Raw genomic sequence first — 140,915 nt, forward strand, 5'->3', positions numbered from 1 at the left:
GCACCACACTCAACGGCCCGCTATGCCGACCCCCGCAGCTTTCTCAAAAGCAAATGAGGCACAGACGGACGCAATGGCAGCTGCGTGCGGGGACACCCTCCCGGGGGTCACGGGAGGCGGACAGAAGGAGGGATGTGCCACAGGGGGTGGAGCCTGCCCTGCACCCAGATGCCGCCCTCGACGTTTCTCCCCAAAACAGAAGCACACGCACGACAGACACCGGCTAGTGCGGCTACAAGATGCTTTATTGCCCCTGCTCTGTACATCCGACACCGGATTCTTGCCCGGTTTGTTGCTCGTGGCCTGGGACCAACCCGACGGTCTCCGCCCAGCAGGCCGACCACACAGACCGGCTGCCACACCCTCCCCCCCTCTCTGGAAAGCTAGAGCCCTGGTTTGGGCTCCCGCGTGCCAGCTTCAGGAGGCCCAACACGCGGCCGTCCCAGCGTCCATTTGGGAAAGCAAACTCCCCCGGCCTCAAATGAAGCCCCCGTGTCATTTTTGAACGCATTACTCCAAGTTACAGAGTTCTCAATCACCAAGAAGTTCAGTGACGTGGTTTCCTAATTACCAGACCCACCAACTTAAAAATTCTTCCCCCCCAGACACCAAGGACCCTACAGCCGGCCAAACCTAAGAGTGTGGGATGTCGTGCCCCAATTCTTCTCCTGAAAGAGCAGGTCCCATTTTAATCTCTGTCACAGGAGGATGTCAGCCGCCCCTGCGCCCGCAGGCACCAAGCAGGTACCAGCCGCAGGCTCAGCGCGGGCCCTGCCTGCCTCCACCGAGCGGAAGGAACGCCGTCCGCCGACCCCAGCCAAGGATTCCTCTTCAGACAGAAAGCACCCATAGATGCAAGCAGAGAATCGAATTCCTGCCACACGGCAGGCAGCACGGGAAGCCAGGCCACTAGCTCCACCTGGTGGAGGAGGCGGGGCTCACGGCGCTGTCACTTCCCACAGAGTTCTAGCACCTTCTTCACCATGGCCCCGATCCCGTCGTGGATGTGGTGGAGCGCCGTCTCGCACATGAAGGCCGGGGTCGTGACCACCTTGTTCTTCTGGTCCACGTGAGCTTCGTGCACGGAAGTTACGGAAAACGGTCACCCGGCAAGGACACACGGGTGGCGGGCGTGAAGCGCCACCCTGACCCCCGCCCCCGCCCACCCCCAGAGTGTGCTCCGCCGCCCTTCTCGATGGAGCTCCAAATGGGGGATCCTTCCTGCCGCAGTCCCCGCGGCCAGGGTCCACGTCCCGTGCCACTCACACCCCGTAACCAGAGCACACGCGTCCCGACCTCGGTGAGCCCAGCGCCGGTTTCCTCGGACCCCTCACGGTGGCAGGCCCCACGGGACCCAGGCCCGCCCGCAGACCTGGGCTGCGCACCCAGGAGCGCCGGCCCCACAGCAACCTCGTCTGAGAAACCGGAACAGAGAGCCGCTGCGAGCATCCGCCACAAGAGGCCAGTCCGACCCAGGACCCTCCCCCGACACAAGCCGAGCTCTCGCCCTGGTCGGGCAGACGCCAAGCGCTGATGGGACTGGCCCTGCCCCCTCCCTATAAGGTGCCCTCCTGGACCTACTGCAAAGGCCCCGGGCCAGCTCCACCCACACAGCTGCTGGGTGGGCCGGCCACTCTGTGCAGGAGGGAGGTGGGCACTTAACCGAAACTGTCTGTAAGCCAAACAGCCCTCCAAGGAGAGAAAAGCACCTTCGAGACAGACACCCAGGGTCACGGTGTTGTCTCCGGCACCTTCCGGGACACCGTGCTGCTCTGTTCCTTGGGTCTGGGTCCAGGTGTGGACCTGGGTCGTGGTCGGCCCTGGCCTGAGGCTCTGTGTGCACAATGCTCGGGCACCCGCAGGAGGATCAGGGACAAATGAGGCCACCGGGCTGGCTCCTGTCCACACCACCAGGGAACTTCCACCAAAGCCAGGAAACCCCCCGGTACTGCTCCCATCCACGGGCAGCCTCCACCCCACCGTGGGGCGCAAGCTCACTCCCCTCACTGGCAGGCAGCTCCCAGCCTCCCACCCAGAAAGCCATCCCCGTCGAGCCCGAGGCCGACCGCTCGCCTGACCAGGTGGCCCTGTGTGCCTGGGGTGTGCCGATCCCAGCCCGCATCCACCAGGCCGACTTGGAAACACGGCCAGGGAGGGACACGTGCCGGCATCGGACCCTACACGTGTCACGCATGTGCTCCCAGGTGCCCCCGGCAGTGCAGCTCCCGGTTCAAGAGCCAGAGGAGGGGTCCCCGGAGCCACCGCCACCGCCACCCTGGCTGCCAGAAAGGATATGGTCACTCCCTTCACACAGTGCTTGGCGCCCAGGGCTTTGATGGCCTCTGCGGTCCCCGCGTAGGGCCACTTGCCGCCTTCCTCCTGCTCGTGGCCCACGGTGACCTCGACGCCACGGAGCACTTTGGCTGCGAGAACGGGAGCGATGCAGCACAAGCTGAAGAGTGAAGGACAGGGTCAGCTCGGGACCACACGAGTGGACGCCAGGCCAGGGGGCGCAGCAAGGCACGCAAACCTCCCTGACCTCGAGGATGAGTGCCAACACTAGCCAGAGGGCCTGGCAGCTGAGAGGTGGAAGCCGGGCCGCCTGGGGCGGCCGTGGCCAACGGGGCGAGGGGTGTCGCAGGTGACACGAGCTTCCGCTCACTCCCCTACGGGCCGCGGTCAGGAGGCACTCCCGACCAGTCGCTCCCGAGCACGGTGGTTCAGCCACACCAGACCTCTGGGCACCAGACATCACACTGGCGCCCTGCCCGTGTCAGCGCGCCCTCAGGGGGCACACGGGCCATCCACCATAGCGGCTGTGGGCCGGGCCGCCCCAGCGTGTGGCTGTCGGGGACTGCCCTCCCCTCACCCGGGGTCCACAACCCTTCCAGCCGCCGCCCAGACCTCTCTGGGCCGCCGTGTTCCCACACAGGCCTCTCCTCTGGCTCATCTTCCACAGCACCCAGCTGGTTCTCCTGCGCGGCCTGTAAAGGCCCCACGTAGGAGGTATCCTAACAAGCCACGAAAAAGTGTCGTCAAAACAAACTTACACAGTGCTTCAAACCCCACAGCTAACCCGCCTACTTAGAAACCCCGGACAGAAATTTCCCCCAGCCACCAAGTTGACACAGTCCCTGGACCTAGTGTCTCCAGAGTGTCTTGTGTCGTGAGCCTGCACAGACACCCGGCGGCACCGGCCCTCAAGTGGGGCTGTCTGTGTGGCCGGCCGTGCTGGTCTTGGGCTGTGGACACCGAAGCAAGCCAAAGCCACGTGCTCCGGACAGAGGCCCCTGCCGGGACCGTTCCTGCACGGAGGTCAGAGGACATACACACAGGCGGCCGAGCCACCGGGACCCCTTGCTTCCACCTGTGCTCATGACAAGCAGGGCGCTAGGGTCCCCCTTAGCGCTCGGCCCACAGAAGTGGGTGCCGCTCCAGTGACAGCATTCTGGGGGAGAGAGGCGTGGAGCACGGCCGTCACCTGCTGTCTGTCTCTTCCGAGCAGGCCCGGGACTGAGAAGGCACCGTGCGAGCAGACATGCTCCCGACCTGCAGACCCGAGGCCGGCCCTGTTCGTGAGGAGGGGGCTCCCCGCAGAGTGACTGGGCGGGGACTGTCCTTGCCAGGCGCTATATCCCATCCAGGTGGGAGGGTTCTAACACAGCCCTGTTCACACAGATGTCAGAGGGGATCTGGAGTGCTCCCGTCTATACCACAATGAGCTGTCTTCACTGCATCTCTCACCGCAGAGCTCCCGAGGGAGTCTCTCCAACCAGCAGACCCGAAGCCGCGCACTCTGCACGCTCCGGCGCACTGACACGGACAAACACCGACCTTCGTCAGAGCAGGGACCAGGCGTCCGTGGAAGCCGAGTCTCAGGGGCTCAGATCTGGCAACAGGGGGGGCACCATCGTGCTCCTGGTGGCAGGTGTGGCCGGCCTCACCCCCTGCCAGGACCCAGGAACTCGGACCTCGACAAGAGCAAGGTCCGGTGAGTTTGGGTGTGCAGACAAGTGTGAAAGACCCAAGCACGCAATGAGCGTGCAGGCCCAGAGGAAGGTGCTGGGGAGCAGTGCTCGTGTGTGACTGGCTCCAGCCTGCCCAGAGCGAGGACAGGAGGCAGAGGTCAGGAGAGGAGAATGAGCACTGGAAAAGGCTGGCGGTCAGGGAAGGACTGACTGGGGAACCTCCTAGAAGCTCTCTTTCCTGTGAAGTCACCAAGTGATACTGACCTAAGCACACAACTACAGAATTTTCCGAGCTGGAAGGTGCCTAGGACGCCCTGTGAACCCCTCAGCGAAAACAGGCTTTCAGGACGGTGCAGCCCTGCACTCCCCACCCCTACGTACCCGATAGGCTTGCCAGCCTCGTGGAACTCCTTCAGGACGCGCTCCACGTCTTTGTGGACTCTGCAGTCTTTTCCGTCCACGGCGAAGGTGCTCCTAGCACGAGAAGAGGCCTCTCACAGTTTGGTGTCCACCAGCCTGGGGCGCCTCCAACCCTACCCCGCAGACGTTACGTGTGGCTCTGCTCCCTCCCCAGCACCCGCGACAAGCAGTTCACGTGTGTGTCGTGTGTTTTGTACAATTACACGTACGTGTTTTTTTCTAACTTTATGTCAGAAAGAAGCAAAAATGGCAGCGGAGGAGGGCAGCAGATGCCACAGTGAACCGAAGGTGACAGGTGCGCAGGCCGTGGACCTAAAGCCAGCAGGCCCCCCACTGACCAGGCGAGAAGCGCAGGTGAGATGACACACGGCTTCTGTCACTGCGGCGATGACCGCGGAGGCGTCCGGCGTGGCCCCCCTCCTACAGCTGGCGGGTGTGCACCCACACTGCTCTGGGAGGCAACTGGTCACACCCACCGAATCCCAAAGGACACGCTCCCTGCCACGAGCCCCGTCTCTGGGCTGTCTGCTCTGCACACGCGGCTCCTCCGTCCTGGGAGGTCCACGGCAGCGTCACAGCCCCGGGACCGGACAACGGTGGGTGCGAGGGAGGTGTGCCACCTGAGGGGCTGCTGCATCCTTGGGGTGCGTGCATGTCCAAACGCAGCCAACTTTACTTTTTTTTTTTAAGGTTTTTATTTATTTTTGAGACAGAGAGAGACAGAGCGTGAGCAGGGGAGGGGCAGAGAGAGAGGGAGACACAGAATCCAAAGCAGGCTCCAGGCTCTGAGCTGTCAGCACAGAGCCCGACGCGGGGCTCGAACTCACGGACTGCGAGATCGTGACCTGAGCTGAAGTCGGACGCTCAACGGACTGAGCCACCCAGGCGCCCCACTTTTTTTTTTTTAATTTTTTTTTAACATTTGTTTATTTTTGAGAGACAAGCGGAGCATGAGCAGGGGAGGGGGAGAGAGAGAGATACAGAATCTGAAGCAGGCTCCAGGCTCTGAGCTGTTTGTCAGCACAGAGCCCGACACGGGGCTCGAACTCATGAACTGCGAGACCACAGCCTGAGCCGAAGTCGGACGCTCAACCGACTGAGCCACCCAGACGCCCCTCAACTTTACTCTTTAAACACGTGTCAACTGTACCTCCAAACAGCTTTCAAGACAAAAGGGGAACTGGAAACACGGGTGTCCGTCAGAGCTGGGTCGTCTACCCAAAGGGATCTGCGTGTGTGGCTGTGAGGTGGTTAGAGGGCCACCGACAAGCCACCCCGTTGGCGGAAGACACAAAGTACAAATCACTGAGCTTAAGACACCTCCACCTCATTAGTTTAACACGACCACGCGTATGAACCTCTGGCGGAGGAAACACGGCCGGGCAGGAGCCTGAGGCCCCACAGGAGAGGAACCCGGTTCCCGCTGTGAACTCGCATCCCCAGCGAACTAGCCTTCCGCGTGCACACTGCACAACCAACAACCACAGCAGCCGCAGCCTCGGAGACCAAGGACACGGGAGCCTGCCTGACTTCTAGAAAGGTTGGGAAAAACGGGCAAGCGACCATAAGCCACAGCTTTCCCCAGGGAAGTGGGTTCAGACAACAGCACTGACCCAAGGCCACTGCTTCCTTGAGCGCACAGACACGGGCACACAGACACGGACCCACCGACAGCCCAGCGCGCCTTGTGTCTGTTTGTAGTTAACCGAGCGTGGGTGGTCAATCGTGCCGGGGACACAACCCCGACAGACCCCCAATGTGCCCTCATCCTCAGGGAGGAGCTAAGGGTCACAGATAAGGCTCGTCCTCCCGACGAAAAAACCTCGGTCTGGCAGAAGAGGAAGTCCAGCCAGCAACTCTGCCACCTACTGCCGAGAGGTGTGTGAAGGTGGCAGTCGCCTGAAAGGCTGGTTTTTGGAAGACAAAGTGGACAGGAGCGGGAGGCACTGCCACGAGGGGCTGGGAACGCAGGGCTGGGATGTGGACGAAAGCTGTTCAGATGTCTGCAGGCAGAGGGGAGCCGCCAGGGGTCAGCGTACACATCAGGGAACCTGACGTCTGGCTGCAGGGCACCCACAGAGGCAGCCAGGGAGCTGCTGCACTGCGGCGGGGGGGGGGTGGCACTGGCCAGCCAAGCCAACAGGGCGAGGGAGGCAGTGAGCACGAGGACCCAAGGCACCTGCACCCCCCCCGCCCTCCCCCCCCTCCGGCTTCCCACCCACGACGGCTGTGGCGGAGCCGCCTCGGAACGGATGTGCTGGATGGCGAGGCCAGTGCGCAGAGAGCTTCCGGGACGCGCACAGAAAGAGGATCTAAAACCCACAGGACGTCAGGCCAGAGCGAGCCCTCCCGGCTGCAGATCTAGTTACCAGGGTGACAACCAGAGAGCAAAACCTTTCCACTTGGGACCAGCATCTGAACGGCCCACCGGAACAGCAGCTTCACACGGACACGGAGACCGGCACGGCACAGGGTTAGATCAGAGAAAGCCCCAACCCCCCCGCCCCCCACCCCCCGCAGCAGCAGCAGCCCAGGAGCATTCTGGGAGAAGTGACAGGAAAAAGCACGTCTGGCTAACTGTTGACCTAAGCCCCAAGCTACGCCGGTTCCCTGTCACAGACCAGCTCCGCGCAGCCCTTTGGAACCTGAGCTCCCCAAAGGCTGCTCGCGTCCCCACCCCGTCTCCGTCCCCGGCTTCGCTACAGGTGAAAAGCGAACACCCCAGAGACCCCACACGCACAGGTTTTTGGCGGCTCCGAAGCCTCCAGGGAAGATGGCAGCATCGTGATCCGCCGCGCTGAGCCGGGCCAGGTCGGTGATCTTGCCGCGGGCGATCCTTGCAGACTCCGTCAGAACGTTCCTGGGAAAGAACACAAAAGAGGCCTGAAGCAAACTTTAGCGTACAGACTACAAAACGGGGCGAGGGTGGGGGGTGGGGGTGAGGGGGAACACTACCACAGGACAAGAAAACATGTACTCGGGCCAGGGAAGTGCACCAGCACTTGCACTCAAGGTCAGGACCTAGAGAAGGCGACACGGCCATTTGGAGCATCTGGAGTGCTCAGAACTGGGGACGGATGAAAGACAGGACAGAGCAGGGGAAGGCCAAGGTGCCGCACAGGTAAGCGAAGGAAACCAGGGTCAGCCACAGTAGGCGCCGTGCCGTGCTCCCCCAGGCCTTGCAACCAGGACCAGTGTCCCAGGCAGAAAAGGAAGGGGGGGGGGGAGCGGCTGACACCAGCTCCCAGGGAAAGAGCACCCCCTGTGTGAAGCCGGCGGGCAAGTGTGGCCGTCCCTGCACTGGAGCAAGACTGGAGGAGAAGGAAGGCTCTGAGAGCACAAAGACCGCACAGGCCTCAGTGACAGAAACACCGTTTCGAACCAGATCAGAGATCTGGGGCCCAGACAGGTGAACACGGTACGAGACCCAGCTGGGAGGCACAGCCTTGACCAAAACAAAGGTGGGGGGATGACTCTTGATCTCAGAGTCGTGAATTCAAGCCCCACCTAGGGTATAAATAGTACAAAAAAAAAAAAAAAAGTAGAAGTGGGTCAAAACAAAGACAGGAGGAACTTAGCCGGAATTTTCTATCCTTTCCGTGTTCTGGTAGGCATTAAAAGATAACAACAGCATGACCACAGGACAGCCTGAGGACGGGGGCTCTGAATGACTGAGTTCAGAACTCAGAGCACAGGCAGGGTCCCCGCCAGGACAAAGCCACCCAGCATGCCGGCTCTCAGGGCGTTTGTACCAGGCCCGTGCCCACATTCCAGGACGGAGGAGCAGGATCACACCTGGTCTCGCTCTCAGAAGGCTGCCCCTTGGTGTGGTCAATCACGTGCATCTGAGGGACGTCAGGAGCAAAGATCTGGACCTCAGCCCCGCCACGACTCAAGTGAACCAGTACCCTGCATGGAAGAAAATCACACAGAACTGAAACATGCCCAACCCAGCTTTACCTATTAGCGTGTTTCTACAAGCAGGGTTTTTGCAGAGCGCCCTGCAGAAGTCTCTCGTGCACCTTAATATCCTACTTGCTTTACAAAAAGTTATAGTTGGCCTGCCGATGACCCAAACGGCCACAATCCAGATTCGCTGTCCCTGAACTAGCCTGCAGAGCCCAGCTAGTCCCCAGGCTCCCTTTACAAACCGGGGTGCAGGGACGGGTGATTCGACTGGTGTCCCAGCCTGGACCCCAGGCTGCTTCAGGGCGGTCTTCCTCCCACAGGCCAATCAACGCAGCCCTCAAGGGTTTGAGGGGGGCTTCCGGTCACGACACTCGCTCTCTCCCGCCTCTCCCATGATAGTCACAGGGCTGGGAGAGAGATACGCAGGTCTCCCTGAGGGCTGCTGTGTGCCAGGCACAAGTCCAAATCTGTCCCAGACACGGGGCTCTCACTGTCCCCCTTCCAGAGGAGGAGACATGAGGTGGGTGACCCGGTAGAACCACCCTGGGACTCAGGCTCTCGTCCTTGTAACCTGCAGGGTTCTCCACACAGGGCTCCCTGCCCACACCCCGGAGGTTTCACGCAGCCCGCTTGCTTTCTCGTGCCCCTGCTCCGAGCCCCGCTCTGCCAGCTCTCCTGGCCCTCTGCCAGCTCTGCCCACTCCAAAGACCACTCCATGTCCAGTGCCCACACCCGCACACGCAGGCAGGTGCAGGATGGGGAGGGGCCTCAGGCTCCTCTGGGTACGCTTGGGCCCTGCACTTGGGAGGCAGAGGTTCCCCAACCATGACCTAACTCTCCCTGCCCACCGACTCCAGATCTGACATCTACCAGTCCTGCTCACAGAAGCCTTTAATAAAAAGCCACACGCTACTAACATCTGACAGGTTACATCAAAAACACTGTCCACAGCTGACCTGGCTGCCTCGTGCCTCACAGCCTTCTTTTAAAAACTTTTTAATGTTTATTTATTTCTTGAGATACACACAAACCGTGAGCAGGGGAGGGGCAGAGAGAGAGAGAGAGAGGGAGACACAGAATCGGAAGCAGGCTCCAGGCTCCGAGCTGTCAGCACAGAGCCAGAGGTAGGGCTCAAACCCACGAACCGCGAGGACATAACCTGAGCTGAAGTCGGACGCTTAACCGACTGAGCCACCCAGGCGTTCATCGCCCTAGAGTCATGATGATGCAATCTGACCTCAAAGTTAACCATGGGTGGGGTGCCTGGGTGGCTCAGTCGGCTAAGGCTAAGTGTCCGACTTTAGCTCAGGTCATGATCTCGCAGTCTGTGAGTTCGAGCCCCGCATCAGGCTCTGTGCTGACAGCTCAGAGCCTGGAGCGTGTTTCAGATTCCGTGTGTGTCTCTCTCTCTCTGACCCTCCCCCATTCATACTCTGTCTCTCTCTGACTCAAAAATAAATAAACGTTAAATTTTTTTTTTTTTTTAAATAAAAATAAAAGTTAACCATGGGTTTTAAACACGAGATGTATTACATGGTTGTCTCTGAGCAACAACGCTACAGCAGGTGGCACTTAGAGAACTTATCTCTGGCTCCCGCTTTGTGCCTCCCCGTGCCTGGTGGCTGCCTGGTGGCTGGTTTCCTCTGCCTTTCTAATCAAACATTTCTCCAAATGGCTCAGGAAAAGGCAGAGGGTCCTTCAGGGCTTACGCTGAGGCCTCGTGGAGCTCAGTCCCGTCGTAGACTCCGCATCCAGACAGCACCTGCGGGACAGCGCGGGGGGGGGGGGGGGGGGGGGGCGGTCAAGGGGGACTCCACCTGGAGGCAGCCGGCCAGGGGAAGGGGCGTGAAGAAGGGACTTGCAAGGAGAGAGGTAGGGGGCGGGCCTCGGTGGGGTGACGGTGAGGACCATAAGAACCGCCGCGGGCAGAGGTGAAGGAGGGCTGGGGGACGGCCCGGGGGGTGGGGGTGCTGCGAGGGGGTGGGGGTGAGGAGGGCCCGACCTTGGGAGGGGGAGGGGAGGGGCTAAGGGGGCCGGGCCTCGGGGGGGACGCGTGAGGAGGGCCCGACCTCGGGGGTGTGGGGTGAGGAGGGCCCGACCTCGGGCGGAACTGGATGGGAAGCGGCCGTGACCTCTGGCGGCAGCCCCGCCCCATGCCCGCCCGCCGAAGTCCGCTTACCAGCGCGACCCTGGCCCGGGGCCGCGGCGCGGAGCTGTGTAGGGCCGCGCGCGGGGCGAGTGCATGGAGCGGCGCGAACGCGGAGGCCGCCACCAGCCTGGGCGCCACCAGAGCCCTGACCGCCGCCATGACTGCGCGGGGACAGTGGGTCGCAGGGGCCAGCGACCGCGGAGGCCTGAGCGCAACGAGCGTGCTTCGCGCCTGCGCACAATGCGTCCGCCCCGGCCCAGACTCCCGTGAGCGCGCCGGTGGGCGGGGCCGCGCCTGCGCACCGCCCGCCCGCCCCGGCCCCTCTCCCGCGAGTGCGCTGGTTGTTGTCTGCGTGAGTCGACGCAGTAGCGTGTCCCGCCGCCTGGGCAGCTGCTGCTGCCCTGGGCTCGGGGTCCCGGACCCCAGGGCGGGAAGCACCCCCTACCCAGCTGGGGAGGGCTGTGGCACCCGGGTCGGGCGCGGCTCGCGGCCGATAGAGAGTCAGACTCCAGACTTCGTTATTGTCCGCACTCCTGGGAGCAGCTCCTTGATGGCGAATAACCCACGTTCACATTTCAAGTCGTCTTTTCGTGGTGTTTGACTCGGGATCCGGATGGGAGCCCCCTCGGGGCTCCGCCTTCCGCATTTCCTGCAAGTTGAGCTTGGTTGGAAAGGCTCCCCGGGTCGGTTTGGGGCGAGGGCAGCCACGGGGATGTCTGTTTTCTGCTGCAGGCGCGCGCTGCCTCGGATGCACAGCGTCTCCATGCATTAAATCCTTGCTGAGTGGGGATAGCAGGACTCTTTCAGGTACTAGCTGGAATTCTCCCGTTAAAAATACCTAATTGTTATCCTGGATTCAGTCCACGTGAGCCGCCTGGATAAGTTCTTTATTATACTTTCCCTTAACCTATTATTTTGCAAACTAACAGGTGTCCAAGAGTTTATATGTAATATATATATATATATTATATACATATGTATAAAACGTTTATTCATTTTTGAGAGACAACGTGTGAGTGGGGGAGGGGCAGAGAGAGCAAGAGAGACGGAGACAGAATCTGAAGCAGACTCCAGGCTTAGAGTCGCCAGCACAGAGCCTGACGCGGGGCTTGAACCCACGAACAGAGAGATCATGACCTGAGGTGAAGTTGGACTTAATCCACTGAGCCACCCAGGTGCCCCCAAGATAATTTAAGTGGTCACTTTTGGAAGCCACTGGAGGACTGCAGACATATTGTGCATTTCAACCCAAAGCTGCCACTGTCATTGATGTTTAAATTTTTCCATTTTTTAAGACGTAGGGTAAATCTCTGCATAGAGATCTTCCTGGGAAACTACAATAATAAATTCAGGATATTCTAAAAGAACCAAAGATGAGCTTGAAACAATCACTGTCTTTATTCCTGAACCTTCAGTCGTGACCCCTCCATTTCTACAGATGGACCCAATTTCTTCTGGTCCCAAGAGAGCCATTCTCAATCCTTTCCCTGCAGCTGGGAACTCTCCCATGGGGATTCTGGCTTCTACACGGCTCCTGGGGGACCAGCGGGTGGGTGCGTTCATTTCTCCCCTCAGTGTCACCTCCAGAACATGAGCTGATAAGAGCGACGGAGTCACGGGGATGATGCTAACATGCACTGTGTCTCCATTTTGGGGAAGGGAGGGCTACAATGCAGATTCTGACTCAGTAGGGCTGGGAGCTGAGAGCCGCCTCCCTGCTGAGCGTGTAGGAGGCCGGCCACATCTCCAGGCCCTGCAGGGCCCCCACCTCCCACTCCTCTGTCCTCTCCAGGGTCTGCTCGGCTACACTTTGTCAAACATAACGCCGCCGGTTATTTTACAGGCAAAAATGGGTTTGTTGGAGACAGGAGCCCTACCACCAAGCTGAAACTACAGTCAAACCACGGGGCGGTCCAGGGAAGTCTTATTTATAAAGTTGGGGGGGGGGGGGTGTGTGCTGTAAACAGTCCATTGGAGTAAACTGGGAGTTGGAAGTGTAGTGGATTCCCATTGGCTGGGCCGTTGCCGGGGCAGGAGGAAAGTCTCTCCTGGTTGGGGTCTGCAGTGGACCAGTAGCCATGGGGCTGAGAGCCTCCGCTGCTGGCCTCCCAACTGCACTCTAAACCAGTTCCCACTATCAATGTTCGTAACTTCAACGTGCACATGTGAAACTTAGCAAGAAACCAGAGGTGAGTTGGAAAGACTGGCTGGTTTTCCACCCTCCGCGAGCGTGGGGAGAATTGTGGACACAAACACCCGGTGACACCTGCGCATGGGCCCCCAAGGGTTACAGGGCCCCCAGGCGCTTGCCCCACCCGCACCCGACCCTGTAGGCCTCCAGGCAGCCTCAGGGAAGAGCTGCACCCAGGTCGGCCCAGTTTCCTGACCCTGGTGGCCCTCACTACTGAGCCCTTGGGACAGGCCCCCAGCTGGGGAGAAGCTGGTTCTGTGCCCTGCTCGGTGAGGCTTTCAGGGGCCTTCCACAGAAGAGCATCTCGTGTCACCCCCTGCGCCTGCGTGAGCTCCCCAAGGGAGCTGTCCGGTCTCAGCTCTGGGGCTGCTAGCGTCCCTCCAAGGTCAGTGCACAGACCCCCGGGGCAGGCGGCCCAGGCTGGGGGCCGCGAGGGTGATCCCACTGCCCTGCTCCTCCACGCCCCCTGCACAAGGAGGCCAACAGACAGGGGACCCTATCCCCCTGCATGACCCAGGATATGTTATAAACATTCTCAATTCAGAGTTCAGATTTAATCCACTTTTATGTACAAAACCTCATCTTTTTTATCTCTAAATATGTCGTCACGAGTGTATTAAAAATATAAATAATAGTCCTACAAAATTTGAGTCTATACAAATGAACCCTTTTGCTTCTGTAAAAGGCGTTTTCAACAGGAGACGAGCAACGTTCGCGGTTACATCGCGGGCCCCGGGCCTGTGTGACAAGCCTGCGCTCTCGCTGCCGCTGCTGGCACGTCTGGTTCTCGTGGGAACAGGAGTCCCGGCGTGGGGACCTCCGCAGCCCTCAGACGGCCCTCCCACTCGCTTCCGGGCCCAGGCCGCGTGCTTCCATCTCTCCGGGAGTCTTAACCAAAACGCGTGGGATGTGGGGTGGCGAACGCGGCCGGCTCTACACCAGCTGTCTGTCCCCGTCTTCCTGTCCTTCCCCGAGCGGGTGCAGAGTGTCATCGTCGTCAGATGCATCCGCTTCCTCCTCGCTTCCCAGCGGCTCTGAGGGGCGCTTTATGCCCCGCTGCTTGGAAACTGCCAGAGCGTACTGGATGTTATAGCGGTTCCAGTCACAGCTGTGAAAAGCGCACAGGAGTCACGTCAGTAAGAGCAGCAGATTTTCTCTTCTATCAAGACTCTGGCTCACCCGGCACCCGCCTTCCCTGTGACCCTGAGAAAAACCAGCCAGGGACTACAGGAGCCCCCTCCCTGCCCCTCCTAACTCGGTTTCTGACCCACCCAGCCCTGCAGGAGTGGCTTCAAGGACCCAGCTGTAAGACCCACCTCTTCTGGTCCGCCCTCACCGCCCCTGCCCTTGCCTGGACCCCATCCCGATAGCTTCCCCAGCCCCACCAGACACGGAGGAAGGGCGGGTGCAGAGCTTGAAGGCCTTTTAGAGAGCAGAGAAGGATGCTCCCAATCAGGTCAGTCCCCACATTAACAAAATAAAGGGAAAAAATCACACCCTTGTCTCCATGTAGGAAGCCACCCGGTGAGAAGGAGTAAAAGGTAAGGGACTATTGAGGTGGAGTGCCCTGGTGGCTCAGTTAGGCTCTTGATCTCGGCTCAGGTCATAGGTCGTGGGATCGAGCCCTGTGTCCAGAGCCTGCTCGGGACGCTCTCTCCTCCTCCCTCTGCTTACGTGTGCGTGCTCGCTCACTCTCTCAAAATAAATGAACTTTAAAAACAAACTGACCCCCCCCCCCACAAACCTAGGTTTGGCAACGTAACCTAAGTGTTGCCTCCCCAATCAATACACAAAATCAATACACAAAATCAATACACAATCAATCCACAATCCACAATCCACAATCCACAATCAATACACAAAAGCCTATGCGTCAGCAGCATGGACGTCCAAAGAACGAAGCATTTATCACACATCTATGTGAACGTGACAGAAGAATCCGTCTAACGAGAGGCACTCGGTCTCTGGGACTGAGCTCTGTCGAGTCACGGAAGCCTCAACAGACAGAAGGCTCTTCTGAGCATGCGGCAGAATTTAACACAGACCCCTTTCGCCCCCTGGCGTGTTCCAGCGGGCGGCCAGGACACTAGAAGGAAGGGCTTGTTGTGGGCTGAACACTGAGGAGGCAGTCAAGGACAGACACAGGCCCTGCCTCTAGACACCGGGCAGTCACCAGCAAGGGCAGAGAACACGCTCCGGAAACAGGGCTGGGACACCTCAACGCTGACCCTAAAGACTGCAGACCCCCTATGTGCCCAGTCAAAGGGCCCAGGAAAGGCCAAGCGGTGGTGATCACGGCCGCTGTGACTCTGCTGAGCCTCAGGGCAGGGGGCAGAAGGTGCACGAACCACGAACGAACCGTCCGGCGACAGGACAGAGAACTCGTTTCGTTGGGGGATCGCTCGAAACTCCCGGCCACACCCGCAGCCCGCCAGCCCCGAGTCCCACCGGGGGCGGCCCGTGCGCTCAGTAGTTCACCAGGGAGGGAGGGAACACCTCCCAGTGTTTTGTCCCCAAAACAGACGACTCAGGGGGCAGCCCCCAGCGTGGAACCAGCCGGCGACGGGCCACCCCGCCCCACCCACTGACCCCACCAGCCACACGTACAGTTTGGAGACACTGTCCAAGTGCCGCTGGATGCTCTTCTGAAGGAACTGAACGGCCGGCAGCACCTTCCCTGCTCTGGAAAGGAGACTCGTCTCAGCGCACAGCACTCGCCGAGGCGCTAGCTGTGCTCTCTTGTTTGTGTGTGTGTGTGTGTGTGTGTGTGTGTGTGTGTGTGTGCGTGCGTGCGCGCGCGCGCAAAGCTCCCCCTTTGACCTGCAGCAAAGCACAGCTGAACGACGGGAGACGGGCGTCACAGCTGACGCACCCCTCACCTAGACTTCAGCTTCTGCCCGTGCACGAGGAGCAATTTCTGAGTCCATATGAGGTAGAATTCCAGGTGGCGAGACACTTCGAAGGAGGAAGCCAAGAACTCCAGCACCTTCTCCACGTACAGCTCAGGAAGCGAGGAGCTGACCACCTCGACTGCGGGGGGAGGAAACTGCGCTCACTCTGCCAAGAACTCTCCCGCGGGAGAGAAGGCGAGCACGGCCTAGACCCCACCCCGCGCGTGCAGGGGCCGAGAAGCTGCCGGGGCCCGTCCGGCGCTCACCCTCGTCCCAGGGCACCGACTCCAGGACCTCCTGTAGCAGCGTCCGCTCGTTGAGCCGGAAGGCCATGAGGATGGCCCCGGTCAAGTCCTGCTGGCGCACGGCCGCCCGGATGCGTGCGGGGGTGACGTCGGTGTCCAGCTCAAAAGGGTCAAACAGCATCTGGGCGTCCAGGGAGTAGACGAGGAGCCCCTCGGTGGTGGTGGCCGCCCAGCAGCGCCCTGGGAATTAGGCAGTCGGGGGGTTTCCTGAACACCCGCTTTTACTTAAAAGGCACCGAGCAAGTCCCCGCGGTCCCAAGAGTATCAGCAAGAAAGGGGCACGGGGACGCCCGCCCCCCGCTCCCACCCCAGCCACCAGCCGCTTCAGGGCAGAGCCCGTGTGCGTCCGCTCGCGTCCCGCGAGCACCAGGCCCGGTCAAGTCCTCCGTGAGCCTGTGGGCTTCCGGCTCTGCGGCAACGTGGCGTCCCCACTGTGGAGCCGGCGAGACTGGGCCACGGTCTGCACCCCGACTCGCACGGCCGTACTCGGCCACGTGCCGTTCTGTGCCCTGCTGCCTCCACCTCCCCGTCGATGCTGGGGAGTGTCGGCCGTCACCCCCTGGACGAGCCCACTGCAAGCCCCCCTCCTGTCCGCCCTGCGGGACCGCATTTACCTAACGGTCCCAGACCCTGCGGGCACAGACCCTCCCCTGCCGCGCCACAGACTGGCACATGTGAGGACGCTCGGCGCAGCCGCCTGCCTCCGCCTCAAAGCCCAGCGTGTCGGGAGCGAACAAAGACCACACGTCACCCGTGGAGGACAGCGAGGCCCAGAGCCAGCCAGAAGCTGTGACCAACCTCGTCACTGCCACAGAGGTGCCAGGCCCACCACGTGCACCGTGGGCCCGGAAGCCCATTGGGACCAACCCCCACGCTTCCCGCCACCCACGACCCACTGGCCGGGGCTCACCTGTGGGAGAGAAGCGAAGCGAAGTCACCCGGATTTCAGGCTTCAAGTGCCGAGAGCTCATGTCACCTGGAACACAGGGCCCTTGCGGTTACAGGGCAGCCCTCTCCCGCCGCGAAAGGAGGGCTGCCCTGCTGCTCCAGGCCCAGCGGGAGCGGCGGCTCTGGCCCCTGGGCCCCGCGGGGAGTCTTGTGCCAGGGCCCCAGATGCTGTTTCATAGGCGCCGCTGGCCTCCGCAGACGAGCCCCTGGAGCACACGCTCCTGTGGGCGTTCAGCCTGGCCCTGTTCTGCGAAACACCTGCCCTGTTCTGCGAAAAGACCTTGGCACAACCCAAAGGCTGAGGGCAGGGTGGCTCCAGTCCCCACCGGCCACTCTGCCAAGCACTCTGTGCAGTGCACAAGACGCACGACCTCACAGGGCAGCTCTGTGGGGTGGGGGCTCGTCCTCACTGGTCATCGCCCTGTGCATCTCCTCTGGAAACCTATTTTAGTTTAACTTTTTGAAGTTTATTCAAAAAGAGCAGGAGCGGGGGAGGGGCAGGGAGAGAGGGAGAGAGAGCCTCCTAGGCAGGCTCCACACTGTCAGCACAGAGCCTGATGCAGGGCTCGAACCCATGAACCACGAGATCGTGACCGGAGCCGAATTCAAGAGTAGGAGGCTCAGCCAACTGAGCACCCCCAAGGTGATCCTGAAATTTGTTTTCAAATCTGCGGTGTGAGGGGTGCTATGTTCCAAGCTCAACGACACGTACATCACCTGAGAAAAGGCTCCTCTCTGCCTGGCCCCCAGCCACCTGGAAGCCAGCTCAGCAATACTTCGTGTGTATCTCCCCACAAATTCTCTCTGGGGGCTCTTGACCTCAGGGGGACCAACACATGGGGCTGGGTTCTCATGGGTCCAGCGGACCCCTCAGTCCCCCACACTCACCACCAACAGTGCCTGTTCTGCTCGAGTTGTGACAATCAAAGGTCTCCAGACACGGGGCGCCCGGGTGGCTCAGTCGGTTGAGCGACCGACTTCGGCTCAGGTCATGATCTCATGGTTTGTGGGTTCGAGCCCCGCATCACGCTCTGTGCTGATGGCTCGGAGCCTGGAGCCCGCTTCGGATCCTGTGTCTCCCTCTCTCTCTGCCCCTCCCACACTCATGTTCTGTCTTTCTCTGTCTCAGAAATAAACATTAAGAAACTTAGAAAGAAAAAAAAAAGGTCTCCACACAGGCTGAGAAGCACCCTTGCCCATCACTGAGGGCTTACAGACCCCACTCTTGTTAAGAGGTTCCTGAGAAGGGGCTCGGTGGAGGCAGGGCTGCTCCAGGGCCCACGGCGATCGTGTGGTCCTGGGTCTGTCACCCAGCCAGTCGCTGAGGAGCCCCCACTCCCCAGCGTGCATTGTGGGCCCATAGGCACGTGGTGGGGCACGAGCCAGGGCTGGAATGAGCCGACCCAGGCCAGCACGGGGAAGGGGGGGCGGGGGGCGGGGAGCTGCGCAGCAGCTGCTTGCCCAGGGCTGGCACAGGGGCTCTCTAGCTGGCGGTGTCCCCTCCTGACGGTCTACCAGGCCCCCGGCTCTCCTGCCCCGTCCCCATGAGGGGCACGCACCCTGTGGGCCTCCTGGACCGCCAGCTCCCTGACCCCGGAGCCCTCCCTGTGGCCCACGTGTGGGTGAACGCGAGGCACAGGGCCGGGTGCCAGCCGCTGAGCCAGGCTGCTGTCACGCGGGTAAAGGAGGTGGGCAGTGCAGCCTGCTGTGGCCGGGGCCTCTGGAGACACGAGGGGTCCTCCGCTCACCTTTCTTCACACCCGGCAATGGGATCGCGACTCCGTCCTCTGCCCCGGCGTCCTGATCGATTAGCGCCAGGTTGCCAAACTCTGTCATTTTCCTCCGGTTCAGAAATTCCTAGAAGGGCAAAGCTCCAGATGTCTAACTTGTCCCCTGTCCCCTGCCTTCCTCACATGCCACAAATACTGACGGAGACCCAGCCCCGTGTGGGATGCACGTGGGACACGCGTCCCTACCCGCTGCGCAGCAGAACCCGCCCTCAGAGCTGCTGCGGACGTGCAGGGGCCCTGCTGCCACCACCACGGCGGTCAGATTCCCTAATGTGCTGCACCGAGGGCTCCCGTCAGCCTCCACAAGGCCGGCACATGTGGGGCGTCTACCCCCTCAGCCTGCTGTCCTCAGGGAAACGGGGACACCTGCGCCCAGAATCCCTTGGGAGGGGGCGGGGACCCAGGCAGGCACACACATGCCTAGAGCCTTCTCCCGGTCCCCGTGGCGCCAGGACGTGGGGAGGGCAGCCCAGACCCGGGCACCCGCTCACCTCCATGGCGTCCAGGGAGAGGTTGCGGGAGATCTCGAACTTCTTCCTGAGGATCTGCTCCTTGACGTGATAGATGCACACGAACTTGGACATCCCTCCCGCCAGGACGCTCTGGCCGTCCGCAGAGTAGCACAGAGTAGTGAAGGCCCTGAGCAGAGGGGACACACACACGCTCACCCCCAGGGACCCCTAGCGTGTGGCGCTCCCTCAAAGCCCAGCAGGCATCGTCCGCGGGGCTCTGGCCTGGGGCTCACAAGGCTCCGAGGCAGCAGGTCCCCCAAGAAGGGACCTCCCAACGGACATGGCCCTTTCACGAAAGGACTGCATGGCTCCAGTCACGATGTTTCCTTGCTGAAGTCAGAAGGAAAAGGAGGCCACCGTGCCTGTCACCCGCAAGGCAACCACGGGCAGGGAGGCCTCCTCGGCCCTGCATCCCCGGAAACCAGGTGCCTACAGGCCTGGCCACGGGAGATGACTGTCCCACACACCAAAGGGCACGACCGACAGAAGAGAAAATAAACACGTTCACGCTTGAAAACACACCAGAGAAAGCAAAGAGAACCCACAGAGCAGAAAAGAGATTTCCAAGGGACAGGTCTGTCGGGGAGCTCCCGTCTCGAATACATACACCACTCGAGAAACACACAATTAAAACAAGCAAATGCCCTGGACAGATGCTTCTCCAGACACGACGTCCAGACGGCCACTCAGCCTGCGAAAACGTGTTTGACAGCATCGGTCCTTAAGAAAAAGATAAGTCAGCGCCACATCGAAACATCACCTCACGCCCCGTCCCACGCAGCTGCGATTTAGAAAAAACTGGCAGTAACGGGTGGGGACGGGGACAGGGACGTGGGGAAACCGGGACCCTTCCTGCTGCCGGCGGGGATATCAGATGGTGCCGTCACTTTGCAAAACACTCCAGCAGTTCCTCGAAAAAGTGAACCTGGGTTACCTGGTGACCCCACCCCAAGAGCCACACCCAAAAGGAGCAGAGGCAGATGTGCAAACACCAGTCCCCGACGGTCCACAAGGCCAAGGGGGGGAGAGACACGGACACCCGCCAACCGCAAACCCAACCCGGGCTCTGCACCCGCTCACTGAGGCACTCACTTCCCCTTGGCCGAGTGCTTGGCGGTGACCTTGTCCAGCTCCTTCCTGCCCGTCTTGAGGTCGTGCCTGCCCTCGATGGAGCCCGTTTGCACGGCGTTCTCGGGGTCCCAGAAGGTGATCTGTGAGTTCAGCGTGGCGACAGCCAACTCTGCCCCATCGGGACGGAAGGTCACAGCCAGGGCTGAAAAGAGACGCGTGATCAGGGCCAGAGAAGGAGCCCAGCCGGCAGGAGGCCACACCCTCCGTCCTCAGCCGGTGTCAGTGCAGGAGAGCCAGGCGAGCACCAGTGGAGGCACACGGAAGCTCCCCCAGACAAGCCCCACCCTGCGAGGGAGGCCCCGGGGCCTGCGCTAGCGAAGGCAGGGCTCCAACTGCCTCAGGGGGCGAGAGGGTCTGGGTGGGGTCACGAGACAGGCAGGAGGCCAGCCTGCTGGGAGGGGACGGGGGGGGGGGGGGGGGGGGGGGGGCGAGGGGCCAGGCCCGGCAGGGGTGCGGCACACGGAGAGCAGGACACAGGTGATTCTGACAGAACCGCGGGACGGACTGGACACAGACGACCTGGAGGCCCTGCAGACACAGGCCGCCGGCCGGCCGCGAAGAGCACGAACCAGAGCCGAGTGGGGTGGCGGGAAGCAGAGACACCGCACAGGCCGCGAGTCCCAGGGACCCACGACGCGAACGTCACGCGTGCGGGGCAGGAAAGCTTCGCCTGCACGCGCAGACGGCCGGAGTCCGGGTGGCAGGGCCTCCCAGCCTACCGTCACCCCGGAGTCCTCCCCGAGGCTCTGCCCGACAGCGCTGGCTGCCTCTCGGGGCCGGCAGTTGAGCAAGCCAGCGCGCGAGGCCCCCGACACCGAGGGACACCACGCCCGGGGCGGCGAGGGGTCTTGGAGTTACATCTGAACCCACAACCAAGATGGATGGGCAGCGCCCCGTCTAACGCAGCCTTCCTCGCTGTGTCAGAACTCCCACCCGCCAGCCCCCCTCCCCTGGCCCGTGCACCCACCATCTGAGGTCAGGCCCAGCGTCTCCGTGGTCCTCCAGCTGTCTGCCATGTCCCACAGGCGCACCGTCCTGTCCCAGGAGGCACTGGCCAGGACGGACTTCACCGGGCTAAAGCACAGACTGCTGATGGGGCCCTCGTGGCCGGACAGAACCTGTGGCGGCCGAAGAGGAGGTATGAAGAGGCCACCCGCCCCGAGGGTGCTGCGCACGAGGTCCCGCTGCCCCGAGGATGCAGGACGGGCTGGCTGTATCCCCGCAGGAAGGGAGGAGCCCCGGCCGGAAGCCGGAGCTGCTTGCTCCCCGCGGGTCTGCAGAGGCGCCCCTCCTGCGTGTGGCTGCGCCCCCGACCCCGGCCCCCAGCCGTGCGGCTCTTACGTCCAGGAGCCTGCCCGTCTGCATGGACCAGATGAAGACCTCGAAGGAGTCCTGCGCCCCGGCCGAAACGACCTCCCCGCTGCAGTCCACGGCCACGCAGGAGAACTGGGTGGGCCGTGGAGACGTGAAGGTGCGGAAGTTCCGGTACCTGCCCCGAGACACGAGTCCAGCTGGCAACGCTCAGAGTCCCGGACACCCCCGCTCAGGTTCCTGGGCCCTCCCCGAACCCTCGTCTATACGCCCGCGACCCTTGCCTCGCGATCACGGCCCGCCCCAGAGAAAGACTGTTAGAAAGGTCACCTGTGAAGGTCAAAGGCACGCACGGTCCCATCCATGGAAGAGGTCACGATGACATAGCCAGTGGCAGTGAAGGTCACGCCGGTGACCCCACTCGAGTGCTCCGTAAAAGTGACAAAGCAGAAGCCACTGAGGGTGTTCCACACCTTGACCTGCAGCGCGGAGAGGGAGGCTGGCACCAGCTCAGGACCACACACACGCACACATGTGCACACTCCACCGTGTGCCCGCCGAGCCTAGAGACGCCATCTGCCCCTTGCTTCTCTGCCGCCTCCACATGAGGGAGGGTAGAGGTCTGTGGGGCCTGTGTCACCCTGGGGCGTACACGCACCCACATGCCACGGCTGCCACCACGGACAAGCGGGTACACGTGTGCAGGAATCCGAGCCAGAGACAGAGAAACAGCCAGCCGGCCCCGGGTCATTTGTGAACCCCTCCCCACGAGCCCAGATGAAGCGGGGCGAGCCCGTGAGTTCCGGGCTGAACCCTGGAGCTGGAGCCTGGGTCTCCCCGGCTGGGCCAGCCCCCGGTGCCCCAGCCAGCAGACAAGGCCCCACGTCCTTCCCGCCCCAGGCCACGGCCCTGGCCACCTGACCAGCCCCACCTTGCCGTCATCCCCGCCGGTGACGATGTACTGCCCGTCGGGGGAGTAGGCCAGAGACACCATGCTGTTGAAATGGCCCTGCTGCTTGAGCACGTAGGACTCACTCTGCCACTCCCACACCAGCAGCTGGCCCAGGCCTACGGAGCACACGTGGGGAGGGGCTGGGGACCTGCCCACCATACTGTGCCCCGCGCCCCATTGGGTCCTGCCTTGTGCCGGCACCGGACCGCCCGACCCACCGAGGCCAGTGCCTCTGTCACCCTCCACCTGAGTGAGGGAACCCGGCAGGGACGCTGCCACCCCGTGTCACTGCCTCGCGGCGGCCCCGTCACCTAACGCAGCCCACCCGAGGCCCACGGCCATGGGCCCGGCTGACGGAGACAGGGGCTCAGCAAGCGAGGGGTCGCTGATGGACTTGCGCCGCTGCTCCTGACGAGGGCCGCTGGCCGACCGGCCGTGCACGCTGGCACTGGGCCCCGGAGGCGAGGGGACCGCAGGTAGTCGTCCTGGGACAGGAGCTCCGTTCTTGTTCTGGCCGGACCCGGCACAAAGACGAACCTGCGCAGCCAAAGGCGATCCAGTCTCCGGAGCCGTTGACAGCGATGGAGGCGACCCTCTGATCGGAGACGCTGGGCAGGAAGGCGGGGCATCTGAAAAGGGCGGGCAGGCGGCACCACGAGCCCACTCTGCCCACCGCCCGCCTGGCTGTCCCACAGCCTCACCCCGCACGGCCCTGCACTCACTCCCTGCCGTCGTCCGGTGGGGCCGGCGAGCACGCATGCAACCTGCCATTCCCCCCGGCCCTCACCTCAGGGAGTGGATGAGGTTGAACTCGGGGAGCTCGTGAAGGTGGAAGATTCCAGAAGCAAAGCCGGTGACCAAGAGGTGGGTCTTTTTGTGAAAGGCCGCAGCAGTCAGGTTGTTGAAATCTCCCTCCTTATTGAAAAAGTACCTAAATGGACGGGGGGGTCAGAAGAGCCGTGGATGGAGAGCCGGAGCGCCAGGCCCATCTCATGCCTGTGCCCCAGGCCAGGTGCCCCGGCTCCATGCAGGACACGGGCCCCGCTGCAGCGGCCTCTCCTTCCCTCTGCCCGAGGCTCTCCCCTCCCTGACCCTGCACCTGGGACACCAGGCGGCCTCCCGGCTGGTTCCCAGGCCCTCTGTGCCTCCTTGTCACATCTCAGCCTTGGAGGGCGCGAGGCCCCCGCCAGCCTCTGTGAGGACACCTACTTGGCCAGCCGAGAGTATTTCACTTTTCCCTGCTGCTCCTCCGGGGCCGGTGCGGTTTTCCCCCGGACTGTGGTCTCCGCCTCCCGCTCCTCCTCCTCCTCCTCTTCCCCCTGCAGCAGATCTGCCTTCCAGCCCGTGGGGGCTTTCGGCCTCAGGCCTTCGGGGGAGGTGTCACACTGCCACACACACAGGGCCCCGTCCTGGCTGATCGTATACAGCTGGAAAAGGAAACGTGTGTGAGTACGGGTCAGCCCACGCCAGCCACGTGGTGGACAAAATCCCACGTAGCTACATCCGTCTGCAGCCTGCCCCTGAGCACTGGCAGAGACGATGGCCAACAGGCAGCCAACAGGTGCCGCTGGCTCCTGAACACCCCCAGGTAACCCGGGGGGCACCTGTGTCTACGGGGGCCGGGGTGGGGGGGCAGCTGGTGCGTAGCTGAGATCTGGGACGCCATCGGGCGAGTGAAACGTACATCTAGGCTGCCGGATTCAAAGAAGCAAGCCACGATCGCGTCCTTGTGTCCTCCCAGAGCATAGTAGATGAGGTTGTCCCAGCGCTCAGCTCCGAAAACCCACGTGGACATGTCTTTGCTCCCCACCGCAAAGCACCTGGACAAAAGAGACTCAGCTCGTCCTCGGGGTTTGTGGTGGAGCTCCACACAAGTGCGGGGGAGAGACCCAGGGAGACCAGCCGGGCCTGCGCTGCACCGATCTGCGTGTCTTGGTGGACGGGTCACTGCCCTCCCCACAGGGAAGCCCAAGGGAGCCCTGAGAATGGACCACCACGCCCACGGGGTGCCGCGCGGGGGGCCCTGCTTAGGGCATGAACACAGGCAGACGCGGGAATAGGCATCGCCTCGCGGAAGAGGCGGGAAGGCATGGCTACAGGGCGCCGCCCCTGCCCGTCCATAGAGGAGCCACGCGCTAGGAGCACAAGGCCATCTCCCGCAGACGCGACTGTGCCCCACCTCTCACCCGGCGGTGGCCGGTGTGCAAAGCGGCACTGACCCCCAGCCTCCACCGTCCCCGTGCGCACAGTACAGGGCAGCTGGGAGCGAGCAAGCGGCTGAGGTGCCTTTCAGGGCGGTTAGGGGTGCGGCCGTGAGGGGACGGGGCCGGCCCCCATGTTGAGAGCAGCTCCCAACTCTGCCGTGGACACAGCTGCTCCGCCCATCTGGTGGCACCGACCGGGCCGCGACACACTGGATACAGCATCCCCAGCAAGGCTGCCATCCCGCGCTCCGTGTCCAGGGGCGGATGTCCCAGGCAGCGCAGGCCCCACTCAGAACCAGGAGCCCATCCTGCCCCCAGCACCTCGTGAGGCTGGACGGAGGCCATTCCAGACCGAAACTCTGGTCTTCGACAAGAGTCACCAGGCTCCCCCCCGCCCCTCCAACAAGAGGCCAGCTACTAGGCGTCCCCCTCAGGCCCCGCCCGCAGGCCTCACCGGGAGTCGTCCGTCCAGTCGATGCACGTGGTCTCATCGTACGGCCCAAAGTAGGTTTTGTCCAGGACGAACGCGTTGAATTCCCGCTTCCTCCCAGGGGCGTGGTACATCTGAGCGATGTTGCCTTTTGTGACAACGAACTTCCTGCCACAGAAAAGGGGCCATTGATCCATAAGACCCATGGAGTCCCGAGACCAGCTCAGCCTCTGAGGACAGTGCACGTGCTACGAGGCGATTTCCTATGAGAGGCAAAACATAGGGGCCTGCCTCTCCATGGCCCCCAGGCCCCCTCTCCTCCTACAGGGGCTGAGGCCAAAGAAGGACAGGTGGACGGTCAGAGAGACAGACCGACCCTGCAGGCACCCTGAATGCTGCCACACCTCTGGCCGCCCGCCAGCCTGGGACAGACGCCCTGGGAGCCGGAAGGACAACAGGGCTCTGCACGACGGGCGCTGGGGAGTGGCCACTGCCTTGGAGGCCGTTCTAAGCAGTTTCTGAGTGTGGACGTGGAACGGGGGCTCACGGCCGAAATCCAGGGCTGCCCCCTCCAGGGCACATCCGGGTCAGCCTGGGTGTGAGCATGCTGGGAACCAGCCCCCTCTCCTGTGGCCCTTGAACCCAGAGCAAGGCTGGGTCCAGCCAGGGCCCTGTCTGCACACAACATTCTCACTGCGCACGTCGAGGCTGGGGGTCAGCGCCATTCAGAGACAGGGGCCCCTCTGTGGCTCTGCTGTCTGGAGGCCACAAGATCCTCCTGAGGACAGTGGCTGTTCTGGAGGCAGTCCTGGACAAGGACCTTTGGAATCTCCCGCTCAGGGTGGGAGCCCCAGCCCTCAAGTAGGAGGAGCGGGGCCTGTGGCCGTGCAGCCCTGCGGGAGCCCAGACGCGCATGAAGATGAGGCCTGAGCACAGGCTCCTGCGCTGCCACCTCCCGTCGAGAGAGCCCCCCCGAGCCCCGCCGTGCGGGTCATGGAGGCCACACCAAGCCCTCACCTGCCGTCAGGGGAGAAGGACACGCTGTGCACGGAGCCCTTGAAGTGGAAGTGATGGAGCACGGACCTGCAGACCAGGCTGACCAGCAGCGCGTCCCCCCCTGCAGGAAGGGAAAGTGGCCGATGTGCGGTCGCCCCAGACGGGACACCAGGCGCATCTGCGTTCCCCCCACCCCCACACACCCTCATCCCAAAGCCCACCCGGACCGCAGGCAGGACCGCGGAGGCCTACGCCCCCAGCGGGACAGGGTGACGGCCTCGTGTGCCCCAACCACCTGAGCCGCTGTTTCCCGGCCAAGGGCACTTACCTTCATCGACGATGATGGCCAGGCGGCCGTCTGGGGACAGCCCGACACACTTAACGTTGTACCGAGTGGCCAAGGGCAAAGTGCTGGATTTGTTGCTAGGAGACAAAACCAGAGCTGTGTCCTTGGTCTCAGTTGTCAGACGAGAGGGGCAGGGGTGGCCTGAGACCCTTCCCCTCCCCACCCTTCCTGTCCCTTCCTGGCTCTGGGGCCAGAGCTCCCGGTTGGGAAAGCAGAAAGAAAAACAGGTCCTCGGAGAGTATCTGGTAAAGCAGATTAAAAACCTTAAAACTGGGCTTGGGTTTGCCAATTTTGTTTGTAGAACCACATCTGGGGAGAATTTTACAGACGTTACAAAGTCGGAAAACTGGAAACAAGCTACACGTTAACAGAAAGGATTAACCACAAGGTCGGCACACGTAGGCAGAACTGTTCTTACAGAGCTGGGAGAGTGTGCAAAAACGCAAAAATCACGTTAAAGACGGGTAACCGCTGCTCAGAGTCTAACTTGGTTCCCTACTGTCCTACTTTCTAGTTTTCCTCCAACGAGCACGTGCTCCTTGCTCCAGCCAGCCCCAGCAGATGTCATTTAAACGCAACGGCAGCCGTGACGGTCACGCCTGCACTTGGCCCTGAGTTCCCCCACCAGCACTGCTCTCAGGAGCTTCAGAAGTCCCCCTCGGCAAAGACGTGGACCATCGTCCCACCGTACAGACAGGCTGAGGCCTGCAGAGCAGGACAGAAACCCGGGCGACAGGAGGGTCTCACCCCGGCCACACGACTGTGGGAAGCGGTGACAACCGCTTAGGAGTCCTTCCCCTTGAGAAGGAAGGACAGAGCCACATGCTCGTCCGGGAGGACAGCACACCCAGCAGGCAGAACTGAGCCGCAGTGAGCCGGCGACAACGCAGCCCAGCAGCGGGAGCTCTGCCCTGGAGGTGAGGTCAACAACCTAGATACTGGGCTTCAGCTGAGGGACCAGGCGCACTCCTGACCCGCTGACACTCCGTATACCCTGGAACAGGCTTTCGGGCTGCGGCACTTAACGGGGGCACTAGTGAGAGGAAGGCGCGGTCAGCTTTTGCCCACGCGCCATAGCGGTCACTGTCGTTAACATCTTGGTAACGCACTTACTTTTTAAGGTCAAACACCGTCACTCTGTTTCCCACAGGACTAATAACTGAATTTCCATCGCATGTAAAATTTAAGTTTCCACACCGATAGACTGTCCCCAGCAAATTCGAAAACTGGAAAGAAAATAAAGCCATCTTAACACAACAAAAGTACAAAAGTCTCAATTTTGGGAAAGGGCTAAACGAGGCCTCTCTCTGGTCAAGGAGACAGCACAGACTCCCTGCTCCCCCCAGGTCCCTGGTCATTCCTGGGGTCCCTCCAGGCATCCCCTGGGACACTTGCTGGCCACCTGTGCAGCCCAGCCTTGAGCGAGAGGGAGGGAAGCAAAGTGAGCCCAACCTCCAGGGGCCCTAAGCTCCTACTGAGGTGGGGGAGGGGCACTGGGAGTATGTGGGACGCGTACAAGGACAGAGGCGTTTGCCAAGTGCAGAAGAGAACAGGCCCCACGTTTCAGGAGGAGAAAAGGGCACTCCAAGGGCATCTGGGGCTCAAGGCTTCTTGAACAAAGTAACCTGCTGGGCTCCAATTTATTAGCTGATTCATTCATTCATCACCAAACTCATGTGTTCCCTGGACATGCTGCTGGATGCTGGGCTCTGTGCCCTGACGCCCTCATAGTCTATGTCCAGGGGGCGGGGCACTGAAGAAGTTACTACAGAGCATGTGTAGCGATTGGAAGAGAGAGGTAGTTCCGAGACTGGTCGGGGAAGGACCCCTGGAGGGGCCGCCAGAACCAGAACCTAGAGAGAAGGAGCCAGCAGGACCAGCGTCTGGAAGTGACGGCCCTCATAACCTCAGGGGGCTCAGAGAGAGAAGCCTGGCCAGCTGAGAACATTTTAAGCAGAGGCCGGCTGTGATTCAAATCCTTTTTTTTTTTTTTTTTTTTTTTTTAAAGACCATGCTCACCACAGCAGGAACAACAGGGAGAGCAGGGAGGCGGTTAGGTGATGCTGTCCCGACCAGGAAGGTGGCCCCAAGGAATGGAGAGAGCGGGTGAAGTGCAGCCGCCAGAGAGAAGCTGGCTATGGGCGGGAGGAGAGCCGCCACCCAGCCCCTCCTGGTTTGGGTGGCAGGGGAAGAGAGCACTGAGGGGCAAGCGCCAGCAAGTGTGGGGTGGCGCTGAAGAAGGCCTGCGCTGTGGCCAGAGCCAGGCCAAGGCGCTAAGGACCTGGCACGAACCAGGGAGAGAGGCACGCGACCAGGCAGGAGGCCGGGGGCAGAAGTACCCTCAAGAATTGGGACCCACAAGGTGTGGACGGGGTAAACCTCCAGTGTCCCCACCATCGGGCAGCCACGTGACCCTGACAGCGAAGGAAGATGAAGGCGACGTTCCGGGGCTCGGCTCCGCGGCTCCTCTGCCCGCGTGCAGCCGGGAATCAGGCCTTCAGTCCAGGGCTGGCCTGTCCATGCTCATCCCGCTAGGGCTCCGTTCTCTCCCGCGCCCACACCTGCCGCTTGGGGGCCGGGGCCCGCCTCTCCGTCCGGGTCCGGGATGTCCGCCCATGGCCCTGGGGCCGGCCGCGCAGGTTACAGGCTGAGAGACAGTGCGGCCCCACCGCCCCCCACCCCGGACCCAGCGCCGCGGCCCCGGTCCCGCGCCCTCGCTCACCCGGTAAGCGAACTTCATCGCGGCTGCCGCACGTGTGCTGTCGAGAAGCCTCTGCCTCCGGGACTGCCAACCCCAAGAGAGCGCTTCCGGGAGTGGTCGCGGCGCCGCACCACGGCGCCCCCAGGCGACCCGGAGGGACGGTGCAGCCCGAGACTTAGCCCTGCCCACAGGCCACGCCCCCTTCTCCCTGAGGCAGCGTCCCGGCCCGCGGGTCCCGCCCCCACTCCTCCCCGAGGCGGAGTCTCAGCCTCCGACTCCTCCCCGAGGCGGAGACCTAGCTCTCAGGCCCGCCCCCGCTCCTCCCCGAGGCGGAGCCCGCCAGCCACGTCCCCACCCCAGGCGGAGTCCTATCCCGCAGGCCCCGCCTCCGCTCCTTCCAGAGGCTGAGCCCCGCCCATGCCCCTTTCCCGTGGTGGAGTCCCGGTCCGCAGGCCCGCCCCCGCTTCCTTCCCGAGGCGGAGCCTCAGCCCGCAGGCCCGCTCCCTCTCCTCCACAAGGCGGAGCCGGAGCCCTCGAACCACGCCCCTACCCCCAGGCAGAGTCCTATCCCGCAGGCCCCGCCTTCGCTCCTTCCCAAGGCTGAGCCCCGCCCAGGCCCCCTCCCCGAGGCGGAGTCTCAGACCGTGGGCCCCGCCCCCGCCCCGACAGAGTCCGTCCGCAGGCCCCGCCCCCACCGCACGCCGAGGCGGGGCGTGAGACTGCCGGCCCCGCCCCCCGCGCCGCGCACCCGCGGGTACCAAGCAGGACTGGGGCTCTGTCCTTCTTGGGTCCCGCTTGCGCCGCTGCCCAGAAGGTTCACGTCCTGAGTGGGTGAGGCGCTCTGACCCCACGCTTATTTAAGCTCTGCATTATGAATGGGGGGACCAAAAACAAGGAGACTGAGTAAACTAAAGAATCGTATCAGCGATGCTACCAAACGTCACAAAGGCAATTAATTTCATTGGCAGACAGAGCTACAAAAACAAAAAGCAAAAAACAAAAAACAAAAAAACCCACAACCCCAAGCCCTTAACACTCAAATGTCTTTGTTCCTGTAGGCTATTGTTCCTGTAGGGTAATGAATTATGAAAAAATCCCTTGTGCTCCCCACAAAGCAAATAATCTATGCTTCGAGTCAGGAAGAAGGATTAGGGAGAGAAAACCAGAAAATTCTTTAACTTCACACACTCAACTTTCATGCTCCTCACCAAAAGAATGAAGTTCAAAACAGCAAAGTTTCTTCTTAAAATCTGTATTTTCAGAATTATAATGCTTACATTTTAAACAGTCTTAATACAATGGTTTTAGTCTAACAATATATTACAGAATAATGTGAAAAATGACTCTCGTAGTAAACCATGAAAATGTAATTAATACCTGCAGTGTCAAAGTCACCAACTTGTCACCTTTTCCAGTCACAGAATCCCAGCAAATTGTATTAAGGATACTTTTGGGTCTTACGGCCTGACGTGTATGATGAATAAATTTAGAGAAAGGGGGCACTTTCATGAAAAATCGAATTCCAAAATCACGTAGGGTTTATTTTAAAGATCACAGTTGACTGCAAAACATTTAGATCAGTGTAGTTTGTTCTTTAAAAAGTAGTATCCTTTTCATTTAATGCACACTTCTGGAGTGTTTCTTTCATTTCATTTTGTAACTCACTCTTCTTTTAAACACTAAAGAAAAACTGGATAGTAGCCTGTGTGTATTTTCTCTACTAACTATGGGATATCAACCAAGACTTCCTTATATAAGAATCCAACCCACGACCGGCTGTGCTGACAATGGACCGTAGGTAATACTCATTTTCAGATTAAATACAATTTCCACATTAGATCAGAAGTTATAACTTTTCCAATCATAGGAAACCCCATGAAATTCACCAAAATTATAACTTATTTCCTTTTCCACTTGCTAGTATTTACATGTTCCACAGATATTTGTAAAACAGCTGCACATTCTGCTTTTTAGCTGCACATTCCATATCTGGCTTCACAATTATTTAACAGCTGTTACATCTTTACTAACAAAACCAGCTTGTCGCAAACACATGAGCCTTATTTTATTGTAAACACAACAAAAATCAAATTACTGACTTCAAGAAAAAAAAAAAGACGAAGGTTTAGGTAACATTTTTCTTTTGGGTAAAACGAAACAAAATAAAAACAGAGGCACCCTTGTAACTTAGGTTGCAAAAGATCTCTCAGGTAATTGGGGGAAAAAAAACCAAACCTCCAATAAATTTTATTTCATATGAATTGAGGACAATAAGAAGCCACCATGAACATTTTGGATTTCCCCTTCCTTTTCTCCCTCTATATATATTATGTAATTAGAGAATTTCATCCTGGGATTGGAACCTAGACACACACACACACACACACACACACACACACACACACACACACATCAAACAGAAATAAGGTAACCATCGAATCACATGTCCCCTTCCGGAGTGTAGAGGGAAAGCCGCATTAGGCGCGGAGGCTCCGAGACTGACCACGTGAGGTGTTTCGGGCGGAATCACATCTCAAACATCTCTTCATCCACAGGGCTTGGCAGATCCGTAGGGCAATCATCAATTTTTACAACAAAACAAACATTTTAGACACCCTAAACTATCATTAGACTCCGAAGCTCTAATTTGCCTAGTTGACCAAGTTTATTAGTTTTAAAGTGCACCTAAGGAAGATTAATTTCTGAAAAGTTTAATTAAACTCACAAATATTGATCTTCTTTACGTATCTCCAATTTCTGTAAACGAAAAAGACACAGGGTGGGGTGCGGGGGAATCACACCACCTTATTTTCTGAGTGATTTGAGAGACAACACAGAAGCGTGGGAACAAGGACTCTGATCTGCCCCTTCACCCCCGCAGCCCCAAGTCCCCGCCACCCCCTCAACGCCAGCCTCCTCCAGCCTCTCTCTGGCAGGTGACAAGCAGGCCCCTTTCCGCTCCAGCTGGGCGTGAGGCCGTGCCTCTGGGCACTCCCTTTCTGCATCAGCCTGCCGGGCTCCGTTCTGACCACGCTTTCCCGGGGAAGTAAGAGTTCTCTATCTCTTATGTACAAAAATACATCGCTTTGGAGAGCTGGAAAAGGTTTCATACAGCCAACACTTATTTACAAGCTGTGACTCTCACACCAGTAAAAACAAACACACATTTATTTTGTCCTTGATTTTTGGTGCAACTTCTACATAAACATTACATCAGTTAGTCTGTACTTTTAAAAATAATAAATCAACCATATGTACAATTAAATTTACAACCGAGAGCAAATTAATCCATTGGTACGGTTATGACTGCAATTTTAGTGGACCGGCAGAGAATATTCCAAGACTTCCGTCATTCCCACAACCAGACTAGAAGCACACTGACAGGGCCCCGCCAATCTCCACTGAAATGGAGCCTCTTAACCTCTAGGACTTAAGGTGCGGAAGAAAGTATCGATTACACAGCGACAATGACATGGAAAGACTTTTAAGGTGAGAAGAAAACAATGTACCAACCCCCAATGTAATGATAATTAAAATAAATACATATTTAATTCCAAGTGCATATGATAATTCAATCAATATCATGGGGAAAAGGGGTTCCAGAAACGTTTATTCCTAAACTATTTCAATACCAGTGGTCCCTTAGGCCCTGGTCTAGTCTCCCCAAAGTACCTTAAAATGGCTCCAGCTAATGGAGGCTCCAGGCCCTCCCAGTGTGACGTCCCAAGGCACAGAAGGGGCTCAGTTCCCTCCCCCCTCCAGCACTCAACCTCGCTGACCCGCTCTCAAAGGGTGTTATTCTAGAGAAGCACAACTCATCTGGGTAAAGGATGGTGTTTTATCCCTCAGGAGCCTTACAAATCTAACCGGTCCAGAAAGAGGGCAGCCGTGTGCCCAGAAAGGCATACACGTGTCACTACTAAGACGGCGAGGGTGGCCGTGTGTCCCCCCTGGAAGGCCCACGGACTCCATAAGGAGCCGGCAGACCGGGAGGCTGCCGGGTGAGAGAGCAGGGCACAGACCTTCCAGGGGCAGGGAGAGGACTGGCGGGGGTGGGGTCCAGGCAAACCCCGGAGGCGCCGGCACAAGAACAGGGAGGAAAAAAGAAATAACGGGGAATCTTACACCACGGACAACACGGAAATGACGCTGTCACTCGGCCGACCGGCTGCGCGCTGACATTCTCTGACGCCTCCACGGCCAGGCAGAATCACCAAGAGTCCGGTTAGCGCTAGGATGTGACGATGGGGGGCAGAGGAGGCGGGACCCCTTCAAGCGCACTCACGAACGGCCCGGGGCACGCGAGGACCCGAGGCACGGTCATGTGACGCTGACTTCGAGGACGTGGTCGTCTTTGCTGGGGATGACCAGCACCTGCGTGCCCACGCTGGCGTTGAAGACCTGGCCGGGAGGCAGCGCCTGCAGCCGGGGCATGGGCAAACCCCTGTGCTCGCCGCCGGAGGCCAGGTGCGCGCTGCCCCTGCACCTGCCGCCGCCGCCGCCGTCCGGCTGCTCGTCCACATGCTTGTCCACCGACAGCCCGTCGCTCTCTATCCAGCTATCTGCAAAACGCACAGGAAGTGAGGTGCGGGCCCGCGACGGGGACCTGCTACCTGCCCCGGGGAGCCGCAAGCCACCCAAGCTGACCTTCTGAGCGAGAGAACGTTAAACGAGGCCACCCCTAAGGGGATCCGGCGCACGGGCCCTCAGAGGACCCAGCCCCGGAGCAGGCGCCTACGACCCGTAACCCCGAGCGGGTTTTCGGTTAGACGCCGCCGGCACTGAGCACACGCGACTGGTCAGGAAGCATGGGCCCTGCGAGCGGAGCCCCCTTCCCCCATCCCCGCACGGAGCCGTCTCTCGCTCCGACGGCGAGCGCACCCCATCTCTGAGTCCTTACCAGCGTCCAGCTGCGAGGAGTGCGCGGAGTGGTGGGGGAGGTATTTGAAGAGCCTGACGTCGGGAAGGGGCAGGTAACCCGCAAAGAGGGGCATCACCTCCATGTGGACGCGGTGAGTGGCCCGGGCGGCCACAGGCATGGAGATGACGCCAGAACTTTTCCCACACACCGCCCAGTTGCTACTGTTGTCGACCACTGAAACGCAGATGAGAGCACTGGTTTGGCCCCGGCAAGAGCATTCGGTTTTCACACCCAAATAAGAGGCGTCAATAGTCCCACGCTCCAGAGCGCAAAATCCCAAACTGGACACAGTCTGTATCTTAATGTCTCCTAACTGCTCCTGAACATAAAACACATCGGTTTATTTTTTTTATTTTTTTATTTTTTTTAAATGTTTATTTATTTTTGAGAGAGAGAGAGACAGAGCATGAACGGGGGAGGGGCAGAGAGAGAGGGAGACACAGAATCGGAAACAGGCTCCAGGCTCCGAGCCGTCAGCCCAGAGCCCGACGTGGGGCTCGAACTCACGGACCACGAGATCGTGACCTGAGCCGAAGTTGGACGCTCAACCGACTGAGCCACCCAGGCGCCCCAAAACACATCGGTTTAATAACGAAAATACATGTTAGACACATAGGGAAAATCACTTTTTTCTTCTCAAGTTAAGAAATGAACAGCAGCAATTCAATTTCACTTGAAAACTTCATGTGTGATGTTTCAAGACGGTGGCCGCCCTGGCTGTTCAACCTGGAACGCGGGCAGGGCAGGACACTGGCGCGTCTGGTAAGCGGTGGCATAAGACTAGGGGTCCCGATCCCAACTCCGCCGCTCAGACAAGCCTCTCGATGGGACGGAAAGAGACGTATGGAGAGCACCTCCGCCAGCGCCTCAGAGAGCCTTCGCGCACAGCAGTCATTGGCGCCTTCTACAACACAAATGTGAGGTCCCTCGGCACGATGTGAATCCCCAACTGGGAAGGCACTCAAAAGCAAAAAGGAGAGGAGCCTTGTCCTCAAGAAGTGGATGACCTTGCAGAGAGGTTACGGCGTCCCCTCTGTAAGGGGACGCAAAGCAGGAGCCAAGGGGCTTCAAGGACTAGAAGCTTCACGAGCAGCAAAGAAGGGGCAGTAGAGGGCAGGCTGCCTACAGATGGGGAGGAGGAGCCTCTGGGGACAGGTGGTACCAAAGGACACGCTGAGGCCGAAGCGGCATGTGGGAGGGACACGCTGGAGCGGTTCTGTGCGTGGTCCCCAGGGCAGCACGGGGCCAACGCTGCCTTCACACTCCCGCCTTCCCCCCACCCCCCGTGTTGCCCTGCGCGCCGGGCGGGCAGGACCGCGGGTCCCAGCGTGAACCGAGGCCCCACAGGCGGGAGAGTCGTGGCGGTGGGCTCCCCAACACCACACATCTGGGGATAAAAACTGCCAGTTTTACTTAAGCAGGTCCTTCCTGAAGCAGTCAAGTTAGTTTTATTAAATGCAACCCTTAAGTAAACATCTTTTTAACTTTAACTCAGAAACGGTTACGGACTCACAAGAGCTTGCAAAGCATTAGAGGGAGGTCCTGTGTGCTCCTCACCCTGGGCTCCCCGAGGCACCGTCTCCGGTAACTCAGCACACGGACACGGGCGCAGCACGGGTCACAGACTACCGAGCTCACCGCGGACAGCATCAGCGGTGCCGTTCAGTCTGGGGAATTCGGCAGATGTGGTCTCGGGAACGAGTGGCGGGAGCCCGCCGTCACTTCCAAGGTGCCAACGATACAATCTCAAACTCTGATCAAAGTTGGGCTTTTGGAAAGTTTGGCTTTGCCACTGGGATCCAGGCAGTGTCCCAGGACTCAGACCACCCTAATGAGCTCAGCAGGAGCTGGAAATGGGTGCGAACGCATCATTCGGTAGAACAGAAGGTGACAGCACGTGCAGGTCCACGTGCATCAGGAGGCCCATTTCCCAAGTGACCAAGCCATGGTGTCACAAAATGCTGCCTGGGTAGAAGAGCCTTTCAAACCACAAGCCAGGGACGCCTGGGTGGCTCAGTCGGTTAAGCATGTGACTCTTGATTTCGGCTCAGGTCATGATCTCACGGCTGTGACACAGAGTCCCGTGTTGGGCTCTGCCCTGCGCGTGGAGCCTGCTTGGGACTGACTCCCTCCCTCTCTCTCTCTCTCTCTCTCTCTCTCTCTCTCTCCCTCCCTCCCTCCCCCCCACTTCTCCCTCTGCCTCTCCCCACCCGCCCCTGCACCATACACTCTCTCTTTCCCTCTCAAAAAAAAAAAAAAAAAAAAAAAAAAAAAAAGGAAGAAGAAAGAGTCAAACCACAAGCCAGGTCAAAGGATCTAAAGAAACCGAGTACGAAAAGTTCATTCACATGATTTCAGACTCCACCCCGTAACTGGCCTCTAAAAGCCCAGCACTTGTCACGTTTTGGTGTAGTATCACAGAAGGTTGTTTAAAATACTGCCCTGTACCAACTACAGATCTACGCGGGCCTGGGGTCCCGTCACGCACTCCAGCCGGCACGATGCGTCACCGCAGACCGAGTCGGCAGAAAGGAAGGCTCAGCTGCCTTCCGTGGAACCAGGAATCAGACAGATTTGAAAGAACTCAAATCAAGGTCATCCGTCTATTTTCTTTTCTCTTTTTTTTTTTTTCCAGTTTATTTATTTTGAGAGTAAGAGAGCATGAGATGGGGAGGGGCGGAGAGAGAGAGAGAGAGAGAGAGAGTCCCAAGCTGGCTCTGCACTGTCAGCGCAGAACCTGAGCTGAAGTCAGACGCTTAACCCACAGTCACTCAGGCGCCCCTTCTCACTGTTTTGTCTTGTTTTGGAAAACAGCTATCTTTCAAGCATGAGTTCGTGTAATGTTATTTTCTAAGTAGCTAAAGAAAGAAATATTTGGCTCCTCAACCGCTTTTTAGAGCCTAAGAGGTCCCGACACTCCACGCCGACGGCCCTGGCGGAGGCGGAGCGGGGCTTCTGGGGGGAGTCAGCGAGCAGAGGGGCCCAGGCGGGGGTCAGCGTCAGGTGGGGGACGGAGCGGGGGATTCCAGGAGGCCAGAGGGGAAAGGACAGGGGCAGGGACTCCAGGGCGCACGGGCCGCTGAGCGCCAGAGTTCTGGCCTCGCTTCCACGGCCACGGGAAGGCCCCGAGCCCCAGGCAGAGAGGGACGGCAGCTCTAGGGGCCCCCGTGTTCTCAGCACTGAGCCCAACGACTGCTTAAAAATACCTGTAGGAAGAATGACTCCCCAGAACCAAGTCCAACATCCTGCCAGCCTAGGAAGCTGCTATACAATGCAACATTCAAATGAGCTTTTTTGATTCTAGAACATTCTCTCTTCAGACAAAGAACACTATACTTTGAGAAAGGGAGGGCGCCATCACTTCAAGCACTGGATTAGCACAACAGCCAGGGGAAAAGATGCCTCCAGACCTACCTTCATACATAAGCTTGGTGGAAAAATACTCGTCGGATTCTGTCAGCGCCTCATCCTTATCCACCTCCAAGAGGTCGGAGAGCCGCGTGATGGACACCTCCAAGGAGCAGAGCGAGCCCGTCCTACAGTGCTCCGTTCCCGAGGGGGGCAGGATCTCAGCTCTCACGTTATATAACGTCTGGGCAAGAAAGAGACAGACAAGCACAGATGCAGCAACAACCTGGAGAAACGCTATTCGAGGCCACGGGGGTGCTGCCCACAGACGTGCCAGAGGGCTGAGGGAAGGGGCCGGCTCAGCCCTTCGCGGAGTCAGCCAGCAGAGCTGCTGCGCGCGGCCCCTAAACAACCGCCCTGGAGGGACGGCGTGCCTGGCAAGTCCCCACCTCAGGCACCTCAGTCTCTCTCTTTTTTGGGGGGGTGGGGGGGTGGGGGATGCTTGTTTATTTTTGAAAGAGGGCAAGCAGGGGAGGGGCAGAGAGAGGGGGACGGGAAGACAGAGGATCCATCCAGAGCGCCTGGGTGGCTCAACGGGTTGAGCGTCCGACCTCGGCTCAGGTCACGATCTCGCGGTTCGTGGGTCTGAGCCCCGCGTCAGGCTCTGTGCCGACAGCTCGGAGCCCGGAGCCTGCTTCGGATTCTGTGTCTCCCTCTCTCTCTGCCTTTCCCTACTCGTGCTCTGTCTCTCTCTCTCTTTCTCGAAAATAAATAAACATTAAAAAAAAATTTGTTTTTAATGGGCAGAGGATACGAACAGACCTCTTTCCAAAGGAAAAAAATGCAAGCGGCCAAGAAGTGCACGAGAGACGATTGGCATCATTCACCGTCAGGCAAGTGTGGCAACAGGGCCAGGGTGAGATGCCACCTCACAGCCCCGGGGCCGGCTAGAAGCAAGGAGACACCAAAACAAGTGTCGGTGTGGATGTGCAGACCCAGAGCTCACACGCTGCTGGGGGTATGAAACGGTGTCCCTTTGAAAACCAGCGCGGCAACTTCGCAAAACCGTAAACAGAGTTGCCACAGGACCGGGCAACCCCACCCGGTTATCCGCCCACCAGAGCTGAACTCACAAACACTCGCACGGGGACTCGCACGGCATTACTGTTCGGAACAGCCCCCGCCACGTGTGTCCCCTCCACGGCGGACACAACCCAGATGGCCAGCCACCGACAACTGGGAAAGGAAACGTGGTCTATGCACACAGAGGAATACTCTTCCTCCACTGAAGTCTGAAGTCTGGTCTAAGCAACACAATGTGTGAACCCTGGGAACAGTCCGCCAAGGCAAAGAGGCCAGTCGCAGAAAGAGCCGCGTGACACGCTCCCGTGTGTAGGAAGTGTTTGGAACAGGCAGATCTGCAGGTTGCCTAGGGCGGGGGTAGAAGGTTTCTTTCCAGAAAGATCAAAGTGTTCTAAAATGAAGGGGCGCCCGGGGCGGAGTGGGGGGCCTCAGTCGGTTGAAAGTCTCGCTCTTGATCTCAGGTCACGATCTCAGTTTGTGAGATCAAGCCCCACGTCGGGCTGTGTGTGGACAGCGCGGGGCCTGCTTGAAATTTCCTCTCTCCCTCTCTCTCTGCCCCTTCCCGCCTCGTGCTCGCTCTCTCCCTCTCAAAATAAAGAAACACTTAAAAAAAATTAAAAAAACAAAATAAATAAAGCAAAATGTCTGACGTGTTCTAAACTGAGAGCCTGGGGGCGCCTGGGTGGCTCGGTCAGTTGGGTGTCCGACTGGATTTTGGCTCAGGTCAGACCCCAGGGTTGTGAGATCGAGCTCCACACTGGGATCCATGCTGAGTGTGGAAGCCTGCTTGATTCTCTCTCTCTGCCCCTCCCCTGCTCACATTCTCGTTCTCTCTCAAAATAAATAAACACTTAAAAAACAAAAATAAAATGAGACCATGATGATGGCTGCATAAATCTGTCAATATGCCGACTGTGCTGAATTGTCTACTTCGAATGGGTGAAATTCATGGTGTATAGAGTGTGTATCTCAATCTCAAAACAGCTTTCCTTAAAAAAAAGTGGCGTCTTTATTTCTGGGCCTCACAGAATGCGTTTTCTTTTTTTAATTTTATTTTAACGTTTATTTCTTATTGAGAGACAGAGAGGGACAGAGTGCAAGCCGGGGAGGGGCAGAGAGAGAGGGAGACACAGAATCCGAAGCGGGCTCCAGGCTCCAAGCCGTCAGCGCAGAGCCCGACGCGGGGCTCGAACTCACGGACCGCGAGATTGTGGCCTGAGCTGAAGTCGGATGCTTAACGGACCGAGCCACCCAGCGCCCCAGAGAATGCGTTTTCAAAGAGGGATCCACCAGAAATGTCTCTGTGCTCTCCACGTGGAGAGGAAGCAGCAAAGCCAGAAGCCACAGCGTGACCGCGGGCGAGTTACCGCGTGGTAATAAGCAGGCCAGACACAGTCACCGCCTCTGCACCACAGGAGTGGCCGTGGCGCTGGTGTTAAAACACCAAAAAGGCTCCTGCTTGTGCCACGAAAAGACGAATCATGCTGGTGACTACACCGCAATCTAAGTCTGATAAAGACAGTGAAATAAAACAGTCTTTTGGCTGAAAGGGGTTACATAGCAAGAGCCACACACACAAACACACCTCAAAGTGCCCGACAACTTCAGCAGTAGAGAAGGGAAGGAAACAGCACAAACTCGTGTATTTGCGTTTTGATTTCCCTGACACGACATCCAGCGTCTCACCAAAGAAACGAACACACAGCCGCGTGTCCTCATCTAGCTCAAGGCTACATTCAGCTCCACGCTTCATGCGCAGGTTATGGGAACGTCTTCACAATACTCGTGAAGTCAGTTTCTACATATTGTCAGCTTTTCTTTTAAAAAATCAGAGATGTGCCTTATAAAGTAACCCCCCCTGAGCGGCAGCCAGGATCAGGATGAAAGGACCCTAAGAAATAGTTCCAGGACATTCTGAATGTGGGGGAGAGAAAAGGGAGCAGAGATCAGGAGCCTTGGGTCTTTATAGACACCCATCTGAAGGCCACCAGCAGGCCTGCGCCAGGACCACACATGTCACCCGAAAAGGACCCGCGGGTCTAAAATAAATCGGCCAACGACTGAGCTACTCCAAGTGTTAACTATTTTCCTTGACCTGTTGCCTCATTACTCTGAAAGACTTTTTTCTATCCGATTTTTTCTTAATTGAAAGGAGTATGATGCCACCTTCCATTTTCCCACCCCACACTCCCACCAAAAATGATGCAATACGTACGAAAAAATTTTCCACTCGAAATTCATAAGTGTACGGCTTTAAGGGGATGGAGAGCCGTCCTCCCGAAGCCGGGGAGGATCCAACGGAGAACCGGCAGCGCAGAGAAGGCGGAGGCTCTCGCGTCCACTTCAGCTCCCACACAAAGAACACTGACTGCTTGCTGTGGATGTGCTGCAGAAAGAGTCACTGTCATTGCGCACCCCAAGCCGCGCTCCGAGCCCGCCGCCGGGACCCGCCTCCTGGTGCTCCCGCCCGTGCCCCACGGTCCTCCTGCCCTTCTCCACTGGAAGACTGCGCCAAGTCAGTTAAAGGTTTTAATCTTCTCTGACTCCGTAAGCTTCGTGGCACAGGGGACCATAAAAGTGCTGCAAGAACGTTTATCAGTGCACAGTGCCTCGTACGTTTCCAAACTGGGAAATGCCACCAACCGATGGCAAAGGTCGCCCTTCCGTTCAAGCCAATGACTTTAGACTTAACATCCGCCCGAATGAAGCACCAGCACCGCCCATGAGCACAGGGACGAACTGGGCCAGCGTCTGAAATGGGTCAGCTCTTAGCCGGGGGAAGTCCTTCAAAAATGCTACAGATCACACATCCTGAGAAACCCTTTGAACGTCTGCGACGGCAAGGTCTGCGCTCAGCCGGGCAGCGCGAACACGGGTGGGACGCCTTACAAAGCTACACGGACACAAGAGGTCTTCCTCGGGCACGGACAGGTGTTCCCAGAAAGCTGTGCACACAGCAGGGCAAGCTTAAGGCTGAACCCCTCTCAGAACGCAGAGAGCACTGTCCCCAATCCGCCCCGTGCCGCCCAGCCCGCAGGAGGCACAGCACGCACGTCACGGCAACAACGTGGCCGTTTCAGAGCAGACGCGCTTATCGCCGGGACGTCACTCTCGGGGCTGCAAGGCTCACTCTACAGGCAGACTATGTCTTCATCAAAACCTGCTGGAACCACCGTCGCACCCTGGCCCCCGCCGTTTCCTGCCGGGGGTGGACGCTCCACCCCAGAGAGCCGTTACCTGTGGGGACTTCGCGTTCAGCGGCACCAGCCGTAGGTCGGCGTTACTGTCAGGATCCACGAGGTGACCGTCCGACAGCTCAAAGTCAAGTTCCGACAAATTCTGGACACAAACTTGAATGTACTTCCTGAAGCAGAAAAAGAAAGAATATGATTTTGAAACTTGAGAACTTCGGTAAACGTACTCTGGTTTCTTGAGAAGATCTTCCTGGGGAAGTGAAGTAGGAACACTTGTTACGTGTGTTTCCACCTTCGATTTTACGGGGGAAAGTGTCCCCACCGAAACCCAATCTCCCCAAGCAAGCTGCTTCTGAGAAAAACCGGGCCAAAGAACGTTCTGTTTCTGACCCAGTGCCGTTACACGGCTGTCACTGGACTTCTGCACACGCAGCAGCTTCCGGGGAGTTAGGCTGGAGAGAGTGACGGTCCCGGAGAAACGAAGTGCGGGGTCCACGTCGACCCCTGATGCACACGAAGACAAGTCTGAATAAAGCGACCCAGGCTCTGCTCTGGGTCTGACCCAAATGATGCAAAGGTCAGCCGAGGTCATCAACGGATGAAAACAAAAGGAATCTTGTGACGAGAGGCCAGACTCAGCCCTGAGCCCAGGGAGCAGTGTGCACGTCACCACTTATGGTGGGACAGCGGGACGCGGTCTCCTGGCGGGGACACACGGCACAGGGCTCCGCCTCCAAGCACTCGCGTCCAACGGCCGAATCAGAATCGAACCCGGCTTCTAGAGCAGAAGCGCTTCCCCCCTGGAGGCGGTTTTGCCCCTGCAGGGGACGTGGTGCTACACCTCAAGACACTTCTGGTGGCCACAGTGGGGGTGGGGAGGATGGGGAGGACCACGAGCATAAAACGGGAGCGGCGGGGGTGTGCAGAAGCCCCGCGCCCCCCCCCAAACAAGGAGCTACCAGACCCGAGCGTCAGTAGTGCTGGGGCTGAAATCCTGGCTCAGACGGAACCAGCGGCTGCCTTTGGAAACAGTTACACAAACCCACAAGATCGTGACCAGTCAAGTTCAGAATGGTGGACCTTCTAGAGGAGAAATGACCCAAGTTTGTCAATGGGTCGCTGGCTTGAGAAACAGGAGAGAAGAAAGTCTCTAATAATCAACTGGGGCCTTGCTTTGGATCCCACTGCCCACATCCTAACCGCACAAAGGCATTTCTGAGACATCTGGGGAAATGTGAATCCGGACCGGCTGTTACAGAGCAGCAGGAAATCCCTGTGAATCTCAACACGTGGAGAGCGGCGTCACGGTTACGTAAGAAAACATGCTCAGTGTCCCTGAGGCCGAGCTCTGCGCAGCCAGGGGCTCCGTGGAGGAGGGCGTGGGGCAGGAGCAAGGCCTGGGGGCCACCTTTACCGTGTCCCGGCGGACAGAAGAGAGTGTGTGGTCCTGAAGGGCACGCTGAAGGTCAGGGCGATGACGGTGGAGTAGATGGACCACGGGCAGTCAATGGACACCTGAGGAGAGACGGAGGGACACGCGTTCAGACCACTCGACGACCACAGCCACCGCCACACCATCCATCCAAACCAGCGGTGGCTGCCAATCTCTTAGACATTCGATGGCCTCGCCACTTCTTATTTAGAAAGCAAACCTCCATTAATCACATGCACGAACAAAGGAGAAACATAAAACTACGTACACAGACGAGAAAAATAAACACGGAAGCGGCCAAATGTGTGGAGTCACCAGAACGGTCTCCAAAGCTCCAGAGCTGATGCCGTGGCAAGGAACACCAGCGCCACCTCGCTCTTCCCACGCCAACGTGGCCGGGACGCCAAAGGCGGTTTTGAACGTGCGGGAGGTTATAACAAAGCGTTCTGTCAAGTCGACATGATCAATCACTATTACAAAATGAATTATCCAAATAATCCACACGACAACGACTACGTAACAGAGAAGCAAGCACTTTGGGGGCGCGGTGTGGACCCAGCTGATAACTCCAATAAGGGCACGAGCCTTGCTTCAAGCTTCCTTTTACTTCCCCCTGGAACAAATGACACAGAGCACAGACGCATGTTCATCCAGCCCCGGTTTCGTGCTCACGTTGAAGTAAGTATCAACTTCACCTCCTGAACTCTGTTACCAGATAAGGGAAGAAAATTTCAAGGAATGAAAATTAAAACATTATCCCTGAGGTGCTGACCAGTCTCGTGTTCTAAGCCTCATCTCTCTGAGATGACTGTGTGTGTTATAGCCTGTTATCCTACTGGTTTAACGCATGTTTTTTTTTTTAATTATTCAACTTATTTCAACTAAAAAAAACCACACAAAAACCAAAAAAACCCAGTTCACCCATTTCTCCTATGCCTCATCTCTCACCCCTGCCTCTGGCATCCACCGGTCTGCTCTATCTATGAGCTTGGTTCTAGTTGTTTTTAGATTCCATATAGAAGAGAGATCGTATGGTATTTGTCTTTCTCTGTCTTATTTCAGTGAGCGTAACGTCCTCAAGGTCCATGGCAAGATTGCAAATGGCAAGATTTCCTTCTTTTTTACGGTGGGTAATATTCCACGGTGCATCTACACAATGTTTGCTCTATCCATTCATTCATCCATCGCTGGACACTTAGGGCTGTTGCAAATAAAGATGCAGTGAACACGGGGGTGCAGATACCTTTTCAAGTAACTGTTTTCATTCTCTTTGGATAAATGCCCAGAAGTAGAATTGCTAGATTGTAGGGTAGTTCTATTTTTAATGTTTATTTTTGAGAGAAAGAGAGAGAGAAAGAGAGAGACAGAGGGTGAGCAGGGGACGAGCAGAGAGAGAGGGACACAGAATCCGAAGCAGGTTCCAGGTTCCGCGCTGTCAGCACAGACCCCGATGCGGGGCTCGAACCCACAAACCGTGAGATCACGACCTGAGCTAAGTCGGACACTCAACCGACTGAGCCCCCCAGGCGCCCCTATTCTTAATGTTTTGAGGCACGTTCATACTGTTCTCCAGAGCGCCGCCCCAGTCTGCATCCCCACCAACAGCGCACGAGGGCTCCGTCTCTGCACATCCCATCAGCCTGACTAGTAATGTTGAGCATCTGTGTGTCTTCTCTGGAAAAATGTCTATTCAGATCTTCTGCCCATTTTTATCAGGTTGTGGGGGCTTTTGCTAGAGTTGTAGGAGTCCTTGATATATTTTGGGTATTACCACCTTATCAGACATACGATTTGAAAATATTTTCTCCCGTTCGGTAGGTTGTCTTTTGACTCTGCGGATGATTTCCTTTGCTGTGTAAAAGCTTTTTTATTTGCTGTGGTCCCACTTGTTAATTTTTGCTTTTGGTGTCAGATCCATAAAATCACTGCCAAGACCAATGTCAAGGAGCTCACCACCTATTTTCTCCTAGGATTTTATGGCTTTAGGTCTTACATTCTAGCTTTTAATCCATTTTGAGTTATTTTTTTGTGCGTAAGACAGGGGTCCGGCTTCATTCTTTTGCATGTAGCTGCCCAGTTTTTCCAGCACCATTTATTTGAAGACACTGTCTTTTCTCCATTACACATTCCTGGCTCCTTTGTCATAAATAAACCGATCATATATGTGTGCATTGATTTCTGCACTCTATATTCTGTTCCACTGATCTGTGTGTGTGCTTTTATGCCAACACCATAATGTTTTCATTACTATAGCTTTGTAATATAGTTTGAAGTCAGGGAGCATGGTGCCCACAGCTTTATTCTTTCTGAAGAAAGTGGTGGGTATTTGGGGTTTTTGTGGTTTCATGCATTTCACAATTCTCTGTTCTATTTCTACGGAAAATGCCATCGGAGTTTCGGTAGGGATTACACTCAATCTGTATATTGCTTTGGGTAGTTACGGGCATTTTAACAGTATTAAATCTTCCAATCCAAGAGCACAGGTCATCTTTCCATGTATTTGTATCTTCTTCAATTTCTTTCATCAAAGTTTTGTAGTTTTCTTTCTTTTTTTTTTAAAGTTCACTTACTTGATTGATTTTTTAAATTTACATCCAAGTCAGTCGGCATCTAGTGCAATAACGATTTCAGAAGTAGAATCCAGTGATTTGCCCCCCACGCACAACACCCAGTGCTCACCCCAAGTGTCCTCCTCAGAGCCCCTTGCCTGTTTGGCCCATCCCCCTTCCCACAACCCCTCCAGCCACCCTCATTTTGCTCTCGGTATTTTAGACTCTCTTATGTTTTGTACCCCTCCCTATTTTTCTATTATTTTTCTATTTTTGTATTCCCTTATGTTCATCTGTTTTGTAGTTTTCAGTATGTGGGTTTGTCACCTCCCTGGTTAAATTTATTCCTAGGTATTTTCTTCTTTTAGATGCAATTGTAAATAGAATTGTTTTCTTTCTCTTTCCAATAGCTCATCATTAGTATAGAGAACCACAACAGATGTCTGCATACTCATTTGGTATCCTGCACCTTTACTGAATTGAAATTTTTTGATGAAGCCTTTAGAGCTTTATATGTGTGTGTGTGTATATATACATATACATATGTATATATATATATACGTATATATACGCATATATCTATACACGCAATATGCCATCTGCAAATAGTGACATTTTACTTCTTTCCCTCCGATTTGGATGCCTTTTATTTCTTTTTTCTTGCCTAACTGCTCTGGCAAAGACTTCCAGTACCGTGTGGAATAAAAGTGACAAGAGCAGGCATCCTTGTCTCACTCCTGATCTTCAAAGAAAAGCTTTCAGCGTCAAGCACGTTATTAGCTGCGGGCCTGTCATATGTGGACTTTATTACGTTGTGGTATGTTCCCTCTATCTCCACTTTGTTGCGAGTTTCTACCATAAATGGATGTCGAATTTTGCCGAATGCCTTTCCTGTGTGTGTTTCCACCCTTCACTTCGCTACTGTTACCATGGTGTAGCACACGGACTGATTCGTGGCTGGTGAACCATCCTTGCATCCCTGAAATAAATCCCTTTTGATCCTGTGTATGATCCTTTTAGTGTATTGTTAAATACGGCTTGCTAATATTTTGTTGAGGACTTTTGCACATGTGCGCATCAGAGACACTGGCCTGTAATTTTCTTTTCTCGTGGCATCCTTTTCTGGTTTCGGTACCAGGTCAATGCGGGCCTCGTAGAATGAGTTGGGAAGACATCCCCCCTCTTCTGTTTTCTCGAAGAGTTTAAGAATTGTAGTAAGAATGTGCTAAGAATTAACACATCTTCTTTGAACATTCTGTAGACTTCACCAGTGAAACCTTCTGGCCGGACTTTCATTTGTTGGGAGGTTCTTATTATTCAGTCTCCTTACTAGTAATCATTCTGTTCAGATTTTGTTTCATCATGGTTCACTCTTGGTAGGCGGTATGTTCCTAGGAATTTATCCCTTTCTTCTAGGTTGCCCGATTTGTCGGCATACGATTGTCCATAACAGTCCCTTGTGATCCTTTGTATTTCTGTGGTGTCAGCTGTAACATCTCCTTGATTTCTGATTTGAGTCCTCTCTCTTTTTATCTTGGTGAGTCTAGCTAAAAGTTTGTCGATTGTATTGTTTCAAAGAACCAGCTCCCAGTTTCATTGATCATTCCTATTGCCTTTTTAGTCTGCTTCATTTCTTTCTGCTCTAACGTTTGTTATTTCTTTCCTTCTACTAACTCTGGGCTTTGTTCCTCTTTTTCTAGTCCCTTCAGGTGTAAAGTTAGGTTACTTGAGACTTCCGGTTTCTTGAGGTGGGCATTTATCCCTACAAACGTCCCTGTTAGACCTGCCTTTGCCACATCTGGCCAATTTGGGTATGTCCCATCTCCATTTTCATTTGTCGCAAAGCATGTTTGGATTTCTCTTTTGAGTTCTTGTTTGACCTAGGGGTTGTTCAGTAACCTGTTGTTTAATCCCCGCATATCTGTGAATATCCCAGTTTTCTTCATGTAATTAATTTCTAGTTTCATACTGTTGGGGTCAGAAAAGATGCATCACGTGATTTCAATCCTCTTAAATTTGTTAAGACTTGTTTTGTGGCCTAATATACAATCTATCCTGGAGAATGTTCCATGTGCACTTGAAAAAAATGTGTATTCTGCTGCCTGTGGACAGAATGTTCTGTAAACATCTGTTAAGTCCATCTGGTCTAATGTATCACTTAAGGCCAATGTCTCCTTACTGATTTTGTCTGGATCATCTATCCATTGATATAAATGGGGCATTGAGATCCCCTACTATCATTGTATTGCTGTCCATTTCTCCCCGTAGGTCTGTTAACATTTGCTTTACATACTTAGCTGCTCCCATGTTGTGCACACAAACATTTACAAGTGTGGTATCTTCTTGTTGGATTGACCCCACTAAGTAACACTCTCCCCCTTGTCTCTTATTATAGTCTTTGTTTTAAAGTCTATTTTGTCTGATGGAAGTCTAGCTGTTCTAGATTTTTGATCTCTTTATTTGGTTTCACTTCAGTCTGTGTGTGTCCCTGTAACTGAAGTGAGCCTCTTGTAAGCAGAATATACACGGGTCTCGCGTTTTTTACCCATTCAGCCGCTCTGTGTCTTTTGACTGGACACAGAGTGAGTTCGTTTAAAGCAATTACTGACAGGCACATGCCTGTTGCCATTTTTGTTGTTTTCCGACCGTTTCTGTAGTTTCTCTCTGTTCCTTTCTTCTGTTCTCTTTGTGCTTTGATGACTTCGGTGGTATGCTTATGTTCCTTTTCTTTCTTTTTTGTGTATTTGCTACAGGGTTTGGCTTTGTGGCTACCACGTGGCTTACATGTGACACCTTGTATCTGTAACAATCTATTTTCAGTTAATACTGAAGTTTGATCCCATTCTAAAGCTCAACACTTTTACTCTTCCTCGCCCCCACATTTGATACTTTTGAGTCATGCTTTATATCTTTTTATCTGTGTGTTCCTTAATGAGTTATTATAATGGTAGTTATTTTTACTACTTAGGTCTTTTAACCTTCACATTAGCTTTATAACTGATTAACCCAGTACTTTTACTATATTCTTACCTTTGCAGTGAGATTTATTCTTTCACATGTGTTCTCGTGAACACCCTTTCTTTTCAGTTAAAGAATTCCCCGTAACAAGGCCGGGTTAGTGGTGATGAACCCCTTTAGCTTTTGTTTCTCCGGAGAGCCCTTTATCTCTCCTTCACTTCTGAGTCGTAACTTTGCCGGGGAGAGTATTCTTGATTGGAGATTTTCCTTTCAGTGCTTTGAATGTATCGTGCCTCTGCCTCTGGCCTGAAAAGTTTCTGCCGAAAAGTCTGCCGATAACTTAGCATCACGTACGTGTACATAACAAGTGGTTTTCATCTTGCTGCTTTGAAGATTCTCTCCTGGCTTTTACTTTTTGGTAGGTAATTATAAGGTGTCTTGGTGTGGGTCTCTCTGGGTTCTTCTTCCTTGAAACTCTCTGGGCTTCTTGGATCTAGATGCCTGTTTCCTTCCCCAGATGAGGGAAGTTTTCAGCCATTACTTCTTCAAGGAGATTTCTGACCCTTTCTCTCTCCTCCTCTGGAAGCCCCATGATCCAAATATTAGTCTACTTGATGTCTTAGGAGCTCCTAACTGTCTTCACTTTTTTTCATTCTTTTTGCTGCTCTCATTGACGGAGTTCCACTGACCTCGAGCGGCTGATCCTTTCTTCTGCTTCATCTGGTCTGTGTTTCAGTTCAGCCGTTCTGTTGTTCACTCTGCGATTTCTCTTTGGTACGTTCTTATATTTCCCATCTCTTTGTTGAGGTTTTGCGTCCATCGGTTTTTCTCCTGTTCGGTGAGCGTCTTCGTGACCATCACTTTGAACTCCTTATCGGTAAACTGTCTCCGTCTCACTGAGATGCTTTTTCCTGAGGTTTTATCTTGTTCTTTCCTGGGAACATATTCCTGTTTGTCCATTTCGCTGGACTGTCTGAGTTGGTCTCGATACCAACTGGGAACACCCCCCTCTCCCAGTCTGGAAGGAGCGGCCTCGTGTAGGAGATGAACCTCGTCATTCAGTCCCGTCCCGGCTTTCGGTTGTCACTCAAACCTTCGTGCTGTCCCAGCACCTGTTGTGTCTTTGATACTTCCCGCAGTGGAGGGTGTGCCAAGACTTGTCATTGTCCGAGTGGAGGGTCTCAGCACGCAGATTCAGGGTGACTGGAAGCCAGGCCCACCGGCAGCAGCTTTTTAAGGTGTGCAGATACGTACAGTCCTGTGGGGCCATTAAAAACCCTCAGAAGTGACATCTGTGTGGCAAGACACGGACATGCCCGAATGAGCACAACGGCAGCTACGCAGTCCTTGAGCTGAAGGACCGTGCATGTGGACCTAAGCCATGGATCTCTCAAATAACGGTCAATCGACATCAACATCAAAGCGTAAAATGATGGCGCTTCCTCCTGGCTAAGTCTGATGGCGTTTCAGTGGGCAGAAATGGAAGCACACCAAGACGCGGAACTCAACCTAGCCTCTTCATCAAGACAAATGGACTACAGACCCAAACTTCCCTCCCCTAAGTGAACATTCTCTCTTACGATAAACCGTCCTTCCCTCTCGAGTTGGTGTAGGAAACTTAGAGCCTGTTTGTCTCTGTCCTTGCACGACGTACCCCTTATCTAAGAAGGGGTGATTCGAAGCTATACATGCTAAATCCAACGAGAGGCTGTGACATCAGGAAAGGGCAATCTGCCACTTCAACAGAAGCCCCCTCGTTCGCGCGAGCGCGGCAGGCAGAGGCCGCCTTCCCGGGCTGAGCAATTCCAGCCCCTCCTTACTTTGTGGTCTGTGGTAGCCATGCACTGGCCAGCTTTCTGTGTGTCCTTATGCTTCCCGTGGGACTCTGTCATCCCCAGCACGCTGCTCTCTCCTCCAGTTACTGGAGCTGAAGGTAAAGAGAGAACTTCCAGTTCAAATTCAATCACGTGGTACGCAGGAGCAGCGGGCAGACTGATGCTTGTGACCTTGTCAGACGACTGAACCCGGAGCAATGCATCAGAAGCCTTTTCTAGGAAAGACAGAAAGAGTCACTTCTAACACATTCCCTCCGCTGTTCCTTTCTCTGCTGGTAGGTGATAGGCTCAGCAGTGAAGGTCCAGCCCAACTCCTGCTGCCGCTACGTGTGCAGAAGAGTGTACTAGAAAGGATTAAGGTGGGAGGGCAGAGGCAGGAAAATCGGGAACAAGCCCTCTAAGACAGTAATACTGTCTGGAAGCTGGCTGGCCGTGGGCCACAGAACGGTCGCTGTGCTAAGTCTGAAAGCAGAAAAGGGACACTTCCCACAGGGCCCACCCATGGCCTACTGTGTGCTTCCCTGCATCACGTGCTCCCGCTCCGTCCCACCACCAGACCAACGCCTGCCCAGAAGGGGACCAGTGTCCTCTCTCCACACCTCCTGCCTGGGGACCGGGGGACACGGGACTTTTTGAGGGCTTCTGCCCAGTGCCTAAAAAGGCTGATTTGCTTTTGCTTTTTGGTGATGGGGGTGGGGGTGGGGAGGTAGGAGGAGACTGGAGGCTGACAGGGCATCATCTTGGAGCAGGGACCCAGGCCATGATGCTGCATTACAAGTCCTTAGCAAGCTCAGCACCGCCTGGCCACCAAACATACGCACGGCTCTCAGTCCACCCCCCCTCCCCCAAATATAATGTCCCATCCAGCGACAGGGTCCTAGCCCACCTACAGGCAGGCCATTGCCATGAGAGGGCTGCAGGGAGAAGTGGTCCTCAGACACCGCCTGAGCGCGGCCTGGACGACAGGCGCCTTACAGCCTCACGCGGTAGGGTCCGCCTTCACCAGGTGACTGCCGCCTCACCTCTCGTGTTGGAGTAGATCACTGCTCTGTTCTCTGCGTGACACAGGATGAGCATGGCTTCCGCGTTGCTGAGCTGCAGGCTGTCCCCGTTTTTTACTGTATAATGGCCAGTGGTGACAGTGAACTTTACCTTCTGAGGGATACCAGCCAGAAGGCTATCTAAAGGGAAAAAGACAGCGATCAGTATCACAATCAGCGGACGGAAGGCCTACCGCGAGGTTAAAAGGATGCTCCGTTTCTCCTACTAAACCAGATGTGTTCCCTTTAGGTGCTCCATGATCCCCCCACGGCCCACCCCTCCACCCTCACTCTTCATCTCGGTGCTGTGGGGTGCACAGTTGAGGGGGCCCTCGCCGGGAACAAGAGAACCTGAGACCCGTCAGTACCGAGGAGAGACCTGGGGATCACAGTGGCAACCACGTCTGTGAGGGTCTCAAAACTGATCTGCCAAAAAGGCAGCGAGAGAGAATCCGGTAAGGACACTAAAGACCGGACGTGGAATCGAATGTACTGCTGCTATTCAGAACCGCTTCTGGCTTCTTCGGGTTAGGTCTGGACCTTTGGGCAGAAGGTGCGGCCACTGCTTTCTCCCGGAAGGAAATGGAGGGCGGAGGTGGGCCGCGGTCTCCGTGAATCCCACCCCAGGACGGGCAGAAGGAAGAAGGCAAGAGGTGAGGAAGAGGGAGGAGGAAGAAACAGGTGAGAGGGGCGGGAAGGCGCAGGCAAGAACGGGAGCGAGGGCCATGGCCAGGAGCAGGGTATGAGCACCGCGACCGTGGCGCTCGGAGCACCTGGGCCCTCGGGGCCACGGCGCTAGGTTCGTGTCAGCAGAGGCCCTCCGGTGGTGCCGTGGAACCGGCTGAGACGGCTCAGCTCCCGAGGGCCTTCCCTGGAGGCCATGGGGGCTTTTTTTAAAAAAAAAGAAAAGTAGGGAGTATGGAGAGATTAAATAGGAAAACTGCTTTCCTTGACTCTTCGTCCCAAATGGAAGAAATAAGCCAAGTAAATACGTCGTCTTCGGCCTCAACAGCTGAGAAATTCACTCGTCCGTGCTTTTAATTAAGCGCCACGTGGTCTTTGCGCCAGCTCCTCCTACTCTGAGGACTTAACAAAAGGACGGTGGCTGCGGAGAGGGACCGGGGGACCCCTCGGGAAGGGCCCCGCCCAGCCCGGCGCCCACTCACCGGCCAGCGGCTCGACGCGCAGTTGCGGCTCCTGCGAGTACACGTCGTACTGCACCGGGGGGTACAGGTGGGGGAGGACGAAGCGCACCGGGCCCACCGAGGCGCACAGCTGCCGCAGCGTGTACGTTCCGGGCTCCCTGGCCTAGAGGCACAAGCGGGCGAGTCACCCCCACTCCTGTACCAATCCGATCTATGGATCTATGTATGGATCCTCCGAGGGAGGGCTGTGCCGTCCTAGCCGGCCGTCCCCGCCCTGCCCTCCCCCCTCCACCCTGCACTTCCAGGGCCAGCCGCGCACGAGGTCGCTCGGGAGCGCCCTCCATCCCCGACGAGGATTTCCTAAGTCACTGAGGCGTAACTTTGCCCTTCTGCTTCTAGTCCGTTATCTTCAATCGAACAAACTGGCGTTCTCTCCGACAGGTGTTTAATGGAACATCCGGCATGAGATCGGAGCCCTGCTCTGGGCCTACACTATGAACTCGTGACCAACAGCGAGCGGTACTTTGCGCTGGCCCCGTCTTCAGCCCAGGAACTACAGGGCTCCCTGCCTGAGGGCAAGGTTTGGAAGAGAGGCCAGAGCCGCTAATTTGACAGCCGAGCAGCCAACAAAAGGAAACAAAGTTTAGTGTGACAGCGTGCCACCTTCTTTGAAAGCACAGGCCAACAGACGGTATTTTTTAATACCAGCGAGAGCAAACAGAATTATCCACGTTAAGAACTTCTTTCACAACGCATCAACTGCCAGGTGCCTGGGTGGCTCGGTCAGTTGAGCATCAGACTCTTGATTTCGGCTCAGGTCACGATTCATGAGAGTGAGCCCCACGTCCGGGCTCGCGGGTGGAGCCTGCTTGGGATTCTCTCTCTGCCCCTCCCCGGCTAGCAGGCTCGCACCCTCTCTCTCAAAATAAATAAATAAATAAACATTTGTAAAAAATGTATCAACTGCCACAAATCTGTTTAAGTATAAAAGATTTTTTAAAACGTCAGTCTATTTTTCTCTAAGGATACAAACAAAACCCAGGGTAGGGCACAGAGACGCCACACTTCCAACAGCTGGGGCGAGCTCGACACCCTCCCCGACCCGTCTTTAAAGTCAGCTCCCCACCTCGACACGTACCTGTGTCCTGAACGTTATCCTATTGGCCCCCGGTTCCAGAGTCACTCCGCTACATTTCAGCACGTGGGCCCCGTCCTCCAGAGCCACACCGGAGGACGTTTCTAGGGAAGTGCTGCTCTCCTGCCTCCTCAGGAGCATGTGAACATTCTTGCATATAATCCCCGTTGTGTTCAAGGAATTGTCCGAAGGACTTCTCTCAAACATCTCATACAACTCCAGCGCGGGTAAGTTGTTCTGGGGCACGGGGAGAGGCGAGGTCTCTGTCGGAAAGTTAATGGTCCCATTGGACGTCTTGTGCTTGGTCAGCCACTCGGCGGTCTTGCGGTAGTTGTTTTTGTCGATGCTGAAGTGGACGTTGATGGCGACCTGCTCCACGTGGACGGGCATGGGCATCTGGCTGCACAAGGTGATCTCCACGGACAGAACCCCCCCGACGTGGACCACGGCGTTGGAAGGGGTAAAATGGAGGTCTCTCAGTTGTGCAAAACAGTGCAGAGGGAGTACTATTTTCTGACCTGTAAACGCACATTACCACGAGTTAGTCCCCAGGTGTCACCTCGGCTTGCCTGCAGGCGGCGGGGCCTCGGTCGCTACCGGGCACGAGAAGCAGGAAGCGACGCTATTCAAAGGGGACGGCGGAAACCCCCCGGCCCCGCGCCGTCTTCGCACAGCTAAACGAGGTATTTGGTCAAAAGGGAAGCATAAACACATGCCCAGATAACTCCTGGAAGTCATAAAATGTGAACAAATTAAGGTCTGTAAGCTCTGTTTTGGCAAACCTAAGAGAAAAACAGGTCAATTAAGCCCTAAATTTCAAAACAGTATTTATAAATAGTCCAATTATTAGAATTGTTTCAAAGAACTCCACCGCTTTCCCACCTAAAGAAATTCTCAGGTAAAGACGCCACGTTCCCCCCATATATCCGGAAATAAACCCAGGCGCCTGCCAGCCTATGAAACCAGCCAGTGGGGAGCCCTGTGTCCTGGACCCCCAGAGGGCAGCGAGGCCACAGCCTCCCAGTTACTAAGCGGGAGAACCCACTGTACTCTCTGGCCTTCTTTCTGGTTTGTCACAAAATGTACAAGGCTGCCAGACTGGTAAGTTTATTAAACACTAATCAACTCAAGGAAAGACTTGCAGAGATTAATGTTCTAAAAGCACTTGAGGGGCGGCGTGGGTGGCTCAGTCGGCCGAGTGTCTGGCTCTGAATTTTGGCTCAGGTCACGATCTCCCGGAACATGGGCTCCAGCCCCACGTCGGGCTCCACGCTGACAGCACAGCACGGATCCTGCTTAGGATTCTCTCTTCCTCTCTCTCTGCCCCTCCCCAGCTCTCATACATGTGCTCTCTCTCTCCCTTTTAACTATAAATTATAAATAAATAAACTTTAATTAAAAGGAAGGAAGGAAAGAAGGAAAGGAAGCACAAGCGGTCAATCGTAGACTATCTTAGTCCTACGGAGACGTCGTCAAGGAATGCTGGCAGGAGGCGTGCCTGTGCAGTCTCACGTACGTGTCACATAAAGCAGACGTGGCACATGGCTCTGCCAATGACCATTTGGGGCACATTAAAGAATCTAAAAGGGGTGCCTGGGCGGCTCAGTCGGTTAAGCGTGGGACTTCAGCTCAGGTCATGATCTCACGGCTCGTGGGTTCAAGCCCCGCGTCGGTCTCTGTGCTGACAGCTCGGAGCCTGGAGCCTGCTTCGGATTCTGTGTCTCCCTCTCTCTCTGCCCCTCCCCTGTTCATGCTCTGTCTCTCTCTGTCTCAAAAATAAATAAACGTTAAAAAAAAAATTAAAAAAAAAAGAATCTAAAAAAACACAAACAAACCAATGCCATGTTGCTCCTGAGAAACCATCCAGATAGCTCAATTTGAGTGAAATGCACCCCAGCAATCAACAACCGTATATCTACCTACCTGAAGCCAAAATCTTTGGAAACACTGGCTTTCAAGTACTTAAAAACTGCTATAGACTGCACTGTGGTCAACCCCATCCTCTTTTTTAAGTTTATTTACTTTGAGAGTGAGAGAGAGAGAGACAGAGTGCATGCACTTGAGCGGGGAAGGAGCAGAGAGAGAGGGAGAGAGAATCCGTGCTGTCAGTGAGAGCCTGACATGGGGCTCAATCCCACAAACTGTGAGATCGTGACCTGAGCTCAAGAGTCAGAAGCTTAACTGACTGAGCCCTCAAGGGGTCCCACTGTGGTCCCCCTTTTTAAGTGGAAGTCCTAGCCCCCAGTACAATGGTATGTGGACATGGGCCCTTTAGGAGATGATGAGGTTTGGATGAGGTCATGAAGCATTAGTGTCTTTATCAGGAGACAGTAGAGCGAGCGCTCCCCCTCCCTCGCCCTCCCCCCGACCCCTCTCCGCCCTGCCCCTCCCACCCCACTTCTGTCTCTCCTGTTGCCACGTAAAGACACGTCAGGAAGACAAGCCTCATCAGAAACCAACCTTGCTGGCACCCTGACCTTGGACGTCCAGCCTCCAGAACTGCAAGAAACAATGTCTGTTGTTTGAGCATCTGGTGTGAGGCATTTTGCTATGGCAGTCTAAGTGGACTAAGGCAGTAACTATCTTAGATGAGCACTCTTCTTGAAAAACTAAACACGAGGAGCTAAATGTTACAATAAATTTAACCTCACAACACAGCACCACTTACGAAATGGATCTGCCGAATCTCTGGCCTAAATCTAAGCCTTTCAGACCTACCTTCCTAGGTGATGCTCCCTTGAGCAAACACTCAACAAATTCCACAAGGTGGGGAGCCTGTGAGACAACGGGCTCGATGCCTTTAAAAGGTCAGCATCTTACAGCCCAGATGTCACACAGTGGACAAAGGGATAAACAGAGTGCGGTCCATCCATACGAGGACTACTTTCGGCCACGAAAAGGAAGGAAGCACCGACACGGGCTGCGACATGGATGAGTGCTAAAAACGTGACGCGCGGGGACATGAGCTAGTCACAAAGGACCACGTGAGGTTGCTCCATTTACGTGAAATACTCAGAATGGGCATCTACAGAGACAGAAAGTGGATCAGTGGCTGCCAGGGGTGCGGGTAGGAGGAAGGCTGGGAGAAAGAAGTATGAGGCTTCTTTTGGGGGAGACAAAAACGTTCTAGAATTCACTGTATGGAGATTGGCCGTGCGTGTCTATGAATGTTCTACAAGCCACTGAATTGTACACTGCAAATGGGTGAGTTGTATCTCAATAAAGCTAGTATATTAAAAACAGCATATTAAAAAAAGGAAAAGAGACGGGAAGAACTGTTCTAAATTAAAAAAGAAGCGAGGCATCTGGCGGCTCAGTTGGTTGAGCATCCAACTCGCTTTTGGCTCAGGTCACGCGCTCACAGTTGCGAGATCAAGCCCGTGTTGGGCTCTGCACGGACAGCGCGGAGCCCTTGAGATTCTCTCTCCCTCTGTCCCTCTCCCTGCTGACGCTTTCTCTCTCAAAAAATAAAAACTAAAAATAATTAAAAGAGAAGTGAGATATAACAATCAAATGCAATGTGTGATCCCTGACTGGACTCTACTAAAAATACTTTATAAAAACATTTCTTTTGCACCATCGAGGAAGATTTGAATATAGACCACTTAGCAGCTGAAGTCAGAACCTTGCTCTTTGGGTGGCTGGGGGCACCCTTGATTTCAGAAGGCCACGCTAAGCAGTTTCAGGGTGAAGTGTGTCATGTGGTCTGGAGTCACTGCCAAGTTCAGCAGAAAGAAAGATACAGATACATGTTTGCCACACGGCAAAAGTTAACAGCTGCTGAATCTAGGTGGGTAGCCTGTGTTATATACTGTGTTATTTTTTTACTTTCCCACAGTATTTGAAAGTTTTCACAAGGAGAAGTTTTAAAAGCGAATCTGACCAGGGCTGTCTGTCAGCTGGTCAAGTTGAGTGTCTGTCAGAAAGAAATGAGACAAATACCACATGATTTCACTCATATGTGGAATTTAAGAAACAGAACAGGGCCACCTGGGTGGCTCAGTCGGTTATGCGTCTGACTCTTGATCTCGGCTCAGGTCACGATCTCACGGTTCGTGGGTTCGAGTCCCGCCATCGGGCTCTGTGCTGACAGCACGGAGCCTGCTTGGGCTTCTCTCTCCCCCTCTCTCTCTGCCTCTCCCCTGCTGGTGCTCTCTCTCTCTCTCTCAAAATAAAAAGGAGAAAACAAAACGAACGAATGGAAAAGAGACAAAGACCTCTTAAATACAGAACACACTGGTGGTCGCCAGAAGGGAGGCGGGAGGGGTGGGGATGAAGAGCACACTTATCGTGACGAGCATGGAGCGCGCAGACAACCGCTGAATCGCCACGCCCACACCCGAAACAACTAGAACGCCGTGCGCCAACTCTGCTTCAGCGCGAAGCAGGTTTTCAAAAATGAGGTTCTTCAAAGCACCCCCCGCCCCTCCCCGCAAAGAGCGGGTCTGACCTGGGCTGTCCGTCTGTCGGCTGGCAAAGCTGAGTATCTCCCGGCAGAAGTGCTTCCGTTCGTCCTCAGTCAGGTGGTGATCGCTGGCCAAAAGGCTACTGGTCTGAAGGTAGCTGGAGGAGAGTCAAGGATCTGAGAAGAGGCCCCACTCCCCCAGCGGCACCGGCACCAGAGGCTCCCGGTCCCCAGAGCCTCCGCGTGCAGCCCGGCGCGGAGTCTCCTCGGGGCCTACGTTATCAGGAGCTCCAGGACAGACGTGAGACGTGCCGACTAGGCCCCTAACTTACAGGCGGCCCGGTCCGTGAGCACGAGGCGGGCTTCTCCTCTCTTTGCCGTTGGGTGTCTGCCAAACACTCACCGTGGGCCCCGCTGCTCGTACGGACAGAAAGCAAGTCTCCTATTTCGCGGGGAATATTAAACCCAAAGGATACTTTTCGGTCTGTCCAAGGTGTTTCTGACACTCGGCGAGTTGCTTCCTCGTGTGAGTGATGGGCAGCGCCCAGCCCTCAGCCAGGTAGTTCTTCAGTGCTCCCTGCAGGTACACTTCCGCCTTCTGCGGAGACTTTTTCCTCCTTGCAAACCAACACACAGAAGCTTTCGTCACGGTTCGTGACAATCCCGCCCTGCCCGCCGCCCCCTGCACCGACCCTGTGCCGTCTGAGTCCCTCTCTGGCGCTCCCCACGGGAGCAGGACGCGTGGGAAGGCCAAGGGCGAGGCGAGGTGAAGGACTCATCCACGGGGACGCGGCCGGTTGGCCAGGAAGCGCTGACGCCCGCGTCCGCCCGCGTCCGCCCGCGTCGGTGCCACAGCACCTGCTAAAGTCGGGCACACGCAGAAGCGGTCCGTACAGCCCGACTGAGAGGGAGCTCGGATCGGCTCTGAAACTCGGGCAAACGGCCCTCGCCAGGCCTCAGAGATTTACAGAGAACCCGGAAGAATTTAAATAGCAACACACATCGCCCAAGAGGATCTTCCAGTCCCAGTTTAAACCTTCAAGATGTTTAGAGTAAAACAGGGCACAACTGAGGAGAGCTTGCCAAAGCCTCGGTGACGACACGGACCCCCCGTCCTTCCCTGGAGGGTCCGGGCTCTCCTGAGCTCGCTAGACAAAGGCCAGCGCGGAACAAGCACTCGTCCGCTCTAGGCACCCTTGGGAGACCTTCCAGTGTTGACTAGCCTACTCTTGAAGAAGTAAGGTTCTCAAATTCTCAAATCACATAAATTTGCAAGCTATCAAATGACGCACGTCGGTATTCCTACGTCCCCGTGTTTCAAAGGGGTCAGAACCTTTAATACTTCTTCAGTTACTATCTCTAGCCAAAGATTCTCATGTTCTAGAGCAGGCAGTCTACAGGCCAGTGCCCAGCCCCCGGACACGGAGGCCAGCGGCCCCCCAGCAAGTCTGCGGCAAGCGGGGGCCGGGAGCCGAGCCTCTGGGCGGACCAGCGCCAGCCCGCTGGAGCTCCCGGCCTCGCCAGAACCAGTGTCCGGCGGGGGGCTCGGCTCACAGCATCCGAGGGGGCGGCCTCTTCGCTCCAACTAAAAACTCACTCCTCAGATTTACTAGATGGAGGCTCAGGAGTGCCACACTCTAGCCCTGTCCTCAGGTGTGTGACTGGCTGGCGGCTACGAGCGCGTGTGGAAAACTAGGAAGTTCCCTCAGACGACTTACGAAGCCCTCTGCGGCCACTTTAATCAGTGAAAGTAAATTGCCTTTTCTGGTTTCGGCTACTAAAATTACTTTATTAATGACAGATTTCAAGATATAGTCTCAAACACACATTTAAGCAAACGTAACCATCTTTTCCCTTATGATTTACATCCCTTTCCAGGGCTCTGAAATAGCAAGCACACCGCCAGCTCCTCGATGGGCCGATTTCATCAGCCACGTGAGAAATACGCGGAGTCTTTTCGACTCCAAAGCTGGCGCTGGTCTGCACCAGGCACACCGCCCCTCAACCCGCCACGAGCACCCCACTCTCCTGGACGTTGACATCACTGACCTCGAGGCTTTCCATCTTCCAGAAGACAACTGATGTAACTAGGGAAAATGCTATATAACAAAATACTTACGAATCGGTATCCCAGTTTATGCCACTGGATACAGATTTGTAACCATTTCCTCATAATTCTTTCCTTAAGTAAAATTATTACATACCGTAGATGTTATGTATACCACCTGCGTATATAGTTACGTTACGCTAATTTAACTAAAGAAACACAAAGATCACAGAGCGATCACAAAGAAACACAGATATTAAGAGTAACAAGCTGAGAAATCTCTCCATTTGGTTTTTAGAAGAAATAGAAAAAAACACCTGGTAACGATTGGCTGACATATTCTACATTTTTCATTCTACACACTTATGTACACTTCGCATTAACCCCATACCTGACATTCTTAGTACATGTCTGAAACGTCTGAAACTCAAAGAAAATTTCAAATTCAATTACATGTAAAACTCTGCCAGGTCCTTCCCAACAAACTTAGCAGACCGGAGCCTTCCGATGCTCGTGTGCATTTCGATGGCCGCGTGGGACAGATCCTGCGGGAAAGCGGAAATCCGCATGAGCCCGTAGTTGATCACCAGGCAACCCCACACGTATCTACCCAGCACTGAAGCGAAAGACTTCGTTGTTAACAACATCATTGTTTATGTCTATTTTTGTGCTGAGTTTTTACGTGATGTGTGATTTATGCAAAGTCATTAACTTGTACATAAATTATGAAGCCTAATGATAAAAGAAATAGGAACTCAGCAGGCATAGGGTATTTAACTTCTCAAAGTACTTTCCGTATGGGGTAACATTTTTAGTATTTTTCTCACTTTCTGGACAATAGGGACAAAAGCCCTCTATCAAATGCTCCCACGTTACCTGCGAGTCAGGAGTCCGGCTGGCCCACCGAGCTCCTACCTACACTGCGCTTCCTACGGTCTCTCTAAGTCGAAATCTTTTAAAATGAAGCACAATAGGTTTGCTCAAGTCTACCGTATTTTCTGGTATGCACAAAACCATTCACTGGCCTTTCTTACAATTGCTATTGCACTGAACGCGCAGTATCACTCTGAACAAAATTATAAACATCCAAAGATGCTTTTATGCCTAATTATGGCACCGGGGATACCAACGCACATTTAACGAACAGCAACTATCCTGGGTGTCACCCGTAGTTCCCTAGGGCACCCACCAAGAAGTGGAAAAGGCCCACAAGGGGGAGGTCCCGAACACTATCCCATTCTCAGCCCCACGGTCAACAGAGCCTTCTGGAGACAGCCCTGGGCCGTGGGTAGACAGGTATCACTTGTAATACTTACTAAGTAGTGTTTTTCAAAAGCTTCTACTGATGATAATGCTTCCTTGAGCTTCTTATAAGGACTCTGAGCTGTGTTGGCTTAAAAAGAAATGAGAGTCCTTATTTACCCTCAGTCCTTTTCCATCCTTATTCATCCATACCTGTGTGTAAGAATTCTGAGTGATTCTGAGCCTGGCAGTTCTAACTAACCAACCCGCATTGTCCCGAGCGCTCAAGGCCTCCCGCCCAGTCTGCGCCCGGCCACCCTGACCCCAGCAGGCCATCCTCTGCACACACGGGGTGACCGTCAGTCACTTACGCAGAAGCCGCTTGCGTTTCTCCGCACCTCCTCAGACCCGTCATGAGTCTACAATCACCCTCAAGTGCCACGGGGACAGGCACTCACCTGCACCTGCTGCCTGGGGACCCACAAACAGCCGTGCCCCCCAGAACTCCATCCCTACTTCCGTGCTCGTCCAAGCAATACAGTCACGAAATAGTCTGAAACCCTTCACGTGCTGTTTCATTCCCGACTGAGACCAGAGTCTTTAATCACATCGCTTCCACAACGATCGGAAGTGGTCTCGCCCGAGCGGTCACCACGGAATGTGAACACCGCACGGCCCGCCGGCTACTTTCGGTGTGCCCGCGGGCCAGACCTCAGCAAGGCTTCGGCTAAGTCACACTCTTCCGTCTCAGTTCACACCTCCAAGAATCGGGAAGGCTCCTTTCAAAGGGCCTCATGACCTAGGAGTAGTTTACTGAGTAAAAGGATTTCTCTGGCCATACTGTTAGGGAACTAGGTCCCCTGTTAATTCAGAGGGAGACTGGTGCATTTTGACTCCACACAGGCTGTAAAAAGTCACGATCCGCTCATTCGAGCCTGTGAGAGACTCAGAAACGTTTTTTAAAATCCTTCCAATTTCTTACGCTATCTCCAACATTTCTTTACACTATTAAATGGTAAAATACTCTGTGTATTAATCTGGTCAGCTAACAAGGAGCACAACTTCCCAAATGGGAGCAATTACACTGTTAGAATATGAATAAATGTGGCAAGATGCAAGGGACGTCTTCGTTACTGTCCACTGTGCCAGTGCACAGACACACATCCAAAAGTACCTGTTTCGGGTCGCTCAGCTCCCAAACCTGCCAGAAGATCAACTATCCTGTTGAGGTCCTCTGAGTTAGGTCCTTTTTCCGACACAAGTCCGCACAGATAGCCCAAGGACTTTAGCTGTTGAGATAAACCCACCATTTTCAGTTATTTACAGAAGTGATCAGCAGAGAATTTATGAATTTGAATATACAAATTAAAATCCAACTAAATCCTAGAAGAAATTTAGCCTTCCTATCCAAATAATTCTTATCTGCATACAAAAACGTATCTTACCGGGACCATCTCGGATTCACACCCGTGTGCAAGAATTCCGAGTGATTCCGAGGCTGGCAGTTCTGAGCTTACGCCACTAACCAACCCACACCGTCCTGAGCCTCCCAAGGCCTCCCGCCCAGTCTGCGCCCGGCCACCCTGACGCCAGCAGGCCATCCTCTGCACACACGCGGTGACCGTCAGTCACTTAAGCAGAAGCCACCTGCATTTCTACACACTTCCGGCTTCACGCTTCTTCGTACCCCCTCCCCCAATTCCTGGCGTGGAACATCTTCAGCAGTCAGGGAGCCATCTGGTGCATCCCTGCTACCAGACACGCCCTGAAGGAACCAGAACGGCCCGTGCAGTGACCCAGCGGACGCTTCTCCAAACAGCTTCCTCGGCCCGTCCGCCCCAGGCGCACAGCCCACGAACAACGCCCACATCTGCCTTTGGCAGTTACCTTCTCGGTGGCATAGCTCCATAAGCCCACAGTGTGGGCAATGTTCGAGTCTATCTGTGCCCGGTCACAACAACCTTCTATCCTCTGCAGCACCTCCAGACAGCTCAGGAACACCCAGCAGTCCAGAGCGCCAGGCGGGACAGAGACCTGGAGGGTGTAAGTGTGGCCGTGAGGACAGCGCCCAGGGAAGGCACCGGAACCCCCACGTCCTAGTGCGCCCCTTCAAGCAGCGGCCCAAATAACGGGCCACCATCTGCAAAACTATCAGGGGAGAGAAGGGACGGAACAATAATCCCATCGGCTCGCTTGCGGCGAGGGGAGGGGTGACCTACGTCCAAACACGGTATTTGGTTTTATATTTCCCAAGACAGGAGAGACCGGGCAGGGATAGAACGTTCAATATGTTCTGGAAAGATCATTAAGAAAAGAAGCCCACAAAAAGGGTGACTGTCAACACTCACTCTGAGTCTGAAGAGGCCACATGACAAAGGGCAGAGGCCAGGACCTCAGATGAGCACCGGGCCCCATTTCAGAAAGATCACGCTCCATACGTGAGATGTGAACATCAAGTAGCTGTCAGGTGACACTCGGGAATTATACGACGTGGTAATCTTCTCAGGTGTCATTATGTTTGTTAAAAAGAACTCTTGCTGCCTCGAGATACACAGTGAACGACTACCCACAATTAAAACATGATGTCTAAGATCTGCCTAAAAATAATGCAGGGGAAAGTGGGCAGGGACACGGATGAAACAAGAGAATGGTCATCTGCTGCAGCTGGGGCCGCGTCACCCAGAAGTTCATCACATTATCCTCTTGACTGTTGTGTGTATTTGAGCCTCTCCGTTAAAGAACCAGTAAGATAAATATTACATTACCGCATACACAAAAAACCATCAACTGCACAGAACCAATTCTGAGATGCACTTTTTCCCACATTTAAGCACCTCTGAAATAGGAATGTGTCTCCCATCGATGGCATCTAACACATACAGTTGACAGGACCGACCGTTTTCTTGGCGGCACTAATGTCATGAGGGATCTTACATCTGGTATCCCAGTTTGCTGAGATATGTTAATATGAACTATTCAAAAATGGGAACGTCAGAGGTAATTCTACACCAGGTGACGAGGGAAGCTGCTAACGCTGACAAAAAGCCTCCTTCAACACACCCTGAGCACAAATAAAAGGCCCTGGAACCAACTAGAAGGAACCAGGGTGCCGTTTCATGGTCCTGTAAAAGCCAAATTGCCCCGTCTCTGCAAAATGAGATGAACCATTTAGATATCTGAGGAGAAAACCTGGCAGAGACAACGGACCACACGCAGGGACGCGCAGAAGAACCGTCAGCAGGACACAGCCCGGGAGCCCGATGGGGCACGTCCCTCCCTCCCCAGTCAAACCGGGGTGGGCTCTCAGTCAGCTGACTCGGCTCGGCGGGCCCTCCTGCGAACTAGGTGCCACACGTCCCGGGTACTGTCACCTTCCAAGACCCTGCGACCACAGGCAGCCGTTCTGTGGAAACTTCTGCTGAACGCCACCTCTCCTCGGGCACACACTGGTTACTTGCCCGCGAGAATAAAGGGCACATATCAAGGCTGCACACCGTGCTTCTGATTCGGACGAACCCAGAGAGGGAGAGGGAAACCCCAGTCGCCACAGCAGGCAGCTGCCGCAGGGAAGAGCACAGGGAGAGAGCCTTGGGAGGGGAGCACCTGAAGGGACCATGGCGGGGAGCACTGAGAGGGGCTGCTAAAGAGGGCACTGACAGGGCCGTGTGGGGGGAGCACCGGGAGGGGCTGCAGGGAGGAGCCCTCGGGGGGACCATGGCAGGGACCACAGTGAGGGGTGCAGGGGGGAGCTCTGAGAGAGAACACGTGGGCAGGGGAGCACCGAGAAGGGCTGCAGGGGAGCAGGGGGAGCACTAGGAGGGGCCATGGGGCAATGGACACTGAGAAGGGCCAGGTGTGGGCTGGCAGGTTTCCGGGATCGGAGCACTTGCTGGGAGGAGCGAAAGTGGCCCCAAGAACCTGAGAGTGAGGCACCCAGAGGGCACCCGTGTGCACGTGCAGACCCTAAAGAGGCACACGCTGCGATATGAAGGTTTTAGTTCATGGAAAGACCGTGGACTAGGTATGTTCCTGGCATCTTTCTTTTCCGCAAGGAGCGAGCACCGCCCTCTGGAAAGCAGTGTGTAAGAGAAAGCAGCAGGGGCAGTGAGCGGCAGCTTTTCTGGGGGTAAAGAGAGCAGCACTCGTGGCAGCCACCGGCCGCTGCTGGAGCTCCGACTTGCGCCGCGGCGGAGGCCAGAGCCAGCAGAGCGACCCGGCCGGCAGGTGCCGCACAGGAACCAAGGGGAGGCGCTCTACTACCCAGACCCGGAGCTTGTTCCGGGACCGGAACGGGTGCCCCCCAGCCGGCCCCTCCCTGGCTCCCGCAGGTCCGCTCGGTAACCTCAGAGCTCTCACTGGCTCCCTTCGCAGAGGTGACCGCAGCTCCTGGCACTTCCCGGCACACGCCCTCTTCCGTGGAAGCTCCTCCTGGGGGACACGTGCGCGTTAATCGGCACGGCCCGCGGCACCTCACAGCACCCCCTGATCTCGGGCTTCGAGGTGCACCGGCCTCTCGCCCTGCTTCTTACGTGTGTCCGTCCGTCTTGGCTCCCAAGCAAATCCCAACTAAACACCCCAAAGGGACCAGCGACCCTCTGCATGCTTCTCAACACATCTCCGGGCCTGACAGAGCCAGGCTCCGGCAGCCAGGACTTCAGAAGTGGCTCATCTAAGACTTCCAGAAACACTCGTGAAACAAACTTCGCTTAAAATATAACCGTAGCCATACTTTCCTCATCGCTTTAAAAAACTAAGTTACAAACACATACGGGGAGATGCGTGAAGGATACAAATCCTAAGTTTAGAGCTCCGTGAAGTTGTACAAATATAAGCAGCACTCAAATCGAGAACTGACCACTTGGTTTTCCTTAGAAGGTCCCCTCGAGGCCCTCTTCCCGGTCAGCACCCACCCCAAGAGGAACCCCTTTCCGTCCTCTGTCGCCACCGGTGACTTCTGCCCGATTGCTGCCCTTCCCATGAGCGGAATCACATGGAACGGACGGGACAGTGCAATCCCACCTTGCCAGGCTTGTCAGAGGCCTGTTCCTACCGCTGGGCCGTACGCCTTCCTACGGATCCGCCACAACGTATGCGTCCATCCGCCCGTCCGCAGGCCTTGGGGTGGTTTCCGGGGTTCGGCTACCATGGGTAAAACTCTTGGTAGTGCTGCCCGCCTCTCTAGGGGAGCAGCCTTCTCAGACTCGGGAGACCCCCAGCCCCCGGAACCAATCCACACGGGAGGAGAAGGTGAGCAGCATTAGGTGCCCCTCTCCTGCAGGGATCCCTGCGGCATCAGGGCAAGGAGGAGAGATCGACACTGGGTCTCTCGGGATGCTCACGGCCCACGGGAGCCACGGTCTCTGGTAACAGCTGCACGGGTACGGCAAGGGGCGGTTACGAGAGCCGCCGTCAAGGGGGGCTGAGAACACGGGCTCCCCACCAGACGTCTGTCACCTCCCGGTCCAGGCGACTGGTGACCCGGTCCTAAGCCAGGCTGTCTGGAACACAACCGCACCGGCTCCATCCATTTCCAGGGAGCCCAAGCCAGGACGTCAGCCAAGGTCAGACCCTCCTGCCAGTTCACAAGCTCCTACTGTCTTTCGGCGGGACTCATTTTTCTTGGCACGTACCTAGGAATCTGGGATTGCTGAGTCCGCGGACAGGCGCGGGTCGCAGCTTGAGCAGACAGTGACAAAAAGTTTTCCAAAGCGGCCGCACACATTCGCACTTGTATCAGCACGTGCGAGTTCCGATGTTTGTCTGGTGTCGTCAGTCTTTTCTAAACGTTCTTTCCGTCCGCTGTGGTACAGCTTGAGAATTGTTCCAAAGTCCCACGAACTCTGGGAAAGAGGGCTTGTTTACAGCCACGGCAGCACCTCTCCACGAGATCCAGCTCTAAACCCACTCAAACAACCCCGCTCGCCTCTGCAGGCCGGTCTGGGTGTGGCGGCCCCTGCGGGACACACGTGCGTCAACAAACACTCGAGTGTGCCACGGGACTCACCCAGGTGGCGACAGCCCCCCGAGACCCACCGCCCCCCAACCCCACGCCGCCCAAACCCAGCAAAGATGAGCCCCTCCTCTGCTGAAGGCGAGCCTGCCACAGCTCTGTGTGTCGCTTGGAACCGGGCGGCGGGCTCAGCAGCTCTTGACAAGGATGGAACAAGAAGGATGCTGACCACCTGTCCACAGACTTCTGGGCCTTCTGGAGAACCTCTTTTGTAAACGACAGACTTTTAAAACTGATTTCTTAACACAGGTGTCACCCACTATCCGCAGGCACAGCGTTCCCATGAGGCCTTCGGCAAGTCCTAAACGGCATAAAGTGAACACGCGGTTACCCCTAATTTACATGGAAAAGTTTCTGAGCGTTTCCAGACCCCAAAACCACCTCTTAGGCTCTTCTGCTCCCCGGGACCCGTTTCGCTAACGTGCACAAAATCGGTCGCGATCAAGCCCGGCGCTCAGGGACACGGCTCAGAGCTGAGGCGGCCGGAGGCTGCGGAGCTGCGTGCAGGTCCCGGGGCCGCGCAGGTGCACGCCGCCTCGGCTACGGCCCCTGCAGAACAGACTGGACGCTTCTCAGGTTTTCTTCCCTAAAAGCAGGAAGCCTCTCCGAGACTTCTCCTGGTCGGTGAGAACAGGTACCAAGAGAAGCCCTTTGTAAAGCAAACTTGGGAAAATCGGGGATACCGGTGTTTCTTCTTTAGTTTCCTAAAGCCCCCCCTTTCCTTGTACCGCTGTTATTGCTAACCCAAGAGCTGTTTTACCATTTTCTAAGCCTCAAGTTAAAGGCATTCTTTTTATTCTTGTTAAACTTACATTTTTTCTAAGACCAAACACTAAAAACATAGCATCCTAAGCACCCCAGCGTGCCCACCCCCTGCTGGAGAACCACACGCGCAGTGCCCCCCACCACCGGCCCCCTCCAGCCCCGCCGGATGCCATCCCCTTTGCACACCCATCCCTGGTCAGACGCTTCACAACAGACTGCTTTTGCTTAATTTGAACGTTGTACACACGGATTTAAAACGTACATATTCCTCCGCGTGTGACTCGTTTCGCTCCCGTGTCCAAGTCCATCTGTTTTTGCTGCTGCCTGCTAGTCACTGCCCACACAGACCACGACTGTGTCCCTTGTACGTGACGGACATCCGGGTGACTTCGTTTCCGGCAATTCCGAATCCTGCTGCCACGAGCATTTCTGCGCTCATCTCCTGGGGCACGCACGTCCGTGTGTCCGTGCGTCCGTGTGTGTGCAGACGCCGGGGCGGCCGGCTGGGTCCCGGGGTGTGTGTGTGTTTCGCCCCGGCGGGCACTGCCGCACAGCACAGCTCTCCCCAGGGAGGCACCGGGTCCCACCCGGCCACGTGTGGGCATCTCTCTGCCACCAGTCTGCTTTCACTGTGATGAAGGAGATGAAGTACCTCTCCGTATGCTTTTCGGCCATTTGGGTATCTTCTTCGGCCTATTTTTCTACTGATCTGTCAGTCTTTTTTCGCTGATTTGCAGGGGCTCTGCATCCAGGCCAGAGCCGGTCCTGACCGCATAACCCGCGGGGTTCAACTCCGCGGCCTCTTCACTCGCTCGATGCTGGGCGTTCACACGCACGTAGAAGAGAAGTTGTGATCTCCGTGTAGTCCGGCCTGTCACTCTTCTGCAGTCCTGGGTAACAAATACCTGCCGGCCTCCAGGCCATGGAGACGTTCTCCCATGCTATCTTCCAGAAGCTCCCCTGTTTCACCTTTCGTGCTTAGACCAAAACTCCACCTGGGATTACTTGTGTGAGGTATGAGATCAAGATTTATCTCCACATGTGTTTAGTAGACACACAGAATAACTTTTCTTGAATCCATTTATTTAAAATACACCCCAGGGTCGCCTGGGTGGCTCAGTCGGTTAAGCGTCTGGCTTCGGCTCAGATCGTGATCTCACGGTTCTTGAGTTGAGCCCCACGCAGGGCTCCACACTGACAGCTCAGAGCCTGGAGCCTGCTTCGGATTCTGTGTCTCCCTCTCTCTCTGCCCCTCCTCCACTCACACAGTCTCTCTCTCTCTCTCAAAAATAAACATAAATAAACAAATAAAATGTGCCCCGATGGGATCACCTGGGTGACTCAGTCAGTTAAACGATTCTTGATTTCGGCTCAGGTCATGATCTCACGGTTCGTGGGTTGGAGCCCCGTGTCGGGCTCTGCGCTAAGAGCACGGAGCCTGCTTGAGATTCTCTCTCTCTGCCCCTTTTCCGCTCATGTACTCGCTCGCTCTCTCTCAAAATAAACTCAAAAAAAAATTTTTTTTTAAATGTGCCCCAAGTGCTCTAGTTCTGAACCCTGTCCTCCCCACCGGATTACGCCCTCAGTCCCTGGCTCTCCTCCCTGCTCCATCTAATCGCTGGCCTCCCTCTGCCCTCTGCCCCGCCAGGTCCCTCGCCTGCCATGGCTCCGCAGCGACTCCTTACCGGACTGTGGAACAAAGCCCAGGCTTCAGGGTGACCTACAAATACTTCCATCGTCTCCTCGAAACCCAGCTTCTAGCACCTCTGCAGCCTTCCCGACAGGGCCTGCCTCGTCCCTTAAGTTCCAGCAAGACTGAGCTCCGTCCGAGTTCCTTCAGTAAAACTTCCTATGCCTCACACGTGCTCGCATCTGCCGCCACAGGCCACATCCGCCTGGCAAATTCTCCCTCGGGCTACTCCTTCTATTGAAAGCAGGCTCCCAGGGATGGGGTTTGGTCTATCTTGCTCTCTGCTGAAAATGCAGCGCCCAGAACAACGCGTGCCCGGCACAGCCCGGGTGCTCAAGGAGTGCCTGCTGAACAGAAGAGTCCTTTCCGACCCAGCTCGTACAAGGCCGCCTCTAGAAATCTTCCCTAGCACACGGCAGGCACCAGTCCGGTTTGCCGAACTGAACTGAAGCAGCCGTGCAGAGCTGCGGCCTCTGCGGCCTCGACACTCCTCCCGCCCCGACCGCCTGGCGACAGCGATCTCTGATGCTCTGCTCACCTGGCTGGCTCAGTGCCCTCGGGCGCGGGTCTCCCGAGTTCTTCCTCATCTGCGCGCCCGACCCCCCCACCCCGTGTTTACCCCGGTGCCCTGCAGCCATCGACTGATTCCCGAAGGACTCTTGGCAGCCCCTCTTCTCTCTTCCCGAGAGCCACCAACCCTCACTGGTTCTTCCTCGGCAACACCTCCGGCATTCACCTGTCCTCCCGTCCGCTCCTGCTGCTCGGCCAGCTCAGGTCCGCGTGGCTCACGGTCACGCAACAACTCCACCTGTCCACGGAGGGGCCCCGCGGAGCGCCTGGAGCAGGACACGCCCAGCGACCCGGAGCTACACCCCTCAGCTCCACCTCTGCTTCTGGCCTCTGCTGAGCCCGAACCTCGGGGTACCAATCCTAGGGGCCGGCCTGGAAGGCACGCCTTTTCTGTTCCATCCAGTTTAATGTGGAAGCTTCTAGCACACGTGGCCCCCGCTCACAAACTGGCAGACTGGCCACGATTGGCCTCTTGTGCATGGCTCCGGCCAGTCTCTAGACCAGGTCACTCTTCTGGGATCCCGAGCCTTCCTGGCCTACCCTGTGAACATACTCAGAACCGAACCCAACAAAAGACAAATCGGTACTGAGGGGGACACGTTTTTATTTATTTTATTTTTTAATGCATAACTTTTCTTTTAACATTTATTTTTTGAAAGAGAGAGAGAGACAGAGAGAAAAAGCGTGAGCAGGGGAGGGCAGAGAGAGAGGAAGACACAGAATCCGAAGCAGGCTCCAGGCTCTGAGCTGTCAGCATGGAGCCCTGCGTAGGGCTCGAACCTATGTACCCTGAGATCCCGACTTGAGCCAAAACCAGACGCTTCACCGACTGAGCCATCCAGGCGCCCCATGGAGGACACGTTTTTTAAAAAATCATTTGGGCAGTCATTGTAACAAATGTATAACGGCCTTCTAGAAAATATCTTCCTTATATTCTCACTCATAATTTGGTAAACACTAAAATATCTGCACGTTATTACCTTTTTTCTTACCAAAAATGCAGGGAAATAGGAACTGCTCGGTTAACTGAAAAATGGGAGGATCTTTCTGGAAGGCAGTTCTACAATGCACACTAAAAGCTTTAAAAACACGTGTCCTTGAAAGGGCAAGTCTACTTGCATGAATACATCACGTAGAGACAAATGGATGAGAATACACACTGACACAAATTGCAAATAATTCTGAGCAATTCAAATGTTCAAAATAGGACTGATTAAACAACTCCATTTCTCTGTAGACAGAAAGGCCGTAGACCGGAAAGGAAACCTCCTGCCGTCAGGACACGCAGTGACATTTTCTTCTGTATGTTTATCTTTACCTTCCAAATTTACATAGAGAATATATTCAACTTTTGGTAAACGGAGAGAAAATCTTTTTGAATGTTGTCCAAAAAAAAGAGAAACCCTGTGAAAGCGTCATCTGAACTCGCGCAGCACCGGCATACTTTAGGGATGTTCCCTCTCGATCCCTCAGGGCTCACAGGGCAGGCCCAATCCCCAGCCGTATGCATTTTGAACGAGAGCTGGCCCAGGCTCTTCACCGGCACCCGTGATGTGGGACGCCAGGCCCCGTGACAGAGGTGGGGGCTTGCTCCCACGGCATCTGGCCACCGCACGGCCTCCGACTCTCAAAGAAGATACTTTACGTCAATGGCTAAAATCAACCAGGCGGTTGTTACGAGGACACGTTTTACAAATCACAAAGGCAAACGTACCAGCGTCTTCTGGTAAAGATATGTCGTAATTGGAAATGCACACACAGGCTGTGTAACACTCAGGCTTAACAGACTTCACAAAAGCGGCCTGACCCCAAAAGAGCCGCACACGGGCCCAGCCTGCAAGCTGGCCGGGTCGCCGGCCTCTCCGTCCGCACACGGCACCGTCGCAAGCCCCCCCGGCGGGGGTCAGAGCCACAGCTCCGCACTGGCCACTGACACGGATGCGAGAAACACCCCACCAAAAAGCTATCCCAGACGCCGGGAACGGAGTCTATTTTTTAGAGTAGAATTACATGTACAGAAAACGTAACTGATTTGGGGTCTTTGGGATTTTGAAAGTCTCTACAAAAACTTAAAAGAAATCCTAAGAGTAAACTTTTCTCGGTAAGTGCCAACGGAGAAACTGTTACTCGGGACCTACCAGTGTTCTCCCTCGGCCAAAACCAACCTCCAGAGAGGCTGAGATGACAAGTCGTGTCCGAAGGGCGGCCACACGCAGGCGCTGCGGCTCTGCCCCCTGGATGCGCGCCGCCTCTTGAGGCCTCACCACCCGAATGGCGGCTACGGGCCTGCCTCCACCTCACAGACGGAAGAGGGGAGCCCTGAGGGGTGAGTGAGTCAAGGTCCCCGGCGGGGAGGGGCAGGTGGGGTCCAGGCACAGACAGTCTGGCTCCGGAGCCCCCCCTCCCAGCCTGTGCTAGACTGTCTTCCCCAAAGCCGACCCTCACAAGGACACCTGATGACGAGATTACGGCCAAACTGCCGGGACGGGACAGGGGGCGGAGGGAAGCTCCCAGCGGACAGCTACAAGCGGACGGCTGACCCCACGCGAGAGCGGGTGTCGCGTGAGGACCGCGCAGGCTCGGCCGTGGGGCGAGCGGAGTCGACAAAGGAGGTCGGCAGCTCTGGGCCCCGCGCGGTTCAACCGGCAGGCCACACTTCCGGGGCCCGGCTGCTGCCCGTGGCCCTCGTGCGGCGGGGACGCCGAGGGACGGCCCGGCACGCGGAGAAGAGGGAACGAGAAGGTGGGTCGCTGGCGTGGAGAAAGGGAACGCGGACAGTGGGGTGTGTGTCCCCGCCCCGAATCCAGCTGTGGTCCACGCACAGCAAGCAGGACGCGGCAGAACCGGAGAGGTGCGATGCAGTCAACGTGACTGAAAGCGGGGGGGCCTCCCCCGGAGGAACGGTCGACGACGAAGACCACTTGACTCAGGAAAGAAGGGAGCGGAAACGTGACCGCAAGGGCTGTGAAGTGCACAACACGACACCGAGCAGGTGCCGAGCCCTCGGGGCACCTGCACGGGGAGGACGAGAGCCTGCAGAATCCTACCGCTTCCGGCTGACTTGCCGACCCCGAGCCAGGAGCGGCTCCGGACAGAGCCCATGCCACCTGCTGCTCACGCGCCTCTTTCCAGCCGGAAGGGTGCCCCATTTCCGCGTACTCCTCTGCCACGGCCAGAAGTATCACGGCGCTCGGGAGATGAGCTGGGGTGGGCGGCAGGGCCACGGAAGAGCGGGCCACCACGCACGTCCCCGTGTAGCCCACTGGCCCCGTCTGGTGCGTCGGGACAAGAAGGGATCCGTGGTGGGACCAGGACACCTGGGAGCCGGCATCTGAGGAAATGGTCCCCCCATGCCTACCCTGTGCTGGTGTCCCCGGGCAGGCCTCCCAGATCCGGGGAGCTGTACTTAACGCTTCCGCAGGCTCTCCCGCCCTCCAGCTTCCAGAAGGCGTAAGGACAGGGCCGCAGGGGCCCGGCTCCCTCCCTGCAGGGCCAGCAGCCCTCACCACTCTCCCAGTGTCTCCTCCGCCCCCAGACTGGCTGCCGTGCCGGGACCGGTCAATTTCCTAAGGCGAGAGAAAGCCTCTCGGACAGATTCTTAAATCCTTCGGTTTGTGACAGGCGGGGGACCAGCACTAGAGACTGGCTGCACCACCCTCCACGGTTTCCCACCCGTGCCCTGTGCCGTAGACAGTGCTTCCTAATAACCCTCCTGGGGTCATCGCTTTGAAGGTACTGAGCGTGAACTGCGTGGCCTCTCCCACACACCCTGCTTTCCCCCCATCCGTAAGGTGACAAAATCTCGGAATCAGGTGAAGTATCTAGGCACACGAACACAGACAGCCCTGTCCAATTAATGAACGGTCACCTCACGGCCCCCTGGTCTGCACGGTCAGATCGGAGAGGCCAAAGCAGATCACCCAAGTCTACGTGGTTAGACGAAGCCAAAAGAGTATCATTTCAAGGTGGAAAATGCTATTTCCCTCATTTGCTCGATTAGGTATCTAGGCAAGAAAAATAATTTGATACAAATTCTTACATTCCTGAGTTTGTGGCTCAGCTAGGCTAAGCATTTCTCCTTTAGAAATCAACTAAAATAATTTCATTTGGGTAAAAAAAAGATTGTTTAAATTAAGATTATTCAAACTAAGTGTTAAGGCTATTACTTAGCATTCTAGGATACACAGGATCCAAGTCACCGTATAATGAAAGACACTCCACCGTGGTTCGGCTCATGCAGTACAATTATACGCCAGGACCTCTTACAACTGCGGCCCTCGACGCGCTGGCAGGGGTGTGACAGAAAGAACGCGAGTCTGGCGTGGAGGGTCTGATGCTGAGACTCGTTGTGTTACTGGGTAAGTCTAACCATTTCCAGGCCCACTCTCCTCATTTGTAAGATGCAGTTCGAACACTCACTTAGTTCTTAACCGGGGAACGGGGTGGGGTGGGGTGGGGTGGGGTGGGTGGGGGTGTCTACGAATCCTCTGAAATTGTGTGCAAGATTCTATATGTGCATGTGTGCCTTTTTCCGGGTAAAGAAACAAAAAAGGTGAGGACCCCCCCCACCCCCCACGAGACCGTCGATAAAGTTCCCTTTACTTCACTGCAACGTGTCTGGGACCGGGGGCCGGGGGCCGTGGGCGAGCGCAGCGGGCCCGGAGGGAGGCCATCCTTCAAGGCAAACGCCTCACCAGCGACGCACAGCGTCGAGCCTCACTGCCTGGTCTCCCCCACTCACCCGCACGTGCGCACACGCGCTCACGACGTACCCGGCCAAGACTCCGTGCTGCTAACGCACGTGGCACGGCCGGTGTGCGTCCCTCACGGTGCTACCCGTGTGTTCACGTGCAAGACAAAAAGGCGGTTCTGCAGTAAGACGAAGGTCCACCTACAAAACCTAACGCTGCGTGCCCGCCAGGTGAGCTCTCCTTCTCAGGGAAGACCAGCCCGCCCCCTCCGCCCCCCGGCCCTGACCCCCAGAATAAGCCAAAGGCACCTGAAAAGCTTGTATGAAGAAACACCTTGCTTCGGGCCACACGAACTCCACCGCGTTGAGAGCGGAAATGACACTTTTGAGCGGTTAATCCACGTAAAGGGGACCAAACGGTACGCTACAAATTAAGAACGTTCAGAAACAAAGAGAACTCTTCCGTCAGGCCCCGACGGTCCGACGCCTGGTGTCGGGGCTCGGAGTTCCGCGTCTGAACAACGGAGCAGCGGGGAAACGGGGCACGGGGGACTCACCTCCAGGAGCTTCAGCTCCTGCACGCAGCCGTGCAGCAGCTCCAGGGCGCGCTGGGCCACCTCCCACGGCCTCTGCAGGAAGAGGAGCAGGGTGCACTGGCGAGAGAACAGGTAACTGCGCAGGTCCAACAGGGTGGCTTCCTGCCTCTGTATCAACTCCCGCTTCTCCATGTCTATGGGCTTTCGGAGGATCAGTCCGTTCCAGCTCTTCACCGGCTGGCAGAAAAAAGTCAGCCAGTTGGCACCATCTAAACAGACACACATCATGAAAGGCGCTGACGGCACGTTACTTCACCTCGCCGAGGTTCTCGCTCGGGGCTGCGGGACCCCGGGTACCCACGGGCAGCTAAACAACCGGTCGCCCCCTCACCACCGGTCCGCCCCCTCAGCGTTGGCACGGAGCCGGTCTAGAGACGTGCGGACCGGGTAGTGACGGCCCGCGGCCCGCCCGGTACGCGGCAACTGAGGACAGGCGCAAGGCAGCGCGCCCGGGCCACGAGGCACACCGGCGTCCCGCGCCCAGGGGGTCACGAGCAGGTCGGGAGGCAACGGGAGACCGCCGGGCTCGGGGTCAGGGAGGCCCAGGCTCCACGCTCGGCCAGCTCCGGGAGAAGGCTCGAGGCCTGGGCTGGGGCACGCTGTGCCGGCTCCCCTCTGCCCGGGCGCCGAGAGCAGCCGGTTCACGTGACCGTGCTGTCTGTTGGGTCTCCCTCACGCATTTTCACCCGTCCTTAGGCCTCACGCCTGTCTCTAACTCAACCGCGTCAGCTACCTAAATCACGCTCCTAGAGGAAGGACAGGAGGCACAAAGAAGGAGTAGTAGTGGGGGGCAGAAGGTAAAAATTCTTGCCTGTCAAAACCTTGCAACGAGGCTCCCCAATTCTAACGGACAGCGCCAGACTCAAACACGGTCTTAAAGTAAGCATAAGAGCCCATGATAACTAGTCATTCGATCCATATGGCAAAAATTGAATCTATTCACTCACTCCAAAAGAGAGCCATTTCAGGCTATGTTCCCACCGGGTATGACTCCGTATTGGCACGCTGACGTTAGTAAACATCTCGAGTGCCAACTTACAACAGCATCCTTCACTGACCTGGATTTATAGAGAGCTGTCTAAGTGCACACTCAGGGAGGTGCCCACCCACCCCCCCGGGAGCCTCCACCAGCGGGCCCCTCGGCCGGCCCCCTGCCTAGCGTTCGCCTGGCTGCCTCTCACATTCCACTCGGGCCTCTGTGCCGGTGCCACCTCCTCAGACGGCCTCCAGGACCACACTGTCCGAGATCACCCAGCGCCTAGCGTCACACTCTGCCCCTTCACCCACAACCCCTCCTGCGGCCCGCGCTCATTACACTGCCTGACGTCAAGTTATTTATTCTCATTATCACACTGTCTGACTTCAAGCTATTTATTTTCCCACCGTAAGTTATTTATGCTTCCCCTTCGTCAACCCCATGAAGGAAGGGCTTTTGTTTTGTTCCCTATTACGTTCAGAACAGCACCTGGTACATACACAGCTCTCAAAAAGCATCCACTAAATCAATGAACAAAAATGAACAGTCTTATCATTGAGCTGCACAACTTGGTCCAGGCTTACTTTCGGATTTTAATTGGTCCCAGATTTACTTTAAAACTAAGAGGGCAAAGAAATTATGTGAAATATGCTGAAAGAGATACGTAAGATATTTAAACACGTACGATATGGATACATAAAATGTAATTTTACCTCTTCTCAAAATTTTTAAATTTAATTAGTAAATATTTTGCTCTGTCTATGCTTACATTTGTGTTTCAGCAAAGTAAGAGATCCAAACCTGAACCTCCCAAACTTGGGTTTGAGAGAGAACCAATGGGTGGCGTTCATCGTTTCTAGAAGAAAGCCAGTGCCCGGGGCTTCAGCGGGCTGTCCCGGTACCTCATCGTCCTACAGGTTTTCTAGCAGACACCGCGGTTCCCTGGAATCACTCCTTTCGTCACACACCGTATCAGGGTTCTCTCAGGACACCCGACAAAGATGTCTGGCACCACACTGTTTGTGGCGGCGGGACTGGGGACAACCCAGATGTCCCACACCGAGGGACGGTCAGATAAACACTGCACGGCATGATGCAGCTGGTGACAGTAACAGCTCAAAACCTCATGTGCTAACTTGGGACGATGCCCGCAGAGGGCTGTCACCAAGCACGACAAGCTACGGACAAACGTCCACGTGATATGATGCCATTTCCAGCAAAGCAAGTTATCAACCAAAAAACAGTGAGAACGATCAACGTTTTTCTCTGTACACGGTCTCGCTGTGCTAATTTTGTACTTCCAAAATAATTCAAGACTTTAAAATGTTAAAAGAGCGGTGAACGCTCATTACGGTGGTGTCGTTTAAAACGCTGCAACGAGCACCCAAATATCACAAAGACAACTTGTCAACACGGTACAAGAGGCCCACTCTTAGGCTAGCACGGAGGCACAGCATCGGAAGCATACCTAGGCAGCTGTAAGTTGTAGAGATGACTCTCTATACCTAACAAAAATACCTTCTTCTCAAATGCTTTTATTCAAGACTCTTCTAACAATGAAAACGACCAATTCTCAATTCTCATCTCACTTCCTGTTAGAACCACAACAATACATCCTATGTAATTTGCATAAAGCAACCAACGGTGATTTAATTATTGGGGGAACAAATCATGGCTAAATAATGGCAGCCTGCAGGCTACTTAAAAGTGAGGAAAACTATGCTGAGACCCGGGTCTGCTTCCACAAGTTCACTACTCACCCCCAGCACCAAAGTTGACGACGTACTGAGAAAACAGGGCGTCCAGTTCATCATACTGTACGAGGGCATCTTCGAACTGCTGCAGCATCTCAAACACAAAGGCCAGTTCCTCCTGGTGATCCAAACAAAAGTTTTTAAAGAAGCAAACGTGTCAGTCGACTTTTTGAAACAACGTGTAGCCAGTAAAGATTACAACGGAGAAAAGCCTGCGGCACCAAGAGTGACGCTCAGGCAGGGCGCGCCCAGGGGGTCAGTCCGTGGAGCCGCCGACTCTCGTTTTCAGCTGAGGTCATGATCTCATGGCCGTGGGTCCGAGTCCCAAGTCGGGCTCCAAGCTGACAGCACGAGGCCCCCGCAGGACTACACCGGCCCGAGAATCAACCACTTCTCCCAGAAGCCCCGGCACGTTTTCAGAACGGAATTTAGAATCTGAGACCTTATTGGCACTAAGTGGGTTTGCCGCTACCGGGAAGTCGTCTTTTCTCCAGGCCCTGTCAGAGGACGGGGCGAGGAAATACAAGCGTATGTACGATCCTCACACACACGGATCTATATTCCTGATCTATCCATCCACCTGTCCGTCCGTCCGTCCGTCCGTCCGTCCATCCATCCATCCATCCCACCGTGGGTTCACAATGGTATCTCAGAGTCCAATCCGACACCACTGGGTCCACCTAGATTCTCCCCCTCCGGGTTTATAACTCTTAGAAACCAAGTGTAGATACACTTGAAAGGCGAAGCGACAAGGCCATCGGAAAGGTCGGTAACAGGTCACTCATCCCGTGAACATGAACACACGTGATTCCCTCATGCGCGCCCGAATACCCAAATACCACTAAGACATAAGCAATAGAGTCAGAGATAAACATCAACATTTCTAATCAGAATTGGTCTTTTATTTGTTCAAAATGCATTATTTCTTCAGTAATTAACACACAAGTGCAATTTAAATATGAAAATTTTTTTGTCTCAACACGGTCAACAAGAATAAGGAAACCTAAGGGCCACGTTCCTGTCACTCTTTGCGGTGTTAGAAAGGTTCACTGGAAACTAGCCTTTATCAGAACCCCAGATTATAAGTCAAAACTACAGGGGCGCCTGGGTGGCTCAGTCGGTTGAGCATCCGACTTCGGCTCAGGCCATGGTCTCACGGTTTATGAGTTCGAGCCCCACGTCGGGCTCTGTGCTCACAGCTCAGAGCCTGGAGCCTGCTTTGGATTCTGTGTCTCCCTCTCTCCCTGCCCCTCCCCCGCTCATGCTCTGTCCGTCAAAAATAAATAAACATTAAAAATAATAATAATAATAATAAATCAAAGCTACAGAGGAAATAAATGTCCCCGGGGAGCCCTAATGTAATCAGTGCCATGCAGGCAGTAGACATCTTTGTCCTCAGGATCAACACCACGGCGAGGGCCCCTCTGCCTGAGACACTTCCACGGTGGATACCCCAGAAGGCCCGAGATACTAACAAAACCAAAATCACTCTGAGGGACAAGGCCCTCTAGAAAACGGCTAGATGCTGAGCAGGAGAGCTGACGGCACAACTACCCAGGAGACCACCTCTGATCTGCTTCATGAGCCCAGAGACGGAAACATCTGTTAGCTACTACATCGTCTCTTGGTTTTAAAAACTATGCCGATACGAGCGACCACAAAAAGCCTGCCTTACTTACAAAGGAAGAGAAGACGGAAGCGTCTAGTTCTACACTTAGTCCCATACCTGGACCATGAAATAGTCACAGAAGCTCCAGCCTGGCTCCGTCCTCTTCTCCCTCAACGTCCTCATGTCGTCCTCAAACTTGCCCAAGTTTTTGGTAAAAGACATAAGAAGTGAGGTCCTGAGTTTGGTCAGGAAGGCATTCCAGGATTCCTGAGTTCGAGAAGAGTCCTTCAAGGGGTCGGAGAGCACGACACACCTGCAGAGACACGAACGGACGGTCTGGAAAACACTCTCCGGGCACAGCACGCAGCCCAACTGCTTCCGCCCCTGCTTCCTTCCTTCGTGAACCGCTGGCAACCACCAGGCAGATGCTGAGAAACCAGATTAGGAGAAGGTTTCATCGCGAACTGGTTTAACACCACAGGAGCAGCGAGTGCTGCAGAACCACGGCAGCGGGCGGGGGTGTATGATGAGTCGTCTCAGATCCGGCCTCCAGGGCCCCCTGGAAGGGAAGGTGATCCCCACACAATCAGCTCCCAAGCCTCACTCGCACTGCCCACTTCACAAACGTCGCTGGTCCCCCGTAACTGACAGGACAGCACTCAGAGTTACTGACACGGCACACGAGGGTCGTTGCGGCCTGACCCGGTCCGGCTGCCCAGCCCTTCTCACTATTCCTAGCCAAGCCCACCCAACGTCTCGAGCTCTACTCTCTCTTCATCCAGCACATTCCCGTTCACCCTTCCGAATCCGGCTCGGCCGACGCACGTCCTCCCGGAACCTCTCCCCCGCTGCCCTGTGACCCCACTACCCCGGCGGTGAGTGTCGCGCAGTATACGCTCCCTCTCCATAGCTCTGTCTCTCCCCCTGGGCCCTAGGCCGCGAGCTCCTCAAGAGCAGGGTTTAGAAGTAATCAGTAAATAAAAGCTTAAAGAATATGGCTTAACATGTAGCTATGATACAATTTCCCTACAAAAAGACTATCTGGGGGCACCCAGTGGGGGGACTCAGTCGGTTAAGCATCCAACTTCGGTTCAGATCGTGATCTCACGGTTTGTGGCTGAGACCCGTGTCGGGCTCTGTGCTGACAGCTCGGAGCCTGGAGGCTGCTTCAGATTCTCTGTCTCCCTCGCTCTCTGCTCCTCCCCCACTCGTGCTCTGCCTCTATCAGAAACAAACATTAAAAAAACTTTTTTGTTTTAAAAAGACTATCCGTGGCACGGAATTACAAGTTTCCAATGGATTTGGAAAAGGCAGTATGTTCATCTAACAGATTGGAAAACATAGACTTCTTTATCTTTTATGATAAAAATTTAGAAAGAAGATGAATAAACATGAACTCAGAAATGATTTTAAAATAGTGATGCTGTGAGCTTCAATATTTCTCCGTGGTGAATGTGTTGCCTTATTTCCTAGCAAGTAGCAAAACGGACCGATTCTAAGTCTCCATGTGCCATCACAGCCTTTGGAGGAAGGGCTGAATCTCTGGCATCACAAACCAGCGGACCAAAACGCGAAGCCCACGGCCTAGATGATCCATCAGGTGAGCCATCAGTACGAGGAAGAAAATTTAAGAATCAGTAGCTGGTCATTCCAGTCACTCCACCCCACGGGCCTGTTACCACGAAAGACAAGGCGTCCCGCCAGCTCATTCCTACAGCCCCGAAGGACTGACGTGTTTTATGCCCTGCGTGAGCTGCGAGAGTCTATCGGTTCGGCCATGTATCCTCAAGGCATCCTCCAGCCTGGGTCATCATCGACACGTACCCCTGACCGGACACAGGACTGTCCCCTAAAGCCACAGGGTGGATGGGGAAGGAAACTGCCGGCAAACGCCGACCGCCGGGATGGTCCTCGTCTTCCGTGAGCCGGTGCTGACCAACCAGACAAAACGTTCATTACGTTCTCTCTCTTATTGTGCCTTCAACTTGCACAGTTTCTAGATTTTCTTTTTCTAACAAAAAAGAACTGTGCTTCAGAAGTTCGCGTTAAGCCCAAGGCGGTTAACTCAAGAGAGACAGCCCAGAACAGCTCACCAGACCGGCGGGCGCCAGCGTGGAGAAGGGCTCCTCGGAGTGTGCTGGCGGCCGGTGCCCAGGGCGGCAGGGAGCCGGAGGTCCGGGCCTCCACCAGCCACCGGGGCCGCTGCGAACACAGCTAACGGGGCAGCCCTCTGACCCTTTACCAAATGCCGGAAATACTTACCAAAAGCCTGAAAAATGCACAAATCGTTTGGCCAAGCAATTTTCATTTTAGGGATTTATCCTAAGGATATAACTAAGGACGTACACAACACCCGAGCTCAAAAGATGGTTACGGTGCTGTTTATAACAGGCGGTAACGCGTCTGTCCAGTAGAGGGCTGGGTGAACAGCTTCCAGTACCATCTCTGCTATGGAGTGTTACGTGCTCACTGACGATAATGGTGGAGAAATACATTTACTGTTCACGGGAACATTTTTACAACGCATCAGGCGGAAAAAGCAAACACAAAATGTAATGCGTGGTGTATCACGTGCACACACACACGCACACACTACCCGTGTCTAACGTGCGTAGAGAGGAAAAGTTGAAAAACACATACCAAACACCAAGAGTTAAGATCAACTTTCGTTTTGCTCATTACCTTCTTCTAATAATCCTACAATGAACGTGCAGTGTTTATAATCAGAAATCATGTACAAGATTAAAGTTAAAGAAAACAGAAAGCCACCGCAGGGCCAGGTGGGCCAATGTTTCCAAAGGCCAGAAGTCAAACAGGCTAATAAAACAACTGTCAATACAGATATTTCCAAATTCGAAGGTATGGACCCAGCTCTTCACTGAAAAAATAATAAAGAACAGATTTGTTGAAGGTAGCTTGCAAATTAATGAAAATCAAAACGTTAGAAGGCATGTTTATATACTGAGAAATGCTGAAAATCTCAGGAAGTTGAATTTTATGTACAAAGAATTAGTCACTAAAGACAAGTTAGGTTTCAGTGGGCTCAGCAGGAACGTCCTTTAAGCAATTAGATAAAATTACACCATAGCCTTAAAAGGAGCCAATAGGCACTTTGAAAAAATTATAGAATTCGAACATCTCACAGGCTTAGACCAATCTGCCCCATTGCTACCAATTTATGTTCTTAATAAAATCCCAAAGAAACATGACCGGAAGGCCGTGTGGCCTGGCCGTCGGTGAGCCCCTCGGCTCCGCTGCCCCACCCCCCCCCTTCCCGTCCCTCCCCCCCACGGGGCCCAGAGCTGGGCTCCCTGCCAGCCTCCCGGCAGCGGGCTCCCCTTTCCAGAGCAAGTGAGCCGGCACAGCCGAACCACACAGGGGAAGGATCCTCAGTTCTGGGGTCTTGCTGACATGCTAAGCCGATTCCTTTGGGACAACTAACTCAGGAATAACAGACCGTAGGAAAAAATCCCCCAAGTCCAGATGGCCCAAAATTTCTCTAAGAGAAACCGGGAGCTCGACAATCTAACGTTTATCTCAAACTATAAGCAAAACAAGTCTGAACATCACTCAGCGCCCACAACTGTGTGGAACATAAAAAGGACGCCCACAGAGGCTCCTTCCCCTGAAGGACCGTCGATCCACCGGGGGCCCTGACACTGGACGCGGTCACGGAATTCTAAGAGCGCGTGGCAGTGTCGGTCGGTACTCCGGCCACGGGCCCGGGGTTTCCGCCCAGCCCCCTGCTCCACCCTGAGCACCTGCCACCGGGGCGACCACAGGTGTGGCGACGCGGGCGCAAAGCAACGCCCGCCCGTCCGTGAGACCACACCGTCGAGCAGGCACCGGGAAGTCCGCCAGCCTGCCCGGCGGGGCCGCGGCACCGCCGAGAGGGAAGTGACCCCCAGCAGCCAGAACTGGGCCAGACAGAGCCGAGCACGGGGAAAGGGAGTCCACGCAACACAGCAGCCGCCGCGGTTTCGTGGTTCGCTTTCGAAGATTCTAAAGATACAGTCGGCATTTCAGAATTTTGGTTCTTAGGAACTCCGAACAGGTGTGAAGGTAAACACACGCACCACAGGCTTAAGGGACCCGCCCGTACACAAGGACACAAGGTGTCCCCAAGCCCTGGCCACACCAACACGCGCTACGGATCCTCAAAGGGAAGCCGCTGTGCGGTCTCTCCCGCCGCGGTCACCGGGCAGCACGCCGGGGGTTACAGCGGCCCGTGTTTCACCCAGCAGACCAGGAGCTCCATGAGCGGGGACCCGGTGTGCAGCACCCCCACGTGCTGACGTGTCAGGCACCCCGCGCACTCGCTGAGGGAGTCTCCCCACGCAGAAACCAGCCATCTCTATCGTCCGGGGGTCTGCCAATGAGGTAAAATTAAAGATCCACTTACCTGTCACTCTGTTTATTACAAAAATCATTTCTTATTTTGTCCACAATAGAAGTTCGGGGAAGGATGTTGGTTTTGTTTTTTTTCTTGGCATCATTTTCAACTACCACTATGAGCCAGTCCACAGAGCTATGAGCTTTCAGAACATTCTGCCACTTGGTAAGGTCGTCTTTTACCGTAGCTTTATACACTTCAGTATCCTAAAAATAAATAAGTCACTGTGAAGGAAAGTTAATCAACGCCCTTTAATTTAACAGCAACATGTGTGTACTAACAGAGAATACATCGGCCACCGCGCTTTACAGCTTCGCGATGGGGCCCTCCACGCAGAGCCTGGCGCCTGTGGGTGCTCTGGGCAGGCCCAGGGACGCCGAGGGAAGATGGTTCCAATGTCACAGAGGAGACCAAGAGAGAGCCTAGTAAGCTGCCCAAGGCAACACAGTCCACTGGGTAAGTTGGGACTTTAAAACTCAGGTCTGGGGCGCCTGGGTGGCTCAGTCAGTTAAGCGTCCGACTTCGGCTCAGGTCATGATCTCACGGTCCGTGAGTTCGAGCCCTGCGTCGGGCTCTGTGCTGACAGCTCGGGGCCTGGAGCCTGCTTCAGCTTCTGTGCCTCCCTCTCTCTCTGCCCCTCCCCTGCTCATGCTCTGTCTCAAAAATAAACAAACATTAAAAAAATAATAATAATAAAAAAAAAACAACTCAGGTCTGCTATGCCAAAGGCCCCGTGCCCACCAACTACGTGATTAGTCCCATCCTGGCAAGTGCCGTGTCAATGGGACTAAGCGCCCCCCCTCCACCACCCGGCTCGGGACCTGCAGGCCGGAAGCCACGCACCTGCAGGAAGCAGGATGCCCGGCCGCCTCCGGGCACCTCCTCCGCAGCCCCTCAGCCCTCTGCCGGCGCCCAGAACCCCTCGAAAGCCAATGCCACTTGCAGGCCACATGGGGGCGAGGCAGCCTCAGCTGCAAACCCAGGGGAAAAGGACAACCTAGGGCTTCCTGAAAGCCATTCCAATTCACGAGGACCAACAGGGGAGCCGTCCTGCTCCTAAAAAGTCAACACTGCCGGACTCAGAGATGCACACGCCGGCCTGCAAAGAAAGCCCAGGGGCCCGCCTCAGCCCCTCCACAGACAGGAGGACACACCAAAAGTTTACTTGCTGTCAGCAATGGTCTATAATTGCCCTTATGCTCCATAAATCCACTTGGCAAATTCAGAGTGAAAAATCTAAAACCAACATGCTTCACTTCCAAATCGGACAAACTGTCATTTTTAGCTACTATTTATACATACATAGATTTTCCCCCTTTTTAATAGAAAGATTCTTTGTTATCCTGTCCATACTTTGTCTGGATTTTTTAGTCTCTCTTGAACATGCTAAAGGGAACAATCCATGAACGAGAAACCTCAAATTCTGCACCCAGCCCCTCCTTTGGTTTAATCAGTAAGTGAAAAGTTCCAGAAGTCAGTACTTGTAATTTTTAGTCTGATTTTTAAGACCTCCGTATCCTCAGTTTACATCACATACAAATACAATCTGGAAAGATCTTTTGCTGAAAAATTAACAGGAAAGCCATCCCGCAAAGACCGGTTTTCTGAGACTCCACGTGCCCTGGAAGGCGCTCCTACGCCACAGCCTCCACAGAAGGCCAGCTCCCGGACTGGATGCTCCCACTCCACGCTGCTGGTGCTCTGCCAGGCCAGGGGCCTAAGCGCATCACGCCCGCAGAGTGAAACCAAAGGCCACAGACACCCCGACCGCTTTGAAAAAGGCCGCCGCCACAGGGCTGGGACCAGGCACCCTCTGCCCAGCCCAGCCCTGGCTCCCAGGTCTACAGACCAGGGAGGGGCTGCCACACCCCCTGAGGGGACACCAGCATCCCCTCTCGGGACACTGTGCTTGGGACAGAGACCTCGCAGAGCAACAGGCAGGGCGGAGTCCCCCGAAGTTCCGGGGGAGGTGAGCAGTGGATAATCTGGGCCGTGGCTTCCAACAGTGAGCAAACCCCGCACATTACTAAAAAGACCCGGTGACCGTTCAGAAGAGCCCAGGCTGAGCCAATGAGGTGAAGGGTGTCTCCAGAAAGCAAAGCCAATACAGGAAGAAGCCACTGGCAGGGAGGGTGCAGGGTGGCCCCCACCCGGGGAACCAGAGCCATGCAGGGCAAGAAGGGTATCAGAGTGCAAGATGTGACACCCCAAGAGAGACGATGAAGGCTTGGGGGCTGGCTGAGGTGTCAGGGGCCCGGACGGCAAAGAGGGCCTCCCTGTTGGGGTGACCTTATCTGGGTGTTGTGGGTCAGCTGAGGTGAGGAGGGAAGTGGTCCTGTGGGGAGCGTCAGCCCCAGGGCAGGGAGAGGGCACCTGTGGGGGGAGAGGAGCAGGACAGCAGTGAGAGAATGCTCAGTGACAGCGATTATTCGAGTAAGCAGACATACGCAGGACGAGGAGCGCCTGGCTGCTCGGAGAAGGAAGTCGCAAACGTGGAAAGGAAAGGCACCGGGACTGCAATCGGAACGTGTGTGTGTACACGTGTGTGTGGGGGGGGACACGCCTGTGCACACGTACGTGCTCCAGAGCAAAGGGCACGTCTAGCCCAGGCTTCGTCTCTAAATACCACTTCCCACCAGAAGGAACCAGCGCCCCCTGGAGAAGCGGCTGACCCCGGGGCTCAAGCAGGGAAAGGACGAGCTGACCTTGGCACGTCTTGTGTTAGGGAGAGCTCCGAGAACAGGGACATGTCAAAAGGTCACAGAAGCCAAATCTGGGACAATGTGAGCACTCAAAGTGACACTAACAGTAACAGGTTACACTCCCCAATTCGAAGTCAACGGGTGCAGACGGACCTCAACCGATAAGCAGGACAGCTGCCTCCAAACACGGTGAAGTGGCAGGGGGCAGACCGACCCAACCACCGGGAACAACCAAAACAGAGAGGGAGACACGGGGGGCGAGCCGTGCAGGTGGCCAGCCGAGTGCTTGGAGCTCCCGGGCGCCCCCCGCGGCGCAGACAGAACACAGGGCCCCGGACGCAAAGGCCGAGATGTCACAGGTCAGAGGTCAGGGGGCCCCTGGAGTGAGCGCTCGGAGGGGGCTGACCAGCAGAGGAGTGTACAAACTACCCAAAGCCAGGAGAGACCCATCCAGACGGGACCCAACACCCACAGGGCCTGGGATCAGGGCCTACTCCCACAGACTACGCTGGAAACCTCCGAAACCACAGGGCATTGGGAGGACAACTGAGGAAGGAAGGAGGAATTAGTATTGGGCTGACCTCTGTTTCAGACCCTCAAATCATGAAAGCAATAGCTAAAAGGATCTGAAGTAACTTAATTACACAAAGCTGAAGAAAATGTCTAGAATTCCAACAATAAAAGACTCACGATGTCTGGAATCCCCTAAAAAATTGCCAAGCAGGCAAAGAAGTAAGAATATACGATCCATAGCAAGTAGAAACATCAACCAACAGAATGGATGTGGCAATGACACACATAAGAGAATTAGCAGACAAAACCATGAGAATCCTTACTGCGGCCATATCCGGTGTGTTCAAGAAAGCAAAGAAAAAACTGATGTTAAGCCTCCGCTTAACATGGAAGATAATTGTTAAAAAAGGCAAAGACCCCTAAGGATCTTCAGAGATGAAAATCACGGCGTCTGAACTGCAAAATACCCTGAGTGGGGGGTTACAAGCAGATTAGATACCACACACCGAACAATTAGTTAACTTGAACACACAGAAGCAGGAACCATCCAAATGAGACAAAGAGAAAGGCTGCAAAGCCATCAGCACAGTGTCCCTGAGCAGCAGGGCTTCCAGGGGCTAATATGTGAGTGACTGGGGTCCCCAGAGGAGAGGAGAGGCAGGAACAGAACAAGTGACTAAAATAACGACCAGAAATGTTCCAAATTTAAATTAGAATTACAGACCCACAAAACCTAAAAAAAAATCCACGCACAAGAAACATGAAGAAAAGCACACCAGGGCATATCACACAAGGTTTAACACCCGTGAAGAGAAAAAAAAAATCTTAAACTGCAGAAGGGAGAAAAAAAAAGAAAAGTTTATGTGAAAGTGGCAAAGACTCCTCATGGGTCACAATGTAAATCAAAACACAGCGGGCTGTCAGAGCAGAATTGTACATCCAGTAAAATATTCTGCAAAATCAAGACTTGCTCAGATCTGCAGAAACTGGAAGGACTCTCCCCTGTGCGCCAGAAAGGGGGGCAGGCGCCAGAAGTGGTAACCGCGGGCCAAGAGAGACTAATCTCTACAATGTGAGGGTATAAGGCAAAACCAGTAACAGCCAGCCTGGAGGACGGCAGGGACAGCAGGGACCAGCAGGCAGGTGCAGGCGCACAGTGGCAGGAAGGAGGGGGTGCCCAGGGTCTGCACCACGAACCGGAAAGTGACTGCTACAACAACATGGGAGTTTCTCTCTTCACTCTAAAATTCCAATTATGGTCAACTTGCTCCAGAAAACTTTCCTTAACAGATAATAAAACTAATGCAAAACACGGGCTCCCTACTAGGAAATGTAATTTTAAGAGGGAAAAAAAAACCCTCATTCATAATGTCTACGAAAACTTTAGCAATAAAAATGCAAGACTTAGGGAAAACATTAGAACACATGACTGAGGGCATAAAAAAAGGGCAGAGACGATGGAGAATAAAACCACATTCCCAGATGGGAAGCTCTGCAATTACTAAAATTCTTCCCAAATCAACCCGAACTTACTCAAGGCGATCCTAACCAAACTCCTCTGCTCTTTCCTTTTCTCTTTTCGACCTCTCCTCCTGTTCTGCGTGGCTTTGTGACAAACTGCTACAAGGCGACCCGTCCCCTCTCTCCGCTCACACATCTACAGTCTACACAGCACGGGCACCCAGCTCCTCTGCCCCCGCTGTGGCGCCTGCAGGCTGCGGACGAGGCAACAAGAAGGCGATCATTGCCGGGAGTGCCGGGACTGACGCTGCACACCCCCAGGTGGCCTTCCCGCGGGGACACCTGACTTCCTCATGGAATGGTGGCTGGGGGAGCACCTGGGGAGCTCAGTCAGTTGAGCGTCCAACTCTTGGTTTCAGCTCAGGTCATGATCTCGCGGTTTCGTGGGTTTGAGCCCTGTATCTGGCAGAGCCTGCTTGGGATTCTCTCTCCCTCGTTCTCTGCCCCTCTCCTGTGTCACTGTCGGGGTATCTGGGTGGCTCAATCAATTAAGCATCCGATTCTCGACTTTGGCTCAGATCATGATCTCACAGTTCCTGAGTTTGAGCCCCGCATCGGGCTGTGCGCTGGCAGCACAGAAGCCGCTTGGGGTTCTGTCTCTCTGTCTGTCTGTCTGTCTCTCTGCCCCTCCCCCGCTTGCTATCTCTCTCTCAAAATAAAAATTTTTTTAAATATATATTTAAAAAAAAGTCACAGTGTCGCTCCTGTCAGTCAGATACCCATTCAGATTCAACTAGAGGAAACACGACCATTCTTCCTCTCGATGGAAGAAAGTCACTGCCATGTGGAGAAGAGCATGGGGCACGATGGAGTAGAGTATGTGGATACAGTCACTTTTGGAAGATCAATTTTGTACACTAGCAAGGGCATCTCTTTTAAAAGAACCCATATCAATACATATAAAAATATAATTATTACAAGTCTGGTCTTGGCACAGAATAGACAGGAGTTAACAGAACTGAAGTGTCCAGAATATCGTGCATACGTGATGCTGGTTTCAAACGAAGGTGACATTTTCAGTAACTGGAAAAGAGACAGACCATTAAAAAATGACGGCAGACCAATCTGCTACCCACTTAAGACTATAAAATTAGACCCTACACCCCCACAGCTCCTGCCACTCACAAAAATACCTTGAAGCTATGCAGATCCAAGTATAAAACACAAATTATAAAATTATTACAAGATGGGGCGCCTGGGTGGCTCAGTCGGTTGAGCGTCCGGCTTCAGCTCGGGTCATGATCTCACGGTCCGTGAGTTCGAGCCCCGCGTCGGGCTCTGTGCTGACAGCCCGGAGCCTGGAGCTGCTTCGGATTCTGTGTCTCCCTCTCTCTCTGCCCCTCCCCTGCTCGTGCTCTGTCTCTCTGTCTCAAAAATAAATAAAAACATTAAAAAATAATAATAATAAATAAATTTCTTACAAGAAAACATAGGAGAGAACGACTTATCATCTTCAGACAGACAAGGCCTTCCTAAACATGATATGCTCTACTCAGAAACCATTTTTTAAAATGACAGGTTTCACTCCATAAAAACCGTAATAGCCACGAACCTATGCACTGATACGTGACCCGTCGACACAAAACAGAAACCGCAGGTGCCACAGACACATACCAACAATAGAAGACTTTGACCTACCGCTGTCCGCTGAGACAGGGTGAGTGGACAAAACGTTGAAATATAAAAGACACAAACAACAAATCAATAAGGCAGCTCTTACGGATCTACATTTAACGTTACAACCGAAAAAGCAGAGAGGGGTGCCTGAGGGGGCTCAGTCAGTCAAGCCTCTGATTTCGACTCCGTCAGGATCTCACGGTTCGTGAGTTCAAGCCCCTCATGGGGCTCTGTGCTGACAGTGTGGAGCCTGCTTGGGATTCTCTCTCTCCACCTCTCTCTCCCCCTCTTTGCCCCCCTCTTTCTCTCTCTCCCGCTCTCTCAAAATAAAGAAACATAAAAAATTTAAAAAATTAAAAAAGTGAAAATACATTCTCAAACACACACAGAATACCCACAAAAACTATGAGGTCACAGAGAAAAAATAAGTTTCATAAAGCAGAAATATTATAAACAACACCCTAATCACAATGCAATAAAATTAGAAGTTTTAAAGTAAACATTTTAAAGAATTTCTTTCTGGAAATAAGAAAACTTCATGTTAAACTATTAGGTAAGAGAGGCAACACAAACAAAACAGAGAATTTCTGAAAAGTTACTGAATACTGGGATTGAAATTCCTATCTTTAAAGACCTGTATTGTTTATATTTAAAATGAAAATAAATGTATTCCCAACTAGCCCCCCAAAAAAGAAAACCAAAACCTAGAAAAAGAACAAAGTAAACCATAAGAAAGCAAAAGGAAGGAAATAATAAAAATGAAAGCAGAAATTAATAAAGTAGCAAACAGATGAATAGTGTATCAGAAAATAAAACCCTGCTTCTCTGGGGAGAAAGAATCATCAAACTATAAACTAATAGCTAATTTAATCAAGGAAGAAAGAGAGAAAGTACAAATATACAAAGAAATAACAATGGGGAAATAACTATTGCCACAGAACGTATTTTCTTCTTTTTCTTTTCTTTTTTTTTTTTTTTTTTTTTTTTTAGTATGTATTTATTTTTGGTAAAGTGCAAGTGGGAAAGGGGCAGAGAGAAGGGAACAGAGGGTGCGAGGCAGGCTCTGCACTGACAGACTGACAGCAGCGAGCCCGACGCGGGACTCAAACCCACAAACCGTGAGATCGTGACCTGAGCCCAAGTCGGACGCTCAACCAACTGAGCCACCCAGGCACCCCGCCACAGAGCATATTTTAAAGCCAAAAAAGACCACTTTGTACACCCCAATGAAATTAAATTTTATAACTTAATTGAAATGCAGAATTTCTAAGGAAAAGGTAGTTTACCAAAATTGACAAGTGACTGAAACAGACCCGTTTCCACAAAAGGCATAGAGAAAGCGACCAAAGAAAGATCCCACAGGAAAGCGCCAGGTCCAGAAGATGTCAAGGGAGAACTCCACCAAACCTTAGAGACTAGACAGTCCCAGAGCCACATAAATTGTCTCACAAATAGACAATAAATGAAAACTTCCAAATTACAAAGCAAGTATAGTATTGCCACCTAAACCTGATAAAGATAGCACCAAAGAAGTTATAGACCAATCACTTGTGACCACAGACGCAAAAAACCCTAAATCAACAGACACTAATACCACACTAAGAAAACAATACTTTGACCAAGTGTTATTTATACCAGGAATGCAAGTATGGCTCAAGAATAGGAAATCCATGAATATAATTCAACACATCCGTAAATTTAAGAGGAAAAAACCCATATGACTGTCTCCATTGAGTCTGAAAAAGCCTTTACCAAAATTCAAGATATATTCCTAATAAAGATCCTTGGGAAAACAGGAGCGGACGGAAGCCCCTTCACGTGCTCATGGAAGTTTACGTGAGTCGTGGGGCAGCTCCCTCCTTACTGGGCACAGACCGCAGGCAGCCCACTGAGGTCAGGAACTAGGCGACGATGCCCACGACCTCCACTACTCCTTAACAACGGGTCCAGACAGACAAAACGAACCAGAGGCATAAGAACCGAGAAAGAGAAGACGACATGATAGGATACGTGGAAAAGCCCCAGACTTTGGGCCCTAGAGAATCAGCAACAAAACTAACTCAAACAATAAGAGAAATCAAGGTTAACATCAACCTTGTTGAAAAAAATCAACAGCCTCATATACACAAAACTAACCAACTAGAAGACACAATGAGGGAGAAAACCCCACTTACATTAGCAAAAAAAAGGAAAATCTTAGAAATTTGACAAGAAACAATTAAAATCTATAATGAAGAAAAGTACAAAGCACTTCCAAAGACACAAAAGTGGACTTACACAAGCAGAAAGACTCCCCTCGCTCGGGGTCAGACATCCGGGCACCTGGTCTGCCGGCCAGGCAGGAAGACAGGCCGTGAACCCGTTAGCCGCCCGCGAATAGTCTCGGACGCCTTGGCAGCTGTGTTTCTAGCTGTCGCGCAGGTACAGCGATGCTGAAACTGTTTCTGCACGTGCCAACCGCGGTGATGCTGTCCAGAGCCACGGGAGATGCAAACACGGCATGGGACTCGGCAACAAAGAGCCCCGCGGGTGAGGCTCAAATCGGAGGCAGGGGTGTCAGCCCACGGTCCCTCAGACACACGCTTTCCTAGCTCTGCCCACCCGAGGGCCACAGGCACCGACACACCCTCACTGCCAGAGGCCTCAGGGCTCACTCTGCAAAGAAATGGCTGATTCCAGGACAAGGACAGCGAAGGCAGGAGAGCCCGGGATACCGTGCTGTGCTAGAAAGTTCAAGACACGTCCCTGAAAAGGACACAGGGGCCAGCCTACAGTGACCCTCCCAGGCCAAATCTGGGACAACCTGAGCAGCAAGACAAGCAAGGATACCTGATGACAACACCTTATAAGACAGAGGCCCACGCAGGCTCTTTCCAGAGTGGAGCACCGGCTGATCCGTTCGGCAGAGCGTGTTTGCGGCCCCAAGGAAGACCGGTTCAGAAGAATTATTGTTGGGTGCTCAACCTAAGCGGGAGAGCTGGACGAGGGGCAGGATAATCCGGTGGTCTCCGTGGCCCCCCAGACATAGCTTACTAGTGGCAGGGGAAAACACTAACTACAGCATGGAGAAACGTTGACCACAAGATCAAATCCAACGTTGCCACCGAGCGGGCGTGGAGAGAAGAGGCAGTTAGCACCGCGGGCCCGGCACGGCCGTCCGTGGGCCTGCTCACAGGGTGGGCCCTTGTTTGAGGCCTGGGAACACGGATCGTGGGATGGCTCCCACCACCACGTGACAGGAGGGCCTCACGGGACCCGGGCTCTATGGACAAATACGGCCTGTGCTGAACACCTGCTTGCCCTCTGGGAGTCTAGAGTTTTGGTACGAGGCAGGCAGAGGGTGCCCACGTGCCCAGACCCCGAAAAAAGCCCTGGGCGCTGCTCTCTGACAAGCTCCCCGGTGGACATCTCCCACGGGACGTCATGCTCACCGCCGGAGGTATAAGCCCACCCTGCACGACTGTCTCCACTGGGAAAGGCTACAAAGCAAAATCAGCAAAGGCAAAAGGGTCCAGGCATAAGCTTCTAGTCCTTTCTTATTATAATTACAAAATGCCACCTCTGCGTGCTGACGTTCAGGTGAAACCGTCACAACGTGGAACGACCTGCGTGTGCCATGTATCATGAAATGCTTGTTTTATTAGAGCCGAAACAGACAGGAAGAAATGACCCACAGGGTCTCCTCTCAGTTCAGGGCACAAGAGTTCTGTCAAGAGTGGCGAGCTTCCTTCTGGGCTCATACACACACGACTGCAAAGTACACGTAAGGGCTGTGACGTCGAGCGTCACTCGGGTAGTCACGGAGCGCCCGCTGTACGGGCACCACGGCAGTGGGGAAGCAGGGCCGTCCCCTGCCCTCAGAAAGCCTACAAACCAGCAGGGGAGAGCAACAAGGATTACAAAGTCGAGGAACCACATGGGAGTGAACATGGGGAGTTTGGAAAAGGAAGCTCAGAGTCAATATTGACGATACCTAGAGGCCAAGAGGGCGCGGGGGGCTCACAAGATCTCCAAACACAAGAAGACCGTACTTGGTGATGACCAAGAGGGTGACGCACTGGACCAGAGCAGAAACACGGAAGGACAAAGCCAGACGTTCGGTTGAGGAACGGAGAAGAGAGCACACCAAAATAGAGTACGTTGAAAAGTCAACTTGGTTAATTAGAGCCGCCTGAACAAAAGCTAGACCCGTGAATTCTGAATCCTACTCCAAGGCATTTTCTCGTAATTCTCTCCCTACAGAAATACTTACACAGCATTCCGTCCAATAAATATGAAGAAAGGGGAAAGTGAGCAGAGCTTTGTTTCCATCTTTGGGTAGCAGCTCCTCTTTGAATTGAACGAAGTTGGATTCCAGGTGAATCATCTTTGGAGCACGGCCATAGGACCTACAAACAATTTTTAAAACGTCACTGAAGAAAATGAAGGATGTTCAGCAGAAAGAAAAGGGAAAAATCCGACAGTAACTGTAACCACATCCATGAGTTTGGAAGTACACATATGCTATTAGTCCTGAATTACAGCGATAATATTCTGCCCAAAAAGATTCCATAAATTATCGCAACAAGGCTCAAAATTACGTATCAAAGCTCCCTCTCCATAAAGTCTGTCCTTTTACTCAGTGGCATACACAGGCTTCTTTGCGACACAGACTTACGAGAAAAATGGCTTTTACTTAAGAGTTTCACTATAAAAAGAAGTTACTGTAAAAAAAAAGAGATTCCCAAAAGCGCAGTTGGAAGATATGAAAGCTTTAAGCCACACACATACTTGCGTGATCACCTGTATTATCCAAAGCAGAGGACGACTGGTGGCAGAGAGCTGCCCCCCACCCCCCAGGGAGGAGGGACAGAGAGGCCCCGGAAGGCTGCAGACACCCAAAGAAAGGCTATCAGGGCATGGGTGCCAGATCACTGCGCTTGTGAAAAGGCCACCATGCTACAGGTATCTTCTTCCCTCCACGCTTGGATTCTCCACCCCTAGAAATCCTACAGCTGGGTTTTGTACGTTTTGTTCGATAAAGAGTCTACGTGTAATAAACTGAAACTAACCACATTTAACATGATCACGCGGATGCCTGACCTTGTGTATTTTCTACCTGCGGGCTCACTCTTCCTTCCTGTCCTTTGGGAAACCAATCAAATTTTCTTTTTCCACCCTTTTTCTCTGCTGGTTCGAAAGCTTAACCATCTATTTCTGTCCTCCTGTTTGTTACATTTTCATTTTTTAATATGCATACATTTTTTTCTTCAAAGACTAGAGTAAATGTCTCTCTTCTCCCTGAATACATCGAGTACTTTCTTCCCTCTGCCTCTTCCCCACTTCTAAAGTTTTAGATTTTTTAATTTTTAAAAGGGCTGACACCTTAACTTCAGAAAAACAGAAAATGTTTTTCTGACTCATTTACCGGCAGCTGTGCCTTTCATCCTACGAATTCCGGGTTCGTTTTCCTTCCTGTTGCGACGTGTCCTTTTATTCCTTCAGGGTGGTGAGGTTTCTGATCACACGTGTCTGAAAACGTTTCTATCGTTTTCCTTTCTTTCCCAACCGGCTCCACGTCATGGCAAGCAACGAACACAACATTTGAATGGCACTCGGGAGTAGACACGTGTGGCCTAGTGCAGCCAGAAGTGACAGATCCTGGCCCCAGCTGGCTCCCAGCCCTTCGAGGGACAAACCTTCTCAGTCCCACGGCAGCCGGGCCCACAGGCAGGGGCGCTGACTCGGTCTTCCGTTCCGCACTGGAGTCTGACTAACACAGACTCGAGGTTGAAAGGTGTCTTCCGTGAGTACTTTGAGAGGCGCGGTCTGCCCCGCTGCATTTGCAGTGTCGTTAGAGACTGGCGTCCTTGTCCGTCTGTTTGCCCGGCACGGCTTTTGGTTTGCTCTGGTCGGCTTTCACCCCACTGGACTTTCAGCGGGCTCCAGCAAGCTTCTCATCCGCCTCGGGGAACGTGGTGCCCGCCCCAGGTTCTCTAGCCTCTGCTCCGACACCTGTGGCTGTCCCCATATCTTGGCGTGTCCTTGGGCCCCGCACCTGTGCTCTCGGCACTGAGCCCCAGCTGCAGGGCGACAGAGCCCCGTCCTCCGGCTCACCGGTGGCTCTCCACCACACACCTGTTCGCTGCATCCAGTAAAGTTCCGGCTTCAAGTTTAGATCCAAGATCTACTCAATTACCTGTAAATTTTCATCAGAGCCACATGTACCTACTTTAACATGTCAAATGGTGTCCAAAAGCCTTTCCCTCTCTCACACTGACAAGCGGCTGCCTGGCCCAGCCTCCTCCGCCTCCCGGCTGTGCTCGCTCCCTAGAGCTGCTCTCACACATTAGCACAAACCCAGCCGCTTAACACAACATTAACTCGCTCGCATCTCAGGAGGCCAGAAGTTTGAAACCAAGGTGCTGGCAGTGCTGGCTTCCTCTGGAAGCTCCGGGGGAGACTGCGTTCTGGTCTCTCCCCCCTTCCAGCAAACGGTGGCGGTCTTCGGCTGGCAGACCACCGCGCCGACGGCTGCCTCCACCCCCAGCGGACTTCTCCTGTGTGCCTGTGTCTTCTCAGGACACCTGTCACTGGATGTAGGGCCCACGCTACTCCAGATGAGTAAAGATCCTTCTTCCAAATAAAGTCACACTCACAGCTTCCAGATGGACCTGCCTTTTGGGGGCCACAATTCAACCCACTGTATCTCCTCGAACGCTCTGAGACAGGATGTCCGACCGTCCGTGACGGGTGCAGGCCAGGCTCCGCCTGCCCGTCCGTCCTCTTGCGCACCCCGCACCCTCCCGACGGCCCTCTCGCGGGCGACTGCCACCCCTGCCGCGTGCTTCCCCTAGCGTTAAGTGTGCGCCACTGCTCACGCTTGAGCGACACGCTCGGGCTACAGCAGCTCAGTGACGTGCCCGTGGTCTTGCAGCATTCTTCATTTCCCCCGCCCACGGTCACCATTTCTAATCCTTCCCAAGCTCTCCGGCAGAGCCGCAAACCCGAGTGCCACCCACACAGTCAAGCCTCAGCTAGCCCGGCAGTCCCTTTCCCCGGCTCACGGCCCTCAGAAGGCCTCCTGCTCCAGTCGGGAAGGCACCGTGGGAGCACGTGGGAGCACGCTAGGACTTTTCCTGGGGCCATCGGCCCGTCCCGAGGAATTCTCCACTCTCCTGCCTGGGGAGCAGGGGTGGGGCCCGAGCTCCGCCACGACGTAGCTGCACCTGTTCAGATCCCGACCGGCCGCTGCCAGAATGGCACTTCTCCCCGCTCCGCGGTGCCTCGTCAGCAGAGGCGGGCGTCCTCTGTCCCGCAGAGGTGGGCGACCGCTCCCTGCCCGCGCCCCGCCCGCCCCCTTCCAGCGCGCCCTTGCCTTCGCCCGCTGCCGTCCTGGGCCCGGTCACCTGCTTCCCTGGGAGCCGCCTCTGCAGACACACGGGCTCGGCCTTCTCTCCCGAGGCCTCCGTCTCTCTTCCTTCCCCGGGAAGGTGTGGAGTCTCCGCTGCGTCCCCCCGCTCGGCTCCGTGCCTGCGCCCTCCCGCCTCCTCAGCCCTTTCCTCCGGCTCAGGGAAGCTCGGGAACACGAAGAGATGAGCACACGCGGAATCTACACAGTTTCTCCTTGTCTCCTCGTAACCCCTTTTCTTGCTTCGCGGACACACCTCTTTTATCTTTCTGGATGTTGAAATAACGTGCATGAGAAATCTTCTCCAGATACGAATTCCTCCTCCGCCGAATCATTTCTCTCATGGACGGCGCTGGGCCTCCTCAGATGGTGAACAATTCTCCCATTTTCTATCTGCCCTTTACTTTAAATTTAGTAACACATTTCCTTCTAATGCTACAGTCGGACACAGACACGAGCCCAGAGCCCGTAGAGAGCCCTGGTGAGTGACACCCAGAAAGCCACGTTCATCTGCATGGTGTCAGGGAAAACACACTCTGGTCAGTAAGAAAGAATGCAGTGACAGTGACAACCGGGACTACGTGAGTGTGAGTGACAACCGGTTAAAAGCAGATTACCTGAACTAGCAAGTCAAAATCCAAGCATCTTCCAGAAATAATATATCTCATCTCAGCAGAAAGAAGTTTCCCAATGAGATAATTCAAACGTCAACCATTTCTCCGACCAAGTCATGAGATGAACAATACACAGGAAAGGGAAAACGGCACGGCTGATCTGGTTTCCCCCCAATTTTTATGTAACATTTTCCGTACACGTGCTCATCCTTCAGAGAAGAGCACAGGAGCTCAGGGAGGAGAGCGGTCCTGCTGAGAGCACAGGTGAAGGCGACACCTTCTGTTTCCGTGCGGGGTCAGGGTGCAGGTCTCGTTTCCAAAATGCCTGTGTCTTTAAGACACTCTGAGCCACCGGGAAGAAGCACGCACGTCATTCTATAAAAGAGGGCCCTGAACTCAAAAGATCAGTCTTGTTTCTACCACCCTATGTCTCGGTAACAAAGCCAACACACTCCTTAAAGAGTGAGGCCAAGAGATTTTGTGACATGTTCAGTTTCGTTCCAATACACTTTAGAACTTAGGCTTTAACTTTGACTACCTCACTTGCTCATAGAAATGTCTAAAAAGTGAAGAGGGAGATAAAGTCAAAAAAAACAAACAGGCCACACCTTCTCCATTCCATCGGTTCCCTCGGAAGCTGCTGGGAAAGCGTTGGATAAATAGAAGTAAATAAATTCTGATCCCCAGCACCTACAACAGGAATAAAGAGAAAGGCAGTTACAACATTTTTAGGTGAAAACGGGCAACATGGGCTCTGGAATTTATTGAGTTGCTAACTGTAGACAGTTTTATATTTAGCAAAATGACACCACAAAACAAGATCGTTCTATACCTTTAAATACTGATCCCAAAAATAAAAAACGAGTAAATAAATAACTGATCTCACCTGACACCCGTAACCCAGCTTCTCCCTTACGGCACCTCCACGAGGCAGGGACCCCTTTCCCCACGCAGAGGATGAGGATCAGAGAAGCGGAGCGCCCTGCCCAAGGCCACGGAGCTCAGGAGAGAGGGAGCTGGCTCCCTCCAGCTGCCTCCCGAGTCCGTGATCCACAGCCATCGCTTTCCTTGACTTCGTGAGACCAGCCACAAACGCCGTGCAGAAAAGGAAACCCCGAGAAGTGAACACGAATTTGTTCACTGAAACAGACTCGATACGCATCGACACGCTGGCAGGAGCTAAGACGTACAGCACACTGTCCGTGCACGTGACACACACCACACCCGGCGGGCCTCACTGACCGCTCAGGCCGGCAGGCACCGACCTCGCCGACCGGGAAGGTGACATGCAGGCGGCACGTGAGAGGCCGAGGCGCTCGGGCCACGGGGCTGCGGGCGGGGCCTAGTTATGAACCGGGTGCCCGACTTCGGGCCGCACGCTCGGGCTTAACTCGGCTCGGTCATCTCAGCCCTAACGCAACGCCAAGTCCATTAGCTCTCATTAAATCACAGCACGACCACATCATGCCGAAGCTAAAACAGAACCTTTTAACGTAGATGACTCAAACCCTTACGCTCGAGGATCCTCAAACTTGAAGCAAAACCATTACCCAAATTGCTTTCGTATTGATCTTAAGGAAATCATTGGGAATTGATGCGGGCCATTAACACAGTTGCTTGTTTTGCTATCGTGAACATTAAAAAAAACAAGACGAGACCAAACAAAACGCCTCCCCCAAACCACAGAACGGTATCAAGTCCCCGCTGAGAGGAGCGGTGTTTCCGGGCAGCGGAGCATCAGGGGCGGGGGCGAGGGGACCGGACACACGGGCGCTGACAGCCTGACCACCCGGCCCCGGCTCCTCGCCAAAGCCACCTACCTAACCAGCTGAGTCAGCGGGGGGACGCCGCCACCCTCCTGTGCCTCTGAGGACCATCTTCGAAGTAGGAAAATAATACCGAGGGCTGCGGCCACACAAATAACCTTGAACGAGGCCTGACACAAAGTATTTTGGGTTCTTCCTACTACATTTTTTGTTAAAATAAAAACCATTTTTATGTTTTACGTTCAGTTGGCAGCCACCTTAGAAATCATTAAAGAAAATATTCGGTTAGCGTCACATTTCTTACCGTGGACTGCCATTCCTACTGTCTCTCTAGAAGGTTCCAAGATTAATGTACAAAAATTACCACGCTTGTGCTAACACGGCAGTAAGGGCAACCACACGGAAGCTGTCCCCTGTCTCACTGGTGTTCGTCCGTCCTCGTCCCAGAGCCTCCAGCGGACATACATGTGGACACAGAGCAGAACGATGAAACGCCCCTTATGCCCCCCCACCAAGCGAGCTCCCAGGAAAATCCTAACAGTAAAACTCATGTAAATGGAGACTGTAATTTTCTTGAATTCTCTCATGGAATAAATCTTTAATTTGTGTCCCAAATTTAATTTTAAAAGATTACAGGTCAACCAGCACAGTAACTGTGGGCTTAAATGTGACCGGCTGACCTCCGTGCCTGTTCTGAACTGAACCGTGTCCCCCCACGAAAGTCATGTTGAAGTCCTAACCCCAGTAGCTCTGAATGGGACTGTATCTGGAGATCAGGTCTCTGAAGAGGCAATTACGTTAAATGATGTCTTTAAGGTCTTCGGGCCCTGATCCCATCTGACTGGTGCCCTTCTAAGAAAAGAAAATGTGAACACACAGAGAGAGACACCAGGGATGTGACAAGATTGTGGGAGGACAGAGAGAAGACAGCTGTCTACATGGCAAGAAGGGAAAGCCTCAGCAGCAGACCCTACTGAGACCTTGATCTTGGACTCCCGGCCTCTAGAACTGCAAGTTTCGGTTGCTTCAGCCACAAAGGCAGCCCGAGCAGACAGAACCGTGCCCCCTGATTTACATCTGGAGACCAAATTCTTCTAACCCACTGAGGCTCTATCTACACTGTGGAACAAGAATAGAGAAAAGCTACCATGATGTTCCAGAATACACACCTATTATCATAATTCTCTTCAACCTTCAGATCGAGGGTTATGAAAACCTGCGATGCCCCCTGAAAACGGGCTCTGGAGAGTCAGAGCACGAAGAGGGAAAGACAGGAGTTGAGGCTAAAACTCTTAATGAAATCTCAGCTAATGTGATAAGTAATTAGCAACACATGCTTTGTAGAGTCCCCAAATAGCCACAAAGTAGAAAAGTCCTTAGAGCTTTGAGGTCTGAATGGTAAGACAGACAGAACGTCCAAGCTGATGTTTCAACTTTAATCCCATGGGCAACAGAGGGAGAAACACCAAGGATTCAGTTCTGTGAAAGTAGCTACGGGGGCACCTGGGGGGCTCAGCCGGTTGAGGGCCGACTTCGACTCAGGTCGTGATCTCAGCAGTCCGTGAGTTCAAGCCCCACGTCGGGCTCTGTGCTGACAGCTCGGAGCCTGAAGCCTGCTTCGGATTCTGTGTCTCCCTCTGTCTTCCCCTCCTTCACTTGCATTCTGTCTCTGTCTCTGTCTCTCAAAAATAAACGTTAAAAAAATTATTTTAATAAAAAATAAATAAATAAAACATTAAAAAAATTTTTTTTAAGTAGCTACTAAAAGCAAAAATGAGGCTTAAGACTGATGTGCTCAAGTTTCGAGAACCCTGTTCAGGAAATTGTCCTGTTTACTTTTCCACCCTGAGAACCCTATTAAAAAAGTAAAGTCAAAGTATTTATTGCAACAACTAAGATCCCTGTGTATATGTGTGTGTGGGGGGGGGGGGGGGGGGGGAGGGGGACAGGGGAGGGAGGGAAAGGGAGGAAGAGAGACGGAGAGAGACGGAGAGAGAGGGAGGGAAAGGGGAGACTTCAAAATAATTACTAAGGGTAATTCAAAGCATAATCCCATTAACATAAACCTCTCTCCCTGCTTATGTGACTACACGTATGACCCCGCTCTCGTCACTCCAGGGGACACGTGGAGACAGGAGGACCAGGGAGCACACAGTGGCCCCCACACCCATAGGCGGCTCCAGGGGGCCGCGGACCACAAGTCACCCTCTGCACCGGCTACTGCCTTGCCGGCAGGACCCTGGCAGGAGGGGGGAGAGGTGCATAGGCACAGGAGCCACTCAAATGTGAAGGGAAACATTGGGACAGTCACCTTGCTCTGAAGACAGGGCTGTAACCACCTGGGGCGCCGCCCAGACCCGCTGAGCAAAGTCCAGCTCAGACACCCCTAACAAAGGCGGGCAGAGTCCCAGGTTTCCGATTATATGAACCTGTTTTCTTATTATTTATGCCAGTAGTTAACTGGATTTTCTGTTACATGCTGTCAGATGACTGGCCGGACCTTCATTATTTCCTGAACTATTACTGTATTCTGAAATGTTTACGAGTATATATTTATATGTATTAATCATGTTATTCAAAAGTTTTTATGCTAAAAGCAGATAGGAACTAACTAAACACAGAGTGAAAAAGAATTAAAAAATATGACTTCAGTGATTTAAGCATAAATGGGTCTTTTTCAACAAACTCAACATTTTTCTCAGACCTTTAAAACAGAAGGGCTTGGGAACTCAATTGTAGAGAAAGTAATTAGGAACTTATGCCAACATTAAAAAGACACTAACGTGTCCAATTTACAAAATATGACTTCAGATACAGATGTATCACTTCGATTTTAGATCACCGGCAGTAGGAAAACAGCTATTTTTGAAACAGCTCTCATCTTCAAAGAAGTCGATCACAACTAAAAATAGAAACCTGTCGGCTACAGTCTTTTCTGACCCAAGATGCTGTCACTGAGATGAGAGTCTAACCAGAGCGTAACAGCAGCCCCAGATGCCCCACCCCCCACCTGACGACACCACGCGAGCGCCAGGCCAGCCACGAGCTGCCCACACAACCCTAGACCATTTGTCCTACAGCAACCAGAAGAGCCGTACGACATTCACCTTCAATCACGTTGAGCACGAAGCCTTTATCTTAGGTCCACTACAACTACAAAGTCACAAAGTTATTTAGTGTCCAAATTTTTGAGATTCAGATTCTGAATTCTTTTTCTTTCTTTCTTTCTTTCTTTCTTTCTTTCTTTCTTTCTTTCTTTCTCTTTCTCTCTCTCTCTCTCTTTCTTTCTCTCTCTTTCTCTCTTTCTTTCTTTCGAGAAAGAGGTGAGGTCATGACCTGAGCCGAAACCAAGAGTCAAACACTTAACCGACTGAGCCACCCAGGCGCCCCCAGAGTTTTCATTCGTAACAGTGGACAACAGCTGGAACAGAATCAACGTTAGGTTGACACTTACAGACTAGAGGACGTCAGGATGCCCTGCTTTGTGCAAAAATGCCTCAAACAAGACCGACAACTGGCACTTTACCCCCTGGGAGTCTCCGTCCAAAGCAAACCGTCCAAAGGGGTTCTATCTGAGGGACAAGATCACAGGGGTGTTTGCTTTCTGCGTGTCAGGAATATGGGATGTCTCAACTAAAATAACATAAAGGTATTCTCTTTAACCTAAAAGAAAAACGCCCGTACCTACCTTCAAAAAGCTATAAATCTGATGTTCCTACGATGTTTATGCAACAATTTTTAAACGATTTTAGGGCTCAATTATGACAGGAGGATTGAATTTGGCACTAAACGGTCTACAGAAAAAGTAGCATAAATTACCAAATGTGGTTTGAGTACTTGACAGCTATAAATTATGCCTCAGGGGAAACACAAGGCTAAGTTAAAAGTTACTGTCAGTTGGGAAGGACACAGGGTTTTCACACTTGTAGAACCGTTACTTCCCATGATTTTTTTTTTCCCCGAGACACGTGGGAAGGGCATTTCGGAATCTACGTCACGGTCCCGCCTGCCTCAGCCTGTGAATACGTTCCCTCACACGGCAAGGGTGCAGCTAGACAGGGCTGCTCCTCGGGTGATCTTAAACAAAGAGATTATCCCCGATCCTCCGGGAGGGCCAAGGTGCTCACAGGAGAGTAATTCAATGGGGGAGGAGGGAGGCAGCAGGGCCAGAACCAAAGAGGTGGCATCCTGAGAAGGACCCAACTGGTCACTGTTGCCTCTGAAGGCGGAGGAAGGGCCGTGAGCCGAACAACGCGGGCAGCCTCCAGACGCCGGCAAAGGACAAGGCAACGGATTCTCCCCCGGAGCCTCCAGAAGGAATCAGCCCGGCGGCCCCCTGATTTTAGCCCAATGAGACCCATTTCAGACTTCTGACCTCCACGACTCTAAAATAATATATTGTGTTCTTTTAAGGCACTGAGTCTATACAATTTGTTACAACACCACAAGAAAAATTAAAGCGCTTAATTTGCAACAACGACAAATTTTGCACAATATCTTTCTTCTGAGGTTCTAGGAGGGCTTGCTAAGCTACAGGCGGTTTGGCACCAGGTGAGAGCTGGCTACAAGAAGTCAGAGAGGGGCCGTCCATTTACTGTCCAAACACAGCACAGTGCACCGGGGACACCCTCAGCACTGGGCACACGCGCTCTGCACTCGCAAGCCGGCCCGAGGAGAGAAGGCCACTCCGCAAATGGAAACCGAGGCCCGAGCAGGTGCATCTCCCTAACCTGCCCAAGGTCAAGCAACCAATAAGCCTCAAAGCTGGGACTGACTCACCTCCAGGCAGCCTGGCTCTGCACTCAACATTCTTCTCTACGGCTCTGGGTTGTGTCTCTATTTCTTTTATTGTGTGCTGATTAATCTGCAGACAGGCTCTGTCGATGCTGCTTGGCTGAAGATACAGGTTCCGGGAGACACTTCCTTCCCTCAACAGTGAACATTTCTGTCATTTGCTTACCAGTCACCAGCCCTTAAACATGCAAAGCTATGAAATCTTAACACAGAAGTATAAAAGGATCGGGACACTATAACCATGAGAGAGTTGCAGAGAAAAACAAAAGGTTCAGCCAATTTGCAGCTGATGGGTAGCTTCCCTCATAATTAATACGTGTATTTTCAAGCTCAGTATTTTTAGTTGCAGATTGATGTTGGGTAAAAGATCTTAAATAAAGCTTTTAAATATCTGTTGATACAAATTTCTCATACAGTATAATTGTTCTTCGAATTCTTTAGTATAATCTTAGTAAAGGGAAATAGTAACTACTCCAATAAAACACTCCTCTCACTTGATCTCAAGCTCTCGAAGACGTCCAGATTATTTTAGCCTGTTAGCAAAGCGGGTGTCCTCGACAATCTAACGGGCAATGTCTTATCTTAAAAGCATTAGACTTAGCCTGCGGGACTCCACAGGTTCCCGCACGGACGGGTGGCCAAGACGGGACGGGCTGTAACTCAACGTGAATGAGTGCCGGTGAGAGACCGAGGAGCCTGCGTTTGGAGGCCTGGGTGTCCCCGCTCTGAGGACCTCCTCGCCGGGACCCTGGAGGCGGCCAGCTGTGGGGTGCCTGGACTAGGGACGGATGACCAATGTCGAGGCCCTTCCAAGCGAGGGATTAGATGATTCTACCTTTGAACAAATACGTCAAAGGAAATATATAACGTATCTAGCCTTTGCCTTACAGAAAAATCTTCAGAAAGAGCCACTCTTCGGGTTTGCGGTTAACGAACGCAAGCTACGGTTCAGCAGCCGGCAGCGTGTTCCCGTCTGAAAACGGGGGGCTGAAGAGAGAGCACCGTCAGTGACCCGAACACCGCATGCACTTGCCCACAGACCATACATGACTCCGTTGCTCAACAGCTTTTCGGAGAACGGACTTTCAAACGGACGATAAAAACGTCCAAGGTCACAAGCGGGGAGGTCCCGCCAGCCCGTTCAATCATGTGTAAAGCGTATTTGCTATACTTCCTGTACCATGTCAGCACAGTAATGAAAATTAATGAATGCTTCAAACCGGTAGCTCTTTCGTGGGGAAACCTAATGTCAGATGCATAGTCACAGGATATAGAAACCCTCCCCCGTGGTCCTCCCCGAGTATCTGCACATACAAGGTTTTCACATTTGGGGACTGGAAGTGGGGAGTGAGGTTAATGAGAAAAAACAAAGAAGATCCAGAAGTCATTCAGATTCTAGAAGCAGAAACCCAGGTGTAGTCTGTCCTGTAAGATGGGCAACTGACCCCTCGCTTCTGCGTATAAACACTGCCCTCCCTTCATCGCGAGGCGCATGCTTGGGAAGCAAGTGAGCCCTCCCTCCCACAGCGCTGCACCACAGAGGCCAAGCGTAAAGAAAAGTAATTTCCCACAGTCAACATGATGGGGATGATGGAGAGCTCCCTTGTCGGGTCGTCCGCCGTCCTGCCAAAATACAGATGTTAAATCACGAGTCGTGTATCCTGCCCCTCCAGCACTGGAGTTCAAGGCACACCCACTGCACCCTGCTCTCACCGCTGTGACGTGTGCACGTGGCCGCTCTCCACGCCGCTCTTCTCTCCCCCAGCAGCCGGTCTCTAGAACAGTTACTACCCCGGGTGTGATCAAAGGGGAAAAACACAATCCACGCTAGCAGTAATCGAGTTGTGTGCCGCGGGAGAAAGCAGGAAAGGAACCACAGCCAACACGCAGAGACTACGCACAAGACATAAAGCCCCAAAGTCGCCTTCCTTTTTGACATGAAGACAATTTAGCACACGCCAAGAGCGCCAAAAGGTTCGAGTAAACAATTCTAACCAGGACAACAGTCCCCTTCTCTGGCATTCACGGATCGAACGCGGCCTAAAACTCAGGAGATGAAACATAAAAAGAAGACTGGATGAGTGCATCTAAATAAAGAACACTGAAGAGTTAGCCCTTGTCGGTTTACATATTTTTAAATAAAGAAAATATGGAGAGGTGGCTCAGTAGGTTAAGCCTCCAACTCTTGATTTCGGCTCAGGTCATAATCATGGTTCGTGGGTTCGGGTCCCACGTCGGGCTCCGCTTCGGATTCTCCCCCTGCCCCCTCTCTCTCTCTCTCTGCTCTTCTTCTGCATATGCACGCACTCTCAAAATGAACTTTAAAAAAATTTTTTTAGTTAAAAAAAAGAAAAAGAAAAGAAAATACGAAATGACTGTAGCAGTCTGAATCACACACAGCATTTACGAGTTCAAGAGATCATGCCTGCCACAGGCCCGCCCCTGCTCTGGGGCTTTGGAGACAAGGGTTCCTAAAACCGCTCTTCCCCTAGGGTTCCCAAAGACCACCTTCTCAGTGAGGTCCAGCTGTAGCTTCCAAAGGGCGCACCATCATGGAGGGGAATTTGGCAACACCTAGCAAAATCACGTGTTTTCCGTAGCCCGGCAATCCCTGAAGGGACCTATCCCAACAGACACACGCACAAAGCTGTTTGATTCAGGACTGTATGAAACAGCAAAATACAAAACCATTTCTCTCCCCGGATGGGGGCCAAGGAGAACAAACCACGGAATGGCTACATAACAGAGTTCTGCGGGACTGAAAACACCAACAGGAAAGATCTCCAGGAAATGTTGAGAAAAAAAGCGAGGGGGGGAATGTGTGTGTGTGGTCTGCAATCTCCTACCCCAGAAAGGGAAGTACAAATACGTATGAATTTTTTTTATGGAAGGAGAATACTTGGAGAAGGAAGGGACAGGGTGGAGAGGAGCCAAGTACACACTGCCTTCTTGTCCATACACCTTGCTTGGAAGATACGATTTTGAAAGCAGGTACATATTCACATTATTACGAAACAAGGTTAAACTTCTAAAAAGCTTTCCCTAAAAACGTCAGAAAAAAATACAACAAATGAAGTTAAATGTATGCGCGGTGGGCAGTATAAGCACCAAGAAAGAAGTCGGACAAGGGAGGCAGTCTGACTGCGCTCCTAGTGGGATATATCCAAACATCAGAGAGCTATTAAAAATGTTTTAACTCGGTGTTCACGAGTCACCGTCGACGGCTGAGTGAAAGACACCGCGTTAAGTGGCTCCCTGGGCCTGCAGCAGCCCCATCACCAAGGTGTTTGTTAGAAATGCCCGTTCCCAGGTCCACCCCTGACCCGCTGAGTCAGAAATTAGGGTGGAGCCCGGGGTCAGGTTCTAACAAGCCCTCTAGGGGATTCTGATGCAGCTCTCTCTCTACCTCTCTCATCCCCAAGTACCCACAGAACAGGGGGGAAGAAAGAAAATTGGAAGAGAGAGCAGTTAATTAAACCTCAAAAGAGAGACAGAGGGAAACCGGGATCTGAAGACAGACCAGAAGAGCATTGAGCTCAAAACCCTACTGGTATACTAATTAATTCAAAGATTTAAAAAAAAAAAAAAAAAAAAAAGACATTGAAAATGTAAACACCAGGGCGCCTGGGCGGCTCAGTCAGTTAAGCATCTGACTTCAGCTCAGGCCATGATCTCACAGTCATGAGACGGAGACCTGAGTTGGGCTCAGCACAGAGCACGGAGCCTGCCTGGGATTCTCTCTCTCCTTCTCTGTCCCTCCCCAGCTCGTTCTCTTTCTCAAAATAAGTAAATAAACTTCAAAAAATAAAAGTCCCGGTCTTTCAGAGATATGCTGTCTTGAAAGGCACACGCTGTCTTCGCTCCGGCTGCCATGACAAAATACCACGACAGGAGTTGTTTTCTCCCAGTTCTGGAGCCCGGAAGTCCAAGATCAAGGTGCTGGCCATTCAGTTCCAGGTGCCTGATTTCTTCCTGGTTGGTGCCTCGCCCGTCCTGGTGCTCAGTGGCCTTTCCTTGCCGTGCAGGAGGAGGCAGGGCGCGTGCTCGCCCCCTTCTCATAGGCCTCTGACTCCATCCCCGGGGCCTACATCCCCTCCTAACCCGCTCACCACCCAAAGACCCCCGTCTCGCAATACTGCCACACTGGGGAGCGGGGCTCCCACCTAGGAACTGCGGGGAGGGGAGCCAAACCTTTGGTCCGTAACACGTACACTTACGGATAAGCGTATACACTTGGGATTTGCTTCGGAAATAACACGGGATTAGGGGGATGGGGGTTTGGACGTGCGAGACTGGCCAATCCGTCCAACTGCTGAAGTTGGGTGACAGGTTGGCGGGGTTCCTTTACCCCGTTCTTACTACTTTTGTACACGTTTGCCAGTCTCCATACTTGCAATAAAAAGTTGAAATGCTACAGTTCTCCCACTTCCCTTCCCCTTTTCTTTTTTCCCACAGCACGTAGCAACAGTTACGTAATTTACTGCACATGCGTACTGTCTACCTCCTCTTGCTGGAATGCAGGCTCTACGAGGGCTGGGGTCTGTGCTCACGGATGCGCCTGCACACATCACCGCTGCGGAGCCCAACCCTACGCCAGACAGCCAGGGCCCCGGGCCCCGCAGCACAGGGCACCCTGCAGCAGAGATTAACGCCAAGTGCTGGGGTCCGAATACGCTCCCAGGCTACGAATGCAACTTTAGAATGGATGAGATCACACTGAGGATTTCTAGCGCGGCTGACTTACTCGGTTCTGAGACTTAGGAAGCGAGATTTTTATTTCACTTAAGTCTATGGCAAAGGATTTCTCTGAGGGGTAATTTTAGAGACAAGTCCCCCCCCTCAGTGTGGGCAGACGGTGTCTGCCTCCCCACCTACTTGGTAAAGTCGTGGCACGGGAGGAGGCCGATCCTCGCTGTGCCATCAAATACTGAGGGACCCTGGTCGGGCACAGCCGAACCCGCCCTGGCGTCTTCACCTTCAAAATGACCCCTGACGGCCCATCCTATTTTCACCTCCACACTTAGAAACCTACTAACTGATCCACTGATCCAAAAGTGCCCGTAAATGGGGAGCTGTGAAGCTAGTAAAAATCACTACCTGAAAAGGTTATTCTTAGTTCCAAGGCTCTACCTAAAATTTTAGCTCTAAAATGTACACAATTACTTCTGAATGCTAAACAGACCTGTTGAAAACAAGAAACATTCCAAACTTACAATAGTTCCCAGTGAAACCAAGGTCTAAACCTGTTGTCAGTTTCCTCATAATTTCTCTGCTCACTTTCTTTAAAATTTTGCAAACAAGGACCTAAAAGAACATGAAGGAACAAAACACCACGGAACACAAGCACAAGAAGCTAACTAAAGGCACTGACCGCCCAGGGGAAAATAACAAAGGAGAGAGACATTACCAAAAACGTTCACTTTTTCCAAGAGACCATCCCACCTCGTGCCAACATCTAGAGCCCCAAATCCCAGATGCCGAGGAATCATTCCCCTGGTCAAGAGAACGGCAAAGACAAACCTCTACGACCGAGGCCGCGTTACACAACCAGGGAAGCGCGAGGGACGTTGGCTGATGTGCACCCGGATGCCAACGCAGACACGGAGGCAGGGAACGAACTCGGCCCCCCAACGACCTGTCCACCTCCCGAACCCCTAAACCTGCGGCTGGGATCTTACTTGGAAAAAGGATTTGTAGATGGAATGAAGTTCAGGATCTCAAATGAGATCACCCCAGATCATCCGGGTGGGCGCTACATCCCACGATACGCGTCCCGATAAGAGACAGGGGAGCAAATGCAGAGAGAGACGAACCACGCGAGACAAGGCGGACCCAAGACAGAGACGAGAGAGGCGCAGCTCCGAGCCAAGGGATGCCAGGGGCTGCTGGCGGCGTGCAGAGGCAGGAAGGGTCTTCCCCAGGAGCCGCAGGAGGGAGCACGGCCTACAGCACCTCGCTTTTCCACTTCCGGTCTCCAGAACTGCAGGAGAACAGATTTCCATGGTTTTAAGCCGGCAGGTTTCCGATAATCTGTTACAACAGCCCTAGGAAACTAAGGTATATGGCATAAAATACAAAATAGAATGCACATTTTTTCCTAGCACCATTCCAATTCGTGTTTTAGTCATGTTTTGGGCTATACCTCTTAAATGTCAAAGTAAACGCAGCTGAACATGCAACTCAGAAGCGGTCCAGTCATCAATAAACACATAAGAAGAACTAATCATCAGGCAAATGCACCGCCAAACAACTACAATGAACTTGGACTGAACAAAGAGATCCTGGATACGATATCAACAGCGCCACCCAAAAGTAAAAAAATTAACAATGAGACTTCATCAAAATTAAAAATGTTTGTACTCCGAAAGACAGCATTCAGAAAATTAAAGACCGCCAAAGATTAGAAAAAAATATTCACAAATCATGGATCTGAGAAAGGACAGGTATCAGAAAATACAATGAACGCTTATAACTCAACGATAATCTAATTTAAAAAAGGGCAAAACAGGAGCTCTTGTGTGGCTCAGTCGGTTAAGCGTTCGTCTCCTGACTGTGGCTCAGGTCATGCTCTCTGTTCAAGAGTTCAAGCCCCACATCGGGCTCCGTTCTGACAGCACAGAGCCTGCTTTGGATCTTTACTCTCTCTGTCTCTCTCTCTCTCTCTCTGACTCTCCCTCACTCATGCACACATGGGGGCACTGTCTCTCTCAAAAAATAATAAACTTAAAAAAAAAAAAAGGGCAAGGTGGCTGGGTGGCTCAGTCAGTTAAGCATGTGACTTCGGCTCAGGTCATGATCTCACGGTTCCTGAGTTCGAGCCCCGTGTCAGGTTCTGTGCTGACAGCTCTGAGCCCGAAGCTTGCTTTGGATTCTCTCCCTCTCTCTCTCTCTCTCTCTCCCTCTCTCTGCCCCTTCCCCACTTGTGCTCTGTCTCTCTCAAAAATAAACAAACATTAAAAAAAATCAAAAAAGAAAAGGACCAAATATCTGAATAAACATTTCACTAAAGAAGATATACAAAAGGCTACTAAGAATTGGCAAAAATGCTCAACTTCACTAGTCGTGAGGGAAATGCAAATTAAAACCAAAATCAGACACCATGTCACGTGTGCTGGGATGGCTCTAATAAAAAAAAAAAAAAAACAAAACACCGACAGGTGTGTGTTCACGGGCATACAGAGCTTCTGGAACCCTCGCACGCTGCTGGTGGCCATGGCTAAGCACTACAGACACTTTGGAAAACAACTGAGCAGTTTCTTAAAAAGTTAAACATAAGCTTATCACACAACACAGCAGCTCGGCTCCTAAGAATCCCCCACAAAAAATGACAACAGGTCCACACAGATAGACCCGCAAATGCTCCAGCCACACTATTCGCAACAGCCAAAAAGCGGAAACACTCCGAACGTCCACCAGCTGGGGAACAGCCCAACAAGACGGGGTCCATCCCTCGGGCGGCCCACTAGCCACAAATGAAAGGAACGGACTGCAGACGAAGGCACAGCCTCCAAGGACGAGGACGATCAGCCTCCAGACACCGCTGAGGACAAAAAGGCAGCCACAAGGCTGCACGCCACGGGATTCCGTCTGGACGAAACGTCTAGAAAACACCAGTGTAGAGGGACAGCTGACGCGCGGTCCTGGAAGGGTCCGGAGCGAGGGAAGTGCACGCCGGGACTTCTCTTATAGCGGGCTCGCCCGAACCCCAGGGAGAACCGGCTTCAAAGGGCTGGGGCGGAGGCGGGGAGGCGGCGGGGAGGCCGTTGGGGCAGAGCCGGGAGAGCAACGCTGGCTGGTGCTCGGGGGAGCGACAGCAAAGGTGGGAGAAGTGGCTGGATTGTAGATAAATGTCAGAGGTCAACAACGACTGTGGGCAGCCTGACTGCCAGTTGTGGGAGAAAGAGAGGAGTCCTCAATGTTCCGCTGAAAAACCAAATATTCTCTGCGACCAAACACCGAGCGCACGTGCATACACGTGCACTCCCGCCCAGAGCAGTTACAGAGGAAAGACGCCCGCACGGGAGGGAGCAAGGCCAAGGCCGCACAGGGCACAGGGTGGCAGAGGCTCAGGGAGGCGGGAGCGACCGGTGCGCCCAGGGGACCAAAGGCCGGCGGCCGGTGGCGGCGGGACGGGAAGCGCCAGGCACCGGAGGCGGCGGGGGACCAGCACCCCGTGACCGCACACACCGAACCCTGCGGCTCCCGGGAGCACACGCTCTGACGACCGGCCAAAAGCTTTCTGAGACGAGCAGCGCTTCCGCCCGTCCCTTGCACGCCCGCAGAAGGCGGCCCCCCCAGGCCGCCGGTCCCCACCAGCGTGCCAGGCCGCCCCGTGCTCCGCTCCTCTCTGGGCACACGCGGTCGTGACGTCCGCCGGACTGGACTACCTCGTCCCGGCAGAGCTTAGGAACGAAAATCAGACCCTGGAGTTTCACCTGCATAAACAAATCACACTTCACTGGAGACTCTTCACAAACACATCCTGTAAATCGGGCCTGTAAGCAAATCCAAACAGAAAAGGAACTTTCCTTCTACATCATCCTTTCAAATCCACCCTAGAGGTAACACACTAGTAACGTGGGTTTCCAAGCCATGTACCCTGGTGCCTCCCGGTACCGCAGCAAACCCACAGAGGCCCCATCACACAGTATTCTGAATTTATGAGGAAGACAGCAGTGCTGAGAGGTACTGAACCCCACTCGAGGTATTCAGTTTCAGTATCAGGTCCTGCTACATTCCTTTCAAAGACATCATTATATCATAAAACAGGGTGGTTGCCAGGATAAAAGGAAAGTACCATAAACCCCCCCCCCCCCACACACACACACAGAGGATGGCATTGTCCAATCCGACTCCCAAGCTACAGAAGTTGTACAGTGCCCAACAGGTACAACCATCCCATTTATGTTACTGTGGTTGGTTATCTAAGAATGAAAATCAAAATGTTTCCTCTAATATATGTGTATTATTTTCTCAAATAACTACCATTAAGACATAATACTTACTTAATAAAATTATTTGGACCTAACTAATAAGTGGAATTACAAAGTATTCTTTTCTTTTTAAATTTTTTGTTTAACGTTTATTCATTTTTGAGAGACAGAGCATGAGTGGGCTCCAGGCTCCAGGCTCCGAGCCGTCAGCACAGAGCCCGACGCGGGGCTCGAACTCACGGACCGCGAGATCATGACCTGAGCCGAAGTCGGACGCCCAAATGACCGAGCCACCCAGGTGCCCCTGAAGTCTTCTTCCTAACTTAGAGATACCATGAAAAAATTACTGAGACGCTGAAGGCACTGTGAATAAAGAAAAGTTTAGAAATCACTGCTTGCTGGTTAACGTTTCTTGCACGTTGGTTCTTCCGAGCGCTTATCGACCTTATGAGATTGGTACTATCACCATCACTACTTCCCAGATGAGGAAGAGACCGTGACGTGCTCTAGGTCACGCGTGAAAGACCTACCCGTGTTAAGCACGCACACATACACGACACACAAACTGCAGGGTGAGAACCTCTGGTACCTCCTTCGGTCCCTGCCCTCCAAATATACCTCACGGAACAGCGGGAGGTTCCCTAAGGACAAACGTCTCTCCCACATCTCCACTACTGATTCACTACTGGCTTAAGAATTTAGGGGCGCCTGGGGGGCTCAGTCGGTTGAGCGTCCGACTTCGGCTCAGGTCACGATCTTGCGGTTCGTGGGTGTGAGCCCCACGTCCGGCTCTGTGCTGACGGCTGGGAGCCTGGAGCCTGCTTCGGATTCTGGGTCTCTGTCTCTCTGCCCCTCCTCTGCTCCTGCTCTTTCTCTCAAGAATAAATAAACATTAAAAAAAAAAATTTAATATGGACCAAGACCTACATTTATGTGCATCAATTTAAGTTACTTTTCTGGTACTCAAACTGAGACAGTGATTAAATCACAAGCATCATACTTTCAGGGTGGGTGGAAAATTACAACATGCAAATTTAAAAACCATAGGGGGTGGGGGATCAAACTCCAACCAGGTTCAAAGCATTTACATACGTGCTCGTTTTTGTCGCCTTTTCCCCCTTTCAAAATGTATAATGTCAGATGTAAACCCCAACCAAATACAGAGATTCAGAAAAATAAAGTACGCAACCTAAGAAGTGACTGGTCAGATCATCTGGATGAAGCACTATTATTTTTCGAATACTGTGCACTTCCAGGTGGAGAGACAGTATGTGCCATTTTAGGCGTGATGCCAGCGTCAGCAAAGAAACACCACAAATCAGTAGAATTACACTAACTCTGCCCACTAAACGAGAGCTGGGAAAGGAACATATCTTTCCCGACATACCTTTGGAACAGAAACCTAAGTCTTCATTCCACAGTAGACAACTGACCCAGTGGCCGGGGGGGGGGGGGGGGGGGGGGGGGGAGGGAATCTAAGCCCCAACTTAAAATTAGATCAAATAAAACTGCTGGGTTTGTTTCAGACTGTGCATCTTTCGTGATTAATAACTTATCCTACAGGTATTCAAACCGCTCCGATCGGGGAACTCGTCACGCTATTAAGCACCACTACCCGCTCGGCCGACCTCCCTGTGCATTGCGTTTCTCTGGGATTCACTAACTTAGCTAGTCCCGGGTCTAGACACACCCCCTGCTGAGGGAGTCGGGAGGAGGAAGTGAGCAGCAGGCTGAGAAACTGCTAGTGACGGGCTGAAGGTCAGGATGCTTTACAGGCAGCTTCAGAATCTTATCAAAAAAACCCAGCCAGCTTGCCAAGTGATAACGCAGCCTACTTACCCGAGTCTCTGGGCGCTCTTCGCCCTTCTCCTGGCCACGTACGTACAAGCACTTCCTAAACTTACCCGACCCAGCCCCACCCCACATTCTCGTCAGGAAGGTCCTCACGATTCACTTCCACTGAAAGTGAGCCGTCCCAAGCTGTACGAGAAACATCAAAACCAAGCACAGGCTCTGCCTTCGCCAGAAAAGGAACGAGGCCCGACCTCCCAGGTGCGGGGCGGCCCAGAGGCCAACAGACGTGGAGAACAGAAGCGCTGCAAACTAAGACACAGCCTGGGGCGGATCCTGTCTACGGCTGGGACTACCAGCTCCTCCCTGCAAAGCCGGGCCGGAGAAGGGACCAGACAGGTGCCGCCCGGAGCGTCAGCCCCTGGCACGGAAACACCAAGCTAGCTTCACGTGTGAACGGGGAAGCCACGTCTCCTAGAACGTGGCACGTTTAAAGGGACCTTTTTTACTTTCCCAGCGAACATTCTCTCAAGCCTCCTGACCGGCTGTGTGCCTTTTCAGACACTTACTCTGTGTGCTTTCCACACAGGGGACAAGCCTTCGTGACAAACCTGCCGTAAAGGAGAGCGTGTCCTCTAGCGGTCACACGCGTGTGCATAAAAGCGAACATCCAACACCCCTGTGGACCGCTGTCCTTCGGGGTAACAATTCACGCACGAAGTCAGGACACCCAGGAGCTTTCCCTCCAGGAAGGTGCTTACAGAAGACAAGCCAAGGGGCAGAAGCTGTAATTAGATTCTGGGGATCCCCCAGCGCTCCCAGCGCCCCGCACTTGGGGGAGGCCTTTCCAGGATCTGGATTACTTGGACAGGGTGAAGACCGCGGCCAGCCCGGCCCCTCCTCCCGGAGGGTTCAGAGCGCAGGGCCTCCGCAGGGCCACACGCATCTGTCCTCCCGGGCTGAAGCTGTGCGGGTGCAACACCTTGAGTAAGACTTTCAGGTGACAGATACTCCGGGGGAGAAAACAGCTATTGCTGAACCACGCCAGGGTCCAAATTCAGAGCAGACGCAGCCCGTCTCCCTGAGGTCTACCACGTCACGACGAGCAGCCCGCTTCAACCTTAAACACGCCACCTCTCAGGGTCCGACGAGAGGGCGCACACAGGAGTGCGTCCTAACCAGAAAAGGAGAATAAAGGGAGGGGACGGGAGGTGCTCAAGGCCCACACAGCGGACTCCACTAGGGCCTGGGCGCCCCGACTGTGCTGCAGAAGAAGACCACTGGCAACGAACTGAACACCGTCACAGGTCAAAAATCCTAACAGCCTGAAACACCTCCCTGCAAGACATCAAAACGTCAGCCGACCTTTCAACATCTCCTCTAGCCTCCGTGTTCCTTTAAGCATCTAACCCTAAAGTTCCCGTAAAAAGTAGAATTTTTCTTTCTGCAAAGCAAACGGGCCCCGCGTGCATGCCTAGATGTGGCGCACGCCCGACAGGGAGCCACCCGTCTGGCTGTCCCGAGAGCGAGCCGGCCAGGGGGACGCTCCCCCGTGCCTCACCCGTGCAGCGGGTCTGTCCTCTGGCCGCGGGGAGGGCTCGCGGGTAACGCGCCCGGAACTGGGGGTGGCTCGCAGCCCAGCTCGGCCGGCAGCTGTCAGGCCGGTGGCCGCACACTTCGCACCGCTGCGACCCATCACCGGCGTCGTGTGCTCGGTCTGCCACTACGTCTACCACTTCCCGGAGCGAACTGCGCACGCACGCAAACTTCGTCCACGCTCGCAACTCTCAGAGCCACGAGACCCTCCCACGGGAGCGGAGGGGACGGCGGGCGGGAAGGACAGGTCCGCCCCCACCGGGAAGGCCGGTCCCCTCCGCGCGCGGGGCCGCCTGCCAAGCCTCGGGGCTGCACGGGGCCGCACGGCGGGGCCCCCCGTTCCGCGCCCGCGATTCCGGGGCGCGCGCGCCTCCCGGGGGCCGTCCAAGTGCAGCGGCCCCGGCCCGCCAGGCCGTCCCGGCGGGGTCGGAGGTCGCCTTCCCGCTCGGAGGGCCCCGCCGCAGCCTCCGCCCCGGCCACACCTCCGTTCCAGGAAGCGGCCGGGCAGGGAGCGCGGGGGCCGGGCCGCAAGGGCCGGGGGCTGGGGACGGGAGCCCGCGCCGGGCGGCCCCGCAACGGCCGCCGCCCCCTCCCGCGCCGACGGGACTCACAGGTGACGATGGGCTTGTTCTCCATGGTGTAGATCACCGGCGGCAGCGGCGCCTCAGGGGCGTCCATGGGCGTCCGCCGTCACCGGCCCGGCCCCCCGCGCCCCATGGGCAGCCCCGAGGCCGCGCCGGGCCAGCCCGAGCCTGAGCGGCGCCGCGACAGGGAGGCCCGCCCGGCCGCGCGAGGCAGCTCCCGAGCCGGCCGCCCGCCGCCGCCGCCGCCGCCGCCGCCCGCCGGCCGCTCCACTTCCGGTCCCGGCGCCGCCGCGCTACCGCTTCCGGGGCGCGCGGCTTAAAGGGGAGGCCTCCGGGCCGGGGGCGGGCGCTGTCCTCCGACAGCCGGGGGGCGGGGCGGGGGGCGGGGCGGGGGGCGGGCCCGGCGCGGCCCTGCGGGGCTCCCACGTGCTTCCGGGAGCGGCGGCTCCACGCGAGGCGACCGCGGTCCCCGGCGTGGGTCCCGCGCCGCGGTCTACTTGCGGGCGCCCCCGCCAGCAGGGTCCCCTCGGCGTGGGGGACGCGGGGACGCGCGGCTCTTCCCTCGGGCCCACGGCCCACGGCCGAGGGGACGCCTCCACCGCCCCCCAGCGTCTGGCCACCCGGCTGCGCGGCCGCCGCCCCCCGTGCGGATCCCCTGGGACTCGGGGCCCGGGGGCGGCGGCCACCGCGACTCACCGGCAGCACCTGGACGCGGGCGCGACCCCGGGGGTCACCGACAGCACGCGGACACGGATGACCCCGGGGATCACTGGACACTGGTGTGACCCTGAGGGGCACTGACAGCACGTGGGCACTGGGACGACCCTGGGGTCACTGGGGGGGGGGGGGCATGTGGGCACCGGTGAGGCACTTGCTCACCTCTGTGACCTGTTGCCCATCACCCAGCTCTTGCTGTTGTAACCGGACACCCAGTGCCTCAGGGGAGCCTGTCAAGGCACCAGCTTAACTCCCACCGCTGGGCTGAATGGCGGTTACCCCTTGCGAAACTCCCGGTCCTGGGTTTTCGTGTGACGCTGGTTTTAGCAAGTAGCGTCGCCGCCGTAAAGCACAGCAAGATTACACACCTTCTGGCTGTAGCCAGAGACCCTACAGCCCTGCGGTTCCTGCTCCAGGCTTTCCTGGGAGGCAGCGGCGCACAGACCCTCCCAGGTGGTTGGAAGGAACTGCCTCTCTCTGAATTTCCACAGCAGGTTGCCTCCACGCCTGCCCCCACCGTACTGCAAAATGCCAGAATGAGGGGCTGTGCCTTTTACTTGTGTCCTGAGCCCTCCCTCGTGCCCAGCCACGCAGGGCCTTCACCGAGTGGGCATGTTTGGGGAGTGCCACAGAATTAAACCCTACTAGAACGCGTGTAAGTTTCTTGTGCAAGGAAGGTGGTTTGACTTTTGCAAATGAGGGAAAGTCCATGCACGGGCGAAGTAGTCTGGGTGTGATCAAAGCTGCCGAGTGTGTGTGTAGAGCGTAGCACGTGCGTTGTGGCTGGGCGAGGAGGCCAAGAGCAGAGTTTCGGACAGCTGGAGCCCGTGAGGCGGAGCACGGGGGAAGAAGGAACTAAGGAGGGCCGCAGAGCCAGAATCCTTGTGGCCTTGGCTGGGCTCAGCGTGGGTGGGATAAAGCTCCCTGGGGCTTACCAGAACATGGCCGTGACAGAGTCGAGCATGGCACAAAGGCTAGACGCGAAGCTGGGCTACAGGAAAGACCTCATTGGTACCTCATTCACTCCCAGGGCATTCAGCTGAGACACTAGATGGAGGACCATGTGCCCAGGGGTCAGCCAACTTTATCGGTGAAGGCCCAGATGAGTATTTGAGGCTTTGCAGGTCACATACGGTTTCTGTCTTACATTTTCCTTTGGGACGTTAAAAGAAAAAAAAAGCAAAAACAGTTATTTAAAAATATAAAAACCATTCTTAGCTCAACAGCCATACAAAAACAGGGCATGGCCCAGCGGTGGTCTGTGAGCCTTAGGTTGCCCACTCCTGCCCTGAAATAAGGCCCACGCCAGACCTATCTTAACGCAGTATAGTGTAATGCAGTATAACGCAAAGCCTGTCAAGGCTGCGAGACCGACGGCATTTGGAAGTTAAATCTTGCCGAGTTCTGGGGCTTGGGGACACCTTGAACATTCCTCAGATCCACCCTCACAAAAAGCATAAAACTATGCCTCTCCAAAGTCAAGGTGATAAACACAGTAGCTGAACTGCCAGCAAGAACAAAAGTCACGACGCTTCGGTGGAAGATGATCCGGAGCCCCTACAGCTTATGATTTACCAATGCCCAATAGATACTAAAAACCTACGAGGCATAAGAAAACTAGAAAGCGTAAACTATAGTCAAGACAAAAGGCAGTCATTAGAAACCTGCCCCTAAATGCCCAAATAGCGTATTCACAGGTTAAGGCTATAAAGCAGCTGTAATACACGTGTTCAAAGAATGAAAAGAAAATACGCTCTTAATGAGGAAAGACAGAGACAGAATAAGTATAAAAACAACCAAATGAAAAGTCTAGAACTGTGAAGCACAATAACTGAGGATCTCACTGCCTTAACAGCAGGTTGGAAAGAGCAGAAAGACTCAGTGACCTTGAAAGACAAATCAAAACAAATTATTCAATCTGAAAAAGAGAAAAAAAACTGAAAATGAAATGGGCAGAGCGTCAGAGACCCATGGACAGGATAAAGTGACCTAACACACGAGTAATAGGAATCCCGGAAGGAGAAAACCGTCAGAATGCGACAGAAAATTCATTTGAAAAACTAATGGCCAAAACCCCACAAATTTGCTGAAAAACCTCAACTTACTGGTCAAGAAAGTCAGTAGAGCCTCCGTAGAACACATGCAAAGAAGCTTATGTACAAGGATATCAGGGTCAAAGTGCTAACAACCGAAAAAGAGTGTCGTAAAAGCAGGCAGCAAAGGACACACGGCCCTCTGGGGAACAATGATGGAAATTTCCAGTCATTTCTCGTCAGACACGGCGTCAACCAGAAACTAATGGCATAAACCTTTAAAGTGCCAAATTAAAGAAAAAGCTTAACCCAAAACTCTACGTCCAGCAAAGTATTCTTTTATTTATTTATTTATTTATTTATTTATTTACTTTGAGAGAGAGAGAGAGAGAAAAAGAGCAGGGAATGGGCCAAGAGAGAGGGAGACAGAGGATCTGAAGCAGGCTTTGCACCAACATCAGAGAGCCCGATACAGGGCTCGAACCCACGTGAGATCGTGACCTGAGCTAAAGTCAGACACTTAACTGACCGAGCCACACAGACGCCCCAAAAGTATTCTTAAAACATGAGAGCAGATAAAGATATTTTCAGATTGAGTTGCAAGAATCTGTGGCCAGCAGGCAGGTGCAACAGGAAATGGTCAGGGCTATTCTGCAGAGGGAAAGGAAGAAGATCGAATCTTGGATGTGTAGGAAGGATAGCTCTGGGAGTGGTTAACAAATGGGTAAACATAAGTTGTTGCACTTTTTTCTTCTTTCCATAGTTCCCTTAAAGGGAACTAGTTAGGGGCGCCTGGGTGGCTCAGTCAGTTAAGCGTCCAACTCTTGATTTTGGCTTAGGTCGTGATCTCATGGTTCATGGGTCTGAGCCCCACATCGGGCTCCGTCCTGACAGCTCGGAGCCTGGAGCCTGCTTCCGATTCTGTGTCTCCCTCTCTCTCTGCCCCTCCTCTGCTCGTGCTCTATCTCTCACTCTCAAAAATAAATAAGCATTAAAAAAAATTTTTTTTTTAAATAGAACTACCAGGGGCACGTGGGTGGCTCAGTCAGTTAAGCATCTGGCCGGCTCTTGATTTCAACTCACATCATGATCTCACGGTTTGTGAGTTTGAGCCCCACGTTGGGCCCTGTACTGACAGTGTCAGTGCCTGCTTGGAATTTTGTCTCTCTTTCTGCCCCTCCCTCACTTGCACACACTCTCTCTCTCTCTCTCTCTCTCTCTCTCTCTCTCTCAAAACAAATAAATAAACTTAAAAAAAAATAGAACTACCATACGATCCAATAATTCCACTACTGGGTGTTTACCCAAAGAAAATGAAAACACTAATTTGAAAAGATATGTGCACCCCTGTGTTTACTGCAGCAGTATTTATAATAGCCAAGGTATGGAAGTTTCCTTTCTGGAGGGAAGGAAGGGAAGGGCCAAGCCTCCCACTCTGTTGCAGCCAGCCTCCGGGTTCATGAGCAGTAAGGGGACTTCTGGGCTCTTTTCCCTGCGAACAGACCTATCAGAACTTTTTTTCACATGGGAATTTGAAAAATGCTTGAATTCACAAATACTGGTCTGGTGATTCCTTCTAATAATGGTGAACATGATGCTATTCCCATTAATCAATGTCTATTCTCTTTCCAGATCCTCTGCTCCTGATAGCATTCGGGTTTTTTAAAGGTTGCTGGAACTGGTGCCCAAATGGTCTTTTCCTGGTAGCCCGTTACCTTGTCTCCAGGCTCCAAAGAGCCTGTTAAATTATGTATCGGGGCACTGCATATTCTGTGCCTGCAGGGAGGCACCACGGCGCTTGCTCTGTCCCGCCGCTCAGAGACCCGGGCCAAAGGAATGGCCAGCCAGCAAATGTTCGTGGCAGGTTAATTTGAAGTAGCCCCAAACCGGAAACAACCCAGATGTCCTCTGCTAGGTGGCTGGTTAAACGGGCCTTCCGCACCTGGAACACTACACAGCGGTAAAGAACCCTGCTGGCAGGTGCAGGGACCTGGGTGGGCCTTGAGAGAACGGCGCCGAATGAAGACATCCAACCCCAAAGGTCGCATGCTCTGCGATCCCATTCCTGAACACTCGTGAAATGACAAAATTACAGAGATGGAGAACAGATGAGTGTTTGCCGAGAGTTAAGGCGAGGGTGTGGGTAAGCAGGGAAGGGGGCGGAAGAACCCTGGTGGGGACGGACGGTGCAGCATCTGGGCTGTGTCAACGTCACCATACCGTCGGGGTGGGCGCCGGAGGCAATGCAAGGTGTCGCCCCTGGGGAGAAAAGAGGTAAAGGGCACACTTAGAGTTGCACGTGACTCTACATTATCCCAAAAGAAAAGTTTAATTAAAAACCCAGCTGACATTGGGGCGCCTGGGTGGCTCGGTCTGTTGAGCGTCCAACTTCGGCTCAGGTCATGATCTTGTGGTTCGTGAGTTTGAGCCCCATGTGGGGCTCGCTGCTGTCAGCTTGTCAGCTGGTCTGACCCCCTCTCTCTGCCCCTCCCCTGCTTGCGCTCGCCCCAAAATAAATAAATATTTAAAAACCCAACTGGCATTAAAGTAGTTAACAGGCGAGTCCCCAAAGGATCCACGAGGTGAGCTGCGTGATGCTCTGAACATTTTGGCCCGTGCCCGCTCCTCTGTGATCGCGCTTGGTGGGCTCACCACGTGTTGAAAAGCGTCTCCACGCGCAGCACTGCGCTGGGCCAGGCAGCCTGGCCCCTCCGGGTCAGACGTTTCCCTACACGCGTTTTGATGCGTCCCGGCATCCGAGCCATCTGTCAATTACATCCTCGGGCCGGCAGATAGTCCACAGAAGGCAAGTGGAAGCAGGAACGATTTTGCGGAGAAATAACCTTCGTCGTGAGGAACCAAGGAAATGCCATACAAACGTTTTCTTCCTCCTAAACTAACAAAAACTTGCCGGGGGTGGGGAGAGCCGAGGAAGGTGAGGGTGGCCATCGCGCTGACTCCAGGGTGCTGGCGGGGGCGTCGGTGGCTTCCCCGAGCCCACCTTTGCAAAAGGCAGTGATTACGTTCCATCCTTTGACCCGGCAATGGCGCTGCCTGTCGTTAAGGACGCAGTCTCTCCCCAGCCTGGGTGATGGAAACACACCTGCTGCAGCACTCTTCACGGCATCGGCCAAGTGTGGGAGCAAGCCTGCTGCTCTCATCCCCTCAACACAGGAGGGGCGGGGAGGAGGGGTGCACGGCGGGTTAGAGGGCAGAGCTGGGGCACAACCCGGGCCCCCACCCCTCCTAGAAACCGCTGTTGTCCTTGTGCATTGTTTTCAGAGAGAACCCGCTCTCCACATCTGCTTGTGCAGAGACAGTACCCTCTTCCCAGGTTTTATTCTGCGTGATGTGACTCAAATAATCAGGGATCACGAAATCAGACCTGGCCCTGCGGATGACATTTCCCGACATTCTGCTCTGTGCGCCTGTGTTTAGCTCTGCTGCCTTCTTTCTTGGCTTTCGGACAGCCTGGATCCTCGCTTTATCCTTTCAAGCTGAGGTTCTCCCCCTGAGAGGCCTGCCCCTCACCTGTGTCCTGATCAACGGAGGTGGGAGTCAGGGGCAGGAGCGACCGCCTTGCCGGAGACCCTCATTGACCTCCATCCAGCTTTTCCTGGCTGTTCTCACGCCCAGGGAGCTGCCCCTGCCCTGCTGGCACCACCTGGGCCGGCCCCTGGCACGTGTAACGTCAGACGCCAGGGGCAGAAAAGGGTGGTGGGAGGCAAGGGCCGGGCCGCCCAGGACAGTCACCTCCAAAGGCCCCAGAACTCATTGGAATGGGTGGGAGGGTGGTGTCAGCTGACAGAGATTTCTGTGTCTCTTCCCACCAAATCAGCAGCGTGTACGACCGTCCGGTCACAGGAGCCTGAGTGGTGCATACAGGCTGTACGAGACAACCCAGCCCAGGCCACCTTCCCACACTTTACTCTGATGGCGTGGCGGCTGGATGGCCGGGGCACTGGTAGGGTCCCACCTCTGAGACCTGCTGGCCTCCACTTTCCTGCCCCAGGCCCAGGACCTTCTCCAGGAAGTTCACCCGGCAGGCCCTCCCCTGAGTGGGGGGGAAAATGTGCCCCCGCTTTCTCAGAGTGCACTGTGCACAGCTCCTGAGAGGGCCCCACGGGGTCGAGCCCAAACAGAAAACCGGCTCTGTGGGCAGTCGGCCGCTCGTTGACCGGCCCTCCCTCACCGTCCCCACTCCCCTCCTCTTTTCTGGAGCCACCGGCACATCGACCACCTGCGCCTGAGTCCCAGCTCACGGTCCCCCCAACACGCAGCCAGTCGGCCGCACACGCGTGCAACGGCGTGTGCGTCCCGCCAGCAGCCGGCGAGGGGGGCACCCATGGTTGCCCAAGGGTCTAAACCACATGCGTCCACGGCCGGTTGCTGAAAATCAATTCATTTATTGTTTGATGCTCTGCCCCAGAACTCACCGGGCTCAGAGAATCACGCCTAATAAACGCCTCATTGTGAACATTGAGCACTTAACTGTTACAGAAAATCCAGCTTCTCCCTGCACGTTCTGGAATTTTTTAATTTTTTTTTTTTTTTTTTTTTTGAGAAAGACAAACAGAGCGCAAATGCGGGAGGGGCAGAGAGAGAGGGAGACACAGAATCCGAAGCAGGCTCCAGGCTCTGAGCCGTCAGCGTGGAGGGAGCCCTGTGTGGGGCTTGAACTCAAGAGCTGTGAGATCATGACCTGAGTCGAAGTCAGACGCTCAACCTCAACCGTCTGAGCCACCCAGGCGCCCCTCCCTGCACCTTTTAAATGAAAATGCAAGTCCACAGCCCGGAAGGGCCCGTGGCTACCCGGCCAGGCTGCCACACCCCCCAGCCCAGTTCTGGTAGGCACTGAAGGCCTCCCTCCAAGGGGTCAGCCAGCTGTCCCCGGCAGACTGGGCCCGGGGCTCCAGATGAAAGGCGACAGACGACTTTAAAGAGGCTGGCGTGGTGTGGGTGCCGGTGGGTGGCTTGCCAGGGCCCCTCTGTCCTGCCTCGGCTGCGGCCAGCACAGCAGCACCAGCTGGGCTCTCCTGTGCCTCACGCTCTTGGGCCCCCAGGGCTCCTTCGCCCAGACCCAGCAGCCCCCACTGGCCCCGGGGCCCTCCCTGCACCCTCTGGTTCCTTCCTTTGCAGAGACTTGCACAGACACGCACAAGTGGGGAAGAGGGCGAGGGGGAAGGAGGCCAGACGTCCTCCGGGCATTCCAGCCCGGTCACTCACACCATCCAGACTTCCGCATGGAGGAAGAGGTTGTGACTTTACTTCAGGTAGGTTCTCCTGTGAAAAGACACAAAGACAGAGGCTGACCCGCTACCAGCAGGAGACTGTGTTCTACGCTCCCGGTCCCAGACAGAACCAGGACACAGAGGAGCTGTATTCGAGGCCCGACGATGAGCCGTAACATACACGTCGGGGAGATGCCACCGGGCCAGCAGCAGGGCCGGCCACCTTCTCCCGGGCGCCGGGACAGGAAACTGTGTTGTCCGTCCACCAAGCCGCCGAGAGACCCTCGATCACTTTCCAAACTGCAGGAATACCATAGCCACTTTTTCCGATCGTAACGCAACAACACCAGAGATTGATACACAAACAGCCATTCTGCTTGGGAAATCTACAGATCTGCTCCTCGGGGGCTCTCGGGTCAAGGGGCGGATGTCAGCCCGGAGGCACCGTTCCCGAGAACAAAGTCAAGGAGGGGCTGCCTGGAACACACACGGCCTCAGGTTCACACACATCAATATTTAAAAAAGGAAGAACGAAAATAAATGAGTTCAGCACTGACTTAGCAGGTCAGAAAACTAGACGGCAGGAAAGGAGAAGGAGGGTGACAAAGGAGCAGGAGGTGAGGAGCAGGGGCCCGGGAAGGACCCGCCTGGCACGGTGTGTGGGGGGGGGGCCAGGAGAGCGGGTGAGGACAGCGGGGGCGGTACAAATGCCCTGGAGTAACCACATAAACGAGGGAAAATGGTTCTCAGTGACTAATGTGCACTGATTTAATCTAAGCAACTACAGTATTTGTTTAAAATAAATCTTAAGCTGGGATGACATTTAATTTTCTAGGGAAAAAAATGGACTCTGGAATATATAGAAAGACTAAACAGATAATTTCCAAATAAAAAATAGTGAAAGTTGTTAAAGCCTCCCCCCCTCCTTCTCAAAACATACCGCTCGCTCAGAGGGCTTCCCAGGGCAAGCCCACCGTCTCTGAACTACTGCAGAGCGTAGAAAAAGAGGGAAAACTTATGTCTCTTTTACATTAAAGAACTATAACATGAATGCCAAATTGGATAAACACTGCACAAAGGAAGAGAAATCTAGAAACAAGTGTAGCTTACAAATATCAATGCAGAAGTCTTAAATAAAACATTAGCAAGTAGAATCCATTAACATGCTAAAGAATAGTCGACCAGCAAATGCAATCTGTTGCAAAAGTAAAAAGGTGAGTTAGTATTGGAAAATCTGCTCATATAATGCATCCTAGGGATAGATCTAAGAAGAAAACCCTTATGATTATCTCTATTAATTCAGGAAAGGCATTTACCAAATTCAACATTCTTGATTAAAAAAAAAAAAATGCTCCAGGAAATAAGAATGCTGATTTCTTCCTTAATACAGCAACATATACAACGCTACAGTCGTGTAAATACCAGCCCATCGGGCAGCTCTGTATTTAATGAAGAGGATCTGGGGTTATTCCCTTGAAGTCAGAGACAAGACAGGGATTCCCCTACCACTATTGCTATTTAACACTGCACGAGATACTGGCAGAGAGGGGAATTAGACAAGAGAAAGAATTCGAGGCATAAAAACTATTATTATTTTGGCAATTAGATGACCGATAAAGCACCCGTTTTTTACAAATATTTTTAATGTTTATTTATTCTTAGAGAGAGAGAGCACAAGCAGGAGAGAGGCAGAGAGCGAGAGAGAGAGAGAGCACAAGCAGGGGAGGGGCAGAGGGAGAGGGAGACACAGAATGCGAAGCAGGCTCCAGGCTCTGAGCTGTCAGCCCGGAGCCTGACGTGGGGCTCGAACTCACGAACCTCGAGATCATGACCTGAGCCAAAGTCAGACGCTTAACTGACTGAGCCTCCCAGGTGCCCCAAGCACACATTTTAAATAAGCACAAGTAATAAGATAGTTCAGTGGGTTACTTATAATATTGAAACTAATCTGCACTAATGAATTAGTGCCCTTCGTATACGTCTACAACGATTGATAGATAATGCATGCGTGCATACGTGTATGTGTAAAACACATATGGGGAGAACCTTCAAAGACCCCCCAAAGTGGCCCGGGTGAAAACACAAAGTGTGCTCTGGGCTGGAGGACTTCACGCTGTGGGTGGGCAGCTCTCCCCAAGCCGATCTCCAAATTTAAGGCACTCCTTACAATAACAAATATCAACAGCCCTATTTTTTCTGTAACTAGAAAGGCTAACTTCAAACACGGTATTAAGAACAAACAAGAAAAAGTAGCCAGGAAAATTTTGTGAAGGAAGAATAACAAGCACGCTCTACGAGGTGGCGAAGTCCTCTATGAAGGCTTAACAGCGCAAACGGAGAGGGCTGGACAGCGTCCCGCCCGCCGACCAGCAGGACCTCAGACAGTCGGAAACAGACCCAAACAGGAGCAGCTGGAGGGTGGGGGCGGGGGGCTCAGTCAGTTAAGCGTCCACTTGGTTCCATCCAGCTCAGGTCATGATCTCACAGTTCATGGGATCGAGCCCCATGCCGGGCTCTGGGCTGATGGTGCGGAGCTTGCTTGGGATTCTTTCTCTCTTCCTCTCTCTGCCCCTTCTCCACTCGCACTTTCTCTCTCTCTCAAAATAAATAAATAAAGTATTAAAAGAATAAAAAGAAACAGATCCAAATACACATGGGCATTTAGCGTGAGACAGAGTTGGGATTTCAAATCGAACATAGACACGGACTGAAATGAAAATCTTTGGGAAGTGGTAGGAGAGCCCAAGACCAAGAGGCATTGAATACAGAAGTATAAGTTGTATTACTGTTATTTTCATAACTATTTTCGGGAGTAGGGCCAAAGTAGTGTAACACGACAAGACGTTTCTGCTCATTTATCACAACTGTGGCCCAGGCTGATTCTGAGATTCCGTACAGCAGGGTGATCCTGGTTTAGCGCCGTGGTTTTAAAAATCCTATTGAGTAATGCTTACTTTGTGCTCAGGGGTTTACATATGCTTATCTCATTGAATCCCAGCCACCCAGAAGATAGATCTTATCCCCATTTTATTGTTGTGGATCTATTTATCAAATAGAATTGATACTAATCTTATAGGGCTCTGGGGAGGCTTATCAGATATTTGAAAAAAAGAGTCATCACAAAGACAGGCGTTAGACGAATTATGTTGGGACAGCTAAGTGCCCAACTGGGAGAAGATCCATTAAATCCGTGCCTCACACTCTACCCCGGGGGTACAGTCCGGGCAGATCAAACATCTGCATGTAGAACATGAAACCATGAAATCGTCACAAGAAAATAGCATGAATCCCTTTACCCCTGGAGTGGAGAAGGCCTTTCTAATAACGTGTCAAAATCCAGAGACCAAAGAATACAAGACTTATAAATGTGACTGTAAAAATAAAGACATGCCTGGAAAAAAACATCATAAGCAAAGTCAAAAGATAAACACCCTGAAAAGAAAGGTAATATAGATCACAAAGGATTAATCTTGCTAGTAGACAATATATAAAGAGTTCCTGAAAATCAAGAAGAAAAAACCCAACCAGATAAAAAGGTAAAGACGTGAGCCACCCCCCGACCTCGGGTGCCAATCACGACCGGCAGGGCCCAGCGGACCCACCGCTTCTGACCACGGGCTGCATCCAGGGTTCCCACGACTCTCCTGGGTTTCCATCAGTCTGCTAGAGCGGCTCCCAGATCTCCAGGAAACACGGTCACCGGGTCATCGTGTGATAAAGGAGGGGACAAAGTTGCAGATGAGCAGTCGGATGGAGGGGTGGGTATGGCGGGTCCCGGAGGGTCCTGAGCACAGGACCTTCTGTCCCGCAGACTTGGGGTGCGTCACCCTCTCGGCGGGGACGTGTGCACCCGCCCGGCAGCTCTCTGGGCCCCACCTGCTGGGATTTGCGGGGCTTCCTCACGCGGGAGTGAGGCGGCTCATCACCTCCATACCCGGCCCCTCCCCCTCCCCGGAGAATTGGGGGTCGGGGCTGAAAGTTCTGAGCTTCCAGTCCCGGCTGGTCCCCAGAAAGACCCAGGAGCCATCCAGGAGCCCACTGAGTCACCTCATTAGCCCAAAAGATGCTCCCGGTGCCCTTGTCACCTAGAAAATTACGGGGCCTTCGGGAGCTCTGTGCCGGGGACGGGGGCAGGGACCAGCACTATAGTCCCTATTATCTGACACTCATCAAATCAGCAAAAGTCTAAAATTGACAACCTATTCAGTGATGCCGTGGTGGGAAGTAGGACCCCTGTATTGCCGGTGGCAGACAGAAGGTGGCCAGGCCCACGTGTGGATTAGCGGCCTCCACCCACATGCCACGCCCATGCTGTCCCCCCTCAGAGCAGGTGTGTTGGGGGGGGTGTGGGGGGGAGGGGCACTGGCAGGAAGGCCCCAGGACACTGGACCTCTCTGTGGGTACTGGGCTATATGGTAGTGTATTCACTAATGCAAAAAATTAAACAGACGATGTTTAACCCCCTCCTATCACTTGAGAACTTTCCTGGGAACGGGGTGAAATTTATGCGGAGAGAGACATCCTAACCAAATAAAACCGGACAAGTTCCAGGGCCTTTCCAATAAAGAGATGCCTTAAGGATTTTCTTTAAAATCAGTCAGGCCCTTTCCATCCAAGTCTAGGCCCCTGTGTCCCTGGGGGGGGGGACGATGCATGGTAACCATGGCAACTGCTGCCAGCTTACTTTTCTCAGGCCCCCGTCCCTTGCCTTCGAGGGTCCTGGGCCCACGGAAGCCCCCTGACTCCCGAACACCTCGGGAGCCTGTTTGCTCAGGCCCCAGTTCTAACCTGTGGGGGTTCAGCCCTTCGGGGGTTCTACCTGTGGGGGTTCAGCGGCTTTGGGCTTCCCGGTGCACTGTTCCACTTTTAGCACATGTTGCCGAAGCCCAGGCACTCAAAGCCCCTTAGACTCTCGGTGAGGTTTGGAGGGCTGGGGAACATTTCTGGGAACACAGGTGCTGGAAGTAGCATGTTCCAGAGACACCCAGCAGACATCCCGACGCCACCCACTCCAGGGCCTCCACGTGGACGCAGGACAGCCAAGCAGGCACGTTCCCAGCCACACTTCAGCCTGGACTGTTTGCAGGGCAACGTGCTGGCCAGTGATATGCAGATGGCCGTCTCTTGGGCCAGACAATGGCCATGACCTTGTCCGCCTGCCGAGCCAGGTCAGTGTGGACCCTTGTCATGGGAGAACACCACCTCCTTCTTGTTTAGGCCACCGTTAGCAGGGTCTCCTGCTGGTGGCATCCAACGCCACTGAATGCCACCCGTGGCCGACCCCTGCGTGTGGGCGTGGCTGAGGGAGGAGGGAGGAGCCGCCCACGGAGGCAGGGCGGAGGTCTGCAGTGTGATGACAAAGTGCCACCCACTGGGCTTGGGAGGACAGGGAGTTCTGTCACCGCGAAGTCTCGCGAGAGAAGGCTGGACTCAGACTACAGGGGCCACTGTGGAAGCAGAGGAGCTCAGAGAGACAGCTCCTCCCTGACCGAGCCCTCGGCCTGGGAGCTGTCCTCAAAATCCACTCAGCCTCCCATAAGCTGGTGTCTGTCAGGGTTGCAAGAGCCAAATCCTGCTGTCTGAGCGGAGGCTGGTACAAGCTGAGAGCCAGCTGGAGGGCAGGAAGTGGGGAACACAGCTGTGCTGGGTACTGATGCTCTTTGGTGCATTTGAGCAGAAAATGGGCCAGACAGCAACCTCGGCTTTCATAGCCACGGGATTAGTCCTCACGCCATGGCTGAAGTGCAGAGCCCGAACCACGCCCGGCAGAAGGGCCTCGACACAATCAGAACCTGTGACAGAGCTCAGGGGAGGGAGGGGGGGAGAGAAGACAGAGGGAGACTAAGGAGATGCTGATTCCAGGGCTCCCTCGGTCCTTCCAGAGGGACCTTGGGGATGGATCCTTCCAATGCCGCCAAGGACCTGGCGGGAGCCACGGTCATGCATTTTTAAGTGGCCATTAGTCGGGGCCACCCTCTAAATGGGTTGTGTGGCCTTGGAGGCTCCAGCTGGGTGGCAGGAGGGCCCCGGGGTGGCTGCCGGAAGTGGTTACACCTCCATTCGGGATGGCCTCTGGGCACGATCCCCATGTGCCTGCCAAGAACAGGCCACTCTGCTTATCCTCACTCGGACACATCGTGTCCCCAAATGACTCCTCAGGCCAGGCTGGGAAAGCTACCTGGCATCAGTGTCTCCATGAGCCACGCTCTGGGCCGGGCGTGTGCTCAGGCCCTTAAGGGGAATTTGATCTCGGTCCCTGAATTAACTGATCTCACTCCCCATGCGCTTGTGAATCTTGATTCTGCATTTTCAAAGTAAATGACACGACCTATTGCTTACTCTTGGGGTCCTCAAGTTCCCTTTATTTGAACAGAATTTTAATTACAAGAATTAAATGAAAGTGGTTTCAGCCAGTTAATGGTTTCAGGCAGGACACCGGCAGGTGTGTCCTCAGCAGCTTCCCCGGATGTGTCCCTGGGTGTTCAGTCACCTTCCGTCAGGCGGTGCCGAAAATCAGGAGGATCTGACTCTAAGTTCGAGACTCCCTCGGTTTGCCCACGCCTAAGGGGTTTCAGGACACAGGACCCTCAGGGCTAAAAGGAAGACAGCGTCCCGAAAACTGGAGGGTTGTTCGCCTTAATCAAAAGGGAAGCAGAGCTGCATGGACAGGTCTCCTGTGCTAAGGACGAGGCCATGATAGGAACTAAATGGGACCTTGAGACTCAGAACGGGGTGAATGTTACTAGACAAGCCTGGGAATCTTGAACCCCAAATCCCCCTGACCTGTGGGCCAGGCAGGATCCCTCTCCCCGAAATGGGAAACCACCCCCCCTTACCCGGAGAGCCACAGAGACCCCACCTGGTCAGATGTCTCACAAGATCCCCATCCCCCCCCCCCCCCCCACCACCACCACTGCTCTCCCTGCTTACAGAGCACGAACTAGGGCCAGGCCTCTGCCTAGGTCAGGAGGAGAGTCAGGGCCCAGGGCCCTAGGATTCTGGAGTAATGCCATGCCTTCTGCAGCAGACGGCTAAACGCTGAGAGCGGTCCCTGGCATGCTCCCGGCTCCTAGTAGCTACTGAGGGCCGCACTGCGGAACAGCGTGTGAGAGGGGCACTATGCCCCCCAAGCTACGTACCGGCAAACCCGCTGGGTCACAAGGTCGGGCAGGCGCCACAGCGGTCTGTCACGTGAGGGCCGCGGGACATCGGGGACAGAGCCCGAGCCGGCCAGGCACACGGTGCGTGGTCCAGACCCTCCCACGATCCGGGTCACCCTGACGCCGGCCTCCCAGCGCACGCCTGGCTCCTCTCCCACGCCCGTGGTGCTCCCCACAACCGCTGATGGAGCATCACAGGCCCGATTCACGAGAGGCTCCGCGTGATTCGACGGTGCGGACCGCACAGGCACCTCGCCTGTACCCTGGCCCGCCAGGCGTGTCCCAGGGGCCCGTGGTGAGAGGGACCCTCCGGCGTGCAGGGTTGGACAGGACACTGTGTGGGGGAGGAGTGGTGTGAAGGGTTTGGCTGGCCGGTCACGCGTCTGGAAGCAGCAAAGTGGGAAGGGCAGAGTCAAGAAGGTTTGGGGGCCAGGTGTCGGCTGTCGGCAGGATGCCTTTGGGCAAGTGAATTGGTCTAAGCGGGGGGAGCAAAGTTTGTGGGTCTTATGTCCCGTCAATGCCACCAGGGAGAGAACATGCAGAGAACAAGCAGGGGGGACGGAGGACTCCTCTGGCAGATGCCAGCCTTCCTCACTCTCCGGCCAGACCAGTGCTGGCCCGATGGGCTCCCGGACTGAGCTGCCCCTATGCAGGGGGTGCAGGGGGCCTCGGGGGGGGGGGTGGCGGGCAGTGCAGTGCAGGGGTATAGGCGGCGGGGGGGTGGGGGGGCGGACGGCACAGTGTAGGGGTGCAGGGGGCCTCGGGGGGGGGGCGGGCAGTGCAGTGCAGGGGTATAGGCGGCGGGGGGGTGGGGGGGCGGACGGCACGGTGTAGGGGTGCAGGGGGCCACTTGTGGGCGGGCAGCGCCGTGCAGGGGTATAGGAGGCCAGGGGGGTGGGTAGGGGGAGCGGGAGGCGCGGTGCAGGGGTGCAGGGGGCCGCTTGTGGGCGGGCAGCGCAGTGCAGAGGTATAGGAGGCGGGGGGGGCGGTGGGGGGGTGGACAGAGCGGTGCAGGGGTGCAGGGGGCCGCTTGTGGGCGGGCAGCGCAGTGCAGGGGTATAGGAGGCGGGGGGGTGGTGGGGGGGTGGACAGAGCGGTGCAGGGGTGCAGGGGGCCACGGGTGGGCAGGCAGCACAATGCAGGGGTATAGGAGGCCAGGGGGGTGGGTAGAGGGAGCGGGCGGTGCGGTTCAGGGGTATAGGGGGCCGGGGGGGTGGGTAGGGGGAGCGGACAGCACAGTGCAGGGGTGCAGGAGGCCGCGGGTGGGCCAGGGGCACGGTGCAGGGGTGCAGGGGGCCGTGGCAGGGGGCGGGCAGCGCAGTGCAGGGGTATAAGAGGCTGGGGAGGGTTCGGACGGCGCGGTGCAGGGGGCCGCGGGGGGGCCGGCAGCATGAGCTCCCTCTCTCAAAGGGCGACGTGGCTGAGTGGTCCCCCTGCCAGCCAAGACAGTGATGCTGAGCCTTTGAGAGGGCCTTTTTCTCAAGGAGTTCAACAAGCCACTTGGGGTCTGACTGGAGACAGGAGACCCGGTCCACACCAGAGGGTGTGGGCACTTCCGGCCACAGGCTTGTCTCCCCGCCCACAGTGCCAGTGCCCACGTCGCTGTTCAAGCCTCCACTAGTGCTGCATTTACCGACCCAGGACCTCGCCAATCATAGCCTCCGTGCAAGGGACTCGTTTTCTAGCAAAAGAGTTGTGACTGTAGAAATCACTGGTCTGTCATGTCACATCACCCCAGAGTGTCAGCCTCTTGAGACGCCAGGCCCAGCCAAGGCTCTGCCAAGGCACCAACCCTGTGGGCTTGGGGTGTTAAATCCCAGGACGTTTAGCCAATAGCTGAGCCTCCGGTCACATCCCTGGTCATCAGAATACACAACCTGGGAACCAAGAGATAGGCGTGGGACCGGCGCCTTGATATTTGTCCCGGAAATACTGGCAAAAGGGTGCGTCCCATCCCTGCAACCTCACATTCTGTCGGATTGGAGGTGCTGGCTTGGAAGGAACGTGGGGGTGCCCCCACTGGAGTTGTGCTACATTACCCTGAAATAAAGCAAGGGTTACTCATGGTCACTGCGAATTCTTTGTGCCAATAGCCTGGTAATCAAAGAATGGGGTCACTTGACCGGACAGGGTCGTTGTCCCGCCTGTGTGGGTACACAATGTGACCGGGGAGGAGTATTTTTAGAACTCAGGGGATTTTCTGGGGCATCTCTTGCTTAGACATTCGGTGATAACAGTATGTTTATAATGTTTCAAATATTCAAAGAAAAGACCTAAAGTAGGAGAAAGAACACGACACTGTAGTGAAAAAAATCAGTATGTTTAAAAAAAAAAAAAACCTATGATAAAAATGCAAAAATTAAGATTCAGACTCAGGGGTCTGTTTAAAGGCAAGGTTAAATGCAGCCACTAAGAGAATTTGTAAACTCGAAGACAGGAAGCTACACAGAATTAGCCAGAATGCAGGGCAGAGAGACAATGAGCTGGGACACAGGAAGGAGTGTCGGAGCCCAGGGGACAGAAGAACAGGAGGAAAATCAGAGGGAATGGGGCAGAGGCAGTGTGTGAAGAGATGACGACTGGAGAATGTCTAGAACTGAAGAAAGTCCATTCTAAGATTCAGGAGGCAAATCAAAGTTCAAGCCAGATGAAAAGGAACACGTATTTAGACTCCTTGTTTTGGGCAGACCGCCAGGGAGTGACTTTCAAAATAGAAAGGACAGATCACCACCTGGGGGACGGACTGTTCGTGGACTTCCCAGCAAGAAGTGGAAAGTGTCAACAGTCTGGACAGAAAGGAATGGCAGACGATAATTAATTATTCCCACAGCCAAACTCCCATTTCAAAACCAGAGTAAGAGAAAGAATTTTCAGGAAAACTAAAAGTGAGAGAATCTACCCCCCAAGGGATCTGAGCAAAGGAATTCCAGGAAGGCTCGTCTCAGGAAAGAGAATGATCCCAGGGGAGGTTCTGAGACATGAGACGGCTGCTGAGCACAGAAACTGCAAACGTGGGTAAATCTAAGCAAACTGCATGTGAACATAAAAATAACAGTATCTGTAGGTGTAAAAATCAGGAGGAACCACAGATGCCCGGAAGTGAGGGCAGGTCCCATGGAGGGGGGTCCAGCCCACTCTGCACTGGCCGAGGTCAGAAGAAGGCTGAGTCACGGTTAACCTCAGGACTGGTCACATTAAGAAGGCACATTAGTGGGGGCGCCTGGGTGGCTCAGTCGGTTGAGCGTCCGACTTCAACTCAGGTCATGATCTCATGTCTCGTGGGTTCGAGCCCCGCGTCGGGCTCTGTGCTGACAGCTGGGAGCCTGGAGCCTACTTCAGATTGTGTCTCCCTCTCTCTGTGCCCCTCTCCAGCTCGTGCTCTGTTTCTCTCTCATGTTTCTCTCTGTCTCTCAAAAAAATGGATAAAAACGTTTAAAAAAAAAAAGTGCCTCCAACTTACATAAAGGCAAACGTTCCTTACACTTGCTGTGGTGGTCGTTTCGCGATATATACAAATATCAAATCATTATGTCGAACACCTGAAACTAACATGTCAGTTATACCTCGATAAAAAAATAAAACTTAAAAATTAAAAAAAGAGAATGCTTTTGCCACACTCCCCACCCTGCATTCTGCCGCAATCTTCCTAAGCCTCTTCCGGCAGCTTCTGTGCAGGATGCCTTCCCTCGGCCTTCCCAGGCCCCTCGAGCTGGAGAGCCCGGGGCCTCGTGCCCCCCTGCCCCTCGGTCTGGGCCGTGAGAACTTGCAAAAGCCTCCCGGGCATCGCGGCCCCGTCCGAACCCTGCACTGAGACGCCACCAGACGGGAGCGCAAAGCCGCGTGTCTGGGATGACCCAGCCCCTCTTACAACGCTCAGTGCTGCACGGACCAGTCAGCGTTGACTGCGAGGGGACCCCTGGAGCCCCTCTTGGGACAGTCCCTAATGAAAACTGGGCGATGAGGAAAACAACTTTGTCCTTCGGAGTTGCTGCCTGGACATCTCACGGGTCGATAACCTGCTCGCACCCGGATGCCCGCCCTAAGTTCCTGCTCTGTTTTTCCCGGGCGTGGTTTAAAGTGACCACTCGGACTTGAGCCCGTGAAAAGTTAGCCATCTCCGGCCCCTGTCCCCTGCTGTCTGTCTCCTGCCCGCTCACGACCTGGGACTGGGGACGGCCCTTCCCTGGCTCATCGAGCACCTGCCACTGGGACCTGTAGGTGATAAACGCGTGACTCGACTCCCTTCGTGGGGCTGTCCTGACACGGCTGGTCAAAATGGCCCGGGGGTCTCCCACCCCGCCCCAGGTCAGGGCCGGGGCCCCTCAGTCAGCAGATCATAATTCGGTCCGCCAGCGCCAGCTTCATAACACGCCTGGTGACTTTAAATCGTCCTCTGCACGTTAAGGTGCCCATCTTCCACTGCCCGGAACTGTCCCCTCACGGACCCGGGGGCTCCGACACGGACACTCGCGGCGTCAGGGCCTAATCTTGTGGACGCCCTTCTCCAGGTGCATGCACCACGGCCTCCTGTCCTAATGTTCCGGGAGTTTCTGTGTCCTCTGGGTAGGTGCCAGGTAGCAAACCCAGGCGGCCCGGTCCCGTGGAGCCCACACCCCCGACACACGCACTGCCCCCCGTGCCTGAACCCCTGCACGCCCAGCCCTAGAGAGTCTCCCGCCTCTGTCCCGGGCGAGTTGGGCTCAGGTCGCCCTGGGGCTCCCGCCCCTGCAGCAGCCGCCCAGACCAAGCTCAGTCTGCACCTCAGCTGGGGTCCAGCTCTGTTTCTCTTTGACCGTGCCTGGGGCTGGTTGCTCCCGCCTCTTCCATCGGCCCCTGTCCCCAGGGGAGCCCCTTTGGTGGCTCATTCTTGCAGGGAGGGAGCAGGTGACCCAGGCCTGGCCGGGGCCAGCTCCCCCTGCTTCTCTGCGTCCTGGTGGGCGTGGGAGGGGCCGTGTGGCCTCGGACCCAGGACCCACTTGATGTTGGAGACCCGAGGTCCGTGTCCCACGCTTCGCGTCCCACGGCCCGAGCCCGGGACGCCCACCCCCTGCTGTGCTCTGAAGAAGGAGGCCTTGCCCCTTCAGGCGGGTGCAGGCGGGGCAGCGGCCGAATGTGTGCAGGGGGAAGGCCCGGGCGGCCCGCCTGTGCTCCGTAAGGGAGAGAAGCCCTCTGGAATTTTCCCGGGAAGAGGCCAAGCGATGACCTACTTATGAGCGGTTGTGACAGAGGAAGAAACGCTCGTGCTGAGGGCCCTGGAAGGAGCGTCTCAAAGAGTCTAGGCAGGAAGAGCCTTCAGGATGAGGGAGACCGGTCTCCCCCACTGGGGACCGAGAGTGGGGACCAACGAGGGGCCGTCCTACGCAGGCTGGCAGAGAGCGGCACGTGTGGGTTTTGGTCGCGCCACCGGCCCGTTCCGCAGCCACGTGGATCCCGGAGTCTCCCGACACTGACCCGCCGCAGGAAGGGACGCAGCTGTGCTCCCTGGCGGTCACGGCTGACTTAGCGGCGCTGTGTCCACTTCTGCACCGGGAGGCATCTCTCCCTGGCCCGGAGGACGCCGGAGACGTGCAGGGCTGTCCTGGGGCAACGGGCGGGCTCGGGCCGAGGGGACGCTCCGGACGCGGGGCTGCTCCCAGTGACCCCCGTCTCGCCGCGGCCACGGCGTCCTCTCCTCCACACCACACCTTGGGCTGGCAGAGGGGCTTCGGGTACCTGGTCTCCACCCGCATTTCCTGGTTGGGAGCAGCACCGAGCGGGAAGAAGGGCCGGCGATTCGTTCCTGCTCTGCTGTCGTCCGGCGTTGAAGGGCACATCCTGAGCCCGTGGGCACGGTTCCCGTGTCGTGTCCAGATGGCACGGTCACCGGAGGCGGCAAGGCGTATCCGACGGCCTCGGGCTGGCCCGATGGGTCAGGTCTCCGGAAGTCCGGTGGAGGTGGGAGCAGCCACTTAGAGACACCGGTGGAGTCCTTGACCGGAAAGACATGCGTTTGCACACAGGCTGCGGGGAAACTATGCCCAGGAGGCTCTCTGGTCCCGCATCGCGGCTGAGAGTCGGGAAGAGGCCTCCGCAGACAGCCGGGGCGAGGTGCGCTCTGCGGCTCCCGGGGGGGCCTGCCGGGTCTCTGGGCCCTGGCGAGGCAGGTGTCCCTCCGTGACAGGTGGCAGATGGAAGGAGAATCCCACCCTCCAGAAGCTTCCCTGAGGGGACCTTAGATCTTGCAGTGGTTTTGCGGACAGGCTAGAGCGGCTGTCCTCTCCCCGGCCCGAGTTGGTTTAGGATTCCTTAGCATTTGCTTGTCTCCAAGGACGCCCTCCAGGCCCCTGCACACACCTGCTGGCTCAGGGAGCCCCTCCCGTGCCCTCCTAGGGTCTCCCCTCGCACACGCAGCGCGTGGGGAAGGGGGTCGGGGCCACGACCGCACTGGGTCTTGCTTTTCCTGAAGGGAGGAACCGTCTGTGGGCACAGACTCACACACCCCGTTCGGCAGACACGTTCTTCCGGAAGACGGCCGGAGGGCCTCCCTGGACTCCACGGGTGTGATCTCAGGGGCTCGGGCTCCACTCCAAGCAGGTGGGGGGATCCCTTGAACCCCCTGCAAGATTCTCCCCGGGGAGGAGCTGAAAACGCCACGCCCCTCCCCCGCACTCAGCACACACTCCAGGCTTTTATCCTGCCCACGTGTCACAGAACGTGCTCCTTGGCGTGACGTCCTGCCCACTAGCTGCCGGGGCTGGACCTGGATCTAGTGACCTCACCCGCAGCCTCGGAGATGTCACAGGACAACTCCGTTTCCTCACTGAGTTTTTAGCCTTCAGGGAGCACTTTCTTCAAGATGACTTTTCTTTCTTTTTTTTAAATTTTTTTAAATGTGTATTTTTGAGAGAGAGAGAGACAGAGCATGAGCGGGGGAGGGGCAGAGAGAGAGGGAGACACAGAATCTGAAGCAGGCTCCGGGCTCCGAGCCGTCGGCACAGAGCCCGACGCGGGGCTCGAACTCACGGACCGTGAGATCGTGACCTGAGCCAAAGTTGGACGCTCAACCGACCGAGCCGCCCGGGCACCCCTGGGGTTGTTCTTATATGAGCACCCGTGTTTCCCCTTACAGTCTGGGGTGTGTGTATACCTCTGCGTGTATATGTGTGCACACCTGCGTGTTCACGTACATGTGGTGGCACGTGCACGGAGGCACACACACACGTGCACCAGCTGACATATGTGTGCACGCATGTTTGTGTGCTGGCACGTGTGTGCACACGTGCTCGTGCACACTCACTCACACTTATCGCCTCAGGCGGCCAGCGGCCGACGCCCACACACGGAGGCTCCCCCGCAGAGCCAGAGCAGAGCTGGGACGAGGGGCCGCAGAGCAGGCGGGGCTCATGGTCGAGCAGGGCCCAGGTGTCCCAGGT

General features: G+C 54.6%; 3 protein-coding genes across 6 annotated transcripts; all 3 read right to left on the reverse strand.

Moving 5' to 3' along the window:
• Positions 1-226: 226 nt before the first annotated feature.
• GATD3 (glutamine amidotransferase class 1 domain containing 3) lies at positions 227-10,689 on the reverse strand. Its single transcript, XM_060640569.3, has 7 exons — positions 10,477-10,689; positions 10,007-10,059; positions 8,184-8,297; positions 7,129-7,248; positions 4,350-4,442; positions 2,296-2,452; positions 227-1,078 (listed from the first exon to the last, which is right to left on the reverse strand). Exons 1-7 carry the CDS (start codon positions 10,603-10,605, stop codon positions 950-952), a joined length of 795 nt encoding a protein of 264 aa, XP_060496552.1. The 5' UTR covers positions 10,606-10,689; the 3' UTR covers positions 227-949.
• A 2,480-nt stretch (positions 10,690-13,169) lies between these two features.
• Positions 13,170-29,307, reverse strand: PWP2 (PWP2 small subunit processome component). Of its 2 annotated transcripts, none has more exons than XM_060640567.3 (21): positions 29,176-29,307; positions 27,567-27,679; positions 26,436-26,530; positions 26,129-26,228; positions 25,136-25,279; positions 24,162-24,297; positions 23,687-23,904; positions 23,265-23,408; positions 23,015-23,085; positions 22,457-22,593; positions 21,856-22,004; positions 21,556-21,703; positions 21,182-21,332; positions 20,176-20,356; positions 19,063-19,210; positions 18,530-18,638; positions 16,744-16,809; positions 15,795-16,013; positions 15,517-15,667; positions 15,245-15,319; positions 13,170-13,745 (listed from the first exon to the last, which is right to left on the reverse strand). In XM_060640567.3, the coding sequence occupies exons 1-21, from the start codon at positions 29,191-29,193 to the stop codon at positions 13,571-13,573; spliced, it is 2,748 nt and encodes a 915-aa protein (XP_060496550.2). In that variant the 5' UTR covers positions 29,194-29,307; the 3' UTR covers positions 13,170-13,570. The 2 variants fall into 2 exon arrangements, with proteins under 2 accessions (XP_060496550.2, XP_060496549.2); XM_060640566.3 differs by lacking the exon at positions 29,176-29,307 and adding an exon at positions 28,473-29,158.
• Positions 29,308-32,304: 2,997 nt separating this feature from the next.
• TRAPPC10 (trafficking protein particle complex subunit 10) lies at positions 32,305-118,628 on the reverse strand. Of its 3 annotated transcripts, none has more exons than XM_078452703.2 (23): positions 118,390-118,628; positions 99,507-99,588; positions 95,147-95,282; positions 84,551-84,747; positions 80,266-80,461; positions 78,546-78,657; positions 75,771-76,018; positions 63,376-63,522; positions 62,663-62,777; positions 61,563-61,639; positions 60,700-60,791; positions 58,676-58,816; positions 58,245-58,357; positions 53,798-54,312; positions 52,681-52,822; positions 51,497-51,655; positions 50,460-50,566; positions 43,115-43,215; positions 41,744-41,870; positions 40,722-40,892; positions 37,490-37,667; positions 34,055-34,249; positions 32,305-33,716 (listed from the first exon to the last, which is right to left on the reverse strand). In XM_078452703.2, exons 1-23 carry the CDS (start codon positions 118,454-118,456, stop codon positions 33,475-33,477), a joined length of 3,660 nt encoding a protein of 1,219 aa, XP_078308829.2. In that variant the 5' UTR covers positions 118,457-118,628; the 3' UTR covers positions 32,305-33,474. The 3 variants fall into 3 exon arrangements, with proteins under 3 accessions (XP_078308829.2, XP_078308828.2, XP_078308831.2); XM_078452702.2 differs by having other exon boundaries at positions 50,460-50,689; positions 118,390-118,627; XM_078452705.2 differs by lacking the exons at positions 95,147-95,282; positions 99,507-99,588 and having other exon boundaries at positions 50,460-50,689; positions 118,390-118,627.
• Between the last annotated feature and the right edge of the window lie 22,287 nt (positions 118,629-140,915).

The sequence above is a fragment of the Panthera onca genome, chromosome C2 (assembly GCF_046562875.1).
Source record: "Panthera onca isolate mPanOnc1 chromosome C2, mPanOnc1 haplotype 2, whole genome shotgun sequence".
NCBI classification, from domain to species: Eukaryota; Metazoa; Chordata; class Mammalia; order Carnivora; family Felidae; genus Panthera; species Panthera onca.

Coding starts and splice junctions, on each gene's coding strand:
- GATD3 (XM_060640569.3), bottom strand. CDS start 10,605: ATGGCGGCGGTCAGGGCTCTGGTGGCGCCCAGGCTGGTGGCGGCCTCC. Junction 8,298..10,006: donor GAGCTCCACGAGGCCTCAGC/GTAAGCCCTGAA, acceptor TCTTCCATGCAG/GGTACTGGTTCACTTGAGTC. Junction 2,453..4,349: donor GAGGCTGGCAAGCCTATCGG/GTACGTAGGGGT, acceptor TTCACTCTTCAG/CTTGTGCTGCATCGCTCCCG.
- PWP2 (XM_060640566.3), bottom strand. CDS start 28,850: ATGGTGGGGACACTGGAGGTTTACCCCGTCCACACCTTGTGGGTCCCA. Junction 26,531..27,566: donor ACGGTGTTTGACCTTAAAAA/GTAAGTGCGTTA, acceptor TTTGTCTCCTAG/CAACAAATCCAGCACTTTGC. Junction 18,639..19,062: donor TCTCCCTGGACGCCATGGAG/GTGAGCGGGTGC, acceptor TTGCCCTTCTAG/GAATTTCTGAACCGGAGGAA.
- TRAPPC10 (XM_078452702.2), bottom strand. CDS start 118,456: ATGGACGCCCCTGAGGCGCCGCTGCCGCCGGTGATCTACACCATGGAG. Junction 41,871..43,114: donor CTTCTGTCCGCCGGGACACG/GTAAAGGTGGCC, acceptor TTTCTGCTTCAG/GAAGTACATTCAAGTTTGTG. Junction 33,717..34,054: donor CTCCTCGCAGCTGGACGCTG/GTAAGGACTCAG, acceptor TGCGTTTTGCAG/ATAGCTGGATAGAGAGCGAC.